This window comes from Paroedura picta, chromosome 1 (genome assembly GCF_049243985.1).
Source record: "Paroedura picta isolate Pp20150507F chromosome 1, Ppicta_v3.0, whole genome shotgun sequence".
Lineage (NCBI taxonomy): Eukaryota > Metazoa > Chordata > Lepidosauria > Squamata > Gekkonidae > Paroedura > Paroedura picta.
The window spans coordinates 129,481,013-129,589,237 of record NC_135369.1 but is presented as its reverse complement, the minus strand read 5'-3'; the positions used below and the strand labels follow the sequence as shown (position 1 = coordinate 129,589,237).

Genomic DNA, 108,225 nt, shown 5'->3' with positions numbered 1-108,225 from the left:
AATGGACATAATGGCAGAAGGGGGTTTGAACTGAGGATACCCCAGTCATAGTGTAATACTTTTGCCAACACCAAATCTTACAGCAGATGTATACATAAGAAGAGGTTTCTATCCTCATGCTTGCCTGGAGTTGTAATGCCAGGGTAGTCCAGAGGGAGATCTGCAGAAGAGATTTGATGGATGGATGGTAAGAGGATAATTATTCTCCCATATACCAGACACTTGTCCCTTACAAATGCCTCCCTCCTGGCTATTTGCAAATGTATCATCCCCACACCCCAGACTCTAGCTCTACAAAAGCCTAACTGGAGGTGAAATGATGGTGAGGGTACATTGGAGTGGGAAATTAGAGGACACAAGATACAGAAGTTGATCATAACTTTCATGCAAGTTTCTGCTTTGGGCTTACAGTCTTACCAAATAGGACTGGGAAGTGGGGAGGTAAAATTCTTTGATGGTGATAGAAAATGTGGTGCTAACAATAAAAGATTGGTCAGATAGGCAAACCCTGTCTTTGTATCCCACACTTTGCAGTTGGCACACTTAGCATAAGGACTTCTATGTTACTCTCCTTATGAAGGATTATATTATACACAAAGGAAGTGTATTTATTAATGTGCTGCATTCAGCCCTCAGCATTCTCCCCAATGGGAATCCAAGGCTGCATACACTGTTCTCCTATCCTCCATTTTATCCTCACACAATCTGAGATAAGTTGGACTAAGTGTTTGTGATGGGCTTAAGATCACCCAAAAGATTGAAACATGGACCCCCCAAATCTTGGTCTGGCACTCTAGCTGCTAGAGAAGGAATGGGCGTTACAGCGACCCCATTATATTTCTGTCTGTGCAGCACACAAGAATCAGGAAATATATGAGCCAGAAAGAGAAGCAAATTATGCAGTAAAGACGCTGCTGCCCCCAGAGGGGAAGTCTCGTGATCCAGCTAGAAACTGAATTCTTTGTGGAGATATTTAGCCACTATACATTTCCACTGTTACATGCAAACAATAGCTAATTATTAGCCATATGAAAAGATTATGTGTTTTGTCAGATTGTGGCAGAGTCTTTGTGAAACAGACATTGTTTAAGGCATAGAAATCAAATACAGTGCACCAAAATGCCTTGCAGACAAAAAAAATGCTTTTTGGGATATTGCTGGTTCATGACACAAATAATGGCTTGGAAAAAACTCTGTGATCATAATATTAATAAAGTTAACTGATGGCTTAATTAGCAATGTTTTTAAGGTTTCAAGTCAGAAAATTAGTGATACACACTTCTAAATATTCAAATAATCAGAGTTAAGGTCCTTGAAATAGTGGAGAGCAGCATTATGCTTACAGTGGTCTGCTGAATGTTAGAAAGAACCAGTTTTCCATAGTTATTGGTAAACATCTATATCAGTCTACAACTGTTGTGACATAATTGCATCTTGCTGGTTGCTTAGCAGACCCACACCCCACTTCTTCCTGCTCCTTCGTTCCTCCCCCCTCTAATTAGGGATGTAATTCAAAATGTGTTTCGATCAATTAAATAAATGTATGGTATGACTTCTATTTAAAGACTTTGCACTGTTCCGATTGTCCCATTTCCAAAAGGTAATTGTAAAACTGGAAAAGATATAAAGTGACAATCAAAATGGGTGAGGAGATTACTGATCACCCAGAAAAGGAAAATCTAAACACAGCTTTTTGCAATGCCACCTTGAGCAGAGTTGGCCCCTTCTTAGTTCATCCATTATAGTCAATAGACTCAGAAGGATATCACTTTGCTTAAGATAGCAAATGCCTACTGGGGACTGACTGTCTTTTACTTACAGATGGTAGGAGGGACATGACAGAGGGTCATCAAACTGAACATATTCCGGAGAAAGGGAACAGGAGGAGTTTCTTTGCCAGTAAATATTGAGATCATCTAAAGAAACTGATTGCCCAAAGCTTCAAAGCAGGAAAAAAACCCGACCTCTTCAGGAACAAAGGAATTGTCTGCCTACTGGATGCTCATTAGCTTAAAGTTCAAACTACAGAATATGTGCAAATACCTCCAGTGAAGGAGATTTAATGGTGAAAGAATCTGTAGTTTCTTTCCTACTTCTATTTCCTTACCTTTTCAAATCATGCCAAACAGCTTCCTGTGACTCCTTCCCCCTCCTTATTAGTTTCTTAGAAAGATTTGAAATCTCATGCGGGAGGTAGAATCCACATGGGGGGGGGGGAATTAAAAGCAGATGAAAGAGTAAAGAAAGGGCTGTCCCATCCCCAATTTCCTGGTCCTTCTCCATTCCAAATGTCCAAAGTAGCTTTCATTTTAAGAAACAGAGTAAGGAGTCAGTTGTGCACATCTGTATGCAAGAGAGACAGTCAGTCCTCAATAAGCATTTGGCTTGTGGCTAGGTTTAGGAATGGTGACTATTATTTATTTATTTAAACTATCTATCTTGCCATCTCACTCAGAAAGAGCCCTTGAGGCAGCTAGTGGATAGTTGGCCTTTAAATAGCTGGATGCAACTAGGAGTAAAAATTTTAGCATGTCTAAATATAGGCTTTATGTTTGTGTGTGTGTGTGTGAGAGAGAGAGAGAGAGAATACATTATAGGTTTGATTTTCCAGAGACAACAATAATGATACAAATTGCTCTATATTATTTTGCTTTAAAATGTTGTGTGGGCTTCTTAAGCAAGGGAGTTGGTCATTCCACAGTGTTTCCCAGTTCCAGTATCCACTTGTGTGATTTAATTTATGTGAAAGTAGTGTCATTTGCAAAGAAAATAATCATTAATTTCCACATGCATAAGTATTTGAGCATAATCTGTCACAGATTTTTAAATAGAGGTTGCATTGATCTTTTCACATTCATGCCTACCCAGCAGGTTTTGGCACTTAAATGGAAGGATCAAATGCCACAGTTGGCCCACAAGTGAAGCCAAACCAGAGCAGAGTAAAGTGGTACCATCACCTCCCATGATCTGGACACGATACTCCATTTGATACAGCCCAAAATTCCATTTGCCTTTTTAGCCACTGAATCACACTGTTGAGTCATGTTCAATGTATGGTCTACTAAGACTCCTAGATCCTTTTCGCACATGCTACTGCCAAGACAAGTTTCACCCATTTTATATTGGTGTATTTGGTTTTTCCTACCTAAATGCAGAACTTTACATTTGTCCCTATTGAACCTCATTTTATTCAGTTTAGCCCACTTCTCGAGCCTATCAAGATCATCCTGTATTCTGTTGCTGTCTTCAGAAATGGAATGCCCAAATACAGGACTCTCCTGGTGCCTTCATTGGGGAGCAGTGTGTCGCAGTGGACTGCCCTGCCCTGCCCCCGTGCGTTCACGGGGAATGGCGGGGCATCGTGCTAATATCTAATTGGCTATTGTTTTTGTGCACATCATTGAGGGCAGTGACGGACCGAATTATCCTAAATAACTGTGCTGGGCATGAGTGCGCAGACATGAGAGTAGTTGAGTAAAAGTTGCATTTCACAGACTTCACCACCATCTCATAGGCTTTCTTTGTTGTGAGTCTTCCTCCAAACTCGCTCTAATGGTCTCAGTTCCAATTTCTTCTTGTGGAGCTCCTCAGTATACTAGGGGTCTGCTTGCAACAGGGACAGAGAGAATGTCTGGCAGCTATTGCATCAATGGTGCCCAGCATTCTGTCATGCCCGTCACTGGCCAGACCATTTAGAGAAGTGCCAGGAGGCATTGGGTCCCACAGAACGTTCAGAAATCCAGTTGGATCCATAAGTCCCTGTGGGTGAGCTAAAATCTGCTCAGCACTCAACTGAGGGGGGAGGTGGCAGCTTTAGCCGAGCCTTCAGGACATAGTGATCTGACTATGGCACAGCTCAGGTCATGGAGGTAGCTCATAAGGCCTTTTATCATCTGGCCACAGTGATCTATGAAACAGTCATCTTTAGATTGGATTTCTGTAACTCTCTCTATGCAGGCCTACTCTTTTCCTTGTCCTGTAAACTGCAGCTGGTACAAAATGCAGCTGATGGGTCTTCACCAGGACACCATGGAAGACCCATATCCAGCCTGTCCTGGGGCAGCTGCAATGGTTGCCAGTTTTGACTTCAATCCGGTTGAAGGTTTTGGTATTGACCTTTAAGTCCATTTGTGGCTTGGGCCCAAACTATCTGTGGAACTGCTTGTCTCCTTATGCTCCCCACAGAGCCCTTTGCTGTTGGTGGTTCCTGGCCCTAAGGAAGTCTGCCTGGCCTCAACAAGGGCCAAGGCTTTTTGGTGGAATGAGCTCCTGGGAGACCTGAGGGCCCTGATGGAGCTATCACAGTTCTGCAAGGCCTGTAAAACGGAGCTCTTCTGCCAGGTCCTGGGTTGAGGCCAGAGTAAAGATAAATGGGGCCCCTCCTCACATCATTGCACCCCATCCCTTTGTAGTCTGCTGAGGAGATAGTGGGGATTTTTTGCCTGCCATACTTGGAGACTTAGTATGTGTGTGTGTGTGGGGGGGGGAATTACTGGGGATTGTATTGGGTTTTAATTAACTCAGATTGTTTTATTGTAGTCCGCCATGAGTCCCCGGAGAAGTGGCGGGGTATAAACCTAAAAATAAACAATAAAAATTAAAGAATATGAGCAGAGCCAGTGAAAAAAGAGGCAGTCCCAGTAATAAAATACTTCTTTCTTTCAAAAGTAAAGAGTTAGAAACAATACTGCCAGGAATTATAGCATGAGCTCGTGAAACTTCATTGTTCTCTCAGGAGAAACACACTGGAGAAAGCCTCTTTCAAAAATAAAGCATGCTCAGATTGAAAAGGTCTTTGTTTTCTTATCTGAGGAAAATGTTTAAGATGCACATGTGTTTGAAATGGGTAATAACTAGGATGTCAGTGGACGCGTACTGCAGTACATATAAGAAAGGGGGAGGTATAGCCATGTGAAAAGGATACACTGCTTCAGCAGAAGAAAGAATAGACATCTATGTGCTCTTCCCTTTTCTGTCTCTTCTACTGTTCAAAGATAGCCAATATGCAAAGACATGAGCTTGTTGGGTCTAAAGCCATTGTTGATTAAAGCAAACACTTGTGTCATCCAGGATTTAATCCTGATGGACTGGCTGACCTGCTGGATTGCATTCCCAAGACCAGAGCAGACAAAGTAGGTGGCAAAAATTTATTTCAGCTCTAGCTGCCTGGATTATTGGGTCAGTAGCAGTGCATACCCAAAGGTGAGGGCTTGCCATGTCCTGTCTTTTAATTTACAAGCATCTGTATTTTGAAAGAACAAGGAGTATGCTCTCCCTCCCCTGCCTGAGCCAAAGGTATAGGCTAGGGCAGAGTCTGCACTTAATTTCTTTATTCCATTGTCAATCCTGTTGAATTCAGATCGCTTTGAACTTGGGTCTTCCTCCCCTTCCCCCCCATTGAAACAGGAAAGTCTTCTGCACGTGGTTAGGGAGGCTCAGAAGGGGGGGGGAGCTAAGCCTTTCTTTCTTTTCTTGAAGGGGGGGAAGAGGAGCCAAGCAGGGAGCCTCTTTCTATTCTTGGAGGGGGGGTGAGAGAAGATCGAAAAAGGCAGAGGAGGGAGGAAAAATCCAGGACCTACAGAAGTTGAGAGAAATTAGGGGCTTCACCTTTAAGGCAAGCTTGTCACATGACCAGGTGTGGCCTATCAGAGGTTCTCTACCACGGAGCTTTCTTTCCAAATCCGGATTTGAAAAATATTGAGCGTTAAAAGCACTCTAAGATATCACGCAATAAAGGTAGGATCACTCCGGATCAATCCTTCTTGCTGCAGAAGGAAAATTTAAATAGCCCAAAATCCAAACGGAAATTGCATTCTGTGTAGAGGGCAGGGACTGAATCGATCTGGGGTTGGAGTAAAAGCTCCGTGCAGTTTAGACCCTAGATTTCATTCCCCCATCAAGAAAACACAGCAGAACATGATAGAGCAGTAATGAGGAAGGACCCGTTCTCTGGATGTGGGACAGAATTGCTGATCTGGGACCTGAGATCCCAGGAGAAGGTCTGGACAATTTCTGCCTAGCAGTTAAGAAGGTCAGGATCACTGCTGCCTAGCAGTTAGAGTGTGGGACTAGGGCTGATTCTGCACTTACTTTGTTTTTTTTTGGTGTGGATACTGCTGAATTCAGATCGATTTGAACTCGGGTCTTCCTCTTCCCCCACTCCACACTGAAACAGAAAAGTGTTCTGCACTTGATTGGGAAAACTCAGAAGGGGGGGGGAGCCAAGCCCAGACAGAGCCTATTTCTTTCTTTTCTTGAAGGGGGGGGGGGGCTTGAAAACAGAGAAGGGAGGGAAAAAAGCCACGAGGCAAATCTCTATCCACAGAAGTAAGGGCTTCCGCAGCTTCTACAGAAAAAAAATTAGGGCTTCCTCTTTAAGAAAAACCTTGGCTGGCTTCACAGTTTTAGCCAATCAGAGCTTCTGTATCACGGAGTCAGCTGGCCAGTCATAACTGCTCAGAATGGAGGGAGTGCTTTCTCATGCTTTCTGAACCGCAATATCCCAATATCGAGGATTAAAAGGACTCCTGGATATGGCGAAGAAATGGTAGGGTGACTCCGGATCGATCCTCCTTGGTGCAGAGGGAAAATTAAAATTGCCCCAAATCAAAACAGAAATCGCATTCTGTGTAGAGGGGAGGGACTAAATCGATCTGGGGTTGGAATAAAAGCTCCGTGCAGTTTACACCTAGGACTCTGGGGACCCAGGTTGGAATCTTTGCTGTGGATGCTCAATGGGTGACTTCAGATCCTCATACAGTCACTGTGAAGATAAAACAGAGGAGGGGAAATGATGTTGTAGACTGCTTTCAGTCCCCATTAAGGTAGAAGTGGGGCATACAAATTTAGAACAAATAAATATTGATATATTTAATTTAATGGGAAAAAACCTGCACAATTTCCCCAATACGAATCATCCCAGCTGCTACTACTCACGGAAGGGGAAAAAAAGGCAGGTACTGAAAACATTATTTTATGTCCTACTGACAGCTAGATTAGATTAACATCATGCAGTACCTGTGGAACAGCCTTTGAAAAGTGCAAAAACTGATTCAAAATGGAGCCATTAGATGGGAGTGAGCTATACAGAGTACATAATGAACATTCTGGAATATTTTTATTCACCCTGTTAATTTCTGGACCCCATTCAAATAAGCTCTGTACACACAATACATCAAAGGTCACCTTCTGCTATGTGAATCCACCTTTTTAAAAGATCTTCCTCAGAGTCTTTGTCCAGTCCTCCTCCACTGTCTTGTGCAGGCCACAGCCTTCTCAACAATGGCACCAAAGTTATAAGACCCGATCCGCCCAGAGGATCACTCTGGCTTCCACATACTTTGAGTCTGCAGCTTGCAAAGAAAGGCAGCATAATTCTTTTAAGTGTTTTGTTTTGGAGCCTTGTTGGTATCTGGCAGGGTATTTTGGCTGCTTTACATGGGTTTTATTTTCTGCTCCATGTATTTTGTGCTGCTTTGAATTCTTGTTCTATAATTCTGTCTCACATGCAAATACACACATAGTGTGGTTTATTATTCCCTCTTCCATCTTATCCTCACAACAACTTTGGTAGGTACATTGACTATAAATTGTTGTTGTCGTCGTCCTCGTTGTTGTTGTTGTTAGGTGCGAAGTCCTATGCTCTACCATTCCCCAGAGGCCATTTAAGCTTGCACCTACTGCTTCAGTGACTCCATCCAGCCACCTCATTCTCTGTCTTCCCCTTCTTCTTTTGCCCTCAATCACTCCCAGCATTAGGCACTTCTCCAGGGAGTCCTTCCTTCTCATGAGGTGGCCAAAGTATTTGAGTTTCATCTTCAGGATCCGGCCTTCTAAGGAGCAGGCAGGGCTGATCTCTTCTAGGACTGACCGGTTTGTTCGCCTTGCAGTCCAAGGGACTCGCAAGAGTCTTCTCCAGCACCAGAGTTCAAAAGCCTCAATTCTTTGATGCTCAGCCTTCCTTATGGTCCAACTTTCACAGCCATACATTGCAACTGGGAAGACCATAGCCTTGACTAAACGCACTTTAGTTGGCAGGATGATGAGTTTGGTAGATTAGTAGAAATTTGCATCCACATCTCCCCTGCCTTAATCTGATGCTACAACACCCACCTGGCTGCCTCAGGTATTCTTTTGTTCACAAAATGGATTACAAATATTTTAATAAACAAAATCCAGCCACTCCCATGCATCTGTCAATTCACAAAGAATTTCTGATTAAATGGACATCTCCATTTACTGCACTGGGGGGCAGACACATGCATCCCTTTTAGTACTCCACTGAGGTGAACAGGAAATCTCTGCCCCACAGGAAGCTCGATGCAATCATTCAACCCTCTGTGCCCACAAGAGATAGCTGGGTTGATCGGAGTACATTTTAATTCCAGATCCACTGCTTCAGTTCAGCCATTAACTTCAGAATTTCTCCCTTCAGTGAAATTTGGAATCTAGTAATAAAGGGAAAAGGAAACAAGTATAAATCTTTAGTCCCTCTAAGCAGCTGAACACCACAACTGCCACCTTCCTTTCCCAAATGCAACATATCTCCGTCTTCCTTCTCACAAGCTCCAGACTTGATTCACGTAGATATTTACAGATGAAGCATTAAAATTAGCATCTGGCTTTCCAGGAACTCAGGCTCCATTTGCAATTGTTTTGCCATCTATCATGTTTTCTCCAATGAGCTCAGGATAGCATACATGGTTTATTTATTTAAATTTTTAAAAACCATTTAAACCATTCCCCAGCAAGCAGCAGACACATTCCAAAGGGGCAAGCAGAACCCTTTCCAGTGGCGAAAATGATGTGAGAGGGAAACCCAAAGTCTCTTCCTCACCTGTTTGCAACTGAATGAAAAAATGAGAAGCTTTCAAAAGGTGAGTTCCTGCTTGCAAGTATAATTGTGAGTTTGATCAGTACACTCATGTCCTGACTTATGGATTTTATATGGTGTACTTCAGCCTGTACTCTGACCTGGATGGATGGATGGTCCAGGCTAGCCCGATCTGTCAGGCTCAGAAGCTCAGCAGGATCAGCCCTGCTTAGTACTCAGACTGTAGACCGTCAAGGACCGGGGTCAAGACACAGAAGAAGGCAATGACAAATCCCCTCAGAACATCTTTTGCCTTCAGAATTCCATGAGGAGGTGCTATAATTTGGTCCAGACGTAATGGCACATTTCATTATGTTTGTTTTAGAGATTTCTATATCGCCCCTCTTGGAATTTGCCATCTCAGGGTGGTGCACAACCAATTAATAAAATAATAAAACAAGTAAAACACATGAAATACATAAAAAACCCGATTCATTTATGATAGAATTTTTCAGCTAAATAATGTTAGCACCACCATAAAGTGCTGTGGTGACTCAGTAACTTCCACGAATAAGTTGTAGGAAAAGGAAGGGGGGGACCAAGAGAGGGACAGGAGGGAGGCCCAGCATTTTATTACTGATGTATCTTCTTGTCCTGGCTGGCCTCAACCATAGGCTCAGCAGAAGAGCTCCATCTTATAGGCCCTGCAAAACTCAGCAAGTTTTGGCCCTCAGAGTGGTTTATGGATATAAATGCATAACCATTGCCTTACTTGACACAGTAGACCCCATCTAGTTAATATCGAATCACCAACCAGACTGTCATAAAGGAGTTTGAGTTCTCCCTACTTTTTTATTCTCACAACGCTCCTGTGTGACAGGTAACACTGAAAGAAAGTCATTGCTCTAAATCAAACACTCAGTGAGCTTCATGACTAAGAGGGGACTTCCTATTCAACAAGCATGCAGCACTAGACAAATACATAGGAGACTCGCACACTGTCTTTGCCAGCTTTCAGGTATGAAATGGAAACTCATGCATCTCCCCATGAGAATTACTGTTCATGGGTCTCTTTTGCAAAACATTTGGAAAACACTGGAGATTGTGTACATAAATTCCAAAATAAGAACTTTAAGAATTCATTGGGTGTTTTCTTGCAGAAGAGATAAACAGGCAAAGGGAATATATAGACAAGTGTATAAATATTTCTACCCAGCACAAGGAATACTAGAGATGGCACAGAACTGTGTGGCATTAAAAATCCATATTCGGTGTTTTGTAGCATGGGAGAAATGACAACAAAATCCAGCCGGCTGGGTGAAATATTGGGCTCCATGGTGATGTGCACCTGAATACCAATAAGAGGAGTACATAAAGAGAAGCCATCTTTTAAGCTAAGGGCATAAGTTATTGAGACAAGATGTCCAGAGAGATGGAAACAGAATAATTCTTACTTTCTGCTATGTTTTACTAATAAAAGATAGGACACTCTCGGGAATTAGGAAAGCATTTCTGTTCAGTATTACAGTTATCAAGCAACTCCAGTAAGTAAAACCTTATAAGTAATATTCTTATGTGAAGTTTGAAGAATGCTTGATGGCTAAACTAGACTAGATGTTCAGTGGTAACATCTGTGCACTTACATCCATCACACCTCACAATTGATGGAATATGCAGGATCTGAAGTCTGAAAGATTCAACAGTTTATGAAAACTGTCCGATAGAGTACATTGTAGGAGATGTGTAGTTAGCATATTTAGATTAGAAACATCCTGTTATTTTAAAAATAATCTTCTGTCTCCGGATTGGCTCAACTGGAGACTTCCTGCTCCTTTGAATACACTTCCTCCCTGTTTGCTTTCAGGTGAAGGACAACAGTTAGATAGTTAGAACTATTTCTCTCCTCTCTTACTTAGAAAGTTTCTTCTCTTCTTAATAAAACTGTTTTGTTCTCTCAGCAGCTGGTGCTTGACCTCTTTGCAGATTTAAACTGTGCCAACAATAATAACATGTAAAAGAACTTACCTTCTGCTATGACATCATTCTCAGGACTGGGGAAATGTAGGCTACTGTGATGTCAGAGCAGCAGGAACTGAGTGGTGCTAGACATTATGAAGTGAAGGAGAAGGAAGCCTTATGTTTGCCATTTTCAGCATTTGCTGCAGTTATTTTATATTGATTCATTTAGCAAATACCCTGCCTAAGGCCACCTAGTGAGTTTATTATACAGATGAAACCTGAAGTGCACACTTCCCTCGTTATAATTCCGTTCTGTTAACCACTGCACTAGGCTATGTTCTCCAGGCCTCCAATGCATACGACTTCCATACTACTTAATTCCACTAGAAAATTTGAGTGCGTGAAATTTATTCCCTCCACCTTCTTATCAGATGTGGCAGCAAAATCATCCTCTTTGCATAAAGACTACATAACTCCTATGAATATTCCCTCCCCCCATATACACTCTATGGTTGCCAGAACAAAGTTTGAGTCCAGTGTCACCTTTAAGAGCAACAAATTTTCATTTGAGGTATAAGCTTTTGTGTGAAAACACTTCTGCATCCGAAAAATTATACTTGCACGCAAAAGCTTATACCTTGAATAACATATTGTTTGTCTTAAAGGTGTTACTGGGCTCAAACTTTGTTCTGATGCTTCAAACCAACACAGCTGTCTACCTGAATCATTTGTTGTCAGTTTTTTTTGTACTACATATTATCAGTCCATGGCAAAAACAAACAAAAAAGAGCAAAAGGACGTGTATAAAAATGACTAAGAAATTATCACCTCACTAGCAGAAATAGCAGCTGCTGGAGGTTAAAGCAGAATTACAAGTGAACTTCAAGAAGACACAACTTTAAGACTGACGAAGACTTGTTCAAGATTTTCTATTTCTTGTCTCCATCATCAACTAAATGAAATCAAGACAAGATTGAAAGTGGGATGGGCAACCATTAAGGAGCCAGAAAAGATCCTGTATAGATGCATTCCTTGCCTCTGCAATGTACAATAGTATTCCCTATTACTATTTATGGACAATAAAAAAAGCTGAGAGGAAAAAAGTAGATTAAGTTGAAATGCGGTGCTGGAGGAGAGTTTTACAGATACTATGAACTACCAAAAAGACAAATAAGTGGGCTTTTGATCAAACTAAGGCTGAACTTTCCCTAGAAGTTAAAATGACTAAACTGAGGCATTATAAAGGACCAAAATGGTAGGGATAAAGGACCAAAATAGTATGATAAAGAACCAAAATGGTAGGTATCTAACAGAAGCAGAAGAGATTTTAAAAAGTGGCAAAATTATACAGAAGAACTATACAAGAGCAAGCTTAACATCCCTGATAGCCACTATGGGGTAGTCACTGACCTGGAGCCAGGCATCCTGGAATATGAAGTCAAATGGGCCTTAGGAAGCCTGAGCAACAATAAAGCTAGTGGAGGGGACAGCATTCCAGTTGAACTATTCAAAATCTTAAAAGATGATGCAGTAAAAGTGCTACACTCAATATGCCAGCAAATTTGGAAAACTCAATAGTGACCACAGGATTGGAAAAGGTAAGTTTACATTCCAATCCCAAAGAAAGGCAATGCCAAAGAATGTTCAAACTACCGCACCATTGCACTCATTTCTCATGCTAACAAAGTTATGCTCAAAATCCTACAAGCTTGGCTCCAGCAATATGAGGACCGAGAACTTCCAGAAGTACAGGCAGGATTTTGAAGAGGCAGAGGAACTAGACATCAAATTGCCAACATATGCTGGATCATGGAGAAAGCTAGGGAGTTCCAGAAGAACATATATTTCTGCTTCATTGACTATGCTAAAGCCTTTGATTGTGTGGAGCACAACAAATTGGCAAGTTCTTAAAGAGTTGGGAATACCAGAGCATCTTATCTGTCTCTTGAGAAACCTATATGTAGGTCAAGAAGCAACAGTGAGAACCGGGCATGGAATCACTGATTGGTTCAAAATTGAGAAAGGAGTTCGGCAAGGCTGTATACTGTCGCCTTGCCTATTTAACTTGTATGTGGAGCACATCATGAGAAAGGCAGGGTTAGATGAGTCGCAAATTGGGATCAAGATTGCAGGGAGAAATATTAACAACCTCAGATATGCAGATGATACCACTCTAATGGCAGAAAGTGAAGAGGAACTAAAGAGCCTATTGATGTGGGTGAAGGAGGAGAGTGCAAAAGTTGGCTTGAAACTCAACATCAAGAAAACAAAGATCATGACATCCGGCCCTCTCAATTCCTGGCAAATAGATGGGGAAGAAATGGAGGTAGTGACAGATTTTATTTTCCTGGGCCCCAAGATCACTGCAGATGGGGATTGCAGCAAAGAAATTAAAAGACGCTTGCTCCTGGGGAGGAAAGCTATGGCAAATCTAGACAGCATCCTAAAAAGCAGAGACATCACCCTGCCAACAAAAGTGTGTCTAGTCAAGGCTATGGTATTCCCAGTTGCAATGTATGGCTGTGAAAGTTGGACCATAAGGAAGGCCGAGCGTCAAAGAATTGAGGCTTTTGAAATCTGGTGCTGGAGAAGAGTCTTGTGAGTCCCTTAGACCAGGGGTAGTCAACCTGTGGTCCTCCAGATGTTCATGGACTACAATTCCCATGAGCCCCTGCCAGCAAATGCTGGCTGGCTGGCTGTGGATGTTAGTTGTATCCAAACTGACCAAGTAATCACTAACAGCCTGCCACACCTGGTCAGCATCCTGCCCTACAGTCTCAGGGTCATCAAGAAATCATTTGTGCTTCAGTTTGAATTAGGTAATCAGTAAACATTATCAATATCATTAATCACTGTTATTATCACTATGACTAAGCATAAAGTTAAAATTGCATGCAACCAACTCACTCCCTACCTGATTGGCCCTTCCTTGGGGGTATTGCCAATATGGAGATACCACTCTGCCAATGAGGGCCAATCAATTCAAATTGCACTCTGCCAATGAGAGCCAAACAGTGCAAATTGCAGCCTGTCAATGAGGGACAAGCACTTCAAATTACAATCTGCCAGTGAGGGCTAAGAAGTTCACATGTCATGAAAACAATTCAGTTCCTACCTAATTGGCCTTTCCTGGGGCATGCCACCAATAGGGAGAGAACACTCTTCCAATTAGGGCCAATCATGGGGTTTATCTGTCCTCTTCTTCCTCTTCCTACTGCTTGCTGCGTGGAAGAGGTGTAGGCCTCTCTGAAAAGACCTAGTGCTCATAAATTGCTCATTCTCAGCCTCTTCTCACTCTCCATCTCCCCCAGGCAAGAGAGGGACGCCAGCTGCTTCCTTTGCCTCCTGTGTTGGTCTTAGGTTTTAGCTCTTTGCTGCAAGGGAGGTAGAGATAATCAGTATTTCAAAAACAGAGATAATGCAATGAATGTTTTAACTCAGGCAATCCAAGAGCATCAGCAGAAGGAGCAGGTCATAGGTTGTGTCCACAGCCCAGGCCTCCAAAACTTCAGCTGAAAACCCACAGGTTTCTCACAGTAGGAATAATAATTGTGGATGACCAGGGTGGATCCTTAATGAATCTCCCAGGAAAAGGGACAAAACCATTACTCTACTGGAGGCAAAGCGCATTGCACCCAGGAATACAATGAGCATGAACATGGTGGCCTTCCTGGGTTCTGGCCCTCCTCTCCCTGATCCCCACTCAGTCTTGAGATCCAGTGTGGTGAAGTGGTTAAAGAGTAGCAAACTCTAATTTCAAGAACTGGGTTTGACTCCTAACTTCAACTCCATATGAAGCCAGCTGGGTCACCAAATTCCAGGTGGAGGCCTGGAGACCTTCAGGAAGATGAAAGAGAGAAAGGCAGGATGAAAGAGAAAGAAAGAGAAGGGAGGGAGGGAAGGAAGGCATCAGTTCTTCTGAACTGATGCCTTTGGCCCTCCTATCCCCACCCCCATACAAAAGTATCTATATAGATCACCACTATCTGGTTCCATTCCAACCCCACATCTTCCAAAGGTCAGGCAGGGGTGAATTGCTGCCTTCCCACCCCTAGGCCAGGCAGAGGGAGTGGGATGCCACCTTCCTGCCCCCCCCCACATTTCCCAAAGGCTGGGCCAGGCAGGGAAGGACACAGGGGGCTGTCTCTTTCCTGCCCCAACTCCACATCTCCCAAAGGCCAGGATGGGTGGGCAAGGCCATAGTGGCCTGCCTTTTTCCAACTCACCCCCACAACTCCCAAGGGCCAGACGGTTCCAAGAAGACCATAGGGGAATGTGCTTTCTCCTTCCTGCCCCCCCCCATCTCCCAAAAGTTGTTCCCTATTAGTTGCACACTCCCACTGAGGGCCAGTCAGGTAGAGATTGAGTTGTCTCATGCAATTTGAACTGCTTGGCCCTCACTGACAGAGTGCAATTTGTACAGCTTGACCTTCATTGGCAGAGTGGTTTCTTCCTATTGACAATACCCCCCACCCAGGGAGGGTTAATCAGGTTGGGAATGAGTTGGCTGCATGCAATTTCAACTCTATAATATTTACTAGCAAGAAAGCCCATTGCAACCATGAATGCAATGGGCACTAGGACCCAGGGGACACCAGCAGGCACAAATCTCTCTCGCAGCAGGAGCCACAGGAGGTAATGAGGGCTTGTTTGTAGCAGGGAATCAAGGCTGGTTTGCAGTTTGGGGCTCTTTTACAGTTTGGGGCTCTTTTATAGTTTGTGTCTGTCTCTCTCTATCTCCCTCACAGCAGAAGCCATAGCAGGTAATCAGGGGTTGTTTGCAGTTTGGCAGGGCTCTCTGTGTCTCTCTGTGTATCTCTCAGGCATCTGAGAGCAAAGTGGCTAGCATCCAGGGAAGGAGGGCAGGAGCTGTAGGGGCAGGGCCAATCCAACTTGGACCTATTCCAACGTGGACACCCCAGATCAATCCACCCCTAGACTGTTTCACAAATATTAAGAGGAACAACAATGGATAAGGATTGTGATAGTGATAATATTGATAATCACTTCAAGTACATTGTTTTAGGGGCTACAGCACCCAACCTCAGCCCAAGGATGCAGATTTCCTGTTTAAGTCAAACACCAACACACACCTCTCTGTATGTGCCTCAGGCATACAGGCCTGCCCTCATCTTCTGTGTGCACGTGCGTGTGCCTTGGATATCCGGCATATATCACCTGCTCAGACTGTTCTTTTTTACCTGAAGTATTGGTTGTTTCATCCATGGACTTCTTCACATCAAGACAGTATTTACATTTGTTCCTAATAATCCTGTTCTTGAGACCCGTTCACCCCTGCTTCCTTTAGTTTAAATTCTGATGTGTGCACTTCATTTATTTTGTGTGCAAGTTTGTAAGTTACCTTTAAATTATTTCTCTTTACAAAATCACTTTCATTTATTTTGGTCCGTTTCATTGATAGTTAAGGGAATAACCTTGGTATACACTTGTGGAGATCCTGATATTACCACTCTCGCTACGCTAAATTCCTAACTTAAATATCTAAAATGGGTAACAGTCATGCTACAATACAGAGCAAATTCTAAAGCACTGAGAACAAAGATACATATTTCTCATCATGCAGGAAGACTCATTTTTAACAGGTGTGAACTTTGGAAGGCAATGACTTCCATCAGGATGAAGAAATAATGGAGGATGGTAGTGACATATATTAATAATTTGACACATTGTCTATTCTACAGGAATATATAATTCCCACTACCCAGAGCATGCTAGTTGTTCTCTTATTTTGTTTCCACAGAATGGGGGATACAGTGGAATTGAAAACTATTATAAATTTCCATCAAGAAGAACATTCCATTGTCTCCACCATAATAATAAGTGTGAAATCAGTGGGACAGCAATGGAAGGTTGTTCAGTCTGTCTCTTCCCATGTCCATAGCTGTGTAACTTACAAGCTTTCCCTGCAGGAACCAACCTGTATATGTATGCACCCTAAGATCCTCTAGCTCTGAAATGTTAGAAGCCTAGATAAAATAACCAGTTTGATATCAAAACAAAGCTCTTGACACTAGCAGGATTTGCCTAGCCATTCTTGGAAGTAGCCAGAATGGCCAAATGTTCATAGAAGCACATTAATCTATGGCCATTGTTGAAGACTCCAAATCTCCTTTGAGCTTAGCTCAAGTTTACAGAGCCTTTCTCGCAATATAACATTCTCCAATAATTATCCAATCACAGATCTAGGAAGGCCATCAAGCCATTGCTCAGCCTTCATTAAACACAAGTCTGTCACACAAGTAATTCACTCCTCCCACCTGTATCACCCTACTGCCCTTCTTTTTGCCTCACCTAGCATAACCATATTTGGAATTCTACTTCTCCCTCAGGTGCACATCATCCTCTATTCACAAAAAAAATCCACCAATATGGAGCCAAACACTTGCACCCATGCCATCACAATTTAGCCAATACCAAGGCTCCCCAGTGAAGACCAAGCAACACTAAGTACATTAAAAGGGCATCTTAAGCCCTCTATCCTTGTAGTTGGCTCTGCTCCAGATTTTCTTCCATTTCTGGAATTAATGAATTCTTCCCCTACAGCACCACAGACATGAAATCACTGGATTCGCCTCTTCAAGATAGGCAATATATGATATTTTTAATCTCTCTTTTTGCCGCCTTACCCATTCCCCATTTGTAACCCACCTATCTGTCTGCCCACTAGTCTTACCCATCAAACTCTAAGGGGCTTTCCGCACCGGGATCCTTGTAGCAAATTGTTTGCTGAACGAAAAATCGCCATTTAAAATAGTGCAATTCGTCATTATGCATACCTGACTTTGTAGTGGAATCCAGTTGCGTTTCTATCGTTTCCCACAAGCTTCCGGTCTCAGCAAAAATCGCTAGACAGGAAGCGCTATTGCCAAGCTCGTCCCGCCCCTGGCCGTCAAGCAGCCAATGGGCAGCCGTTAGCATGCTCCCAAACAGCCCCTTTCCCTTTAAGAAAGGTTTAAAAAAAAAAAACCCATTGCAACGAATATGTGTTGATTCGTTGCAACGGAGAGGCCCATCAGCTGGCAGGTGTGTTTGAGCTGTCGTTTTATCGTTGCCACGCTCCCCCCAAGTGAAAAAAAAAATCCCCCCCCCTCACGGGCCCGATTTTCGGCCGAAAACAGTGTAAAAAATAAAGGGAAAATACATCAGCAAACGGGCTTCTCTGTTGTTTGTGCTTAGTGAATAAACAGCTCTGGGGAGGGACTGAAGCCGGGGAAGCCTCTAAACAGGCTTGCTGGTGGGTTGAACTTCGCTCGCTCGGAGAAAAAAAATGGCGATCGCTTCGCCGGAAGATCAGAGGAGAGAGCCAGGGGGAGGGACTTTGTAGAAACCACAACAATGGTAACGCACAGAACTTTCCCGCTAGTGTTGCAGATTGGTTGCAGGAGTGTAGCGCTTTCCAGAGGGTGAATCCACTTTTGGGGATTTCCCTGAAAGCGCTACAAGGAAGCGCTTTTTGCGGATCGGTTTCAGGTGTGTGGCAGATTGTCAACGACGTTGTGCATAATGGCAAATCAGTAGCGTTTTCAATTGGCAACCATTGTGCGATTTTGAAGGTGTGCGAAAAGCCCCTAATTGAACATTAGCTTCTAGAAAGGTATGGTTTTACTGGATCATTATTTTAAAAACAATATTTTTCAAATAGAAATAAACATCATTGCTGTTTGGTAGTCTTATTATGATCTTCCACTAGTTCTGTACCTAGGATAGGTCAATTATGTTATTTACTAGTTAAATGCTTGTTTCTCTTGCAGTCTCTTAATGCGATTATTGGGACAAGTTGGGAACCATAAATACAACGAACTTTAAAGGTCCTCTTTTCCCCTGGGGCTCAAGCCATAAGATTTTGCATGTAGGGTGTTCTGTTGAGTAATATTGTCAGCTGGGGCCTGCCAGCTGGCTTCCACCATGAGGTGGCAGAGGGACTATGAGGCACTATTCCAGTGAGCAGGGCAGAGTCTGCCCTTACTTTATTTATTCCATTGTCAATCCTGTTGAATTCAGATCAATTTGAAACCGAGTCTTCCTCTCCCCCCCCCCTCCCCATTGAAACAGGAAAGTGTTCTGCACGTGGTTAGGGGGGCTCAGAAAAGGGGGGAGGCAAATGGAGACTCTTTCTTTGTTTTCTTGAAAGGGGGAGAGGATCAAAGAAGTCAGAGGAGGGAGGAATAAATCCTTTCTTTTCTTGAAGGGGGGGGGGAGGATCGAAGAAGGCAGAAAAAAAATCCAAGACCTACAGAAGTTGAGAGAAATTAGGGGCTTCTCCTTTAAGGCAAGCTTGTCACATGACCACCTGTAGCCAATCATGGGTTCTCTACCACGGAGGAGAGCCCAGATTCAAAACAATGCGATTTTTAAATATAGAGGATTAAAAGCACTCTAAGATATCGCACAATAAAGGTAGGGTCACTCTGGAACAATCCTTCTTGCTGCAGAAGGAAAATTTAAATCGCCCCAAATCAAAACGGAAATCGCATTCTGTGTAGAGGGCAGGGACTGAATCAACCTTGGGTTGGAATAAGAGCTCTGTGCAGTTTACACCCAGGTGGATTAATGGTTGAATCAGTGCAGTCATCATAGGACAGCTTCACAACTCAGGCTAAAAAGAAAATTCCATCAAACACTCAGTAGGAAGGTTTTGATAGAAATCTCATTAGAACTTTCCCCATTGGTCTTGCACACATCATAAGGTGACTCACAATTGAATGGGAGGGAAAGGCTTCTAAGCAACTTTCGCTGTATGTTGTGGAATATATTTTTCGAGCAGTGCAGCTGGTTCACCTTGCAAGGTGATGAAAGTGTACCCTGGAGTGTTGTGAGCTGCCAAATCCTCTGGGTTACTAAATATGCTTGGGATCTTAGCAGCTCATAGATTTGTAGCTGGATGTAACAACCACCATCATCACATCCTGAAAGCTTAGTAAAACAAAAAATATAAGGCTAAACCATCTTCTCGGTCGATTGGTTTATTGAAAACTGTTGTTTGCTCTCCTTTCTTTCTGAATTCTTTGCACATTATGCAAGGGGCAGCAAACTGCAGCAAAGCAAGATCTCCTTAACATTTGCGTCCACAGAAGTATACTATTTATAATCCGTGCAGTTGGGCTGCAAATACATCTTTAGTAACACCAGCTATCATGCTGGTATGAATGGAAGCTATAAAGAGGAAATGTGCAGCTCCAGTTTTCCCAAGGCACACCCTTTAAACCCCCTCACTGCTTATTCAAATATTGTGCTTTCTTTCCGTGACAGAATTCCCAAACCACTGAGATTACAGCAAAAAAAAAAAGGACCAACCTGAAATGGGGAACTGTTTTATGGCCCATAAAGCTAGCTAACACTCAGCTGCTAATAAAGGAATAGATTTTGCATCATATGGCCACGTCCCTGTCATTCCCCTAGGCGCTGTTTTCATAGTACAGCTGTTGACTATTGAGATGACTTCTATCTTCTTGGAATCACTAGCAAACTCTTGCTTCAACAGCAACAAAAGAACCACTGAGATGTTCAGGGTGGTGTAAAACCGGGAATAAGAAGAACCTCTGTTCTGACTGCCTTCCTGGTGTGCAGGTGTGCTGGGATTTATTTCACAAGTTACTTTGAATAAGCAGAGCTGCTGGGACTGCTGTTTAGGGATGACACCTGCTTCATCCTCAACCTACAACCTCCTTGGGCTCCTTTGATGTCTCTCAAGATTGTTTCCCGGTTGCCCTTCCTTTCTGTGAGGACTTCTGGTCCTTGTTTCATTATGTTGAGTCACACAGAAGACAGAGTGATGCGCTCCTGGTGTGATGATGAAATTGGTACCAAGTCTGCACTTGTCTGTAGTAGTTTATTATTACTGCCAGCAAAGAAGGAATCTAAACCTGGCAGTAGCAACCTGCTACAAATCAATATTTTACAGGTAGTGTGCTCTGAAGAGATGACACATTGACAGACTAGAAAGGGGGGAGGGAGAGAAGGAATGCAAGAAAGAGAATTTATCCTGACATTCTGTGGCAGGTTTTTTCTACAAAAGCATGAGTGAAAACAGGCACTAAACACAGCCGCTGATACTCTGTCTTGAGGCTAGATTGATTCTTTTACAATAGATATTATTCCCCACCTGTTTTCTGTATAGTGCATCCACTTTACAAAATGGAAGAGAAGTTGGCAGTGCCTACCCAGACAGTCTTTGGAATTAATATCCCAGGAAATGGAAACAACACAGTGCACTGCAGCAATAGCAGTGCTTGTTACGTACAGCAACAAGTCCTTCTTTACTGCACACTGCAAGACAGAGTAATGGTCACTATCGTACATAACTTTAAAGGGGGATTAGACAGAATCATGGAAGATGGGCACACTGGTGGTCATTATGGCTAAATGGAACATTTGTGCTCAGAAGAAGTATACCTTTAACAGATTCTGGTGAGGGGGATGGATCCCATAATTAAGAGTCCAAGAAACCCTGCCCCCCCCCCCAGCTTGGCTATGGAATCAAAAGCTCAGGAATGACAGCAGATATGACAATGACAAGCTGAAAAGACTACAAGCTCCAGCTATCTTGGAGGAAAAGATAAATAATCTGTGTTTAAACTGTCCAGAGTTCAGAAATGAAATCTTGGGAGGTCTGTCTGCCTAAACTGTCTAGAAATTTGGGAGACTTTCTACTGCTAGTGTCACATTGAAGAGGGGATTGTAAAACTTACCTTAAGTTTTTTATAAACCATGTCTGAAGCAGATGTTATTGATTCACATGCAGAAGATTTGTCTCAGAGAGGTGTTGCAAATGACTTTTACTCACACTGGACACAATAGAAATATTTCCTACAATGAACTGAGGCTGAGAGAATTCCAGGATGGAGAAAAAAATCATAGGAAGGAATCAGGTCTTGTTGCTTGTGCACCATGAATGAAGGGGGATGCTGGCATTGGGAAAAGTGGACTTGACCAGAATGAAGGTTTGTAAAGCTGCCTCATAATTTGTTAAGACTCAGGGGAGGTGGGCAACATTATGCACTCTGATATTTCATTTAGACAACATGCTCTATTTTGGCAGTTCAGCATGCACCTTTCTGAGTGGACCATGGGATATGTCAGGTAGCTGTGTTGCTGTGTTGGCTACAGGCTTAAGAGCTTTGGAAGGAGAGGGGTATGGAAGCCCCAATCTTTGAGCATTTGAGCATTGGTGCAGATCCCTGGGAGGGGGGGTGTGCCTGTGTGCCTGCCTTCTCCATTTGAGAGGCTCCCATCAGAGGCCTTGGGGTGTGGAGCCATTCAGCCACATGATCAGGTGGGGCCTGCCAGCTGGCTTCCACCATGAGGTGGCAGGGGGACTATGAAGCGCCTGGCACCCACATGTGTCCTAGTATCTTGTCACTCCATTATTTATCCCCCAGCAACTGGGCCGGGGCGAAATCATTCACTGAGCATCAGGCAGGTCTCTTGATGCTTGGATATGTCCTTATGCTGAGAAATTGCTTCTTTGTATTCAATAAAATAGGAGAAGAGTTGCTTTTTATACGCTTTTCTCTACCCAAGGGAGTCTCAAAGTGGCTTACAATCACTTCCTTCCTCTCTCCACAACAGACACCCTGTGAGGTAGTTGAAAGAGTTCTGACAGAACTGCTCTGTAAAGTACAGCTCTATCAGGACTGTGACTAGCTCAAGGTCACTCAGCATGCTGCATGTTGAGGGGTGGGGAATCAAACCTGACTATGTAGATGAGAGGCCAGCACTCTTAACCACAACATCAAGCTGTAGTCACGTTTTTACTAAAAATGGTTGTGTGTTTATTCCTTTCAACACTTCACCCTCTATCCCTCCTTGAACCCCACAAAAAGTATATTGTATCACATTAACTGTTCTTGACAAACTCATTAGAACCTATCAGCAATAGTATTGAAATGGTTTGGGTTCCAACTAGGGCAGAGTCGGCACTTACTTTGTTTATTCCATTGTTGAATTCAGATCGCTTTGAACTCGGATCTTCCTCTCCCCCCCCCTCCCCATTGAAACAGGAAAGACTTCTGCACGTGGTTAGGGAGGCTCAGAAGAGGGGAGGGAGGCAAATGGAGACTCTTTCTTTGTTTTCTTGAAGGGGGGAAGAGGATCAAAGAAGTCAGAGGAGGGAGGAAAAAATCCTTTCTTTTCTTGAAGGTGGGGGGGGGGGACGAAGAAGCCACAAAAAAAAATCCAAGGCCGACAGAAGTTGAGAGAAATTAGGGGCTTCTCCTTTAAGGCAGGCTTGTCACATGACCACCTGTAGCCAATCACGGGCCCAGATTCAAAACAATGCAATTTTATAATATATTCAGGATTAAAAGCTCTCTAAGATATCGCACAATAAAGGTAGGGTCACTCCGGATCAATCCTTCTTGCTGCAGAAGGAAAATTTAAATCGTCCAAAATCCAAACGGAAATCACATTCTGTGTAGAGGGCAGGGACTGAATCGATCTGGGGTTGGAATAAAAGCTCCGTGCAGTTTACACCCAGGTTTTCTTTAGACAATTCAAATCTTGAGAGAATTTCTATACAGCGCTCATATGGCAGCAGAGCTAATCCCCACTTCCACTTGACGTTGGCATTGTCCCGGCCCCAGCCCAGCCCTGGCCTCCTTTAAGCCCTCTGTTGCCCCTTGACATCTGCATTCCCTTTTTTGCCCCAGTTCCCAGCAGGGTCTATCCCAAGGCAGGCCTGTGTGGAAGGGAAAGAGTCGGGCCTTCCAGGCCCAGCTCCACCCCCCCCCCCCTACAGCATCCCAGAAGGAACAAAAAATGCCCCAGTCAACTTCATGGCACTTTATGGTGGCGCAGGGCCAACTGGGGCATTTTTTAAAATTTGCACAAAGGTGGGATTGCATTCTCATGCCATTCAACCCTCCTGCAAATTTTTTTTTAAGCCCCACTGCCACAAAACGCAGAGGAAACCCTCTGTCCCAGCTGCCTCATGTGGAGGCAGTAATCCAGGGTAGACAGGGTCCGGCAGGGAAAATCTTCCCCTGCGAGGACCCGGGAAGTGCCCGAGATAATGGCCTCATCATAAACTCCCGGTGGCAGCCTGGTGTGGCTGCTGCTATGCAGAATCAGAGTGAAGAAAACAAAAATCTAGTACAGAACATCTAAGAAAAGTCTGTGAACTATTCTGAAGCCTGTAACGTCTAAACTGTAAAATATCTGATTTGTAAGAAAAAGATTAATCTCCTCATCCCAACTACCATAGTTCCCTTTGTAAAATAAATCTTCTATGTTTGTTGTCAAAATCACATCAGTGCCATTCCGATAAAGGGAATAAGAGAAGAGGGCCCTGTACCTTCCTATAAGGGTCCAGGGCTGAGTTAAAGCCAGAAGATCTAACAGTGACTGGGTGGGAAATTCAGCTTCACTTTATAAGAAACCATGCAACCTGGGCAGCTCAGTCTTATTTTGGGGGTGGGGAATTTACCTCAGAGTGGAAAGTGTATAGCAGGGGTAGTCAAACTGCGGCCCTCCAGATGTCCATGGACTACAATTCCCAGGAGCCCACTGGAGGGCCGCAGTTTGACTACCCCCTGGTGTATAGGAATCTATTATAAGAGTAATCCCCTCTCTTGTTCAAATGTCATAAAAAAATATCTACAACATAGCGGGCAACAGTTCAACAAGCATATTGCATAGGTGACAGGTATGATTAACAATGCAACATCAACTCCACCAAGTAATTTTGATAAGGTATAAAAGGATTATTTGAATTGATCAGAGAGTTATAAAACAAATTACTTCTGATAGAAATAAATATTTCTAGTGATCTCTGTGGTCCTGGCAACTTGCCTAAGATTATTTTACACATTTGAATTATGGAAAGGGAAATTATATACATTTCCTTTTTCCTAGTGCTCCCCCTTCTTCACGCAAACAATTGTACAGATGAAGAGATCCTTAATACATCAGTCTATACCTACAATAACAACTGATCCAGACAAGTCTGTGTTTGCTGATAATGCTAAAACTGAAGAAAAAAAAACTGGAGTAAATAAAATTCCTGAGACACTTCATTGCAAACCATAGAATTGAACCTAAACTCCTGTCTGCCTTGAAACACAGATTTACAAGCTATATGTGAGGATGCTACATTATATCCATTTTGTTGTTGTTTCACTCCTACCAAGAAGAAGAAGAAGAAGAGTTGCTTCTTATTTGCCACTTTTCTCTACCCAAAGGAGTCTCAAAGCGACTTCCCCTTCCTCTCCCCGCAACAGACACCCTGTGAGGTAGGTGAGGCTGAGAGAGCCCTGATATCACTGCTGTGTCAACACAGCTTTATCAGTGCTGTGGCGAGTCCAAGGTCACTCTGCTGGCTGCAATTTTGGGGAGCGCAGAATCAAACCCGGCTCGCCAGATTAGAAGTCCACAATTCTAACCACTACACCAAGATGAATACAGAAGGTAATACTGTGGAAACGCTGTTCAGTTTCTTGCCCTCTGGGGTCCTGCAGGTCTCCATCTTGTCCCCCATGCTTCACATCTGCATGAAACTGCTGTAGTGGATCGTTTGAATATCTGGGCTATGCTGTCACCTGTGATGATGTTCAGCTCCATCTTATCTCACCAAGCATTGCCTGGAGAAAATGTCAGGATAGATGAGGGCTAATAAACTGAAACTTAATTTTGACAATGGAACACTCATCTGTTTTTAGTGGCCATACATGTAGAGCAGAAGTTCAGGCATTGTTATCAATATTATTGTGTTGGTAGAAGGTCTCTTGCCCTTTGTAAAGGCTACTTTGCTACATGACAAATGATATAATCTTTAAAATCATTAAAAATACCACAACCAGTCTTTCTCCTCAGTGGAGACCCAGAGCGACATTGTATTCCTGTCCTCAATTTTTCCTTACAACTACCCTGTGAGATATGTTACCCAGCAACCTTCCATGGTGGGTTAGGGATATGTGTCTTAGAGACACATGGCAGGTTCTTGAAACCTCTGTTATATGCTGCCTGTCATAAAGATATCCTGATTAAGGGTGTTCCAGTTCCCTTCATTTTGGGCACTGCAACTTCCATTATCATTCTGGGGCTGGTGGCCAGTTTTCAAACATGTAGCAAAATCTTCTGAGATATGCCTGCCACAAACAGAGACCCTTCACTTCCACTGCAAACAGCACAGGTGGTAGTGGTTTGTCTCACCTGGGTCGGGATTGCCCATGCCTTCCCATTTGGGCCCGGAACTCCCACAATCATCCTGAAGCTGCTGGCCAGTTTTCAGTCTCCTAGCTTTTTCTCTAATGACTTATCCCTGCCAGTGCAGTATAAGGGTTAAAACCCAGGTTCAAATTCTTGCTCTGCAATGGAGATTTCCAGGGTGACCTTGGGCCGGTCACACCTTCTCTGAGTTGTTGTGAGAATGATGGGTCCTTTGGGTCCCCATTGGGGTGATAGGCAAGTTATAAATGAAACAGTAAAGTAAAATGGACGGAAAGGTCATTTTTTCTCACTATAGATTCATGGTAGCAGCATACGAAGTGATTTGTCTTGTTATGATATTTGGTTGGATCAGGGTCATAGGGGGCTCCGGGTGGAATCTTTGTCTGGGAGCCCATGGTGGCTCTCGGCAGGTTTGCATGCAGATACACAGAACACTTCAGTACTATCATTCTACAATAGCCGAAGGACCATCTGAGGACTGAAGCAAAAACTTTTCCCAACTTTGCCCCCACCCCCCATAAACACTTCTCCAACATTACTACAAAGGTAGAAAGGAGCAGCAAAGGCACATTTCAGCCTCATTGTGTTGTCATTTTAAAATATATTTAAAATAGTTTCTATAGCTCTTCCCCAAGTACCACAAACTTGAATTTAAATATCACAAATAAATACATGACCCTGGCCTGGGGTGAATCTGCACTGGGCTTTTTATCCCTGGTGAGCCTGAATTTCCTGGCAAATAGATGGGGAAGAAATGGAGATAGTGACAGATTTTATTTTCCTCGGCTCCAAGATCACTGCAGATGGGGACTGCAGCAAAGAAATTAAAAGACGCTTGCTCCTAGGGAGGAAAGCTATGGCAAATCTAGACAGCATCCTAAAAAGCAGAGACATCACCCTACCAACAAAAGTGCGTTTAGTCAAGGCTATGGTATTCCCAGTTGCAATGTATGGCTGCGAAAGTTGGACCATAAGGAAGGCCGAGCGTCAAAGAATTGAGGCTTTTGAACTCTGGTGCTGGAGAAGACTCTTGCGAGTCCCTTGGACTGCAAGGCGAACAAACCGGTCAGTCCTAGAGGAGATCAGCCCTGACTGCTCTTTAGAAGGCCAGATCCTGAAGATGAAACTCAAATACTTTGGCCACCTCATGAGAAGGAAGGACTCCCTGGAGAAGAGCCTAATGCTGGGAGTGATCGAGGGCAAAAGAAGAAGGGGACGACAGAGAATGAGGTGGATGGATGGAGTCACTGAAGCAGTAGGTGCAAACTTAAAAGGACTCCAGGGAATGGTAGAGGACAGGAAGGCCTGGAGGATCATTGTCCATGGGGTCGCGATGGGTCGGACACGACTTCGCACATAACAACAACAAGAGCCTGAATTAAAGAAAGTCATCTACACATTATTCAATTTCCACTTTGATATTTAGCATTTTAAATTTTCCCTCTGCAACCTCTATAATCGATCCTCTGCAACCTCTATAATCGATCGGTAATACTACCTTTCCCCCGCGATATCCAGGAGTGGGTATAACTTGCTTCATTTGCAGAAATTGCTCTGAGAGCCCAAGTATTAAGTGCAGATGTTCTGTGTTTTGCCGGATTAACGTCCTGCCCAGTGCTTCCAATGCAGATGAAGCAAAGCAGTCTGTTGCTGATTGGTTAGGGCATCAGTTCAAAGACTGGCTGATTCCCAGTTGCTATTATCTTGCAAGACTTATTTTTGCCCTCATTTTGGGATCTGGTTTAAAGTGACTGTGCTTCAAAAGCCCACACTTCTATGAGCAGAGATTTTCCTCTTGGATTTACTTTCCCCTGCTCTGTGAGGCTGCTGCCTCCCCTCTCCCTTGCTGGTGTAGGCAAAGAAATATAAGCAGCCTCGTGTTCCACTTGCCCCTTCCCCTGGCTTGCTCTGGCAGTATCATCTTATCCATCCATTTGGTGCCTCTTAATAATTGTGAAACAGCCTTGGGGGATGGACTGTCCGGCCTCTCCAGAGCCAATCAGGGTGCAGCCAGCTGCACCTTGATTGGCCCTGCTCCTACAGCTCCCGACCTCCCTTACAGCTCCCGCAGCCCCCTCACCCCTTGCCTCACAGACATGCCTAAAATGAATAAACAGAAAGAAATTTCCAAGCTGGCGATGGCAAAAAGCTTTATTCAGAACAATTTCATAGGTATAAAACCTCATTTTCTTATTTTACTTCCTCAGTAAACTTATTTCTGAATTGTTTTTTTTTTCCAGGGATGCAAACAAAGTCTTCAACCCACTATCTACTTATATTTTATATACCTTATATACTTTATATTTTTTAAGACATATAATTTGGGTCTATTAGTATCAAAGGTCCATAAAGGTAACTGCTACAACCAGACAGTCGGTGACTCCTCCACTCCACTTGCAGGGCCCCAGGTAAGAGGCTCAGCCGGTGGGGGAGGGAGTGCTTCCCAAAGGCCTGGAAAGGCCTCACTGCCGCCCGGGTGTGCTTTCAAGGCCTTTGGGAAGCCATCCGGCCGATGGGGGGTGGGAGGGAGAGGGAGCGCTTCCCAAAGCCCTGGAAAGGCCTTGCAGAGGCCCCAGGTGTGTTTTCAAGGCCTTTGGTAAGCCATCCAGCTGAGGGGGGTGGGGGGGAGAGGGGGTGCTTCCCAAAGCCCTACAAAGGGATTGCACAGGCCCTGGGTGTGCTATCAAGGCCTTTGAGAAGCCATCCAGCTGAGAGGGGTGGGGGGGGGAGACGGGGAGCTTCGCAAAGGCCTGGAAAGGCCTCGCTGCCACCCCAAGTGTGACCCTTTCAAAGTGTAATCCTTTTCCCACTACTCCGGAAATAAAGTATTAAAGGCTTGTGCTCCTTTAATGCTGGCTGGAGCTTCACCTGACCCTCCCCCCCAAAGCAAGCAGGAAGGAGACTGAAAATTGGGATAATGCAAATGCAGAAGGGCTGTGTGTTTAAAACTGGGGGAAAGGAAGGCTGTAGGTATGGGTTCTAATTGACCAGAATTAGTCAAGATTTACAATGGGGAATAATCTGAGTGCAGAATGTACAATGGATTGCCCAGGTTAACCTGGTGTTGTCAGATCTTGGAAGCTAAGCAGGGCCAATTCTGGCTAGTATTTGGCAGGGATACCTCCAAGAAATGCCCAGCTGGTGTCATGGAGCCAGGCAATAGCAAACCACATCTTAACATCTCTTGCCTTGAAAATTCCAAGGGGTCATCATAAGTCAGCTGTGACTTGATGGCACTTTCCACCACCAAATAAAGGCATCCTGTCATCTTCCTCCTGACAATAGATCACAACACTGCTGGGCTTGGTGAAGTAGAACAGACTGAGGACTTGCTGATAGGCACCCTTGCATCAGTCTGTCGAGCAATCGGATTGCCCTCTCCCTCACTCATTCTCCTAGCTAGTGAAACATCCTTGCTCAAAGATGCTGATGGGAGTAGCAGCGGCAGAGCTGCAGCCTAAGCTACTCACTGGTGGTTCAGCATATCTCTTCAAGGCAGGTCTTGACACCACTAGACAATAAAAACACAAACTGAACCACATAAGATGGGATAACACCCCTTTCTGAAATTCATAATGCAACATTTACCTCTGCCCTTCAAAGCACCTGTAATTGTATCCCTCAATCTATTCCAAGTGCTAAAAGCGGCAGTGAGAGAGTGTGCTTTGATTTCTCTCTCACACACACAAGAAATCAACTTTAAGATGGTTCACTGAATCTTTCCCTGCCAACAAAATGCAGAGTGTAAGCCATTAGTGTATTGCCTTGTGTTTTCAGAATGTGAACAGGCGACCTCCTTTCGAAACACTGATGCCTGCTTATTAGGCTGGCACCTTTCATGTGACATAATAGATAACACATCTGCAGCGCTGTTCTCAGAAACAGTAAAGACAGCTGTTAGAATGACACTTTCGCCAATTTTAGGCAATCAACTGCTTGCAAAGCTTGCAAATGTTGCTAAGAAGTCATCTTACCTGATCCTTGCTTTAATATCTTGCTTTAAAGTAGCACTGAAACAAATGTAAAAGAAGGGGGGGGCATTCAAATTGCTTTGCCACATCAAAGTCCATCAAGTCCAGTGCTGTGTTTCTAACAATGGCTGGGTAGATAGATGGCCTGTTTTACTGAAACCTGTAAGCATGTAGGAAGTGCACGAACTTGTTTATCCTAGTTTTTTGGCTTACCATGAAATGCTGTATTAGAAATAGGAATAGTGAGTATGGTTATAATCCTTCATGAATCAGTCTCCTTTCATAGTCACTCAGTTGCCAACCTACAGTTGGGGCCTGGAGATCTCCCAGAATGACAGCTGGTGTCCAGACTACAGAGATCAGTTCGCCTGGAGAAAATGGATGCTCTGATGTATCGACTCTATGAACTTATGGCCCATTGATATTCCTCCCCTCCACAAGCCTTGCTCTCCCCGGCTCCACTCCCAAATTTCCAGGAACTTCGCAACCTGGAGGTAGCAAATCTATATTCCTTATATAGTAACCGACTTAGACAGTATGTTGCTTGTATTAGATTCCAGAGACAGATTAAGGATAATACTAGCTTACTGTCCATCTAGCTATCCAACCAACTCCTGGTCTGACATGCTGATGAGGGTCTTGGACTTGCTGGACTTGTTTTCATAATGCTGGGGAAGTTTGCCATGAGTCCAATGTCTGAAATAGGGCACGTACTATACCTCCTTTTCTACACTGTCCAAGAGATTGTTGGTTGCAGTATGGCCTAAAAATAGGCATTTGTTACTTAAACCATTTAAAAGCTTTCTATGATAGCATGAACAATGTGGTATAAAATCTGGTTTCTTCAGTTTCTCATTTCACATTCTGCTCAAGAAGAAATGTGAGTCTGAAAATCTGATGTTATTTATGAGATCCCACCTTCCTCCTATTACAGAACTAAAATGGTTTACATCAGATTATACAAGGTCTCGTCTAGGTACTGACCAGCCCAGACCTGCTCAGCCATATTTGGGATCCAGATTTCATCAAAAAAATTCAAGCTTGTTGCAAATTAGGGCTGCATTACAATTCCTAATGGATCCTGAATGGCAAAATTCTGAATTGAAAGATGTTACATAATACCATGTAACACAATAAATGTATCAGATTAAAACCAGCAATCCTTTAATCATCTAGTCAACAGTAAAGATGTTCAATGTATACAAATATTAGTTATTGTCACTGAAATATGTCCTTTGCACATGAGATGAAATGTCATTTCAGACCCTACAAACACTGTAGCCTGTTAACTCAGAAATTATATAAATAAATAAAATTAGCTTTATGTGAATTAGTTTTATATGAATTAAATTAAATATTTAAAAATCCACAAATCACCCAAAGAAAATGTCATGAACTATTGAATTACACAAGATCAGTAGTATGCATGATTCAGAAACATCAGAGGAAGGTATCAAAGGAGTTGTGCATTTAGCATAGTTACTGTAGGAACTTCCTGTTTTTTTTTTTTGTCAAATAATCTCCTCCAGTGTCCTGATTGGCTCCTTGGAGAATTCCTGCTCCTTTGAGCAAATGTCCTCTGTGTTTGCCTCCTGAACAGACAGAATGACTGCAAACAACAGTTAGACCATTAGGATGCTATCTGTCCTATTTTCTTACACGATAGTTTCTCTTCATACTAAAAGTATTGTATTATTTTAAGCAGCCCAGTTCTTTATATACCTTTGTATATTTAAACTCTCCCAACAGAAATCGGGTGTAATTAGCTTCTGGCTCTACTATTCCAACTGTCGGTAACAACAATCAAATCCTAAACAGCACCATCTTATTCGTGTGCTCAGGTGGCACAAGGCCATTCGTTTGAGCTAAAACTTAAAACATTAATTTCTTAGAGCTAGACTGGCAGTGATCCTTTGCTTTTCTAGAATGACTATTAGATGTGTACAACACAGAGACATATTAAACTAAGGGAAATTATTGCTGCTTAATTAAAATTTGGTAAAGTCACTGGGGATCAGATAAAGGTTATTTCTGGGAGCACCAGCGCAATTCCTGATCAAATTCAAAGCCATATAATGGATCCCTGGCCAATATGGAATGAGAGAGATCTTTTAAAATAAATATTTTCTATTTAAAAAAATAAGATAGCAGTATAAAAGGAACAGGAAGGAAGAAGGAGGGGTTACATAGCATATCATAAATATATATCAAAATCATTATAGACTATTTTTGTTCAAAACCTATTTTTCTCATGCCTTTATATTAAAAACTTATTCTGTTTCTGAGATATAATACGTTTATATGCGTTATAATATTTTAAAAGTAATTTTAAACTTTTTGTCATCCTCAGTTTATCTTTTGCTTGCATAATAAACACCCAGGGCCTTTCCGCACAAGGACCAATGTTGCCAATTGGTTCCAGAAAGCGGAAACGCTATTTTTAAAAGTGCAATCTCGGCATTACGCTTACCTGCCTTTGTAGTGGAATCCAGTAGCGTTTCAATCGTTTCCCACAGTTTTCCAGTCCCGCAAAAATCACTAGAAAGGAAGTGATTTTTTCTGTGCTTTCCCCCCCCCTGGCCGTCAGTCAGCCAATGGGCGGTTGTTATCATGCTCCTGAAAAGCCCCTTTCCCTTTAAGAACAGGTTTTTTTAAAAAAAGAAAAACACACGTTGCAACAAATATGCCTTGATTCCTCCTAACATAGATACCCATCTAGCTGGTGTGTGAGCTAGCGAGTCATCGTTACCACATTCCCCCGAGTGAAAAGAAAAATTCCCCCCCCCCGCATGGGCGCGATTTTTGGCCGAAAATAAAGGGAACTTGCAAACGGGGCTGTGTTGTGCTTGGGGACTTAGGGGAGCTTTAAAGTATTTCTGTGGAGGGACTGTAGCTGGAGAAGCCTCGCCGGTTCGTTACTTTCTGCTTACTCCGAGAAAAAAAAATGGCGATCACTTCATTGGAAGTTCAGAGGAGAGAGCCAGGGGGAGGGACTTTGTTGGAGCCACAACAATGGGAATGCACAGGTCTTTTTCGCTAGTGTTGCACATTGTTTGCAAGAGTGTAGCGCTTTTCCGAGGGTGAATCCACTTTTCCCGATTTCCCTAGAAGCGCTACAACGACTCGCTTTTTGCGGGACTGTTTCAGGAGTGTGGCAGATTGTGTGCGACGTTTTGCGGAACTGCAAATTAGCAGCGTTTACAATTTGCAAGCCTTCTGCTACATTAAAGTCGTGCGGAATGGCCCCCAATTTTTCCTTACATTTCAAAATTGATCTATGTCTCAAATACATTATTTTTGTATTTAGGCAAAGTCAGCAAGTTTACATTCCCACTTTTCTAAACTTGGAAAAACTTTTATTTCAATTTTGTTGTGTAAATGATTGTAGCCACTATTGCCATTTATTTATCTATCACTTCTTCCCCGGTTTCCAGGTGAAGTAATAACTTGTATATACATCATAATAAATAATATTTTTGTTTTGTAATCAGCTGTTTGAACTTAGTCATGTCTCTTAAAACTCCACTTTCTGTGCTGATGATCTTTAACCTTGAAACTGAGTGGTAATCTAGTGACCACTGAATATTAATTCCTTCATCTCTAATATCTTGCCAGGACTTGAGTTGTCTTTGAGCATTTACCATATTGTTGCACATTAAAAAATCATTTTTACTTCTGGTATTCTTAGCATGGTGAGCTTTTATTGGGGATATAAGTGGAGAATTTGAAGGACTCAGTATACTCCAACAAGGCCACATATGGGTGGTATAAAAATCTAATAAATAAATAAACTATATTCTCAAAAGTCCATTGCCAATCATATGGCTCCTTTCTTATGTTACAATCATTTTCCTACAAGTAGAATTTCTCATGCAATCTTAAAGCTCATTGTTTTCTTTCTCCTAGGTAACATCTGAAATTAAAGAAATCAATTTTTGGTAGCATGTTCATTTTGATTGCTGAAATTCTACCTAACCATGAGTTTTCCCAGGTCTTCTGATAATTACGTATTTCTAAAAGATTACAGTTTTGCCCAGTCATATTTATCCCCAAATATTTGATAGAATCAGTGGTTATGGTACATTCTGTATTTTTTATATCTTCTTCTTGTGTTAAAAAAAATGTTATCCTTTTGTTTCTTCTTCCTATTAATTTTATATCCTGAAAGGGATCCAAATTCTTCCATATCTTCCATTAACAAGTTTTGTGTATCCATGACTATTAATACTACGTCATCTGCATAACTTTTCATTTTGTAATCTGTCTCATCCACTTTTATTCCTTTGATCCTTATGTCTTAAAGGTAAAGGTATCCCCTATGCAAGCACCAAGTCATGTCTGACCCTTGGGGTGACGCCCTCCAGCGTTTTCTTGGCAGACTCAATACGGGGTGGTTTGCCAGTGCTTTCCCCAGTCATTACTGTTTACCCCCCAGCAAGCTGGGTACTCATTTTACCAACCTCAGAAGGATGGAAGGCTGAGTCAACCTTGAGCCGGCTGCTGGGATCGAACTCCCAGCCTTATGGGCAAAGCTTTCAGACAGCTGCCTTACCACTCTGCGCCACAAGAGGCTCTCCTTATGTCTTACTTAAGCTTTATACCTAGAACCTTTATCGCCAGATTAAACAATAATGATGACAAGGGACATGAGAGAGATTCTTGAAGCACCCACCTTCTTACATTGCCAGCCAGGCTAGTATCTACACAATAAATGTCTAGCTCACAGCCTTCCTCTACCAAAAAGACATTTGTTCTTCACAGGAAACCATGGGAATTATAGTTTGGGGAAAAGGGGTGGAATCTAAGGAGAGTTCTTACTCACCAAGTAAACTGGCATAAAACCACCACCCCTTAGTGCTGAAGATGAGCTTTAAGATTGCATGAGAAATTCTACTTGTACTATAGCTATCTTAGTACCTTTAAACGAGATAAATGTTTCATGAAACATACATGCATAGGATTTCAAAAATGGATCTACTGAGCCAAAATCCATCCACCACCATCCTACAAGCATACATATGCAATAATAAGCTAAGATACATGGTTATTGTACCCTAGATATCAGTGTTCCAAGCCACTGTTTGTTTCTCATTAGTAAACATTTTCTTTAAATTATCTCAGATACTCATTAAATATTATCAGCTACTTAGAACCAAAGGATAATTATGAGTTTAATGAAGCATGTACTAGCTTGCTCAAGTCTAACATTTGTTTCTCTGCTGGGACTCTATTTTACTCTGCACTTATCCTTCAGCAAAGCTACTCTACAAAGTCACTTTGGCAATAAGAAGTATTTAATTAGATTAATGAATTTTTATCACCTCTCTTAGGGATTAGGCTTGTTAAATCCTGGCGACCAAAGAACAACAGATTTTTTTTATTACTAAATACATGGGGATACATGGGTTCCAGTGCCATGGCAGTCCTCATAATTCTGCCTGCTCTGGGCAGTTTTTACCTTCTGAAGTCCCTTGACAGGCTAGCAATATTTGGCAGGGGCAGACAGTGCTTTCCATTCAATCATAGAAATCAAAATGCAAATGACAACACACCAGTGCCACAGATGAAGTTTCGAGCTACTGACTTTTTCAAAGTTTTAACTGTGCACAGGAAGAGTTATTCTTAAAACGTTTATTGCCTATCATTTTAATGAACTACGTAAATGGCAAATACAAACCTGCTTTCATTCAACTGGTTCTCTCATCCTGATACAGGATTGCCTTCGATAACTGTGCTATAAGGAGAAGTTTCGTGGATTCTGCTTCTCCTGTTTTAGTGCTGTGAAAGGAGAAACTGCACTACGCTGTCAAATATATGGGAACAAATGTTAAAACCAGTTCCTTGAAACAGCTGTACTGAAAACAGTGGGAACAATGGGAACAGATGATGTGTCCTTAGCTGCTACATGACAAACTGAGATCAAAATTAACGGGAAGGCAGTGCTTCAGATACATTTTGCCTATTATACATTTGTGAGTCACTTGAAAACTAACACTGATTTGATTGTTTTTAAAGTTCTAGCCCACTTTGTAGCTCAACACGTTTTGGAATGCAGTTCTAAGCAGGAAGGTGCACTCTGCTCAGGATGGCACTGTTATGCATGGGTCCAGGCTAGCAGGTCCAGCTTCCTATTTGCAATATCTCCTCCCCCCCAAAAAAGAAGGAAAAAAAAAAGAAAAAGGGATTTCAGATAGCATTTCAGACTGGTGTAAGAGTGGGGAGGTGAGAAAGTTGTGCTTCATGGGTTAGAAGTCTCAGGTGGCTTGCAAATGAAATCAAACTAACATAAATTAAAAAGTCCCACAATGAAAAATCATTCCCAGTGCAATATAGTATCTTGTCCTCTGAATGGGTACGAACACCATTTAAGGTACCAAGTTGCTTGGGGTTATGCTTGTACTAGCACAAATCGCCATATCTGATGGGCATTGCACCTGTGAGAACGGCATCGTGCTGCTTTCCTGACCCGAATAAGTCAAAGAGGGTCAATCATATGGCAAACACCTAGGAGCAATACCAGCACAGTAGCATCTACCATTGTGGTGCGGGTGGTGTTTCTTAAATAGAGACCATATGATACATTGCTATTTCTCAGAACAGAGCAAAAGTGCAAACACAGGCATGATCACAACTGCCATCTTAAAACAGTTTATTTGGAAACGGCTCTGTTAAAGCCAAACAGAACAAAAATGAGGTAAGTACTTTGAGGACCAAACCCTACTATGCATTTCTTTAGGACAGTGCACTTTCCTCCAACCTCAGAGGAAGTACCTGGACAAGGGAAAATGGTCCCTAGGGCCCTACTCCATTTTGGGAGTATATTCCCTGTGACCAAAAGGGTAAGATTAGCCATACCATGCAGATAAAATAATATAGCAACCAAACTTTGGAGACCAAAGGGCAGTCTTATCAAAAGCCTTTCCTGGATGTCTAGTAATTAATTCCACCTGGGTGATACCTATGAATGCTGCACTGTGCTCCTAGATTGCAATCAGTTTCACCCAGAAAAAGCAGATATCCTGAATTATTTAGGGAAGCAGGACCTTCATAATGTCACTCCCCATCCACCAAACCCTTTCATCTCTTTCCTTTAGCTCTATCAAGTTTCCCCACACCCAGCCAGCTCTATCAAAAAATGGATTTCTCCTCAGATGAAATTCAAATCTGAACCTAGAGCAGATAAACTAAGGCTTTCCCACATAATCAACTTACTCCTGGTTTTCTTGGGAATAGTTCCACAAACACTGAAATTGGTTTGGGCATGGTTCTTCTGTACATGTGCCTTAACTCTGCATTTTCACAGTCATGGGGCCACTTTGTTTCTTCCACATGTTCCTTCAGTAATGAGGATTTTCAAAGTAGGGTGCTGTCATCATCGGTGATGTCATCAGAGGCATCGCAGCACTCCCCTTTTTAAAAAACATTAGAAAATCAATATACGATTGCAGTATTTAAAAAAAGAAGTTTCTAGCCCCTCCCCTCCCAGAGAGATGCCTTTTCCTTATATCTCTGTGGAAAGGGAGACTTACTTTTTAAAAAATGAGAATTAGGAATTCAGAGAACTTGCTAAGCCTGTTAGAAAACCTGAGGCATATGTCATTATTTTAGCACCATTTTGAAAAAGAAAAACTAAACTACTAGTCTTCACAGGGGGTGGGAGTGGGGGTTAAGGAGTGGTTTGATAACAGTCCAATCATCCAAAAGTGAGCTGGGAGAGGTTGGGACAAAAAACAGACACTTTACACATAAGAAAAAAGCCAACTCAGAATCAGTTTCCAGAAAATATCTGGGTAAAGCTCGTCTCAAAAGAATTGGGGGGAAAATGGAGGGGGAGGTGGCAAACCAAAAAAAATGAAGTGAAAACTAGAGGGGGGGAAATGCATACAAATTATATAAAATACAAAATTAAAACAGACAAAATTATTTTTTAAAATTAAATAAATAATGGCAGGTTAAAACAGCAGTGATACTTTCAGAGTGTCTAGTATAATTGTTGGAATTCTCCCAAAATTCAGATGGGTCTGGGAGTTAATCAGTACATAAGTAGATGGACAGATGGGTGGGTTGGGCCATAAATAGATAGGTAGATAGGTGTTAACTTTGGCCCCAAGCAAAAGTCTGGTGGAAGAGGTCTTACAGGCCCTGTGGAATTCTGCTAACTCCGACAGGGCCCTGATGTACTTTGGGAGCTCATTCAATCAGGTAGGACACAGGACAAAAAATATCCTGGCCCTGGGTGAGGCTAGACATAGCTACTTGGAGCCAGGAACCACCAACTGATTGTTATTTGAGGAATGAAGTTTTCTTCAGGTAGCCCTATGAGTGGCACCTGTAGCAATTCAGGTCCTGGCCTTTTATATTCTGCCTAATAACCCCAGCCCCACCCTGGACCATACTTAAGTCACTGATGCCAGCATGACCACAACAGATGACTCTTCTGCAGCACTATCTACCAACATATCTATAAAGCATTTGATGGGGCTTATCTGAATCTGTGCAGATTTCTGTAGCAGGCACCATAATGTGGTACACAACAGCTGAGAGCTGTACCTCAATCCTAGACAATACCAGTCAGCCGATTCACCTCATCTCAGTCCCATAGCTGCAGCACTAGGGGGGGATAAAAGCTTGTTTGGATGGCTAAAATAAGGAGTTTTGTGTGAGATAAATACGCCACAGTCATTTGAACTTGTTAGCGAAGACTGAGGTTTGTGTTGGTAATGCTAGGAAGGCAGCCAAGAGTCAGCCAGCAGCACAAGAGTTTATCTATATTCTGCACAGTGCCTCTTTGAGTAATAAAGTCACCTTCCTTAGAAACCTTTTGCCCAAGAGTGAACTCCAGCCTTCACAGTCTGTTTTAAAAGAATCTTATAAAGTGCCTGCATGAATAATATGTGAGCAGCACATGATTATAAAACTTTTAAAGAGGCGAGACTCAAAGGGAAATGGGAAGAGGAGGAGAGGAGGCCGGGAAGATAAATGGAAGGGAAAGGAAGAGGTGGGGAGTGGAGGACAAAAACAAACTTGACTGCCACTTCATAAAAGGACTTGGCAAGGAATGAGATTTTTGTGCTGTCTCCTATTGTGCTGCCCAGGCTGGCTGCATTCATTTTGGAGTGGAAAGATGTATAGTGAGAACAGATCTCTAGCGATGAGAATGTTTCCACTAAATTGGGCAGACCAGTTCCTTCCTTTCTTTGTGATAAAAGGGTTATAATTTGTGATGATTCCTCTTGGAAAGCTACTTCAGCACTGCTGTTATTGCTTTACGTCCAAGTTATTGTTTTGCTTCTGAGTTGAGCATCAAACTCTAATCAAACTGATGTTATGCACATGCTCAGATATACTGTTCTGTTCTCCTCCCCCATTATCTTAATCATGCTATAAAGCTTAGTGCTGTAAACCATCCTCATCATCCAGAGAGGTCCTGCTCCAGGCGTGAATTTTTTAAGAGGGAAGGATGAGGAAGGCATCCTCAGTAGCTTTCCCTGAGCTTTGGCATGCCTTTCCACAGCCACTTCACGGCCGGTATTCCACAGCTTGGAAACTATGAGGTTTAACAATGAGTTTTCATTTATAAGACTGATCCCATGGCCTTTTTGTGATTGGAAGTTTATTGTGGGTTTTAATGCTAGTTTTACATTAAATTGTTATCTGGCGTTTTTAGCAGTGCTCAGTGTCCTCAGTCTTTGGAAACCACTTTGGAATTTCATATCAGAAGTAGGATTTGAAAATAAGAATAATGCTTTTCAGTCAAGGCGCATTAGCTGTAGAGAGGCAGTCTCCCTAGCACTGGTTGCAGACCACTGTCATTCTTTCAGAGAGACGGCTCCTACCTAAAACACAGCCAAAATTAGTGAGAATGCTTGGGTGACTGCATTCCTTCTCCCAAGTACTGCCTGCTTAGGTTTCTGTGCACTGTACTATATCCATTGCATATATGCAGAGTGCTATATCCACTGGCACAAGGGGGCATGTGCTTAAATCCATTGAAATCAATGAGCTCCAGCACACTTAACTCTGTATTGTGATCACCGTGTGTCTCCTACCCTTTCTTCCAGGGTAGGAATTGCTCTCACTTTTAGTTTAATCAATTTTTGTTCGGTTAATCAATTACAGGCAATTTAATCATGAGGAATAAAGATAGCATTGGTTATTGTTTGAAATATTTTGGTTTTAGGGTATTCTTGCAAGTGGGAATGAAAAAGAAAGGACACAACCAGCTCCTTTAACAATGAGTAGTGGCTTCTAGTTATTGGTTCATCTCATGTATCCTTCACTAATCTCAAAAGAATGCTAATATGAATGTACTGGAAATGTGTAAATGTATTTAAATATAATTTGTTAACAATATGTATATAATAGTTCTTGGCTAAATATTTTTGTACATTTAATAGCAATTTTACACCAAACATTTTAACTATATGCAGCAGTTTCATTGATACAGAAAGTTTAGCTTGCTCATTGCCACACCAGTCCTGTGACCTGGATCATTTTAATTTCTATTTTACTGAGGCCATCATATGCCACTTAGATTTGAATCCAGCTACCCAAGACTCCCAACACTGCATTCTGTATACACAGGGTGATCTGATATGTTTACCCAAAATTAGATTCTACTGCACTCCTAAGTGATTGTCCATAGGACTATAGCCTTAATTTTTTTATTATCTGATTGTGGCAAATTGAATTTTCCACCAGGTTTTAGGTCTATCCATCACAGCTTCCCTTTGCTGTACAATTAAAGAGTCCGTTTGCAAATCTCACAAAACATCTACACCCATTTCAGCACCACCTCACTAGACAACAAACCAATATATTTCCTACTTAAAAGCCTTCAAGAATCCAGAGTACAGAGGGACCTTTGTTCCATCTAGTACATTAAAGTCTATTCTGACTGGCCATAGTTCTCCAGAAGATCTTTCCTACCACCTGAGGCACTTCAACATTCCATGCTATCCTGTCACAGCAGATTTCAACATTCCAAGAAGCACCGACAAAGGACTTAAAAAATGAGTGTGTTTCCTTATTTGGTACATACATACATACAGTGTGAATTAGTTTTATGTTTACCTATTGCATCCATTCCTCCATGAAGCTCAGAGCAGTGTGCAAGGTTCTTTCCTTTTATGTTTGACCTACACAAGAACCCTGGAGACAGGGCCACAAGTTCACGTAGGAAGCATTATGATAAAGTTGCTTGCTGAAGCTCAGAACTTTTCCATAAGAGTTGTGAGGTTATATCTATACTACACCCTGCCAAACATTTGGTTTTGTGCATAATTTGAGAAGGTCAGGAGATGGAACAGATTCAATGCCTCAACACACATACACACACACACAAAAGATGCCTTGTTTTGTGAGCTGAATATATATGTGACTCATGCTGTTACTGGTTTTGCCATCTCCCCCAACAGCCATATGGAAGGCAATCAGCACCTTCTGAAGTGATCAAGCTATGCTGTCTATAGGGGTCTCATAGGCACTGGATGCATAGATAGATCCTTCAAAAGCCACCAATTAATCATACACATGGAGTAATTTCAGTCTGGGTCAGCTTTTAATGGTCAAGTTAGAGTGAAGGTAACATGGATATTTTAATCTTATTGGCATTTATAATGGCTTTGTGGTTTTGTTTGTTTTTTGTTCTGGCCCTATACACATTTGAAATACATGTATAAATATACACATTATAATATGTACAGAGACTCCATGATAAGAAAAACCAATAATCATAATGTTTAAAAGTAAATGGAGCTGTGTAGAGACACAGGGTCAGAAGAAAATGTAGACTGAATAAGATCCACTAGAATTCTCACAAATGAGGTAGCAGAGGATAACAATAATTGGTATTCCTAGTTCCATTTAAATTATTGCTGACTTTTTTATTAGAAAAGAAAATGTGAATTGCCTTGCTAAAACTAAAATAAAACAATTACCTTAAATCCTCTCCATTTCAACTGATGATTGACTCCATAGCAGCTATTACACTGAATTTTTTTTAAAGGTTTAAACTTATAATCGACTGAAGTGACTGAAAGAACCAAAAAAAGGAGGAAGCCCTGGGAAAGTGCCAAGGAATAAGGATACCTGTGACTAAGATATAATGCTATTTTTCATTCCATTTATCTTCAGCTAAAAAGACACCATTTAAAATAGCTGAATGGTTACCTTTGTGCTAATATTATTTAGCACTCTGGTTTGAGTGGCAGCTCTGATTCATCAAGGTAGCAAGATCTGTCCTGCTTCAGATGGCTCTTCTTCATGTGGAAGACAGAAAAGTGACTGGAGATTAAGAACTGGAGTCTGCAAAAGAAAAAAGAAAACCTGTGTCAGACCTCCCCCTACTGGCTGCAAAGTATTGTAAATAGCCCCAAAATTGCTGGTAAGATATGTCTGTCGTTTGATTCGGCTCATTCTGCAGCCCGTTTCTTCCCTTTTAATTCAGAAGCCGCCTTTGCGAAAACCTTAAAAAATTTCGGTCCTTGCAAGATTTATTTTCCTTTAGAAAAGGCACGGTCATATCTCATTCCAAATACTATTATTCTAAACAGCATCAGGATGCCTTTTCACATGCACCCCAAAATGTCCTGTCGATTCACTTGAAATCAATCCAGGTGGAAGCAAAAATGAATTCATGAGGTAACCCAGAGCTAGTATTTTAAATGCAAAACAGGCAATTAGTTAAGGCAGCATCAAGATTGTGAGAATATATACTTGCAGCCATGGTTGTGAGCAACACAGCTGCTATAACACCCAGTAAAGAACAGTTAGATGATTCTGATAGCACTGACCACAACATTTAAGCATGAATAGGCGAAATGTGGGGCACCTAAGTCAAAGAAGCTTCAAGGTGACTGGGGTTGTGCCTGAACTGAGATTTCTGCCGGTGCTGTGTTTATTCACATGTGGCAGGAATCTCAAGTCTTCACATTATTACCACTGTCTGCAATGAAACTGGACAGAGTCCGGGGGGCAACTGGGCAGGATTCCCTACCATTTCCCTACCAAGTATGAAGGAGAAAACTGTGCAGTTTTTAATCATCTTTATAAAGATGATAGCAAACTGCTTGCAGTTCTACAGTTGCACCATTACTTGATCCTGGTGATAACTGCATTTGTATCTACTGTATTTGCCGGCGTATAAGACGACTGGGCGTATAAGACGACCCCCCCCCCAACATTTCCACTCAAAATGTAGAGTTTGTTACATTACATTACGGTACTATGGGCCACTATGGGCAGCTATGTCTATCCCAACTGAAGTGCACCAGGCGTATAGGACGACCCCCCCACCTGGAGGCATGTTTTTCAGGGGGGGAAAGTAGTCTTATACACCAGCAAATACTGTATTTTTAAAAAACAAGAACTTTTTTTTGTAGCCCACTTTTTACAATCACCTGCCCCTCCTCTCCCCACAACAGACACCCTATGAGGTAGATGGAGCTGAGAGGGCTCTGAGAACTATGACTAGCCCAAGGTCCCTCAACTGGCTGCATGTGGAAGAGTAAGGAATCAAACCCAGTTCTCCAGATTAGAGACTGCACTTAACTACTACACCAAGCTGGCTCTCTGCTGGGTTGAGGGGCCAGCTTGATTGAAAGGCATAAGAAAATCGGCCTTCTTCCATTAGGTAAAAACATAAGAACATCTGAAGAGCCCTTCTGATAATACCAATAGTCCATCTAGTCCAGCATCTTATTGCACACAGTGGCCAGCCAGTTCCTCTAGATGTCCAATAACAGGGAAGAGAGACTGAGGCTATCCCCTGATGTTGACTCCTGGCACTGGTTTTCAGAGGTGTACTGCCTGTAAACATGGAGGTTCCCTTTAATCACAATTGTTAGTGGGCACTAATAGACCAATCCTCCATTAATCCATCTAATCTCTTTTTAAAGCGGTACAGACTAACACAATATCAGACTGTAACTCTTTGACTTTAATCTAACCCTGCTTCTATGCAATATGACCTACATGAGGTAGAATGTGGTGGGCAAATGTAATCTGTGTCTCCACTAGTGATTTAACAGAAATCAATACACATGCTAATCTATAACTAGCCTGCCCTGTAAAACAAAATCACATATAAAACAAAATCACAAAATCACACACATAATTCCTACGATCCATATGTTATGCAGACATAAGAACAAAAAAGAAGCCATGTTGGATCAGGCCTGTTGGGATTTTTGGACTTGGCTTGGTACTGAGTCCTTCCAGAGAAATAGAGCTGCAGAATAACAGAGTGTTTGAAAGTATGCACTTATTACTAAGCCTTGTGGATGAGGCACAGATCTACACTCACAACACTTTGAGATATAAAGGAGAAAATCTTTACTGGGAAAGATTATTTACAAATATATATCATATTCATCTGCTTCAGTCTCCTTACTGAAGCAGAGTATGAAAGCTTAAAGTTACAAAAATAGCATATTGCAAGCCTCTGTGGCTAGGCTGCAAGTAGATTATATGCCCACACATTTGCAGGTGAAGAGAGCAGAGAGCCTTAATGGTGGCTGCTTGCTTGTTTCAGCAAAGAACACTCAGCTGCTGTTTTTGTTCTCTTAATAATATTCCTATGCAGCAAGAATACATAATTCCTAGGAGGTGCCTGCAACTGTAAATATTGTAGAAATTATTTGGATTAGTAATGGTTCTATGGCTTGGGCTTCAATCCAACACTTAGCCCTGACTGAAATGTGAGCCTTGATGGACAAGAAATCATGCATGAGGCTCTGCATGTGCCAGCATCTGGTTTCAAAATGGTTACTTTAGCACACAAAGAATCCATAGTGCAGATGGGTACTGCACAAGCATTCTATCAGTGAATGTGGAAATGAGGTGACCTAATTTAAATATGACTCTATTCCTGGGTAAATTATTTTTGCCTGAAGAAGAAGAGTTGGTTCTTATATGCCGCTTTTCCTGATATCACTGCTTGGTCAGAACAGCTTTATCAGAGCCGTGGCGAGCCCAAGGTCACCCAGCTGGCTGCATGTGGGGGAGCGCAGAATCGAACCCGGCATGCCAGATTAGAAGTCCGCACTCCTAACCACTACACCAAACTGGCTGCCCAACATGACGTTTAAAACAAGCCAACATGATGTTTGCCTGCCCAACATGATGTTTAAAACAAGCCAAGGGTCCCAATTTTCAAGGAGACTTAGTTTGGGTGGTAACAGGAAAGTTAACAATAGAATTTTGAAAGAGGATCAACCCTTCCTCTCTTAGGTTACAGAGGTTCAAACAGGTCTTCAATATTAGAAGAAAACTGCTTCTTACATTGTATGTTGGTTTTGAACAGGCAGATCTTCCTTGCTGAAATATAAAGAACATCTAAATCTGATATGTATGTTTCCACATGAACAAACTTTCCCCTCATTATGCTGGAGCTGAGCAGTCCCCCGGTGGTGTGCCATCCAGAAACTTTCAAGGTTACATTGTCATATCACACTAGCTTGCATCTGAATTCTGCACTCCGTCATAAAGAAGGTATGGGTAGGTTGTTCCTTTTACAAGTCTGGTGGTCTGTTGGCCTTCCTACTGTTCACAATTATGAACTAATCAAAGACCTGCTGCTAAGTAATGCTCACCTTTTGTTCTTCTTGGTTTTCATTCATTTCAAACATGTGTGTTTCAGATAGCTGCTGAGCATCCCCAAGCATCTAAGCAAAAAAACAGAAGAAGAAAAGAAACTTTGAAATTCACCCAGGAGCATGAACATTTCCCAACTTACAAACACAGATAGAGAGAAAGAGAGAGAGGAATTTTATTCTGTTGGTTTTTGTATTCATTTTCATTTTTAAAATCATGTATTATCATGATTGCTGTCATTATACCTGTTCATTTTCCTTTCCAGTGGCAATCCATTTACAACTATAATTCCTCCTCCCCATCCCATGAGGCTTTTGGAAAGAGAGGAGAAAGGTCCCTTGTTTTGCAGGCAATTCCCAGTCTGACTTACAAAATAAGCACAAGGAAATGTGTCAGTACTAGCACATTATGCCCAAGATGTGCTAGGACACAGGCATATGACTTGCTGTTTGCCAGAGGAGCCTTTTACCCCTTTCGTCTGGCTCCATGCTCCATTGGCAAAAGCCGGGCAGGAGGGAAACCAGAAGCTCTTTCTCTCCCACCTCCATCTTAGCCAATGAGTGCTTTTAAGGCAACCTCTACCAGTGTACATCTGACTGCAAGTCCAATTACACACCTGTGACTGTCACCTGTTGAGCATATCATGGAACTCTATAAAATCAGCAGCTCTAATTAATTTGAATGATCTGATCAATTATATTAACAATATTATATAGGGAGCTGCAGTTTAGGATTTTGATAAACTAATTTCAGAATGTGTATCACTATCGATAAGTGACCAGTGCTCCCAATGCTACCAGAACCTACACCCTATTGCAGAGCACCATGAAAACCTTTGGCCATTGTGCACTTTTTCCAGGGGCGCATGCTAAAGCACTATGAACTTCTGCTACATGCTTGCCACAATAATACAATAGAAAAGAAGTACTTAGAGGCTATCTGTCAGAGCTGGATTCTTTAATAACCAAAAAAGTAACACCATGTGTAAGAATGCCCAGTGTCTTCTTTCACTTGGAGCTAATGCAAGGAGCTACTGCGATCACAGCAGCCTCTGCAGGAGTGCAGATTGTGGTTCATAGATTGTGGTTCATGCAATAAACTTTCCCACACAATTCCTGTACCCTGGTATGGTTGGGAGGGCTCAGACAGAGCCCTTTTGCTCATGCAAGACAAACCAGCTCTAATTTTACTGCAGAATCCTGAGGAATTCGTTACCTACAGTGTCACAACAGGAGCCAATTGAGTAGCCACAGAATATACTGATTTTGTTGCTCTGTTACTTAAGGCTTAGTATAACATTTTGTGTTTTATCTGTAATGCATGTTGAGCCTTTGTAAAGTCTACCCAGCATGGTCTCTAACTACATTCCACAAAGCCTTTGACAAATATATAAAGTTTAATTCAATATTGCTGGTTTTCTGTTTTAACATGGCAATAATTCCAGCTTTATAAATCTCTTTGTTTATCTGTGCGCGCAGAGACAGAGAACCATGATGGATATGTCTTAATGCTATCTTCCTTGTTGCAAAGAGATTTTAATTTAATTTGGGGTTGTGTGGCATTTATTTTATCGGTTATGATTAAGCGAATTCTTCAAGGGACACCAGAAAGGTGATTGAAGGTGACCCACATAATCTCCTAGGAAGAAGATTTACATAGATGCCCTCTTCTACCCTGCTAAGATGTGAAATGCCATTGAATAAGATTAGGAGGGTGTGGGCAGCATCATTGCTCCTAGCTATTGGGAAGAGGGGGTTATATTTAAAAAAAGCAAATAAAAGGGAAAGCATAATGTAATTTTGAAAAACAAGGATTAAATGTTCCCCCCATTCATGCTGTTTTCAGTGTACATATTGAGTTAACAACATGTGATTGTACTGAATGAGAACAGAGCCCACATAGGAGGTGAGCTTGGTGCACAAATCCCTGTAGCTTCTTGTAATAAATGCAGTTTTCATGTCATGGAGGTGTGTGGCCGTAAATAGTCTGAGGTTTCAAGTTGGTATAATAAGGGGAGACTGTGGAGCACGGATAGTCACAGTCGCAGAATAAAAGAACCTCCCCCACCCCGCGACAAAGGACCACCAAAAATATCATACTGCTTATCAACTTCTAATATGTGAATTGTCAAACTTCAGCATGAAGCCGTTCACTTGTGGAGCTGGTAGTTTTATTTTCTCAAAGATTACTTGGGCTTTATGTAATTGGTTAGCATGAATCTCGCCAGTGCTTTAGTGCAAATAAAACTGATTGAGTTAGGGATCTCAGCAGACAGTATTACATATATGTTGCTGGCCTGATGCTTTATCCATGAGACATGATGAAAATAATCCCATGGGTGTATATGTACAGTCAGAAAAATCTTGTGGAAAAGCTCTAGAAAGAAAGAGAGAGAGAGAAAGAGAGAAGAGAGAAGAAAGAAAGAAAGAAAGAAAGAAAGAAAGAAAGAAAGAAAGAAAGAAAGAAAGAAAGAAAGAAAGAAAGAAAGAAAGAAAGAAAGAAAGAAAGAAAGAAAGAAAGAAAGAAAGAGTTTCTGGAGATGTAGGCTGACTCCTGGGTGGAGTCTGCACGGAGCTTTTATTGCAATCCCAGGTCAATTCAGTCCCTACAGTTTACATGGAATGAGATTTCCATTTTGATTTTGGGCAATTTAAATTTTCTCTACCTTTTCCTCACAATATCCTGGAGTGCTTTTAACCCTCAGTATTTTTAAAATTGCATGACTAAAGGAGCAGCTCTCTGCTTTTCCCCAAACTAACTTGCTGTCAAGCCTCCAACATTGTACAAAAGCCCTGCTTGGTCAGGGCATCAGTTCAAATTCTTCCTGGTTGCAAAACTTTCCTCTCACGATTTATTTTTTCTTTGTTTCTCTCTGGAATCTGTGCTCCAGAAATGGCAGAGATTTGCCTCTTCTCTGAGAGGCTGCTGGCTCCCCCGGCTCCCTCCCCCCCCTTCCCCGTACTTGTTAGAGAAAGAGCCCTCGTGCTGCTTCTCCACCGGCTTTCAAAAGAGGAGAAATCCTCCGCCCTCCCCTCTCTCAGCTCCCTGAATGGTGCAGAACACTTTCTGTTTCAAGTCGGGGGAAAGTAATAAGAAAGACCTGAGCTCAAATCAATCTGAATTCAACAGAAATAAACAAAGTAAGTGCAGATTCAGCCCTACAGAGGGTGGGATTTGGGGAGGATAAGAACCTGTGGACTATAATGCCATAGTGTCCACCCTCCAAAGAAGGCATTATGCTCACCTCAGCTCAACTTGGTACAGTATAGAATAAACTTTATCTCCTGACTTTGATGAAATTATGATCTGGACTTCAGGCTTGGAATGGCATCTTCTTGACTATTCTATCATGGTAAGAGTAGGATGAGGGGATTTAGGATTAATCCAAGAATCTTCCACAGTCCCCAGCAATTGTGATATTATGTACCTGCACAGTTATTCCAATCATGCCTGATACTATTCAAATGCACTTAATGTGCCCAGAAATGCCATGTACTGTGTAGCTTTAGCCCACCAACAGCACATCACTGGTGCCAACAATTACTAGCTCATTAATGCTACACGAGGCATGAGCTAACCTTCACAGAAAGTGAATTTAATCATATGACTTGCTTTTCTTTGGATGAGTGGCTTAAACTTGCCCATTGTCTTTTTGAGTGAGTGTCAAGCTTTGGGATCTCATATCTTTGCAGTGTGCAATGCACAGGAGTTCAACACCAAGGTGATTAGGTAGCATTTGGGATGATGATTATAAACCTGTAAGCAAACAGACTGTCTCTGCTGTGAGAAAAGAAAACATTTTTATCTCTGACCATGAAACACATTTTACTGGAACACTAAACTGATGGATATGTAATTTTTGTAATAATACCGCAGACAGTATTAAGGGGGAAACAGCAGAAGTTTTTGTAGTATAAGACTAACTTTTCTTATTCTAGAAAATGCTTTCATGGACTATAGCTTACTTCATCAGAAGCATCAGGCACTCCAGCATAATTCCTAAAGGACTCAGAAGCCTCAGTAATGATAGCAGAGTTACATCAGCAACTTCCCAATGCCTTGCCTGTGCAGATTCCCTAGTCAATGGATCCATGTTTTTCTCGACCTGTAAAGGCTCCTTTCCATTGTGGCCTATAGAGGATCATCCCCCATTTCCATCGCTCTACAGCTCCTCCTGCTTCACCCCCTGCCTAAAAAGAGAGACCAACTCCATGGAATTGGGAAAGGCTGCATACCACCTCAGCCTACAGAGAACTAGCTTTTCTACATGTTGTCTCCATGTTTCGGAGACAACCCCTGCCCCCCGCCCCATGTTACTGCCCCAGAGATTTTTTTGCAGTTATGGAAAGAAGTGTGAGTAATGTAGGAGTGCCGACAACCTGGAGGGGGAAATTGCCCTGCCCTTTAAGAGGAGCCTATTATGTGGAAATTGGTCATTGAAGCTTTTCTTGGCACAGAAGCACAGTATTTGCTGGCGTATAAGACTACTTTTCCCCCCTGAAAAACATGCCTCCAAGTGGGGGGGTCGTCCTATACGCCGGGTGCACTGACATAGCTGCCCATAGTACTGTAATGTAATGTAACAAACTCTATATTTTGAGTGGAAATGTTGGGGGGTCGTCTTATACGCCCAGTCGTCTTATACGCCGGCAAATATGGTAAATAACATCTCTGCATCAATAAGTCCTATAGAGAGCCAGTTTGGTGTAGTGGTTAGGAGTGTGGACTTCTAATCTGGCACGCCAGGTTCGAATCTGCACTCCCCCACATGCAACCAGCTGGGTGACCTTGGGCTCGCCAAGGCACTGATAAAACTGTTCTGACCGGGCAGTGATATCAGGGCTCTCTCAGCCTCACTACCTCACAGGGTGTCTGTTGTGGGGAGAGGAATGGGAAGGTGACTGTAAGCCGCTTTGAGCCTCCTTCGAGTAGGGAAAAGCGGCATATAAGAACCAACTCTTCTTCTTCTTCTTCTTCTTCTTCTTCTATAAAGCTATGATCCCAAACCTTTTTATCACCAGGGACCGGTCAACGCTTGACAATTTTACTGAGGCCCAGGCAGGGTGTAGTCTTTTGCCAAGGGACGTTGCCACTGCCACCTGAGCCCCTGCTCCACTTGCTTTCCTGCCGGTGCCCCTGACTTCCTTCCGCCCACTGTGGGGTGCTGCCAGCAGCCAGTTGTGCAATGCCATGCCGAGGGGGAGCCCCAGCCATGGTGGCAGCTGGAGAGCACCAAAGGTGAACTGGCGGCAGAGTGGCAGGGCAGACCCGAGGCAGCAGCCGGGGAGGAGGATGAGGAAGAGCCCGGTACCGAATTATCCCCGGACCGGTACCAGTCCCAGGACCGGGGGTTGGGGACCACTGCTATAAAACATGTTAAAGGGGCAAGTTGGGTTCTTCCACCCCCACCCCCACCCCAGGTTGTTAGCAACTCCTGAGTGATGTCAAGAAGGCCCTGAGTACCTGTTTGCATTTTCTGATATTAGGGTGTAAGAAATGGATGTTTTGGTGTATTGGGATTTAGATTGATGGTGTTGTGATTTTAAAGTTGTTTATGACTTTAAAATGTTATAAGCTTCTTTGAATCTGGCAATGCAAATCAAAAGCAGCATCTAAATATTTGAAATAAAGGGCCAGGAATAATCAATGGTGTCAGGGCAGTTGTAGATTCTGAGCTATTGGCTACAGATACTGCCATGTCTTTGAATATTTATATGGCAATGAGCTGGTTCAGCATCCTGAATCACTCCAGACAGTCAAAAAGGAACAATGGAAAACAGAGTTCCATAGGCAGGTAAAATATTTAAAAGCTGCAGTGGTAGTATGTGGAAGGGGGTGATCTTGAGACCTCAAGAGCCCTGCAAAACAAAACTGGCAGCTTCTTATGTGTGTGCGCAAACACACCACCTAATCAAAAACACCTTTTGATCCTTCAAGTTAGGAAAGAGGGTGCAAAATAAGCTGGTGAGTATATATATATATAGACAATGAAAAACCCAGAGAATTCTTGCCTCTCTGCTTTGATTCTTTTCCAAACAGTAATGGCAAGCTAGACATTTTAAACTACCTCGTTAACATCAAACTAGTTTGACTCAGCTGTACAGTTGGCATTCTGTAAAAGAGAGGGGATGCTGAACTGATAAACTGGCCATCTTCATTACAGCTGACATTCCCCGATGTTATCTCAGCACCATGCCTAGATGCTTTGGTTCTTTTTATTTTCAAGGTGGCGGAAGTTATGGCTGCCACAGTCTAAATGGAATAGCAAGGACATGACCCTAATCTCTTACTGTGGAGAGAGGCAAAGACTGAAGGGCCACTTCCTTATAGGGCAACAAACATAGACCCTCAATAAGGAGGTCCACATTGGCCAGGAGGAACCCCTTGGATAATTATATTTTTGAAATATTTTCTCAATGCAAGTTTATGAGTTAATATTCATAAGGATATTTTTTAAATTCAGCAAATGTAGCAAGGAGGAAATATTTTTAGATATGCATTGGGGATATTTGACACCAGATAGATTAAGGAAAATGTATCTTCTGATGAATGCTGGTAATTAAAAAATATTCTGGTGCTTTCATTCATGCTTGGTGACATTGTCCAGTTATAAGAAAATTTGGGGGCAAGGTAGTAATAGAAGTAATAGAAGTAAATAATATCTTTCAAATAGATTTAGTAAAAGTAAAGGTATCCCCTGTGCAAGCACCGAGTCATGTCTGACCCTTGGGGTGATGCCCTCTAGCAGACTCATGGCAGACTCAATACGGGGTGGTTTGCCAGTGCCTTCCCCAGTCATTACCGTTTACCCACCAGCAAGCTGGGTACTCATTTTACCGACCTCGGAAGGATGGAAGGCTGAGTCAACCTTGAACTGGCTGCGGGTCTGAACTCCCAGCTTCATGGGCAGAGCTTCAGACAGCATGTCTGCTGCCTTACCACTCTGCACCACAAGAGACTCTTATAGATTTAGTATCTGATCCTATATTAGCTTTATTAACCGTCATGCCACATAGATTACTTAAGGAGAAAGCTCTTAGCTAGAAATTGGTTTGCAGTGACCAGGACCATTTCCACTTTAGGAGACATACCTTGTTTTAGCCATTCTTTGGATTTCCTTCCCTTCTTTCCCAGGCTGAAATTCACAGCATGCTTTCCACATGCATTCTGACAGAGGCAACTTCCCATCATCCCAGAAACGGACAAAAAAAACTCGACCCTTTAAAAATGCAAATCCCTAGTGTGGATGATAAATGATATCCCTAGTGTGGAAACAATCCAGGAGGCCCATAGCACAGGCATGGAATCAAGATAAAGTACCAGATATAGAAGAATAGTTTAAGGAAATATGGATAGTGCTTATGGCAAAATTTTCCACTTATAGAAGATCTGGGGAAGGGAACAATGTATCATAAAGTCCTTTTATTTAAATGGTCTTCAATTTATTATATACCTGAGGAACAAAGCAAGAAATTTTGTTAAAGTTTTTATTAAAAGTTTTTTTTGGAAGGAAGATAAAAACTACAATCCTAAAGAAAAAAGAAAAAAGGAAGACTTCTGATTTTCTCTGTGAGAAATGCAAGTAAAGTTACAAACTTTTCACTCTTACTTTGCAATTGTAAAAGAAAGCTCTTTTTTCCTATTCTCTAAATCAAACAAAAGTCTTTATCTCTCAGCTCTAATAAAGCCAAGTTGTAAAAAATTCTCTTTCCAACTCTCTGCGACTTCTGTCTAACTTTCTAAGATTTCTACTTTATCATTCATTTGCTTTTCCTCTCCAGTTGTTTGTTTTAAAGAGCTTTCAAACTTTTTAAATTTCCTATCATTTCTTCCTTCATTTTTGCAAGTTTTGCCAAGTTTTCCATTCTTTTTCAAAAGTCTTCATCTTATTACCAATCTGTTCAAATAGTTTATTTAACAGCTCAGATGTAACAATTTTTTCAGTTAAAAAAATAAAGAAATGTTTTTGTAGCTTTAACATATTTGTATTCCACCCCTTCCAGTTCAGTCAAACCAAGCAATTTTGTAAGGGATATTATATCTTGTTTAATTGGTAATTTCTTTTCAACTAAAAATGTTATCCAAAAGCACTTTTGTCAAAAATTTTAAAACACTAAAGAAAGATGTCCATTTCTTTTTAAAGCTTTCTTGTCTCTTCTCTTTAATAAGCTTTTTTCAACAAGTTCTCAAAGTCCTTAAAATTCCTTTTTGTTTTTATAATCACACAAAAATGTCATCTCACTGTAAGGAGTGTTTTTATTTGCCATAAAGGAAATCTAGCTTTGTCCATGAAGTTAATTTGTTCCACGAGAAGTTAAGAAATCATTTGTGTTGTGACTCATTTGGTCTGTAAGTACACCGTTTATTAATCATATATAATTGAATATATAATTCAATAAACTTAATTTTGAACGGAAAAAATCAAACACAAAGTATTCTCAAAATGGTATACATTTTTTAAAACCCTGAAACAATAAAAGGTGGAGGAAAACATATCCTGCTGAAGCTGGGCCCATGCACAGCGAAGGCCTGCAAGCTGAATCTTATCCGTTCTCTGGTGGCACTGAACACAGCAAAGAGACAAACTTCTGTGCTCACTGTTTCGAGGGGCTAGGAAACATCCTAGCAGATGTGGAACAATGAAAGTCAAAGGGCACAATTCAGATCCAGAAGAGGATAAGAAGAAAGGAAGATTAAGCTGGAATAGTTATCACCGTGTGGACTTTATTGCCAGTGGCTACAGTGGTGGTCGCTAGATATCCCAAATGGAGGATATCTGTCAATGGCAACTAGATAAGATGACTAGAGAGAAACCTTTGAATACCAGTGCTGGGAGGAAACATCAAGGGGAGTTTGTGCCTCCTTAACCTGTTTGTTGGCTAGGTTGCCAACTCCAGTGAGGAACTCTCAAGGGGTCTGGGGTGAAGCCTGTGAGCAAATGGAGTTTGGGGAGGGAAGGGAGCTCAGCAGGGATGGGGTGCCATCCGCCATTCCCTGAAGCTGCCATTTTCTCCAGGGGAACTAATCTCTGTAGTCTGGAGATCAGTTATAATTCTGGGAGAATTCCAGGCCCCATCTATAAATTAAATAAGCTTCTGCACTGCCAAAGTCTTGAAAGTAGTAGTCTCAGATTATTTATTCTAAAAGGAGCTCAGCTAGAACGAGGTGTGCAGTTACACTTTGTTTTCAATGCACACAATTTCATCAGTAGCATTGCCCCTCTAATAAGAATTCATAAGAATGTGATTGTTCAACATTGCATTGTGCAGGGGTTTGGACTAGATGACTCTGGAGGTCCCTTCCAACTCAATTATTCTATGATTCTGTGATTCCATGATTCATTGTGCCACTTCCAGCCTGGCCATGTTGTTACCTATGCAACCAAACCCCTGAAATGTCACCAGTGCTACCAGACCCTGCATTATAACCAGTGAAAACCAGACCTTCTGGACTGTATAACATGGTGTCTGAAACTCTGGCTCAGCACCTATAACAACAGACCTCATCATGGGACAAGAATAGCACCTGTGTGATTCTTCAATCAAGACTATCAGCTCTGGACTTTGGACATTTGCTCTGGCCTAGATATAAGGCAAAGGTCAGGCCAACCTTTCTCTGCAGAGCATCAATGAAGCTCGGCATGACTGACTGACCTCATGAACTCAGCATCCCTGCATCTGTGGGAAAACATAACTTTAAACAGCATCCTCCTTTCTGATTCACCCCACCCCACTAAATGGCAGATCTCAGAAGTGTTTTCTTACCTTCCTATCCATTAAAATGCCAGAATGCCAAGAGTTTTGTCTCTCTATATATCAAACCAGATCTCAAGTTTTCCAGATCAGTCTCATTGATCATTTTGATCCTGGACAACCTGGATGAATCAACCTTTTGGGCCCACTTCAAAAGGGGGCATCTGCACCCTTTGGCCAAAGCCCACTTTTGCCTATGTGGCTTTTTACGATGCATCTGGCTAAGGGAAGGGAGCTCCTTCCTGGGAGCTCCCAGCACACTCACTTCCCTCTGGCAATGTCCAGTTCAGATGCTGGTTTCATTTGTATTGCTGACGCCCTCCCCTAACACACACCCCTTCTCCATCTGTGCAAGATAGGTAATGCTATGAACCTTGCTGTCCTCTTCCCCAAATTTAGCCATTTCCTATCTTATTTCTTTCTGCTGTAGGTGTTAGTGTAATTGCTTCGTCTTATTCTGTAAATAAAGCTACAATATTATTTTAAACAGTATTTATTGTCTGGCTTGGATTCCTGAAGGGCTTAAGCACCTCGTAAACTGTGCAAAACATATCCTGCTAGTTATCCTGCTTTTTGCATGGCTGATTTGCCCAATTTTTGATCAGAGCATTTTGGGATAACAGAGCATCTCGCTTAGCAATGTTTACATTCACCCAAGCCAGTCAGAGCATGTCCTGGACTCACAGAAAGTAACAAAGAATTTCACCATACATTCCAGCAATCAGCTCCATTAGCCATCGTATCTTCATATCCTTGCATGGGATATGACTGATGCTAATCTGATACCACTACTGTATCAGATTCTGCCTCTTCCTTCATCATTGTCCCTTTTTCAATGTCAAAAAAATGTATTTTTTTACTAATTACAAGTTATCCTGCAGCCATATTTCATGTTATCTCTTTATGGAATGTTTCCACATTAACAATCTGTGGTAAACTGACCAGATGCCATCCCTTAATCCTTAATCCTCTCTGGTCTGTGCTGAGAACACTGAAATCTTCCACTTTGGCTTAATATGGAAGTATCTTCCTGGAATATTTTGGAATAAAAAAAATTAAAAAATATGTATTTAATACATAAGAAATGAAGGGAGGACACGTCTTATAGTGGTCTATTTACAATATTTGCTGGCGTATAAGACTACTTTTCACCCCTGAAAAACATGCCTCTAAGTGGGGGGGTCTTTTTATACGCCGGGTGCACTTCAGTTGGGATAGACATAGCTGCCCATAGTGGCCCATAGTCCTGTATTTTGAGTGGAAATGATGGGGGGGGGGTCGTCTTATATGCCCAGTCATCTTATACGCCAGCAAATACGGTAAATGTTCTGTGCTATTTACATTGCTTGTGCTATAAATAGTTTGTGTCAGTGGTCCCCCAACCTTTTTTCAGCTGGGGACCGGCAGGGCAACTGCCCCGCCCGCGCATCGTGCATGCGGAGCCCCACCCGCACACCGCGCATGTGTGGCCGGGCCGCGCATGCGCGATTTCGGCCGCGCATGCGTGATGCGTGGCACGGCCCTGATTCCCTCTCCCCCCCTCCCGCAGTAAGAAGCTTCCCGGGCCGCAAGCTTGCGGCCTGGGAAGTTTTTTACTGCGGGGGGGGGGGGGGCGGGGAGAGGGAACCGCGGCCTTCGGACTGCAGTTTGGGGACCACTGGTTTGTGTGAATAAACCTATGTATATAAGTCACAAGTAGTCGTTTTCTGCCTGTGCAAGGGCTCGTTTGCTAGTGGAATGGGGACATTTTTACTGTTTCTTCCTCTCTTGCTTCAGACCCCACACTGCCCAGAGCTATTTCTAGGATTTCCTGAATCCCAGGAGGAGCTGCAATGGGAAAGAAGGGGGAAATGTCCTTTTCCACAAGAATTTTCTTAGTCGCTGATGAATTCTGCATGACCTTCCCAGAGATGAAAATTAATCTATCTCACCTCCGATAAAAGCGTGTATGGGAAAATTTTTCACCTATTGAAAATTACTATGGAAAAGTAATAATGTCACTTTACTCTTGAGCACATCTTTTGCTTGTTTAAACTCAGTCAAGCTTGTTGTACCCAGCAAGCCCCTTAGCATCCCTCTGGTAGCTCTACCCAAACCTGCATTTTCCAGTTCCAAATTCAAACCACAGCACCTTACAGGGCCAATAAAATGGACTGTGTCCAGCAATTCAGATTCAGGCATGCTTGGGAGCAGAGAGTGAATCTTTTTATGTTTCCTAAAAACATTTATCCCCCACAATATTCAAGGCACTTTAGACTAGTGATCCTCAACCTGTGGGTTACGGACCACATGTGGTCCTTCAACTAATTGGAGGTGGGCCCCGAAGGACGCCTTCTTCCCCCCCCCGGCCCTTTACTTCATCCCCCCCCCCAGCCCTTTACAACACACTTCATTGTTGTGGCATGTCTGTATCTTATTTTGAATGGATGTTTAAACATTACCATAGTGATCAGAGAGCTCTAGGGCAGTGGTTGAGAGTAGAGGAGTAAACTACCCCCCCCCCCACACATCGGGCCTCAGTAAAAGGCGGTGAGTGGTCCCCGGTGATAAAAAGTTTGGGGACCACTGCTTTAGACCACATGAACCCCCCTTTCTCTTCTTATCAGATAGTTAAAGTATATTTTATATTCTCTTTTATCTCCTATCACCACCCCTAAAAGTCAGTTTCCATTTGTCTGGATTGTATAAGAACCTCCTCTAGATGGCTTAGACCAATGGTTTAGTTTTGAATGTGTTCTATTTTTCTCTGCTGTCCCTGTTATCTATATACATAAAAAATCAGCCAACATCCACATAAAGAGCAAGAATCCTTGCTCCCTGCACCCTCCCTCCTCCCCCCACCCCCCTCCTTACCTACTGTCACATTTTCTGGTGGACCAGCCTAATTATACACAGCACTGTGTCTTGCTGGGCTGGCCCTACCCACGCCAGTCTCCCAAGACTGCTCCCGTCCTCTGGAGAGTGGGGGCAGCCTCAGAAGATTGGCAGTGGTGATGCCAGAGCACTGAGTGCCCATCTACTGGCGTGGTCCCTAGGGGCTGGACTTTGGATGTCTGTTGGCGGGATTGTGCCAGTAGATGTTCCAAATCAAAAAGCTATTCATACTTCAGACAACATACTGAGGTTCCAAAGAATCCTATTGGTGGAAACTCTCCTCCCTCAGGGCCAATTGCTGCTCTTGCTCAGGATTCCACACACCCCTACTCCCTTCAGGCCTGCCTGGCCCGGCCTGGACCACATGTGGTCCTTCGACTAATTGGAGGTGGGCGAAGCGCCTCTCGCCGCGACAGGCCGCTGCCCCAACGAGCCCCCGGCAGTCGCGCAGAGCGCGGCTGCTGGGGCCTCCCCGCTACAAGCCTGCCTGACTGCCCGACGGAGCGGCCTGCACGCCTGGCCAACGGCCTGCCGGACGAACAGGTAAGCTGCCGCGGCCCTCCTCTCTCCTTTCCCCTTCCCCCTTATCGCCTTTCAAGGCCCATTTTTAGAAATGGGCTTTGAAACTAGTTCTAAATAATTTCATTTTATTTCCATGACCTTTATCTCTTTGCATTTCTGGGAATTTAATCCATTATACTCAAGATTTAAGACCAAAAAGACACAAGCTTGTAAGAGGACATAAGAAGGCATTAACCATGCCTCAAGAGCAGTTTGTGTAATACTAGCCCTTCCTTGGGCTTTTCCCATTTGAAATTTTTCCATTTGGATTTTATCCGAGTTCTTGCTTGGGTCCTTCTGTAGCCCTCACAGTCTCTCTTCAGGGAACACCAACCCCAGATCCATAGGCTATTGGCTGCCTGGATATTGGACACCTTCCCGGATGATGCAGTCCTCTGCTTTCCCACTATTCTCTCTCTCCCAACATTTCATCTTGCCTCTATATGTTGCACCTGGGTGGGGCATTTGGAATATCTACCTTATAGCAGTGGTCCCCAACCTGCGGGCAGCGGTCCGGTGCCGGGCCGTGAAGGCCATGGCGCCGGGCCGTGGCTCCCTCTCCCCGCCCCCCCCCGCAGTAAAAAACTTCCCAGGCCGCAAGCTTGCTGCCCGGGAAGCTTCTTACTGCGGGAGGGCAGGGAGAGGGAATCCGGACCAGCCGCGCCCATGTGGGCACGGCCTGATGCGTGGGCGCGGCCCGCGGGCGTGGCCCGATGCGTGGGCACAGCCCGCAGGCACGGCCGATGCATGGGCGTGGCCCGCGCGGGCCGCGGGCCGCGGGCTGTGCCCCGATGCCCTGCCGGTCCCCAACCTCTGAAAGGTTGGGGACCACTGCCTTATAGCACAATAAATCAGAGTCCAGGAGCACCTTTAAGACCAACAACATTTATTCAAGGCCCTTCGTCAGACTATGCCTGTGCTTGGAAGCTCACACCTTGAATAAATCTTTGTTGGTCTTAAAGGTGCTCCTGGACTCTGATTTTATTGTGCTACTTCAGACCAACACGGCTACTCTTTTGAATCTACCTTACAGCAGACATTCTAGCGCTGGAGCCTATTTTAGGATGCTAATTTTATGGCTGCTGCTTGAATGCATTTATTCCACTCATATAAACTATCGTTGTTTTATCTTGATTTCTGTTTTGTTTCATAGTTGCTCAGGAACCATGCCATTCAACAGCCCTTTTTATAGAGCCTTAGACTTTCAGATTGCAGTGATCCCATTTGCTTAATTAAAGAAGCTTATCCCCTCTATGTGGGGTAGGGTTGCTAGCACCAGGTGGGGAAATTCTTGGCGATTTGGGGGAGGAGCCAGGGGAGGGAAAACCTTTGGGAGGGGAAGGGACCTCAGTGGAGGATCAAGGTATAGAGTCTATTTTCTAAAGCAACCATTTTCTCCAGGGAAACTAATGTCTATCATCTGGATTTATTTATTTAGTTTTTCTAGCTAGGGTGATCATACTTAACTTCTGAGATCTGATGGGATCAGGCTTGCCAGATATAGTCTGGAGATCAATTGTAATGCTGAAAGATTGCCAAGCCCCACTGGGAGGCTGGTAAAGATAGGGTCAGGTGGCTTTTCATGGCCAATCACAGATTGTTTGAACTATCTGGCAAAGGTTATTGCATCTTCCTGAACCTACCAGACTTAGGGGCATCTATGCTGTTCTTCCTGGATGTGACATCCACTACCCTTTTGAGAGTTCCTACCCACTGGCAGATCCAAGGTTTTAGGGGCACAGACAGACCATTTCCTTTTGACATTGAGGAAATGGATTTTAATGTATCCACACCATTAAAACACAGGCAAACTTGGATATCAAGAGCTATACCTGCAGTTCCTTGGATTCTTTTAAAATGTTTCCAAAGCCTTAAAATACTTCTCATATTGCCAATGTATTTTGAGTAGTCTGGAACAGGAGCTGCAGTGCCGAAGGACCGAGCTATACTGTAACCCAACAAAGTTCTCACTTTAACCTTCCAGTTTTAAGAAGAACAGCATCAGCTTCACTCAGGCCTAAGACAGCCTCAATTTGCCTATCCCAGCTTTTTTGTAAATCACATCCTCAGTCAAAAGTCTGAAGGAAGAAATGGAGTTACTTCCCAAGAGTTCATGAACCCCAAGGGAACTAGAACTGATGGACAAGAAAATCTATGTTTATTTTTATGTCTGACTATTTTTCCCCATTGTGTAAAGATATCACAAGATTTTAGGTCACTAACAACTTATGTTAGATTTTTCTCAGTGTGTTAATTGATTCTATATTTATTCCATCTTTGTCAGGATTGTAGAATCTCTGTCATAAATTAGCCTGAGTTCCTCCATGTCAGTTATATTGTTTAATTGAACCTGGCGCCTGTTAGCCCCGGCCTTGTAGTGTGTAAGCAATAAAGTAGAGTAGTGATGTTATTCTAACCTTATCTTGTTATGGGCTCACAGGGTTGTTGTCAATTCTCTCAAGGATGGGAGTTTGGAATCCTGTTGATGTTTCACATATGTCTTTCCTCACTAACCCCCCTCCTTGGGAACTGTCAAGTTTTGGGCGGGAGAAATGTATTGATAAGCTGAGGCAAATCTGGCTTCGAGTCAGATTTGACTTTCAGTCCAATGCGTATAGTGCTAATCAATAAAACTATTTTCTTTTGAATAAGTTTTGTTGTGAGTTTCCTGTGCGTCTGACACAGAGACTTGGCACTTTTCTTGGGAGTGGTTTTCTTGGCGGGCTGGGCTTTCGGTGGGGCGCTGCTCACGGCCCTCGGGGTCGCTGTTGCTTTTGTGGGGCAGTTTGCGAGAAAGTGCCCCGCTTGGCCACAACCCAAGCACAGCCCTTTTTCCATGCGCCGGGTGCGCTCAGACGGCTCCAACTTGGCCCGGGGCTTGGTTTTCGCCGGGGTGGAAGTTTTCGCCACGGTTTTGCCTGCCAGGACCTGTACCATCGAAGCTCGCTCCAATCGATTTTCCATCTCCCCAGCCAATTGGACCCATCCTTCGACTGTAAGCGGGTCTTCCAGGAGGAGGCATTTGTCTGCCAGAGTAGGATTGAGGCCCCCCACAAACGACAGCACGCGTTGGGGCTCCGTCCAGTCCGGCACCGAGGAAGCCAGCTCTTTAAACTCCCTGGCGTACTCGACCACTGACAACTTCCCTTGCCGGTGAGCCCTGAGTTTCTTCTCCGCGGTCTCTCGCTCGAACGGTTCCACGTACATCTGGCGCAGGGCTCTCATGAAATGGTTGTAGTCACGGATGGCTTGGGGGTGATAGCGGTACAAGTCCACAAACCACTTGGCTGCTTTGCCTTCTAGGGCTTGGCCCACGAAACGCACTTTCTCAGCGTCGTCCTGGAAAGTGAACCCCATTTCCATCATGTAGGCCTGGAGGTGCACCAGAAACGTAGGAAAATCGGAGGGGTCTCCGGAGAACTTAGCCTTGAATTTATAGGTGCTCCGCATCTCCACACCCCGGAGGTGGGCTGGTAGGCGCCCCGGGCCCCAATCCGCCGGTGCCGGGGCCGGTACTGGGGGTCTTGCACCGCGGCCGATGCCTCTTCCTCTCCCCGCCGCCACTCTTGCTCGTTCCGCTGCCCGGGCCGCCTCCGCTGCTCGCGCTGCCGCTCGCGCCGCTTCTCGCGCCGCTGCTGCCGCCGCCGCCTCAGCTCCCGCAACGTCCGCCGCCGCCGCCGCTGCTGCCGCCGCCGCTGCGTCCTCGCCTCCGTCCGCGCCGTCCCCTCCGGCTCCATCGCCGCCCGCGCCGCCTTCGTCCTCTCGCTCCTCGCCCTCGCCTTCTTGTTCTCGTTGCGCTCTCGCTCGAGCCTCTGCCTCCGCCTCGATTTCCAGCTGCGCCCTGGCCCTGGCCAACGCCTCAGCATCCGCTGCCGCTTGCGTGTCCGCCATGCCGTGCTCCCGCAGTGCAAGCCCACCACTCACTCTTCGCAGGCTGGTATCGTGCGCACCACCACCGAGCACTTCCTTCAGCAGGCGTTGCGTTCGGCGCTTCTCCTCCGGATCCAACCGACCCGAAAGATCCTGCAGCCAGTTAGTCACCCTGTCCAGCTTGTACTGCAAGTCCTGTGTCTCACCCACAGGCTCCAGCGCGTAGCTAGGCAGTCCCAGGTGCTCCGGCCACCTCTCATCCCCAGTAGGGCGGTCGTATTTAGACAATCGCCTGCGCTGGGTGACGTGTCGTTCCAAAAATTCCTCGGGCCCCGGGGTTGTCCCCGAGATTGCCCGCATCATGCCCGAGCTGTGCGGGCCGGCACTCGCGCCGTCGCCCTGGGAGAGGTCCCAATCCAGGCCCTCTCCCTGCTCAGAAAAAGTGTGTCCCTCGCCCTGCATTTTGCAGGTGAAAGGAGTTGTGAGATTTGACTTGATTTATTGTACCAGGGGGTGTTGGTTTACATTGATGATATTCTTGTGTATTCAGAGAATGTTGAGAGTCATGCTGAACTGGTACGCGAAGTGCTCAACCGCTTGCGGAAGCACCAATTGTTTGCTAAACTATCTAAATGTGAGTTCCACCGCGATGCGGTGGAGTTTCTGGGATTCCGTGTCTCCCAAGCGGGGATTGAGATGGACCCTAGCAAGGTGCGCGACTTGCTGGCTTGGGAACCTCCCCGCACCAGGAGGCAACTGCAAAGCTTCTTAGGATTCGCTAATTTTTACAGGACTTTCATCCCCAATTTTGCCAAAGTGGCGTTGCCCCTCACTGATTTGTTGAAGACCAAACAAGGGGGTAAAACGGCGAGCCGCCCGGGGACGCCCCTTCTGTGGACTCCCCCCTGCCAAGACGCATTCGACAAACTAAAGTTGTTGTTTACGTCCGAACCAGTACTGGCCCATGCTGACCCTTCTAAGCAATTTACTGTACAAGTAGACTCCTCGGACGTAGCAATGGGGGCCGTGATCCTCCAAGAGGGGGAGGACGGAAAATTACACCCGCTGGCCTATCTGTCAAAGAAATTCTCGGGGGCAGAGCGAAATTGGGCAATTTGGGAAAAAGAGGCGGCTGCAGTAAAATTGGCCCTTTCCACCTGGAGGCATTGGCTAGAAGGGTCCGCGATCCCATTTGTAGTCTGGACGGATCATAAAAACCTTCAGGCACTCAAGCAGCCCCGATCGCTTTCCGCCAAGCAAATGAGATGGGCAGAGTTTTTCGCCCGTTTCAACTTCTCCCTGAAGCATCTGCCGGGTAAAATGAACTTTTTGGCAGATGCATTATCACGCCTGCCCCAGTACAACAGCAAACGAGACCCATTGGTGGACACCGTTTTCACCCCCGCCCAACTAGGGATGGCCGCCGTGACGCGCAGCCACGTAAAGACTGATACGCCCATCCCAGGGGGCTGGGTCCAGAAGGAGATGTCACAAGATCCGGAGTTTGGCTCCCTCCGCCCTGATCTGACTGAGAAGGGGGGGCTCTTTTTTAAGGGCGAGAGACTCTTTGTTCCTGTTGCGGCCAGGGGAAAGGTTTTGAAACTTTGCCACGACGCAAAAACTGCTGGACACTTTGGTTTCGTGAAAACTCTGCACCTAGTCAGGAGACAGTATTGGTGGCCGTCCCTGCGCAAAGATGTGGAGAAATATGTGCAGGGATGCCCTATTTGTATTGCCTCAAAACCGGTTGGAGGCAAGAAAAAGGGGCTATTGCAACCACAGCCCACCCCCTCTCGTCCATGGACAGATGTCACTATGGACTTTATTACGGACCTCCCTCCCAGCCACGGGAACACCGTTATATGGGTGGTAGTGGATGCTTTTTCTAAACAGGCTCACTTCATTCCCTGCACGGGAGTGCCTTCAGCACCAAAACTGGCCTCTCTTTTCATTGAACACGTGGTACGTCTGCACGGGATCCCGACACGTGTCCTGACGGATCGGGGCCCCCAGTTCGTTTCCAAGTTTTGGAGGGAACTCCTGAGACTTTTGGGGGTGGAGCAAGCCCTCACTTCGGGCTATCACCCTGAATCTAATGGCCAGACCGAAAGGGTAAACCAAATCCTGGAACAGTATTTGCGTTGTTTCATCAATCACCAGCAGGACAATTGGGTCTCCTTATTACCGCTGGCTGAATTTGCCTACAACAATGGGGTCCATGCCTCAACAGGGGTATCACCTTTCAAAGTAGTGTATGGGACTGATTTGGCAACCGCCCCCACCTGGGAATTCAGCTCCACTGAGACTCCTGATATAAATAAATGGGCATCGACCATCAGTACAGGTTGGCCAGAAATTGTTGCTAGCCTCAAGGAGGCAAAACAAGCCTATAAAGCCCAAGCAGATAAGAAAAGAGTACCTGCACCTGATTGGAAAGTGGGAGACCTGGCCTATTTGTCCACTAAGAACCTGAGGTGCCAGCAGAAATCAAAGAAACTTGGCCCTAAATATGTGGGGCCATTTAAAGTGGTAAAACTGATTAATACTGTGACTGTTGAGCTAGCTTTACCAAAGACTTACAGGAATGTGCATCCGGTTTTTCATTCCAGCCTGCTGCGGAGAGCTCCGGTCCCAGACGAGTGGCACCCTCCTCCAGACCAGCCTGTGCCAATTTACATCGACAAAGACACCCACTATGAAGTCAACCAAATTTTAGACTCTCGTTTGCACAAGGGTCGCCTTCAATATCTGGTCGATTGGAAAGATTTCCCCTCGGGGGACAAAGAGTGGGTGGAGGCAGGGAATGTGAAGGCACCCCGCCTTCTCCGGGCTTTCCATCGAGCATTTCCTGATTGCCCTCGCCCGGTAGATGCCGGCTAGGTGGGGGAGTGAAGTTAGTTTTAATGCGGAGGGATGTCAGGATTGTAGAATCTCTGTCATAAATTAGCCTGAGTTCCTCCATGTCAGTTATATTGTTTAATTGAACCTGGCGCCTGTTAGCCCCGGCCTTGTAGTGTGTAAGCAATAAAGTAGAGTAGTGATGTTATTCTAACCTTATCTTGTTATGGGCTCACAGGGTTGTTGTCAATTCTCTCAAGGATGGGAGTTTGGAATCCTGTTGATGTTTCACATATGTCTTTCCTCACTAACCCCCCTCCTTGGGAACTGTCAAGTTTTGGGCGGGAGAAATGTATTGATAAGCTGAGGCAAATCTGGCTTCGAGTCAGATTTGACTTTCAGTCCAATGCGTATAGTGCTAATCAATAAAACTATTTTCTTTTGAATAAGTTTTGTTGTGAGTTTCCTGTGCGTCTGACAATCTTGATATACAAGGAACATTTTGCCCTCGCTGGACTTACAGCCCGAAGTTATCCTAGAGGAAGTTCATAGAGTCACACGCTTGATAAACACATTGTGCTAAAGGCACTGTGTGGCATCAATGCAGGATCTATAGCCTTTGAAGACCTATGGGAAAATGAGCAAATTAAACCTAACGTAAATAAGTGTGTCTCTAAAATCATTGCATCTTTTGTACCTCTGTACCTTTTCTTTTTCATGTGGCTGCTATCTTTTCCTGGGACCCAAATGAGTTTTCACTATGTGTATGTCTAAGCACGCCTGCGCATGTGTGTTTAAATTTGATCTTATTTAAATTAAGCCCTTAGTTTAAATTTGATCTTATTTAAATGAAGCCCTTAGCAGGTTGGCTGAGTTTTTGAAAGCCTAGCCCAGACTGCAGATGTCTGCCTGTACAGCCACATGGCAGAACCAGGCTTTCAGAGTCCCCAGAGTCTAGCACAGGACCGGGAACTTCTGGGTGCTGGTTCCAAAAAAATCCATATCCCTTTCCAGTTCATTAGGAGCATCTATTGTCTGCCCTATTTATCTGCCATCACTGCTGTTTGTTAGCAAATGGAAAAAGAAATGCCAGGACTCCATTTCAAGCCTGCCCTCTGAATCCTGGAACGAGGTTCCAGCCATTGAATGACAGATGGTCTTTGAATGATATACAGAACCTCTGCCCTTGGGCCTGCTTTGAAGGAGCTGTTTTGGATTGTTGCTCGGAAGAGTGGGAGGTTGTTGGGTGATATGTGATTATTCCATAATAATTTTAATTATTTTGCCTGTTTTCAGACAATAGTCACAGCCTTTTTTAATTTTTACACTCACTGAGTTGTGACACAAGCCTTTTTTTTAAGACAGGGGGAGAATGTTGTCTCTTTTGTGTGAGAAAGGATTAAAAACCAAGTGCTGTATCCCTTCCCATTTTATAAATAATCCGTGTTCAAATAAATTGCTTCTGTCTGAGAAGGAGAGTTACAGGGCTTTCTCCTGGCATTTACAATGGAAAGTTAAAAATAATTTTTCAAAAAAAAAAACCTGGGAGGGGAGGTTATTGTGGGGGGAGGGGTTCTGGTCTTTTTAAAATTGTGTGGGTGTAAGTGTGTGCGTGTGCGTGTGTGTGTGTGTGTGTGAGAGAGAGAGAGAGAGAGAGAGAGAGAGAGAGAGAGAATGATTGTCACAGTAGCAAGCCTCGGAAGAAGCTGCTCTTTAACTCTTCTTCCTCACTGCTGAGAATAGGGCTCCGGGAGCCTCATTTACATGCATATGGGCATCTGATTGGATCCCTTCAAAGGTACAGTAGGAGTCAGTCAGATTGCATATGATGTGCATATAAATGAAGTTCCCCAAAGTGTAGCATGATGCTTCAGGAGACAGAGAAAATATGCTTGCTCTGGTTCATCCAAAGGTCCAACAAAAACTTGTGCTTATTTTTTTTTAATGTACTTAGTGATAAGCAAAAAGAACCCACTTAAAAAAATAATAAAGCCTTGCCTTCAGAATTTTAATTTTATATTTCATGCAAGCAATTGCCGAAAGCTCAGAACTCAAGTTAGTATTGCCTTGTCACTTCAAGACAACCTGTTTTTCACATACAGGTGTATTCTACACACCCCACTGCACGCATTGAGGATGCAAGATTTAAATCCTTGACAGCACCACGCAGTATGCAAGGTAGCAATGCTGCCATTTTATGAGCATAGCACCCAAATTCAGACAAACTGCACAATCAGCACAGATCATTTTATTGGTAGGATACAAGCTGCTATCAGTCCTTGGCACCAAAGGCCTCGCTATCTGGCTGCAGCTTGCAAGAGTATGGGGCTTTTCGTTGTGGTGCATTTTTTCTATTCCTGAGGACCACGGCAAGCTGGCAACTGGCTACTGGGAGAGGCCGGCAAAACTGGCCGACCCCGTTTAGTTGAGCAGCACCCCTAGAAGCAGGATTTGAGCCACAACATTCAGTCACATTTTAGAAGGCCATCAGTTTGTGGTAGTACATTGTTTTGCCTGTAGGAAGGCTTGTCTTCAGACTCAGCTGACATGTGTTTGAGGTAGCTGAGCTGGGGAGGGGGATGTTGGAAAGCCTCAGTAAGAATAGAAAGTGTTGGGCTAGGTGGAGCAATAATTACTGGGTGGGGAGAGTTTATGATGCCGTTCTAACATACTACCAACTTCTTTATCCTAAAAGCTTTTGCCATATCTTATATTCCAGTGCGGCCTCTATAGGACTTCCCCCAGTATTTTGTATACTACCATTTGTAGCTTTGAACCTTTCTAGAAATTGGGTGGGCAGAAACCCAATTTCCAAATACGGCTGCCAATCTCCATGTGGTGGTTGAAGGCATGGATCCACTTGAAGAAAATGGCCACTGTTGGAAGTAGACTCTATGTCACTGTACCCTTCCCTCCGCAAACCTTGCCTTCCTCTCTAGATATTTTCCAGCCCACAGCTTACATCCCTGTTCCCGAAACATGGTAAATTCTCTGATTCTTATCTAATTTGTAGGCTAGTTTTTCATTCTTTGTGCCAGAAAGCTAATGTGTGCAGTGGAATTTTTCAGCTATTACTTTGCATTTTAAAAATCATGATATCCCATGGTTTTGCGCCATTGAAATCTGATATTCCATGTCTTCGCGCAACAGTTGATCAAGATTTTCACATTGGTTGGGTTGAGACAAAGTCTTATGTTCCAAAAACTTAATAAAAAGGGAAGCATATTTGCCCTGAAGGAGAGGGGCCTTGGCTCAGTGGTAGAACATGTACTTGGCATGCAGAAAGTCCCGGGTACAATCCCCAGCATGACCAGTTAAAAGGACCAGACAGGAAGGGGTGGGAAAGACCTCTGCTTGAGATGCCAGAAAGCCACTGCCAGTCTGAGCAGACAATACTGACTTTGATGGACCAATGTTATGTTTCAGTATAAGGCAGCTTCATGTGTTTATGTGTTTCCTGCCCAAAATTATAGGGTTTTTACTGATGCCCTGCCTGGTTTACATGTGTTATATAGATCTTAGGAGCAAAATACCCTGTGACATCCATAAAAGGTGGGTGGTACCTCATTTCTAACATCCACACTCAGGGCCATTCCACACACAGAAAATATAGCAAAAGGCTTACCTTTTGCTGACGGCATTGTTTTGGTGTTTTACATGACATCGTCAGCATCCAGCGTCCCAGCAACAAACCGGCAGCTACATCCTCCATTTTAAAGCGCTAGTGGGGGAATCTACAAAAGGGGAATCCGCCAGATATGTAGTGAGAGGAGAGCACCCAGCAAACACATGTTAAGGAAAGGTATGGAAGCAAAGTAGCACTATCTCCGCCTCCAGCACCCACCTCACACCCACCTCCCTCTCCCTTCTCGCAGGAATGGGTTTTTTTTTTTTAAGTAAACTGCCTGGAGCAACAAATACACAAATCATTCAGGCAGAGCAAAAAAACAATTTCCCCACCAGTTAACACACAAAGCATACCTCTCTAACCCCCCCTCAAAAAAATCAGGAACAAGATTACTTTTTTAAAGCGTCAAGGGTCATAATTCCAAAAGAGGTGGCAGTAAAGTAAGCACTAAGCATCTATGATTAGATGGCTTGGCATAGCAACGGAGAAGTTTTACTTAAAAAAAATTAGCTTGCATTGCGGTCCCTTTAAAATAGGGAGAAAGGTGATTGGCTGTCTGACTTGATTGACAGGCAAAGAAGAGTCATGAGTATAGCACGTGCATCTCCTTCGCCATTTCAAGCAGGCATGCAAAGTGCCAAGAAGCGCAAGAAGGCGGCAGAGGAGAGCAAGAGAGTCAGGAGGTGAGGAATGGCTGGAGGTGCAATTTTTTTACAGCGTTATGCCATTGGGCTGGTGTAACGCTATTTTTTTCAATGTGCAGAATGGCCCTAACTACTGATGGCTCATTACAGTTGCACAGTGAGGGGTGGCACAAGACTCCATGCAGGGTCCTCAGCAGACGGAGAGGGGTTATAATGTGCACACATAGACTATGCCAGATTTTTAAAAGTTTAATGCTATGGAGAAGGCCCTAAATGTTAAGTCCTTTATCCTGCACAGTTAATATTCAGTGTTGTGTAGATTTTTAAATAAAATCCATAGCTAAATGTAGGAGAGAAGGGATTCCTGTGTTCAGAAGAACAAATAGATGCAAAGAAACACTAGAGATGATGAGTATATTCTTTAAAACGATAACTGTCTTTTGAAGTTGTTTATAGCAATTCAAAAAGCCCCTGACTATAGCACAACCCACCCATCCCCACCCCCCATGAGCTTCTGAAGTATCACATTTAAAATTAAACTTCAACATTTTCTACCTGCCAAGACCTGCATGTTTAGGTTTCCAAATTGTTCAGGAAAACAGCAATGTTAACATTTAATGCAATTATTTATTTAGAGACATAGAAAGGAACACTCAGTGTGGCTGATAGCAGGTATAGTAATATCTGGGGATTTTTTCTTGTTACACTATAAAAACCAGCTGAAAACAAGACAAACAGAGGTTTTTAAACCACTACATTTATTTCCCTCACACACACATCCTTGAACTGAAATAAGGAATTTTTACTTCTCTTCTTTATGCTACTGGTGAAGAGATGACAACGCAACTGGTCCCCATGTGGATGAGGAAAGCTCCCAACATGTTATCAGCTGATAGTAAGGACCTTCAGTGACCTAGTAAAGGACCTCCACCTCAGCAGGCAAGTGAAAAGATTAGGTGTAATAGCACCTAACGCTCTGAGTACTCTTTTGGAGGCAGCTTACTTTTGAACTGCAGGCCATACAAAATTCCTCTTAGCACCTAATAGTTACTCCAGAAATCTAAAGAAATGTTGTACCACTGCCTTTAAAAAAACACACACATTTCAGCCCCTATCTTGACATTTTGAGAGTATGGCCATAATTTCAGAAGAGTAGCCATGTTAGTATGATACAGCAATGATAAACTAGAGCAGGCTTTCTCAACCAGGATCTCATGAAATCCCAAGATTTCTTGATGGCCCTGGAAGGGTTCCCTGAATGGCTGGGAGCTAATTAATTTTTAATATATTTTTAAATCTTTAAAATTTATCAGTGATCTGACCATATCTGGTCATGTTCACCTCCCCTCCCCTCAAAAATGGCCAATGATGGGCTTGGAGGGGAAGTGTGCATTTGGGCTTAGGGACATTTTCATACTCCTTATCATACATTAGTTTTTCTTCATCGGTCTTTCTCTGAAGAGAAATTGGAGATTTCGGACAGTATTTTAAAGGAGGAATAGGGAAAGGTAGAATCAGCCTTTAAAAGAATGCTCTACAAAAGTCCCAGCTTTTCCTTCAGTGGTAAAGCATTTCCACTACACACAGCTAACTTGTTGCCTGAAGAAGAGGTATACAAAGCTCTGGTTTGTAGGGGAAATACAATATTATGAAAAAGCCAGGGCAATCAGCCTGCAGATACCTTGCACAAAAAAGTGGGTTGAGATACCATGGGGAAAGAAGAAGACCAAGGTCCATTCCACACAACTGCAGAAGGCTTGCAAATTGTAAACGCTACTAATTTGCAGTTCCGCAAGACGTCACACACTATCTGCAACACTCCTGAAACAGTCCCGCGAAAAGCGAGTCGTTGTAGCGCTTCTAGGGAAATCGGGAAAAGTGGAATCACCCTCCGAAAAGCGCTATACTCTTGCGAACAATCTGCAACACTATCGAAAAAGACCTGTGCATTCCCATTGTTGCGGTTCCAACAAAGTCCCTCCCCCTGGCTCTCTCCTCCGAACTTCCGGTGAAGCGATCGCCTTTTTTTTTTTCTCGGAGCAAGCGGAAAGCAATGAACCAGCAAGGCTTCATTCACCCAGCGAGGCTTCTCCGGCTACAGTCCCTCCACAGAAGTGCTTTAAAGCTCCCCTAAGTCCCCCAAGCACAACACAACTCCGTTTGCAAGTTCCCTTTATTTTCCGTCAAAAATCGCCATGCAGGGGGAGGATTTTTTTTTCACTTGGGGGAGTGTGGTAATGATGACATGCCAGCTAGATGGGTCTCTTCGTTAGGAAGAATCAAGGCATATTTGTTGCAACGTGTGTTTTTCTTTTTTTTTTTTAACCTGTTCTTAAAGGGGCTTTTCCGGAGCATGATAACAACAGCCCATTGGCTGTTCGTTTGATTGACAGCCAGGGGCGGGACCAAGCACAGAAAAAATCGCTTCCTTTCTAGGAGACCAGAAACCTGTGGGAAACGAAAGAAACACTACTGGATTCCACTACAAAGGCAGGTATGCGTAACGCCGAGATTGCACTTTTAAAAATAACGTTTCCGCTTTGTGGAACCAATTGGCAACATTGGTCCTTGTGTGGAAACACAAGGACTTGACTGTTCACTTTACTCACTGGAGCTGATTCCACATGGTGGCAGCTGCGTTGGGCTGCTGCCATGCAATGCTATGGAGCTTTATGCTCTGCAGCTTTCTGTGTCCCCACAGAGGACACCTGTCACCACCAGATCTGCTCCAGCACTAAAATGTTAGGAGTGCAGTCTTCTAATCTGGCGAGCCGCGTTTGATTCCACGCTCCCCCACATGCAACCAACTGGGCTCACCACAACGCTGATAAAGCTGTTCTGACCAAGCAGTAATATCAGGGCTCTCTCAGCCTCACCCGCCTAACAGGGTGTCTGTTGTGGGGAGAGGAAAAGGAAGGCAAATATAAGCCACTTTGAGACTTCTTCGGGTAGAGAAAAACGGCATATAAGAACCAACACTTCGTCTTCTCCATTTGAGTGGGGCACCTGGTCCCCTGCTGAAATGTGTCCCCTGGGAAATGCAGCAGCAGCAGACAGATTCCGCCATGCAGGGGAGGCTCGGGGGGGGGGGGTTATTTGGAAGGAAGGTGGGATTGCATGGAACACAATTCCACCTTCCTGCAAAAAAATTTAAAAGCCCCGCTGCACCCTGGGGCATGGCAAAGTGCCACAAAGCCAACCAGGGCATTTTTGCCCCCTCTAGGCCACCATAGGATGGGGAGGAGCCCCATTAGCCCATGCTTTAAAAAAGAGAATGTGAATTCTTTTGCGTTCCCTTTGGCTGGCACAAATGAAGGCCAGATCCACTGCAGGCCTGGGAGAAAGCTGGCTCAGAATCAGTGTCATATGGAAGTGGGGATTAGTTCCACTTCCATATGAGCTCCCTCTCAGCCATACGGAATCAGTCTGGGTGACCTTGGCCCTGTCACTGTCATTCAGCCTGATCCACCTGGTTTGTGAAAATAGAGGAGATGAGAAATAATTTTGTTAGCATTTCAGAGAAAAATGGAGCTGAAACAATTGAATAAACAGGGAGTTGTGTAGATTCTAGACTGATTATGTATTGTACGACAGGTAAAAAATACAGAAGGGCATTCAGTGCAATCGGAACTTTCTGATTAAAAGCATTCAAAAAGGGGATCTAACTCAGGCCTGGAGACAGCGACAATTCGTTTATAATGGACCTGTGCCTTAAAGGCTCTTTCCCCCCTCTTGTGAATGAGTTTTGATTTTGAGTTAGTGAAGACTGTGGTCAACTGCTCTTAGTTAATAAAAGGACTCAATCTATAACAGTGCGCTATAGAGACTGTTCTATAATGCTCCTTGAGCAGGGGAACCCAACTGCTCCTGTGAGTTTAAGAAAAGGAATACAGAGAGGAAAATAACAGTTTATACTTATTATTTCTAATTTTATTTGTTTCCCATCACTCCCAAACCGTGGCTCATGGTAGGTAACAGTCCAAAGTAAAAACACCTAAAACAATACAACCCAGTAATCTCAATAACTTTTCATCTCAATAATTTTTATTGAAACTCTATAAAAGTTACAGGTAGGGTTGGGCACTTTGGCATCCTGCAGCAGCCAGCGCCATGGTCCGGGGGGGGGGGGGGGGAAGGTGTGGGTGCACTATCTGTGGCATGTTTGTATTTTTACTTCCGAGTAACTTTAAATACACATGTACCAAGTGCAAGGGATGCCAATCTCCAGGTGGGACCTGAGGATGCCGTGGAATTACTGCTCATCTCCAGACTACAGAGATCAGGTCCCCTGGAGAAATGGATGCTTTGGAAGATGGATTCTGTGTCATTGTGCTCCACTGATAGCCCTGTTCTTCTCAGGGTCTATTCACAAATCTCAAGGAGTTTCCCAACCTGGAGCTAGCAAACCTAACCCCCAACCTCTAGTGGTGGTAGCTAGAGAGGACACGGCAATCATGTGCCTGTTTGTGGGATGATCCACTGGGGGAGCCAATACCCATTGCTGATGTTGGTGACCTGAGTGGCCCTGAAAGACCATCACAAGCTTTCCCCAAGGCCATCCCTGGCACTTTTCAATATAGCTGACACAAGTGTCTCATGTATGCTAGTAGGCAATCAAATCATTGGTTGCAGGATAATCCAAATAAAACCGGTGATAATAAATGGCAATTCACACAACCCTCAGAACTATTGATTCAATTTACCATGGCTTGTGTGATTGAAATATGGCATCAAACTGAGCACCTAATGTAGGAGCCAGAAAGAAAAAGGTGTTCCACCACAACAGCTAAGACTATCAGCAGAATCATTTTAAGTATAAAGGTAGAGTCTTTCTTTAGGTGGCATGACCAAATTTCTGAGTCGAACTCCAAAGAAATGAATGGATAATCAGTGATTTCTTGATAACCAACACTGTCTTCTATCATTCTGTCACTAAGTCCAATTATCAATGTGTGGTTTACTGTCTGTATGGGCTGTTAGCATCAGAAACATTCAAGCTAAACAAGAAGTTATTTTAATAGGTGTACTAATTTTGTTATTCTTGTGCAGAAGTCATTATTATTATCATCATCATTTATATTACTATTTGTATTATTATTGTTGTTGTTATTATTTATTCTCTGCCACTCCCAGCAAACCAGCTCATAGTGGGTTACAAGATAAAAATCAAAAGTAAAATAGTTCCCTTAAAAACCCAGATGAAATTACAAATTACAGATTACAATGGCAAGCATGGCAGCAACACCAACTCCCCACCTAAATCCGCTGGGGCACAGGGCAGAACTGCTGGCCACCACTGATGGAGCGGAGAATGTGATGGAGTACCCTCTCCATACTCTCTCCATGGAGTATTCTCTCCATACTCACCTCAGCCATAGACATGGTGGAAGAGCTCCATCATGCAGGCACTGCAAAACGCCAAAAGCTCCTGCAGGACCCATAGCTCCTCCAGGAGCTCATTCCACCAGGTAGGGGCCAGGACCAAAAAGGCCCTGGCTCTGGATGAGGCCAGACAAGCTTCTCTGGGGCCGGGAATGACCAGCAAGTTGGTACCCACAGAGCGCAAAGCCCTGCGGTGTGCATAGCATGACAGGCAGTCTCACAGGTAGATGGGTCCCAGACCACGTAAGGCCTTAAAGGTCAGTACCAAAACCTTGAACCTGATCCAGGCCACAACTGGCAACCAATGCAACTGCCTTAGCACAGGCTGGATGTGGGCCCTCCAAGATGTTCTTGTGAGGACCCTAGCAGCTGCATTTTGCACCAGCTGTAATTTGCGGGTCAGAGATAAGAGCAGGCCCACATAGAGCGAGTTACAGAAATCAGTTCTGGAGGTGACCATTGCATGGATCAACATGGCCAGAGGTTCAGAGGACACATAGGGCAATAGTAGCCTCACCTGGCAGAGGTGGAAAAATGCCTGGCGGGCTACCTTTTTGACCTGTGCCTCCATGGACAGTGAGACATCCTAGGTAACTCCCAAGTTCCTGGCATGGGGCACGGTGACTAGTTGCATCCCAGCCAGGATGGGCAAGCGCACTTCCTGATCTGCCCCTCTCCTACCCAGCCATAGGACATCCATCTTGGAGGGGTTGAGTTTCAGGCAACTCCTTAAGTAAAAAAGATTCCTTCTTATACAACATCTTGCTTTTAAGCACCCTGCTGTGATCATAGTTTGTGGAGCGGTCTAAATAAAACAGTAAGGGCTAATGGGGAGGAGAAAGGGGCGGGCCGAGTTTGTGATAAAATGTAGTGTCACCTGGCTGGGCCTTTTGCACATGCTTAGCTCATTCTGTCAGCACCGCATTAGAACTACTCAGGGCATTAAGGGAGAGCTGAGTGTTTGATTTCAATTTTTATACAGATTTATTGGAGTTATTATTTGGCAATCCCCCCTTTTCCTTGGGGATACCCAACAGGTCTATTCCAATGTGGAAGTAGCTTGAATTTTGGTCCCCCAATCATGATTGTGCTTAGTGGCAGCCTTCACACTGGCTAGGAACTGGTATCAAAGATCTCACATTCCTGGACCTCTTCCCTATAGCAGTAGCCATTATCCTTTGGAGCAAGCATTTTCATAATGAGCGAATTGTATTGTGGTGTGACAATCAGGCTATGGTTAGTGTAATCAATCACATGTTCTCTCGTTCTACCAGGTCATTCTAACTCCTTCAACACTAGGCAGGATACTGAAGGATGGAAAAGGCAACACCTTTAGCTCCTGGCCCTCTGTGGCATCAGACAGCAATTTCAAGGCAAGTTTTTAAACCAAGGTTCTCCTGACACCATGATAATTCAGCTTGGCAAGAACAACCTGTCTGCACAGAAAGGAGTTGAATTATGCTAAACAATAATGTCAGATCTTCAGATCCTTGGCTTTCACCTGCCACATAACAAACTATTTTTGTCAGAGCTGCTTGAGTGGCAGGAGTGGAAAGTCACCATCAACCCAGGGAAGGTCAACCTGTCCAGAAGAAAGGTCTGCCAGTGTGCTGGCAAGGCCATTGAGTCATTGGGGGGGGGGTTCTATTTTTAGACATATAGACATTTCTTTTTATTCTGCGTTGTACAGGTTTTATGGGATTCACCTTTCAGAGGAGGGATGGACATTTGGCTTTTTAGCATCAAGGATGCCTTGCATCGTTGGTTGCAGGCTTAGGAGCTTTGTCAGGCATGGGGTGGTTCTCCTTCCCACTCTTGTTGCAGTTTTGGGCATTGGGACAGATCTTTTTAGGGGAGACAGGCATGCATGATTACCTCTCCCACTGCGTGATTCCCTTAAGCGATCGTGGGGTGGAGCTATCCAGCAACATACCCAGCTCAGGAGCTGCTTGCACATTCACTTCCATTTGGCAAAGGGAATCACTCAATGGCAGCTGCCTTCACAGAAAGCACTAAATGTTGCCACTCTATGGTTATTCCCCAGCAAGCAGGCTGTGGATTAGTTCACCTGTCACATGATATCTGGATCCATCCCCATGCTGCTCCAGTGCTTCTTGATCTGTAATCAATAAAGCTATGGCCTTTTAATTCCATTAATGTATTTTTCTCTCTTCTTTTCTCTGCATGACATTAAGGTCTGGGCCTGCAAACTGGGTTGGCCTTGGCTAGTACATGGGTGGGAGACCACCAAGGAAGTCCAGAGCTACTATACAGAAGTTGGCGATTGGCAATCCAATTATGTCCTTATCTTGAAATACTTATGGGGTCACTGTAAGGTACCTGGGACTTGATGGCATTTGATGGCATGATCCAGGAGGGACTGTATATCTTTGAGGATACAGTAAGGTTTAATGTCCTGGGACATTAAGGACTGGAGGGCAGGCAACTTGTCATTGGAAAAACAAGAGATTTCTAAATTGGAGTTCAACAGAGTGCCCAGATAAATAAGGTAGGGCCTCCAGTTTTTTTTTTTTTTCTTGAGCAAGGAGCCCACCCAGTTCAGAAGCCAAATTTTCAAAGGTAGACAGGCAATAAACAGCTGGAGAGATGGCAGGGCTGACAAATAGGAAGTCATCTAGCAATTGAATAACAAGTAGACTATCGGAATAGCTCTCAACCACTAATTCCAGGAAGGTGCCAAAAGCTTCAAAGGTAGCGCAGGCTACTTAGCATTCCATGGCTTTGGGTTTGTCAACATACCAGAGACTACCCAGCTTAAAGTCCAGCAAACAAAAATCCAAAAGCAAGAAGGCAGAAAGCAGACTGAATGTCAAATTTGACCATAAGGGCAGTTGGAGCACAAGATTTAACCTATTGAACCTCATGACCGAATAATGTATATCTTAGGGAGCAAAATTCAGGGGGGACTATATCATTGACTGGTGAACTTTTTGGTTATGAAAGGTGGTGAATCAAATGAAACTCACCTATTATGTTTCTCAGGACTACCCCAAGGGAGAAATGCTGAGATTGGAGAAATGGAGGGAAGAAAAGGGTGACTTAATTTCTAACAAGAGATTCCTACAGTTGATCAGTAACCAAGGATCAGGAAAGGAGATAGGAAAGCCCTTCAAAAAATGTCTGACAACAAAGTGACCATGCCTTCATTATAGTATGCTGCTAACAAAGGCTCCGGGGCTTCAAAGCGAGCCAGAACAAAACACAATTCCTTCGAGTCAAGAAAATTATTTAGCAAGACTCTGGAAATTGGTATTGCCTGGTGCTCCCTCATTTTTTTCCAACTAGAGTAAGGGGACCAGATTGTCCCACTTTTAGAGGGACATCTGGGGTTACCTGGCAAATTGTACTTATGTTGAATAGTATAAGAAAAATATACTATTTTTGTGTTTTATGCATTCTATGAAACTTTTTGTTGCTCCATATAGACCAAAATTTTAATCAAGAACCCCCCCCCCCCCCGGTCAATGGTGTCCTGCTTTACCCATGTTAAAATATGGTCACCTTAAACTAGAGGTGGAAGACAATTGGGACCCTGTAATGGGCTGTGTGCCATTGCAGGAGCAAGATGGCCTGGGATGTGGACCAAAGCAAGCATCACAATTATGTGTGCATTTACATCTTATGCTTCCCTGATTGTGATCCCATCAAACCCAGCTTATGCTTTCAAAATGTTCCGGGCATGGTTGGGTCTGGCCTGTGATGTATATGGGGACCAACTTTAACCAACTAAACTTTGTCCTTAACGAGATCACCTCACTATGGGAAGCTCTTATGAAAAACTTCATGATAGTCTATTGCAGCTGCTCCCTTAATAATAGTGCAGGCTTCAATACGTTGGTTAATTAAATGCTATCCCTTTTCTGGATAAGCTGATGGAACAATCTCCATAAAGACAATGTAACCCTTTCAGGTTTTACTAAAGCAAATATATCAACATAGTAGCCGCTGAATATGTGTTCATGGATTTTTCTAGGCAGATGATTGTGTGTTGGGGGCTGGGGGGGTGTTCAAAATTTCTAAGGCTATTGAAGCCCTGTTAGTGTCTGGTAAGATGGAGCTCCATACTGCCCACAGACAAGCATCCACCTCACTGCAGGGGGGAAACATACTGGGAAACCTCCTGGTGGCACAGCTTATCTTCCTTTGGTAAGGTTCTATATCATCAGATGTAAGAGCCCATCAAAACTTCCTGTACTTGCCATAGCCAACCCCCTCTTCTGGTGGATGTCAAACCATGTGGTAGCCACAAGTGACCACCTTCCCAGTCACTGACCAAGCAGCTTTGAGAACCAAACTTCTTCTGCTATCCTTGGCTGGGCAGGAATCGTGGCATGCAGTAAGTCATGGCCAGTGCTTAGCTTCCGAGACTGGGCCACCCAGGTCAGGACCTGATCCCACATGATATACCAAAGTTCCACATAACATACTTGGCCTAAGACACTGTGGGATGGTCCGGTTTCTCTGCGGTGGCCAGAACTGCGTGGTGGGTTTGGAGTCCATTGAGGACCGGTGTCCAGATAAAAAAAATTACTTGCCAGTTAAACTTCATTATCTAGAATAAGAGTCAGTGCTGCAAAACACTTGTTAGAATTGTGTGGGGTTTTTTTTACTGAAGTGATAAACAGCTACATTTTTTTAAACAAATGGACTTCTATGGGCTAAGAAAGAAATCTGTTTAGGATTCAATAAAAAGAAAAGGCATGAATGTACTATGGGGTTAGCTTTTATGTTCATCTTAATTTATGTAGCTGCTAATTAAATGTTTTGGCCCCAGTCAATGAAGACAGCTGCTCAGTGATCCTACGGTCTCTCCCCTGAACCCAACATTCATGAAACCATTCATTTTTGAACAATCTGTTCAGTTCATCCACTCCAGTATGCTGGGGCTGTTGTTTTTGAGCCAATGATTGAAAGACAGCAAGAGGTGTGTCCTGAGGGTGTCTCGAAAGAACTTGAAGGACTATAAAGCTGGAAGACACTGTTCCGACAGGCTTTGTAGGAGTAAGGAAGATGCAACAGACAGCTCACTCGCTCAAAGGAATGGCAGTGCATTGGAAGCAGCATCAGGCAGGCAAGATCTTAGTACAGCCCTGTCTCCAGGAGTTTTTAAAATACAGAAGTTGTTGGGCTTCAATAAGAATGATATCACAGAGTGATTTCAAGTTGGAAGGATTTCAGGTACACAGTGAATGGTGTTTATGGGGTGTGATACTGAAGAAGTAAATGGGGTCTATTTCTTGCATAAGATTAGTCAATTCAACCCTTTTGTCTTCTTGGATATGAGGACAGTGATCTTCCTTGGTGCATCTGCCACCTTTCCACTAGAGATACACTTGTGTTTATTGCCTGGCAGAATTGGCTTGCACAAGACTGATTATCCCATTTAATACTGAGGCTAGTTCTAAAACCCAAAGCATCAGGACAGAGAAGCTAAAGCTATAGGATAAAATATTCAAAGGCACCTTAAGGTCTGTTCTGATGAACTGTGGTTTGGGAACCTGAGCATTTCTGATTCTGCTTCCTCTCAGTCATGATCCTATGCCATTAATACAGTCCAGAGGCTGCACAGGGTTGGCAGTTCGAAAGCTACAACTTAAAATCTCTTCCACTGCCCATCTCTTATTTAGTGCCAGGAATATGTGGAAGCCAGCTGAAATCCTATTTGCCCCCAATTCATTTGGCACAGGCCTTGTTGTCCTTCCCCAGTCATTTCCTCAGAACTGCTCGATAACGCAGTAGCTTCAGGCTGCTGGTTTCTAGAAACTACACACAGAAAGATGCCGTTTTATCTAGATGCATCAGGTGGGTAATGCCCCAGATGAAAGTGTGTTCAGACAAGCTGTGGAGGCAAAGCATCTAAGCACATACTGGTGACGAAACTACGGTTTGTGTGCAGAACAAAGAAGCCTTCCAAGTTAGAAAGGTCTCAGTGAAATCCAGTACATAATGTAATAGGCAAGACAGTGTGGCCAAAATGTTACCAGAACTTCAAAGGAACCATCCTAAATAGAGCTATGCCCTTCTGAGCCCAGTGGACTTAGAACCTGTTTCTCTGTTTCTCTGCTTAAGATGGCACTGCTAAATATGAAATCTCCTGCATGCATATAACAAAGTAATTGGTATGCTTTTATTGTACATATGTGCATTTGACAACAAATAACTCAAACCATAATACATATTTGTGTGTGCACAGCTTTTTTACAAAAACACAAACAAGTAAGTCATATCAGCTTGTCTAGTTAATCTCTTGTTAGTGTGTTATATTATGTTATCCTTTCAGTCGTATCCGACCCTCAGCAATTCTTTAGGAAAGTCTTCACCACACGTCTCTGTCAATGACCGCCTCTTTCAGTTGGTCCATGGTCATCCCTGTATCGGCTTTGATTGTGTCGAGCCAGCGGATCCTTTGGTGACCACGTTTCCTTTTGCCACTGACCATGCCAAGCATTAATGATTTCTCCAACGAGTTTGATCGCATGATGTGTCCAAAGTAAGTGAGCTTTAGCCATAATATCTTGCCTTATAATGACATAGTTGGTTTGCTCCTCTCTAAAACTATCTTGTTGGTAACCTTGGCTGTCCATCGTATTCGCAGCATTAATCTCCAACACCATAATTCGAAAGCATCTATTCTCCTCCTGTCTTCTTTCTTCAGGGTCCAGCTTTCACATCCATAGCTTGTTATGGGGAAGACAATGGCAGTGACTAACTGGCACTTTGTATTAAGGCTGATATCCTTATCTTTCCATATTCAGTTCATGCTTAACATTGCGTTCCGGCTCAGTGGTATTCGTCATTTGATTTCACAGCTGCATCCATGACTTTGAGTGATCATAGATCTATGATAGTGTGCATCCAGTCCAAAAGATAGAATCCTAGAGGCATAGAGTTGGAAGGGGCCATAGAGGCCATCTGGTCCAACCCCTGCTAAATGCAGGATCAGCCTAAAGCATACAGGATAAGTATCTGTCCAGCTACTGCTTGGAGACTGCCAGTGGAGCTCACCACCTCCTTAGGCAGCCAATTCTACTGCTAAACTACTGTGACCGAAAAATGTTTTCCTGATATCTAGCCGATATCATTCTCCATGTAGTTTAAACCTTCCAACAGGCGTTTGTTTGAGGCCAGGTGGTGGCCCGGGGGCTAAGATTGGGCCCCTCTCCCCAGGGGGGGAGGCCAGTATTAGACTGGCCTGGTTCCCCAGATTGTTCCACCCTATGCCCAATTATCCATCCATTCCCTGCTGCCCATCCAATGGACCTGTATGAAAAAAGTTTTATTTATTTAATCACCATCATTGTGACTGAGTCATTGTTTATGGGGTTTTAATGGGGAATTTTAATGGTTTTAATGTACTGATTTGTATTGAAACAATGTGAACCACCGCAAGCCGGCTTTTGAGAGTGGCGGTCATACAAATTGAATAAATAAAAAAATAAAAAAATAAACCCATTACTGCGAGTCCTAGCTGCCAACAGGGATAATATGAACAATAGCTTTCCATAATAATAGCATTTAGCATATAGATGAATAATAGCTTTTCAGAACATGTGTGGTGTGTGGGTTAACATACGGGACTAGGGAAGCCAGAGTTCAAAATCTATTGCTCCTAGCCTAGCCCTTGATCGCAAAGTCTAACCTAGCTCACATGGCTGTTGGGAATGTGAAATAGAAAGGTCCAAACAGTGACCAGAGCACATTCTGCAACTACTCCAATTTCCAAGGCTTCATACAAGCAGCAAAGTGGCTCACAATGAAAACAGCTATCAGACAGTGATTATGAGGGCTTCCTTTACAGCTTGCTTGCAAACATTAAGGGGTAGATGAAGCAACCAGGAAAGAAAGGAAGCAAGAGGAAAAGGATATAAGACAGATTCTCAAATGCGACTTATAGAGCTTAGTCAATATGGGTTAACTGACTTGGGACAGGAGTGCGCTCCAATGCCAGCTTACCTTCTCCCCAAGCTGTTAATCAATTGTTACTCAGCTGTATCCTGTGTCTCAGTAAGGCTTACCCTTCTCTTTTTTAAAATCTGGAGAAATTCAGAGAGGGCCTTGGTTATGCTTCCTGTAACTCTAGTCCCTTTCAAAGTCAGCATGAAAGATGGAGGCCAGCTGACTGCCCCATGCCACTGAGCTGATTATTCTGGAGAGATGTGGGATTTTTGTAGTTATTTTTATTTGGCATGCAAAATAATTAATCTGAACTCTGAAGCCAACTTTTCTGATTTTCTTAGAATGGCTTCTGTTGCATTTTCCAGAGGCAAGGAAGAGCCTCATTGACTGATGCTTTGCTTCCAGAGTACAATCCTAATAAGAGGTCTATTCTCCAACAACTGGGAGGTAGGTAGGTAGGTAGGTAGGTAGGTAGGTAGGTAGGTAGGTAGGGGGAGAGACAGACAGACAGACAGACAGACAGACAGACAGACAGATAGGATGTTCCCAGAGGTAAAACCCATTAACTAGATCTGAGAAGACCTGCTTAGGACAGCAGTATTTAATAGGATTGTAACCTCCAGTTGGGGGCTGTAGTCCTCCTGGAATTACAGCTGATTTCCAGACTACAGATATCAGTTCCCCTGGGGGGGCATCACAGTCCCCACTGAGCTCCATCCCTTCCCCAGACGGCTCCCTCCCTGTGCTCCACCCTCAGGTTTCCATGAATTTTCCACCTCAGAGCTAGCAACTCTAACGGTTAAGTCGCTTGTAACACGTGATGGAACTCCTTTCAGACATGCCCTTGTAGACCACAAGGAACCAGGAACAGGCTACCACAAACCCACCTGTCTTAAAGCTGAAAGAGAAGTGAACAGAGAGGACTGGCTTTGCAGGATGCCATTTAGCTCCACTTCCCTTCCAAGGGAACAATGGATGCAGCAGCTCCTATCACTCTCCAGTGCAAGTGATCAGACTTCCACTGGAACTAGCAGTGGCTTGTCACAGGAATTTAGGACAACGGTAGGCCTTCCAGTAGCATTTGCAGTCCCTTTGTCATACCTTTACTTTAAAATAAGGCGGACAAACTTTCCCCCCATTTTTATACTGTATATGTTCCGAATGAACTGGAGAAGTGTTTGTGTGTGTGTAATCAAAAAGGTTCACACAACTGTAATTCTATTTAGATTGCTGTCAGTGACAGACAGAATATACTTAAAGATATTTTTTGTGCTTTCCAGTTGCTCGTTCATGCAAATAAAGATAGCCCTTGAAGTACAGCCCTTGCAATCATCCAACTTGCCTGGTATAGCTGTGGGAGGAATGCAAAATTAAACCCTGGCTGCCCTGGCAGAAGTGGGCCTTTACTTAAAAAGTTTGAATAATTATGCAGACATACTTACAGATATGAGGTCCTATGTCTAAATACTTTTTGAAATGGACAGCATGCAAGTATAAAATGTTGGTTTTACACTTATATTGCTGTATTATTTTGATGATGTTTACAGCTTTTTCTACCATCTCCCACACCCAGATTTTAGCACAAGGACGTATATGCTTCTGTTTAAGAAACAGTTGCACTGAGATATTGATGGAGGATAATCAGTCATATTATGTCATTGTATATGAGGTGAGTTTGTATGGAGAAGAGTAGCATATCTTTAAACTGCTCAAAGAGTGGCATAAATGATTGATTAATGGCTAAGAGAGCGGAGAGTGGATGGGGCTGATCTGGGTGAGGGCCCAATTGGAAGGCATGAAGCACCTTCCAATTGGGCCCTCACAAAAACAGTTCTAGACGGTCGGGTGAGGGCCCAATCAGAAGGCGTAAAGGGCCTTCCGATTGGGCCCTCACCAGGACAGGACAGAGCTCTACCCAGTCGGGACACACAAAGCCTCAGACAGGTCACGTCCACTCAGGACTTTGGCCCAATTATTGGACCAAAGTTCTGACAAGGCCCACCAACCCTGCCCAGCCAGAGGCAATCTAGAGACATCACTGCCAGTCAGCCCCTGACCACCAAGGGAGAGGAGGTCAGCAGGGCTGCCGAGGGGGATGAGAACAGAGGCTTGGACAGGCTGTGCCAGCCCTTTTCGCCCCAAGGCTGTCCTAACTGTCATGTCTAACTGCAAATTGCCTCAGAACCCTGACAGAGTTGGCAGGAGGCTGCAGAGTGCGCTCCCTCCCCCTCCCTTCAGGCCTGCTGCAAAGGAGCCTCTGACAGGCCCTGACTGAGGGGAGGGAGGCCTTCCCAAGAGCAACACAGGGGAGCCTGAGGGCCTTCCTTTTGAGGGGGGGGGACTTTCCCCTTCTGCCAAACAGTTGCCTGACAGGGAGGCCACAGAAAAGCCCCTTCTCACTTAAAATACTGCTGTGGCCGGTCATGTTGCTGGAGGGAAGAAACAAAAAAAAAAGTTCACAATGAACAATGAACAGAAGAGAACAGGGAACCTTTCTAAGGCAATATGTTTGTAATAATATATACAATGAGTAAATACAATTTCTTTTACATCTTTTATATACCAGAAGGAACAACCATAACGGCTTCTAGATCAATTCTGTTTTCATTGGCTTCATCAGTGGTTGAAACCTCCAGTCCTCCAAAAACAGTTTGTAGTATCAAAGGTGGCAAAAACCTATTGCCTTTCCTTATATTACTATTGTTAATATTTTAGTATCAATCGGCTATAGGCTCTCTAGGGTACTGCAGGGAATACTAATCAACGACCACTCGTACAATGCCTCAGAGTCCGGCCTCCAAAGTAGCCATTTTTGCCTGCAGAGCTGATCATTATAATCTAGAGATGAGCAGTGATCTAGAGAGGAAGGTAGAGGTTCACAGACTGTGGTTGGGGTGGAGTAGTTGCAGATGTGTCCCTCCTGGGCTGTAGTCTCTGGCCAGCCCTTTCCAGCAACTGTTTGTATTTTGGCGTGCAGAGAGACAGACAGACAGACCAACATCAGTCTTGGAAAGTTCAGGAAGACCTAAATAAAGAATATTTACAGCCTGAAACTGTAAATAGTAAACAAGTAAATGGCTGGAGAGACATGGGAACTGAAGTGACTTTTTTCAAGCTTGGCCTGGTAAATAAAAACATCTATGAACTCAAAGGCATAAGTGGCCCAGAATTTCAAGTCTAGTTAGCTTTACAGGAAAGTAGACAGTGAGACTTTGGGGGGAACTAGGTGATCCACTTTTATTAGGCAATGACTTGGCCTTACAGACAACAACAGGGACTGCAGTTGCCAGCAGTAGGTCTGAGGCTTCAGAAGGGCAGGCATCAGCAGCCAAGCAACCAAGTGGATTCTGGGGCCAAGTGCATTCCTTTTGAAGGGGAGAGAGCTTTCCCTTCAACCTACTTCCAGGGGATTCTTGGATCCCACCTGGAGGTTGGCATCCCTAAACCTCAGGGGGATACAATGCTACACAGTCATCCCTCCAAAGTAGCCATTTTTGCCTGCAGAGCTGGTCTGTATAGTCTGGAGATGAGCAGCAATTCCAGGCCCCACCTGGAGGTTGGCTGTCCCTGGTCTGAACATATTTCTTGAAGTCTGAAATGGGGAGGGGGGATAGAGGAAGACCCGAGTTCAAATCAATCTGAATTCAGCAGGATCCACAACGGAATAAACAAAGTAAGTACAGAATCAGCCCTGCATTGCAAGTATTTTTTGTTTTTGTTTTTTTAGAGGAACATTAAGAACACAGTCCCAAAGAGAGTTACTTTTTTCTAAATCCATTAGATCCATTAGATTTAGAAGAGTATAGGTTTACAATTGCACAGATAGTTTAAGACAGATAGTTCCTTAAGAAAGATCCCAGTAACGTAGGTTGGGTCAGAGTTTGGGTGCAGAATGTGGGAGGGAGCATAGAGTACCCCAGGATCCTTGATCTGCATGCTAGGTCTTGTTCTGCTTTCAGGAGCATGCATTATTGACCCTACAGCTGCACTTTTCTCCTTACATCATTGTACCTTGGATAAGTATCCACACAGTGACTATGGTGCTCCATAGACAGTTAGGGAAGACTTAGAAGTCTGGATATAACCTGGTTTCAGGTGGATAGCCATGTTGGCCTACAGAAGTACTAGATTCAAGTCCTGTAGCACAGGGGTAGTCAACCTGTGGTCCTCCAGATGTTCATGGACTACAATTCCCATGAGCCCCTGCCAGCAAGTGCTGTAGCACTTGAGAGATCAACAAGATATTCAGGGCATAAGCCTTCAAGCACTGAAGGGAGCTTTGAATCTTGAAAGCTTATGCTGCAAAAATGTTATTGGTCTCTAAGGTGCTGGAGGACTTGGATATAACCTGGAAGGTTATGTTGCCTTACCCTGATCTTGTGTCTGCTAAGGACAAACACAGACACAATTACCATAAAGAAAGGAAAGGCTACTCAATTATACATAAAATTAAGAAGAGTTCAGTAGAGGCCTACAAACTCAATTTCAAGTCGCTGAATGTTAGTTTAAAGGACAACAAATGCAAATATGATTTGAGAAATTCCTTGCAAGATTTCACAGATCTGTTTGCATAATGGGTGGGGGCAATCCAGAGTTTAATTTGTGAACTGCGAAGTTCCCCTGAAGTAATCAGAAATGGAAAAAATATAGAAAGAAAAAAAGAAATAATTTTGATGCAGCTTGCTCCTAACAGCGGTGGGTAGCAATCCAGCACGGGAAAAGATTCGGCGCTCAGCACCAAACTCTTGAGCAGTGATGCATCTAAAGATATCATAATAATGAGTCGCATTGATGAGGCACTTGAAAGGCCTCAAAACATTGTCCCATTTTTCATTTAGTCACCCTTTAGCCTCCAATAATGACTGTTCTGAAAGAGACATGTCTGTAAGTATGGGCAAATTATTCACTTCCACTCAAGCGGCCGAAAGATAAGAGCAGTAAAAAGATTGGTACAGTGCTGGCTCTCTTAATGCAATGACAAGTAAACCTTCCAAGAAAATGAATGCGATAAGGACTGTAACGCAATTTGCCATTTCTAGAGCACGTTTACTATGCAAACTGTCATAATCGATAATTTTAAAAATCAGGTGGCACAGGAGGCTGTCAACGTCTTACCCTCCCTGACATGGTAAAACGAAAGCAAAATCAGTACTATTTCTAAATTGAGAGGTTTTACAGCTGAAGTCTATGCAGAAGTCATGTGCTGTTTTTGAGCGGTGGACTGCTTGTGGTTATACACTCTGCATTTGCCCAAGGGCTTTCCTTGTATTCCTTGCTAATCTCACTTGCATGCTCAAAGGACCTTTGGGAGAAGTACCTGAGTTACGTTACATTATTCAGTACAGTTAAGAGTACAGTGATGCATAAGCCCCCCACAGAGCTTCCGGATGGGGCAGGAATTTGCCTGCAGATGCGCCAAGAGCAGCACACTTTCCACTGCAACGCTCTTTATTCCATGGCTGAGTCTTAGCACTAAAAGCTAAACATGAATTCAAAATTAATGTCATTCTTCCATCAAAGCTTTAAAGACAATTTTATAAACATCACAAAGCATTCAGTAACAACGACAAGTCAAAGGAGAAGAGATCCCATGAAGCACAGTGATTGGACTGAAGCAGCTCTGGGTGATTCCCCACTCTGCCATGGAAGATTGCTGAGTGATCTTAAGTCAGTGACACCCACTCATCCAAACCTACCTCACAGGGTTGTTGCGTGGATAAAATGATGGATAAAATAATGTGTATCCAACTAGAACTGTGCTATTAAAAAAATTAAAAAATATGGAAGAGACAATCAAATCCAATAAAGCCTGGTTGCTAACAAAAGCTGAGGCACCCAAGAAGGATTTCGCAATCTGAATGAAGATCATAATGACGGTGCCAGGTGAATTTGTCTGGAAAGGGCATTCCATAGCAGGGACTGCTCCACAGACAAGCTATCTGCCGAGGGCTGCCAGCCCCAGGTAGGTCCTGGAGATCGCCCCAATTTACAACAGATCTCCAAACTACAAAACTTCTAACAGATCTCCAAACTACAGATAGAAGTTTTCCTGGTGAGAACAACTGCTGTGTCATTTGATCCTACTGAAGGCCTCCCTCGGATTTCCCAACCCTAAGCTGGCAACCATATATCTGTCTAACCTCTAAAGGCAGGACTTCCAAAGAAAGCTCTCAGGAAAAGATCTTAACTTATAGGTAACTTCACATAGGAGGAAAATTGGTTATCAGATACCTTAATCCCAGAGTACTCCTAGGTTAAACTTGTATATCAATCTATGCCAAGAAATAAACTATAAGCCCATGGGTTTTTTAAAGTACAGTGACCATTTGTATGTGTTTCCCTCGAGGGTAATATCTTCATTAACTTCTTCTGAAGCAACTGACATTTCCAAACACATTTTGTAGACAGCCCCATGAAATCCACATTCTTATTCATGGTTCCTCTATATATTTGTGAAACGAGGGTCTCCCAGCCTGCTAAGCAGGGCCTGCTAAAGAGGGCCTCCCAGCCTGCTAGGCTGGGCCTGCTAACAAGGGCCTCCCGGCCTGCTAAGCAGAGCCTGCTAACGAGGGCCTCCCGGCCTGCTAAGCAGAGCCTGCTAACGAGGGCCTCCCAGCCTGCTAAGCAGAGCCTGCTAACGAGGGCCTCCCAGCCTGCTAAGCAGGGCCTGCTAACGAGGGCCTTTTGGCCTGCTAGGCTGGGCCTGCTAACTACCTGCTAAGGAGCTGGCCAGCCCCCACCCATCCCACTTGATCCAGCTGCGAGCTGCAGCCCAAAGCCACCTTAAGCTGCCTGGCTAGGGGCCAGGGGAGGGGGCTCCTTCAAGGCCGGTTCTTAGGAACGGGCTTTGAAGCTAGTTATAGAATAAAGCTGGATATTAACAAAGCATGGCTAATATTGTATAGTTATTAGTAAGTCCTGACTAAAATAAACTTTGAACTTACAGGTACCGTTTGATTATCTCTCATCATTCTTTAAATATTAGAAGAACACTTTGGTGTTTTGAACCCTGTGAGCATAATGCAGGAACCAGATTGTAAGAAGACTGATGGAAGAGACATCATACAAGACTCAGAGCACGTGACTATTAGCCTAAATGCAGAGCTGGTGATCAGCCAAAATACAGCTCCTGCTGTAGCCTGAAATGTGCTTAAATAACAAGGAGGCTATCTTTTTAGATGGCTTGTTCAGTGGTATATGGGGACATAGTTTGGCCCTGAATCCTCCTCCAAGTACTTAAAGTACTGAGGAGTCTGAAAGAAGATATACATGTTCAGAGAGGGCACATCATGCAGAATGTTACTGGCCTAGTTTTCTCTTTGGGATGCTCAGAGGTGGTAGGTTTTTTTTGTTTTGTTTTAAACTAAGCATTTTAATTTGTATGCCCCATCTGTGGTCTGGTATAGAATAGCCCCGTGATTTTCTGTACATTTTGGTAATCTTGAACATATTTCTTTCATATTACAACTCTCTATAAAGGTGTGGGGCCATTCTATCATTGGTGTGCAGCAGCAGGATTCACATATAAAGACCAGTTGTGTGGAGAGAATTACCATGGGGTTAGGGAGCTTCTGCATGAGGGCAACTCAAGGGCTTGATGTGGTTTGAAGAAAGGCTATAGTGGGAAGTAAAGCCTGCTACATCTTATTATAAGGGCTATGGTAGCTGCCATTTACTATAGCTTTTGAGCAGGCTGGCACAAAACTTAGGCTCCTGATGGCATAAAAAGGATATTTATAGAGGTAGTCCAAGCAAAATCAGATAGGTGTATAAGTTTTTCTTTACAAGGATGCTGCGGTGGCTGCCAAGGTACATCTTTTTCACTGGCTCCTGATATGTATGTAAGTGTGTGCTTTAAAGATTCTAGTCCTCTTTGCTTCAGAATGTAAGCATTAAAATGTTAATGAGAAACAAGTCACTCTTTGCTTAGTTTTAAATCCATCAGTATGAAGTGTATCACTGTTTTCATTTTTGCATATGTTTACTCAGGTTACCATATATTTGCATCTATACTACTTATATCTGAATTATACAGCAAGTTGTAGCACTCTAGACCTGGATCTGTGTTATTACATTGTCAGAGGGATTAGGAACTCCTGCATAAGGAGGACTACAGGGGACACAGGAGGCTGTAATTCTGCTTATGATGGTGCTTTGCTTACAGCAAAGATAAGTCTATCAGAATGGCTTTCCCCCTATCTAGGTACCTGACAGGTGTCCCAGTAACCATCTTGTACAAGGCCACATATGTGGTCCCATGGAAGTAAATGCAGTTTGTGTTTTGACCTACTTGTAATACATATCCTGAGAAAGACGTTGGAGAGGGTGACAGGCACTCTGCGTGAGCATAGTGTTCATTGACTGTAACATGAGAATTGTTCAACACACATAACAAGCAACTATCAAGTATGTTCTATACATGGAATATATGTCTGTTCACTGTAATTTGTGTGCAAGGATTCTATGTACACCTATACTGATTGTTCTTTATCCTCATCTTACTTTCAGTACATATATAGTTCAATAGTTCAATGGTGGATTGAGGGCAAAAGAAGAAGGGGACGACAGAGAATGAGGTGTCTGGATGGAGTCACTGAAGCAGTCGGTGCGAACTTAAATGGACTCCGGGGAATGGTAGAGGACAGGAAGGCCTGGAGGATCATTGTCCATGGGGTCGCGATGGGTCGGACACGACTTCGCACCTAACAGCAACAACAACAACAGTTCAACAATTCAATCCAGATACTTCCCTTAGTTATGTCTCTGTCTTCCAGACAGATGTATGCAGGTACAAGATGGCTGTGCATGTATTTACTGCAACATGTGAACAGGGCTCAAGTGCGGAGGTAGTAGAATGGACTATACCACTTCTGTCTGCAGGGGAAGGATTACATTTACAAAATTCCTCTACTTTTTAATGCCTATAATTGAAAAACTATCATCCTATGCCAAGTACTAGCCTAGAACCTGCCTCCCTGAAGTGTGATTTTTGTTTTATTTGCAGGGAGTTTAGGACTGAGGGGGGGAGATTGAAACGGTGAACCTCCCCCCACATCCGCAATCCGACATGATGCAGGCCATCCCTATTGCCTCAGGATACAAGCCTGTGGAGACAGAGCCTCGGTGGGGGGAGGGGGGCTGGATCGTGCTGCCCTCTTTGTGAAAGGCCTCCCACCCTCCACACCGCCTTTCTCAATGCGGTTTCCATGCGTCCCGACGCTATTGCTCAGGTTGCTTTCAGAATCTGAAAATCCAAGAAATATATTCACAGATGTTCCCTTGTTTATTTGTTGACTCTGTGTAATTTGTTTGCCCTAATTTGTTTTTGTCTGTCAGGGGACTTCCCTTTTTAATTTCCCTTTCTCTGTTTACCACTCTTTGTGGAGCAGCGGTCTGTTAAGCTGTGAGAGGCACATGCCAAATTAAAAAAAAAGGCACTGCAGATTGTTTTAAGCATAGGCTGCCCCTTTGGGCCTAAAGGCCTTGCTTGAAGCCTGCACCTGCTCCTCCTCCAGAGACCCAGGGCTCCTGATCTTTATCCCCTGCCTTTAAGCTGCCTGATTCCTATTATCCAAAGTCAAACAGCGTTCTCTACATTCACGCCTCCAGCACTTGGCATGAAATTAATAAGCCTGGCTGATATATTTCCCTGGAAGCCTGCCACTCTTTAACAGTGGTGTTAGATTAAAAATTTTGGCATGGTTAATGAACAGGGAAAAGCCGGAGCCAAAAGTTTCATGCAGCAATGCAAAGATTTGGGAGGGGGGTTTATGAAAAGAATACCAACTTTGTTCACATTTTCTGAATGCCATCCTAATTACAGAGCTAGACAACACACAACAGAACAGACAGAGCTGGAAGAAAGGGCATGTTCTCATCCTGCCCTCGTATATAGATTTTTATCGCTGGTCTTTTCAATTGCGTACTATGCTGCTATATTATCTCAAAAAGCTATAATAGCTGTTTGTGTTCAGAAAGGCCGGCACTCTCTTAGTAGCAGCCGCAAAAAGCCCCACGCTTGTTTCATGTTTGACTAGTAAGCAAGAACTTCCCCAAACTTTCAGAGCATTAAGACATCAGTGTCTATGAACCAAAGGTAGATTTTGGCTTAGGTTGTAATCTGAAGCCCACATCAAAGCAAGGATCTACCACTGAAGTCAAGAGAACCTACTAGCATTGCGGTCTGGGAAACCAGGTTTGGATCCCTATGAATTCAGAAGATTGTTGTTGTTAGTTGCAAAGTCGTATCCGACCCATCACGACCTCATGGACAATGATCCTCCAGACCTTGCTGTCCTCTAACATTCCCCAAAGTCTATTTAAATTTGCAACAACTGCTTCAGTGACTCCATCCAGCCACCTCATTCTCTGTCGTCCCCTTCTTCTTTTGCCCTCAATCGCTCCCAGCATTAGGCTCTTCTCCAGGGAGTCCTTCCTTCTCATGAGGTGGCCAAAGTATTTGAGTTTTATCTTCAGGATCTGGCCTTCTAAAGAGCAGTCAGGGCTGTTCTCCTCTAGGACTGACCGGTTTGTTCACCTTGCTGTCCAAGGGACTCGCAAGAGTCTTCTCCAGCACCAGAGTTCAAAAGCCTCAATTCTTTGACGCTCGGCCTTCTTTATGGTCCAGCTTTCACAGCCATACATTGCAACTGGGAAGGCCATAGCCTTGACTAGATGCACTTTTGTTGGCAGAGTGATGTCTCTGCTCTTTAGGACGCTGTCTAGATTTGCTAAAGCTTTCTTACCCAGGAGCAAGCATCTTTTAATTTCTTTGCTGCAGTCCCCGTCTGCAGTGATCTTGGAGCCCAGGAAAATAAAATCTGTCACTACCTCCATTTCTTCCCCATCTATTTGCCAGGAATTGAGAGGGCCGGATGCCATGATCTTTGTTTTCTTGATGTTGAGTTTCAAGCCAACTTTTGCACTCTCCTCCTTCACCCGCATCAAGAGGCCCTTTAGTTCCTCTTCACTTTCTGCCGTTAGAGTGGTATCATCTGCATATCTGAGGTTGTTGATATTTCTCCCTGCAATCTTGATCCCAATTTGTGACTCCTCTAATCCCGCCTTTCTCATAATGTGTTCCGCATACAAGTTAAATAGGCAAGGCGACAGTGTACAGCCTTGCCAAACTCCTTTCTCAATTTTGAACCAATCAGTGATTCCATGCCCGGTTCTCACTGTTGCTTCTTGACCTGCATATAGGTTTCTCAAGAGACAGATAATATGCTCTGGTATTCCCATCTCTTTAAGAACTTGCCACAATTTGTTCAGCTTCACACAATCAAAGTCTTTAGCATAGTCAATGAAGCAGAAGTAGATGTTTTTCTGGAACTCCCTAGCTTTCTCCATGATCCAGCATATGTTGGCAATTTGATCTTTTGAGCATAACCTTGCTAGCATGAGAAATGAGTGCAATGGTGCAGTAGTTAGAACATTCTTTGGCCTTGCCCTTCTTTGGGATTGGAATGTAAACTTTTCCAATCCCGTGGCCAAATTTGCTGGCATATTGAGTATAGCACTTTTACTGCATCATCTTTTAAGATTTTGAATAGTTAAACAGGAATGCTTTCACCTCCACTAGCTTTATTGATGCTCAGATTTCCTAAGGCTCATTTGACTTCATATTCTAGGATGTCTGGCTCCAAGTTAGTGACTACCCCATCGTGGTTATCAGGGATGTTAAACTCGCTCTTGTATAGTTCCTCTGTATAATTTTGCCACCTTTTTAAAAATCTCTTCTGCTTTTGTGAGGTCCCTGCCATTTTGGTCCTTTATTATACCCATCGTTGCATTAAATGTTCTCTTCATATCTCCAATTTTCTTGAAGAGATTTCTGGTCCTCCCTATTCTATTGTTTTTCTATTTGTTTGCACTGCTCATTTGAGAAGCATGCCTACTGGATGGGAGATACACTTCTGGGTATCAGTGTGTGTGAATGTGATCTTGGGGTATTTATGGACTGTAAGCTAAATATTTGCAGATAGTGAGATGTGGCGGTAAAGAAGGCAAATGCAGTCTTGGGCTGTATCAACAGAGGTATCACATCAAAATCACAAAAAGTCATTATCCCATTGTATGCCACATTGGTCAGACCCCACATGGAATACTGTGTGCAGTTCTAAAGGCCTCACTTTAAAAGTATGTTGACAAAATTGAGAGGGTTCAGAGGAGAACAAGGAGAATGATCTGGGGCCTGGGGACCAAGCCCTATGAGGAAAGGCTGAGGGACTTGGGAATGTTCAGCCTAGAGGAGGTTGAGAGGGGCCATGATTGCTGTATTTAAGGATTTGAAAGGTTGTTAGAAGACGGCAGGGAAAGGTTCCTGTTGGGAACAGAGAAGAGGACCTGCAGTAATGGGTTTAGACTACGTGGGGAACAATATCGACTAGATATCCATGGGGTGGGAGGGGGGCAGAAATTCACAGTGAGATTAGTTCAGCAGTGGAATCAACTGCCTAAGGAAATGGTGAGCTCCCTCTCCCTGAGTCTTCAAGCAGCAGCTGGACAGGTATTTATCCTGGATGCTTTAGGCCAATCGTGCATTGACCAGGGAGTTGGACTTGATGGCCTGAAGGCCCCTTCCAGCTCCATGATTCTATGAGCCATGCCACTCCCCTCGACTCCACTGGTGGCAGATCATAAGTAGAAGCAACTGTGCATGTACCATCCACTGCTGCACACAGCGGTTACTGGGCCTTTATCAATTTGTACTGCTTATGATAAATTGGCATAGTCAAAGATAAAATGCCTGGAAAAGCTAGCAGCACTCCCCTGACAAAAAAAAATGTTTTTAAGCCACAGCAAAGCACACCAAAACTTGATTTCAAAAACTGAATCTTGAATAGAAATATAGACATATTTGCTTAAAGCTGAGAGGAATTTTATTCTGTCTTCAGGGACAATAACCTCCTTTATGTGGTTGTCAAGGAAATGTTTTGCCCCTTTCCTGCCTATTTATCTTCCAAACCTTTGAATATGTTGCCTTCTACTTCCACCTAGACTTCCCTGCTCTCACCTTTGCCCTTGATCCCATTAAATGCAGATTTCTTTGTCATTGTATTAAAGATCCCTAAAGGATCAGCAAGAATTACCACAGCAGTTTATATTATTTGGAGAGTCTCTCAGCTTTTCCCCCAGTTTTGTCTCACCATTGTTTAAAATGTATGTTTTGGAGGGGTGTTTTGCCCTTTTTACTACAGAAATGGAATGCATTATTAGAAAATAAGAATTATTAGATTTCTTGGTTCTCACCCATCTTTTTCAAGTTAAGTTTGGTAATTTGGCAGCTGATACTAAAAGCACAATGACGGTGAATTCTATGCAATATGTGCAAATTCATGTATGCTTTAAAAAAAATCTGAATCTGCCCCTTCATCCACATTCCATATAGGAAAGCTTTAGTGCCCATGGACCAAACCAATATTTTTTTTAAGTTAAGGAGAAACTAATTACAGAGGAAACAAGAAAGTAAATTGCTTGGAAAACTTTGTTTTTCAAACACATTGGCCACAAAAATGAGACTGAAGCACGTGGTTCTCCCTTTGGAATCAATGGGGCTTAACTGTACTTAACTTTGGCTTTGCCCTCAAGCCCGACACAGAGGACTCGGCTTTATTCTGTCATACCCTGAGGATTTCTTCTCTGTTGGCTTGAAGAACGACCCATGGAAAATGGCACCATCCCATGTAGTGGTTCTGCTTCTCCCTGCCTCCTGTGACCAGGCATTTCTGCCACCAGCAGTCTTGCTCTCTTTTATTGTTACTTTGGGAGAAAGGCTCATGTTTTGTTCAACTGCTGAACATTGACCTTTTGGTAACAAAATGATTAATCTCCTTGGAGCCTAAGAGTATTCAGCATCTACTTTCAGTCAAAAACTAAACAAAACAAAACAAATCCACCCTACCCACGTGATTCAAACACACTCACCTTCTCACCTCTTCTTTGCTGGAACTCTGAGGGACACACACACACGGAAGAAGCCACGCACGATCCCCTGGGCCTCCCTGACGCCTTGCCAGGATTCCAGTTGGCTTCAGCTGCAGGGGCAGGTGCTTGGCAGCATCTCTCGGCAGGAACTGTGAAGCTGAGTGGTGTCTGTCTATCAGTGAGAGGAGGCAGGGCACGAGTCATGCTGTGCTACGAAGGCCAGGGTGAGGATAGGTGTTCCAAACACTTGGCTCCTAGCTCCTCAGCAGTAGCGCTTCCAAGTAATTTAGCACCCATGCCCCACAGCCTTTGAATCCACAGCTAGCAAAATCTGCTGCTTTGATTTTGAAACCATTCCCACAAACACTTTTTCTAACACAGAGAGTTTCTCCCACTGCCTGTGGGAATCAAATAAGTTGTGTGGCTTTCCACTCCTGATGGGAGTCCTCAAGATACAATAGAAATGGCCTTCAAGTTAGCACTCTGTTGGCTTAGCAAGCAGCTAGCCTTGGCAGAGTCTGCACTTACTTTGTTTATTCCATTGTCAATCCTGTTGAATTCAGATCGATTTGAACTTGGGTCTTCCTCTTCCCGTCCCTCCCCATTGAAACAGGAAAGTGTTCTGCATGTGATTAGGGTAGTTCAGAAGGGGGTGGGGAGCCAAGCTTCTTTCTTTCTGTTCTTGAAGGTGGGAGAGAGGAGCCAAGCAGGGAGCCTCTTTCTTTTCTTGGAGGGGGAGGAAGAGGATCGAAGAAGGCAGAGGAGAGGGGGGGGGAATCCAAGGCTGACTGAAGTTGAGAGAAATTAGGGGCTTCTCCTTTGAGGTAAGCTTGTCACATGACCAGCGTTGGCCAATCAGGGGTTCTCTACCACACAGCAAAACCCAGATTCAAAACAGCCTGTTTTCCCAATCCGGATTTTATAAATATTGAGCATTAAAAGTACTCTAAGATATCGCACAATAAAGGTAGGGTCACTCCAGATCAATCCTTCTTGCTGCAGAAGGAAAATTTAAATTGCCCAAAATCAAAACGGAAATCGCATTCTGTGTAGACAGCAGGGACTGAATCGACCTGGGATTGGAATAAAAGCTCTATGCACCCTTGTAACATCTGTTCTATAAACATGCTGGAATGTGCAATAGCTTTTCATTTCAGGTAGCACTGATGGTGAGAGGTTAATACTAGGTTTGGAGGGGGCCAGCTATTAATTGTGGTGAAACGTTCTATATTCCATTTATCTCAAGCTAAAACAGCTACCTTTCCTCAGTCAGGAAGAAATGCACTAAAAAGGCCCTGTAATCCTGTATCTAGATCTGAATTTCAGTCACATAAATAAGCATGGCTACTCTGAAGTAAATCCCACTGAGTTCAATAGCTCTGACTTGCTAGGAAGTATCCTCAGGATTGCAGTCTGAATGCCGTAAAGAAGTAATCTCAGCAAGGAAGGCTGGTTTCAGTCAATCGGCAGTGAATGGATGGGCAGGGATAGGTCTAGCAGAATTCTGTTCTGGGTAGGCCCAGCCTGTGAAGAGGCCAAAGCGCTGGGCCACTCTAGATTCAATTGCAAGGAATTTCTAAACATTGCAGCAACCTCCAGTCTTGCTCGTGTTTCTAATAGGAATGTCAACACCACCCAACTTTTTAAAATGTTTGGAAATGCTGCCTATTAAAACTAAGCGGGTCACCTGGCCTGCTTAGACTCAGTTGTGCAAGAAGTGGGTGTCCAGGTGCCTCCCTGGAGGCAAGCGTTGACCCTTAAATGATCAATGCTTTGTCTTCTTTCAGCCATCTTTCGTCGATGCTAAAGCACAGGATTCTTACCCTCAAATGGATAAAGTGTGGAGGTATTTTTTTTTAATGTCAGCTAAAATGGACTCCTCTGTTTAAGCTTTCCGGTGATGCCCTAGTGAAGCAATGGCATTGAAAACAGGAGGAGTTGTTTTCGTAGGAGTCCACTTTGTGTTTTTAGCCCCGAGCACTGCCTCCAGCCACTTGCACTTGTTTAAGAGAATCATTTGCTACCGATGTTTGCTTCGAGCATCAGCACAATGTGAGGGTGCTGGAAAATAAACAAAGTTAATGGCCAGGCATGCGGCCAGCAGGGATTACTGGTAACATTAATATTCCATGTTTGTTCGTGACTTTTCAGAATTCTAACCTGAAGCCTATTAATAGCAGGGATGATTTTCATAGCCTAAACTCCTGAGTCCACATGGGACTTCAATGGTCAATAGGACATCAGTGTGAAGGACAATATCAGGAATTATATAAGGACTCCCAGCAGAAGCCATGCCCATCATGTCATTTCTGCTCTTGCCACTGTAAACTAAACTTCCCTTTCTTTCTTGTTGTCCACAAGCAAGGAGAGCATTTTATGTCCTTTTAGATTAAATTGATAGCAGCCTGTCTGAAACCATTTTTACTCCTCCATTCTTGTTCCTTTATGGACCCTGAGTTGTGTGCATGTAATAAGCCCGCCCTTATGTGTAGCATGCCAAGTTACATGCATATAGTGGTCTGCTGAGAATTTGACAAACTTTCTGTTACCACAAGATTGGCAAGGAGTTGCTATGCATGAGACATGACTGGGGGGCTTTATTCAGATTGGTAGGTGAGAAGTTTAGGACCGGGCTTGATAATGGGTGGTCATCAAAAATGACAGCCCCGTTTCAAGTTTACCCTTGAGTCAGACCTCCCCTGTGTTATTTCCCTGTCCCTGCCAAGAGTGGACAACGATATAATTCAGGTATATGTTATTCAGTGTGACAGGGAAATAAGGGAGAACTAAACAAAGGACTACTGCTTTAATGGCAGCACCACATGGAGCATCACCAGTAGTTCTTTCCTTACAGATGATGTAGAAGACAATATTTTTGTGCTTGGGTGATACAATGTTAACCCTAGAATATAACCCTTTGTACTGCTCACAGAACGTGTATATGTGTGTGTTCCCTTCTGTGACAAAATCAGGGATACACACTTCCTGGCTTTTATACACATTATATATGCTCATCCCACAGTCTATGAGGTAACAGTACAATGTGCAATGGTTTCACCAAAGCATCAGGACAATCATATTTAGGCACGAAGGATTTTTATGATCATATTTTACTCTTCTTGCCACAAAGTAGGAGTGGTAAAACTGGCCAATTGGTTACTATTAGCCAGAGGAACTAAAGCAGAAGTCACCATGCTCTGATGCGGCTGGTCTCTGATAACCAGTTGACAGGACCACCCACAAGGCTGTTGGGAGGCAGTGATGCTCAGAATTCTTGCTGCTTGGGGGGCAACAGCAAGAGGACTTCTGGATTTCTGGGGGCTTACAGGCCATCTAGTCCTGCTGGTTCCACTGGTGGACTGCCTTTGGGCACCTGGGTTTTGGCCATTGTATGACCAGAGTGTTGGGCTGGGTGGACCATTGGTCTGATTCAACATGACTTCTCTTATGTTCTTATGGCTAAGTGAGGTTTTGAACCCTATGTGGTATGAACCACTATTATAAAGTAAAGCTAAGCTCTGGAAGACCCAAGTTCAAAACCCTTCTCTACCCTTGTTACGTCACTTGCTTTAAACCAAACTTACTTCAAAGGGTTGCTGAGAGGATCCTGAGCCCAAAATTCAAACCACTAGAAGAGAAATGATTGTTGGAACTTTAACTAAATCTGACTGACCCAGGAATGAAGTCAGCTGCTGCTGAAGTTGGATGAAAGCATCCAGACCACTGTACCACCTGGTTTTCTGAAGTGGCCTCAGTGTCAAGCATCACTTTGAAGCTGCAATTCTGGCTTTACAAGGGGAGTAGAGCCCCATCCAAGACAGGAGAGATTTCAAGACCCTGGTCTTCTACTAGCCTAGAGAACTTCAGTCTTGTCAATATTAAGTGTCAGCTTCATTCAGCCCATTACTGACCCCAAGCACTGATTCAGAACGTCATCAGTATCCTTGGAATATTCAGCCCCTAGAGCTGAGAAACAGCCACCATTCATGCACCTTGCCCCAGAATGTAAGACTGGAGACTGGCCATGAGTTCTCGAATGTCATAAGGCTTAGGCAGAAGAACAGAACAAATCCCCCCAGAACAAATCCAGTCACTGCATCCTTGTGCACACACAACACAACACCTGCCCTCAAAGAAACATCTGCCTTTCTCTGTACCCTCTCAAACAGTCCCCCTCTGGTTGCCACTGGGGGGGGGTCACACACATCAATTGTCCCTGCAGAGCAGTCAGGGAGGAATTCAGATTGAACCTGTGGTACTGGCTCACCTTCCCCAAGCATTTCCCCAATTGGCACACAGGTGGTGTGTTCTACACAGAGATACACTACAGCTACTTTTAAAGGTCAAGTAATATCCCGAGTTCCAATCACAGAACTCCAGCATAAAACTGTGGCTCAGCAAGAGGATGAGTATAGGTAGGCGGAAACAAAAGTCAGGAGGGCAGCTGAAGGAAGAATGCAAAAGCAATTCTTGAAGAAACAAGGCTGCGAGAGAGTGAAATAAAAATTTATCAGTGGAAAAGGTGAAACTCAGCCAGTACAAATGATGGGGGAAATACTATCTGTAAACACTGAGTAGTTTTATGTTGAGTTGAAGGTGATACAATCGAGCCAGCACTGCTTATGGAATACATATTCATGTTTGTGTATTTTGCCCCACTATGCAAAATGGAGGGATTTTTTAAAACCTTTTTCACTGGAGATGGTAGTAGGATATGGTTACTTTCAGGTCTTGGGAAGAGGGGATAACTGACTGTACCCTGAGAGCAGGAAAAAATACAGATTGGTTTGTCAAGATCATCAGTGCCAAAGATATCTATTCTATTGCAGTTCCATGTCCAAGGAGGTCTAGGTTTGTCCAACAATAGCAGCAAGAACAGATGGTGGACATAGAATCATAGAATCATAGAGTTGGAAGGGGGCATACAGGCCATCTAGTCCAACCCCTGCTCAATGCAGAAGAAGGATCTGTCCAGCTGCTGCTTGAAGACTGCCGGTGAGGGGGAGCTCCCCACCTCCTTAGGCAGCTGATTCCATTGCCCAAGAAAATGGTCAGTAGAAATGTGTTTGCCTCCAGTGTAAGGTAGAGGCAGTTAGTGGCTGGGAATGAAATCCTGACCAGGGCTCAGACACCATGTAAAGTATCTTAAAGGCGGATAGACATACAGAATGGGGAAATGGAAAAAGACTATTGACAGAGGTTGTTCTCTGTGTGGTCACAACTAAATCACTTATTATTTTATTATAGCTATATGAAGCATTATTGATCTCTTTCCTATGTTTTTTAGGGGGAAACCCTTCCAACTGAGGGAGCATGTAGTACCAAGCAATGTGTCGGTTTTCCTACAGGGCCAATGGGGGGGGGGGGGAGCTTCCCAAGGACAACCACCACCAACCATTTCAGATCAGAAAAATGGAGCCATGGGGTGAAGCCTCTTTAGTCCATGTGCTGCAGCCCTGATCTAAATCAACCTGCATCTGAGTCTTCTGTGAGAATGCACAGCCTGTGCATTCCATCATGGACCCTTGGCTGCTTGGTTTTTGCACTGTTAGAAAGAACGGGTTATAAGAGGATATAGTAAGTGTGCTGATGGAAAAATTAAATAATCTACAGGTAAAATGCTTTTTAGTCCTTCATAGCCTTTGGAGAGTAATTCCTGACCTTGAACATTTTGTAGCTATTGTTTCTTTGCTTGGGCAGGCAAACAGTGCAGAGCTGGGTCTGGCAGCATTCATTTGCTCCTTGCTAGCAATAAACAAAAGTCACAAAGATATGGGGGAAATGCACAAAATACCATACAGAGCTGTAAATCAGATCCCCTTTTTGCATCAGTGTCAATTTTTCTTTAATTTCTGACATGACAGAAGAAGTTCAGTGGGCGAGTTGCCAACTGCTTAAAATACAGAGAAAGGTACACACAAGCCAACACTGACCTTAACCAAATCCTCTACTGCCCTCCTGTGGTTTTATGCAGGATAGCATGGATCGCTTTCTCTTTAAGGAGGAATAAAGCAGCCAGTATTATAGTGCAATATGCAGTGTATTTGCCCTGACTGGATGGCCCAGGCTACCTCGAACTGGACAAATTTTGGATGATAAGCAAGACTGGCCTTGGTTAGCTCTTGGATGGGAGACCATCAAGGAAGTCCAGGTTGCTATACAGAGGCAGGCAATGGGAAACCACCTCTGAAATTTCTTGCCTTATAAACTTTGAGGGATCAGCGGCAGTTTGAGAGCATTGTATCCAAATGCACACATGTGCACACACTATGTCCAGGCAGTATTCTGAATTTGCAGCCATAATAGAAGGGATCTTCATTTCCACATTATCTCTCTCACTCATATTCATTAAGCAGCCCACACAGTAAATAATTTGGTGGTTAGCTGTGGCTCATTTAAAGCCACTGAGGGAAAATATTGCATATGGAGTGAATATAGCCATAACTGAAATCCAAGACAAAAGTGCATGACCACCACCACCCTGGTAAAAATACAGTAATAAATTCAGAACAAAGCTGGAGTCCAGTGGTATTTCAAGACCAACCAAGGTATAAGCTTTCCCACTGGACTCAAACTTTGTTCTGCTGCTTCAGACCAACACAGCTAGCCAGCTGAATAATAAATTCAGTAACTGCTTCTTTGCAAAAATCTGCTCTTTAAGAGCCTGCAGGTCTTATGTGGCTGTTTACAGTGTTTAACCCCCTCAATCTCCTTCGTCTCCAGCTGGTGGGGAGCACTCAGACCTCCTTTGTAACTTCTCTTTGTAAGTTGTTCTAAGAAAAAGTAGAAGAGCTGGGGAAGGAGAGGAGAAGGGAGAAATAAAACATAAAGGATGTAGTGCTTATTCAAGTGAAACTTCCCTCTCAATATTAGTCTTCAGCTCTTGGATACCTGCTGTTTCCCTCCCTTTGGGGAGAAACAAATGAAATGGACAATGCTACATTTATCTGAATCTAAATAGCCCCCATTCATTCCACCTCCCAGAATTACAACTGATCTCCAAACTGCAAATATCCTTTCTCTGCAGGAAACAGCTGCTTGGAGGATGGACTCCATGACATTATACTTGGCTGATACCTCTTACCACCCCAAACTCCACCATTACTAGTTTCCACCCCCAAATGTCCAGGAACATCCTAACTCAGATCTGGCAACCCCAGTGGCCAGCGAGAGAGAGAGAGAGAGATTGTATTCAAATAAATGTACTAGAAGGAGTCAATAGTGTTTGGTACCATACTTTTTACTACTTGAAGGAGTCTCAAAGTCACTTACAGTTGTACACAATCCCATTGTATAGCCTGGGCACAATGGATATTTTTGAAATGCACCGCAGTAAATCCAGATGTTACTAAACTCCAGTAACTCTGACAAGATTTTTTTCCATGATAGACAGTCACTGTCATACTAGCTGAAGGTGGCCAGATTCTCCAAGCTGTGGACATCTTAAGACACTCTGGAGCTCTGAATCTGCACGTAATATCTAGGGGCTTTACGCACCGGGATCTTTTCTAGTTTCCCCTAGAGTAAGGTGACCAGATTGTCCCATTTTTGGAGGGACATCTGTGAATACCTGGCAAATTGTACTTATGTTGAAATTTAAAAATATATATTACAATACTCCCCCTTCAAGGATCGCTGCCTTGTTGTGGCAAGGGGGCTTGCGTAGTTCAGTGAAGCTATGAGCTATGCCGTGCAGGGCCACCCAAGACGGACAGGTCATAGCTGAGAGCTCTGACAAAAGGTGATCCACTGGAGAAGGAAATGGCAAACCACTCCAGTATCTTTGCCATGAAAACTCTATGGACAGTTCCAATAGGCATAACGATATGACGCTGGAAGATGAGCCCCTCAGGTCGGAAGGTGTCCAATATGCTACTGGGGATGAGCAGACGGCTAGTGCGAGTAGCGCCAGAATGAATGAAGCGGCTGGGCCAAAGCCGAAAGGACGCTCAGTTGTGGAAGTAACTGGTGGCGAAAAGACAGTCCGATGCTGTAAAGATTTTTATTCCATAGGAACCTGGAACGTCAGATCCATGAATCAAGGCAAGCTGGACGTGGTTAAACAAGAAATGACAAGACTGAACATCGACATTTTAGGAATCAGTGAACTAAAATGGACAGGAATGGGTGAATTTAATTCAGATGACCATCAGGTATACTACTGTGGACAAGAATCTCACAGAAGAAATGGAGTAGCCTTCATAATCAATAAGAGAGTAGGAAAAGCAGTATTGGGATACAATCCCCAAAATGACAGAATGATCTCAGTTCGAATCCAAGGCAAACCATTCAACATCACAGTGATCCAGGTCTACGCCCCAACCACTGCTGCTGAAGAGGATGAAGTTGATCAGTTCTATGAAGCCCTACAACACCTTCTAGAAGCAACGCCCAAAAATGATGTGCTTATCATCATGGGGGATTGGAATGCTAAAGTAGGAAGCCAAAAGATAACCGGGATAACAGGCAAGTTTGGCCTTGGAGTACAAAATGAAGCAGGGCACAGGCTGGTAGAATTTTGTCAAGAGAATACAATGGTCATAGCAAACACTCTTTTCCAGCAACCCAAGAGACGACTCTACACATGGACATCACCAGACGGTCAACACAGAAATCAGATTGACTATGTGCTCTGCAGCCAAAGATGGAAAAGTTCTATCCAGTCAATAAAAACAAGACCAGGAGCTGATTGTGGTTCAGATCATGAGCTTCTTGTTGCAAAATTTAGGCTTAAATTGAAGAAAGTAGGGAAAAGCACTAGGCCACTCAGGTATGAACTAAATCATATCCCCGACGAATACACAGTGGAGGTGACAAATAGATTTAAGGAATTAGATCTGATAGACAGAGTGCCTGAAGAACTATGGATGGAGGTTCGCAACATTGTACAAGAGGTAGCAACTAAAACCATCCCAAAGGAAAAGAAATGCAGGAAATCAAAATGGCTGTCTGAGGAAGCTTTACAAATAGCTAAGGAGAGAAGGGAAGTGAAAGGCAAGGGAGAAAGAGAAAGATACACCCAACTGAATGCAGAATTCCAGAGAAAAGCTAGAAGAGATAAGAATGCCTTCTTAAATGAACAGTGCAAACAAATAGAAGAAAACAATAGAATCGGGAGGACCAGAGATCTTTTCAAGAAAATTGGAGATATGAAGAGAACGTTTCATGCAAAGATGGGTATGATAAGGGACCAAAATGGTAGGGACCTCACAGAAGCAGAAGAGATTAAACGAAGGTGGCAAAATTATACAGAAGAACTATACAAGAGCGAGCTTAACATCCCTGATGACCACAATGGGGTAGTTACTGACCTGGAGCCAGATATCCTGGAATGTGAAGTCAAATGGGCCTTAGGAAGTCTGAGTAACAATAAAGCTAGTGGTGGTGACAGCATTCCAGTTGAACTATTCAAAATCTTAAAGGACGATGCAGTAAAAGTGCTACACTCAATATGCCAGCAAATTTGGAAAACTCAACAATGGCCACAGGATTGGAAAAGGTCAGTTTACATTCCAATCCCAAAGAAGGGCAATGCCAAAGAATGTTCAAACTACCGCACCATTGCACTAATTTCTCATGCTAGCAAAGTTATGCTCAAAATCCTACAAGGCTCCAGCAGTATGTGGACCGAGAACTTCCAGAAGTACAGGCAGGATTTCGAAGAGGCAGAGGAACTAGAGATCAAATTGCCAACATACGCTGGATCATGGAGAAAGCTAGGGAGTACCAGAAGAACGTCTACTTCTGCTTCATTGACTATGCTAAAGCCTTTGATTGTGTGGAACACAACAAATTGTGGCAAGTTCTTAAAGAGATGGGAATACCAGAGCATCTTATTTGTCTCTTGAGAAATTTATATTCAGGTCAAGAAGCAACAGTGAGAACTGAACATGGAATCACTGACTGGTTCAAAATTGAGAAAGGAGTTCGGCAAGGCTGTATACTGTCGCCTTGCCTATTTAACTTGTATGCAGAGCACATCATGAGAAATGCGGGATTAGAGGAGTCACAAATTGGGATCAAGATTGCAGGGAGAAATATCAACAACCTCAGATATGCAGATGATACCACTCTAATGGCAGAAAGTGAAGAGGAACTAAAGAGCCTGTTGATGCGGGTGAAGGAGGAGAGTGCAAAAGTTGGCTTGAAACTCAACATCAAGAAAACAAAGATCATGGCATCCGGCCCGCTCAATTCCTGGCAAATAGATGGGGAAGAAATGGAGATAGTGACAGATTTTATTTTCCTGGGCTCCAAGATCACTGCAGATGGGGACTGCAGCAAAGAAATTAAAAGACGCTTGCTCCTGGGGAGGAAAGCTATGGCAAATCTAGACAGCATCCTAAAAAGCAGAGACATCACCTTGCTAACAAAAGTGCGTTTAGTCAAGGCTATGGTCTTCCCAGTTGCAATGTATGGCTGCGAAAGTTGGACCATAAGGAAGGCCGAGCGTCAAAGAATTGAGGCTTTTGAACTCTGGTGCTGGAGAAGACTCTTGCGAGTCCCTTGGACTGCAAGGCGAACAAACAGGTCAGTCCTAGAGGAGATCAGCCCTGACTGCTCTTTAGAAGGCCAGATCCTGAAGATGAAACTCAAATATTTTGGCCACCTCATGAGAAGGAAGGACTCCCTGGAGAAGAGCCTAATGCTGGGAGCGATCGAGGGCAAAAGAAGAAGGGGACGACAGAGAATGAGGTGGCTGGATGGAGTCACTGAAGCAGTAGGTGCAAACTTAAATGGACTCCAGGGAATGGTAGAGGACAGGAAGGCCTGGAGGATCATTGTCCATGGGGTCGCGATGGGTCGGACACGACTTCGCACATAACAACAAAATTACAATACTAGTTTTGCCGTTCTATGCATTCTATGAAACTTTTTGTTGCTCCATATAGACCAAATTTTTAATCAAGACCCCCCCCCCTGCTTTACCAATGTTAAAATCTGGTCACCTTACGCTAGAGCAGTGGTCCCCAACCCCTGGTCCAAAGACCAGGACCGGTAGTCGGGACTGGGCCGCAGCTCCTCCTCATCCTCCTCCCCGGCTGCTGCCTTGGGGGCTGCCCTGCCACTCTGCCGCCGGCTCACTTTTGGTGCTCTCCAGTGGCCACCATGGCTGGGGCTCCCCCTCGGCATGGCACTGCGCAGCTGCTGCTGGCAGCACCCCCCAGTGGGTGGCGGGAAGTCAGGGGTTCCAGCGGGAAAGCAAGTGGAGCAGGGGCTCAGGCGGCAGCAGCAACGTCCCTCAACGCCCCCCCCCCCCGGGCCTCAGTAAAATTGTCAGGCGTTGACCGGTGATAAAAAGGTTGGGGAC

The 108,225-nt window shown here is 43.7% G+C and overlaps 1 long non-coding RNA gene across 3 annotated transcripts; it reads right to left on the bottom strand.

Moving 5' to 3' along the window:
* Positions 1-7,801: 7,801 nt before the first annotated feature.
* On the bottom strand, positions 7,802-88,440 carry LOC143842445 (uncharacterized). 3 transcript variants are annotated; one of them, XR_013233142.1, is made up of 5 exons: positions 88,306-88,440; positions 69,043-69,151; positions 45,522-45,593; positions 42,100-42,234; positions 36,551-37,337 (listed from the first exon to the last, which is right to left on the bottom strand). It is a non-coding gene; the product is annotated as an uncharacterized LOC143842445 (long non-coding RNA). The 3 variants fall into 3 exon arrangements; XR_013233181.1 differs by lacking the exons at positions 36,551-37,337; positions 88,306-88,440 and adding an exon at positions 7,802-8,447 and having other exon boundaries at positions 69,043-69,172; XR_013233126.1 differs by lacking the exon at positions 88,306-88,440 and having other exon boundaries at positions 69,043-69,172.
* Between the last annotated feature and the right edge of the window lie 19,785 nt (positions 88,441-108,225).